Source organism: Halichoerus grypus, chromosome 3 (assembly GCF_964656455.1).
Source record: "Halichoerus grypus chromosome 3, mHalGry1.hap1.1, whole genome shotgun sequence".
In the NCBI taxonomy this organism is placed as follows: Eukaryota; Metazoa; Chordata; class Mammalia; order Carnivora; family Phocidae; genus Halichoerus; species Halichoerus grypus.
Genome location: NC_135714.1, coordinates 3,044,476 through 3,184,591, shown reverse-complemented (window position 1 = coordinate 3,184,591; position 140,116 = coordinate 3,044,476). Strand labels below are relative to the sequence as shown.

Here is a 140,116-nt window from a genome sequence, read left to right as displayed (position 1 = left end):
ATCCATGGGCTCCAATTACCACGTGCACCGAGCACTCGTCCCCACGCCCGGGCCACACCGAGGCTGCGGGTCTGCCCTGGGGGGAGTGCGGTCCTGGCACCCGGCTGGCCTGCGTGAGGCTGAGCTACTGTGTTCAGTGCGGGAGAAAACCCTCAGGCTGAGGAGGGGCATGAGGGCCACAGGTCCCTGACCTACCACTGATGGCTGACAGCCCAGGACTGTCCCTTGCAGCGGCAGGAGACCTCAGAGGTGGCGGGGGCGGGGGGTCGCGGGCAGGGCACCAGCGGGTCTTGTTGTCCAGGATCTCAGGCATTTCAGGGACTTCGCCCCCAAGTCTGGAACTGGGATAGACTGGGCTCCCCGAACATGGCCTCCAAGGGCATCGGTGGCAGCCGAACTGTCAGTTTCACTCCTTCCCCGCTGCCGCCACCCCGAAACCCTTGAGTTTGGAGGGCAGGGCCAGAAAGAGGCAAGGGCAGGGCCCAGCAAGGCGGTGGTTGTTGCCCCGGGACGAGTGGGGTTCGGCCGGAAGTCACCGGCTTTGCTGTGGTCAACACTGAATTAAATGTCATATAGAGGCTCCTGGTTCAGGGTCTGGCCCCCAAAGTGCCCCCAAATGTCACTTCACATCCCTTCACTTCCTGCCAGCAGCCTCCTGGATGACCAGGCCATCCCCCCCAGCTTCAGGTTGTCCATCTGGGAGGTAGGATGTGGGAGGTGGAGGTCTCTGAGCTCAGGGGTCAGCCCAGCCTGGGCTGTGGTCTTGGCTTTGCCCCTTTCCGGCTGACCCGTGCTGGGGACTCCAGCTCTGGGCTTCTGCACCCGGGAAGGCTGGGGGCTGCAGCAGTGGGAGTGGGCTCTGCGGCGGTCAGGCCCTCTGTCCTCCGCCAGCCACCCAGCCCTGCCCCCCACACCCCAAGCTGGGAGGAGCTGACTTCCCTGATGCTCCTCCAGCTACACCCCGTGAATAACAACTTTTCCAGAGCCTGCCAGGAGCCGAGCGCTGTTGTGCAACCTTAATGCTCCTGACGCAAGCACCGGCGGCTGGGTTTACAGCCCACCCCTCTGCTCTCTGTCCTGGGAGCTATAAACGGGGTGCTGACAAGGGCAGTGCCCTCAGGGAGGAGCACCCTGTTCCAGCCTTGGGGGCCCTTGCAAACACCTGGAATCCAGGAAGGACAGGGCCAGAAGGAGCATCACGGGTCCCTGGCTCCAAATGCCCCATTGGACAGGGGCGGGAACTGAGGCCCAGAAAGTAGGACTTGGGGTCACACGTGAGCTCCTGGCTGGCCTCCAGGGGACCAGGGCTGGGCTGGAATAGACAGCTGTGGTCACAGCTGCAGCAGGACAAACATCCGCCGCCGGAGTGCGTAGGGCCAGGCCAGGTTCTCCAGGAGGGGCAGATCCTGAGGGTCACGGCCTCATCCTCCTTCCAGGGCCCCTCCCCACCCCCAAGGGGATTAGTGGATCCAGAACACGGGTGACCAAAGATGGAAGCTCTGGAATGGGTCAGACGCCAGGAAAACCGCAGGGCACCTGCCACTGTTACCCTGGCTTGAGCAGGACCTGGGGACACCTGCCCCAGCCCTGTGTCTGTGTGGACGCGCCTGTTCCCCTGCTCTTGGTCCACATTCTTCAGGTCTTTTGAGGTCCGACTCTGCACTCTCTCCCTCCACTCCACCTGCTTCCTCCAGCCTTCACTGGATGCTGCCCAGGCTCCCTCGTGCCTGCTCTGTTCCTCTGACCATCTGCATCATAACCCCGGAACCGCACACACAGCCACGGAGACCTCACAGCCATGGTCAAGTGAAGGCTCCTGACATGGGAGGTTATCCTGGATGATCCGGGCAGGCCCTGGGGTCACAGGGTCCTGATCGGAGGGAGGCGGGAGGGTCAGAGTGGAAGAGAGAGGGTCGGAAGCAGAGGCTGGGGGATGTGAGGAAGCGGCTGGGGTACACAGGGAGCCTCTAAAAGCTGGAGGACAGGGTTCTCCCCTGGGGCCTCCAGGAGGACCCAGACCTGCCAACACTCTGACTTTAGCAGAGTACATAGAGGTGTATACACAACACACATCCGTGAAACTGTTCAGGCCTCAGTTGCACCAGTTTTCGGCATGATGCATACCTGTGGGCATTTTTTTTCACTCCACACATCAGGGTTACACCTACTTTTCCTGATTCAATTTCTTTCCTTTTTATACATTTCTTTTCCATTTTGGTTGAAATGTTTCCTCCAGGAAATGTTTTCACAAAGAAGTACAGGGGCGGGGCGGTGAGTGAAGAGCTGACATGCTTGAAACGTTTTCATTTTTTTCAAATCATTTTTATCGTGAAGCGTGACTCGCATACAGAAAAGTGCCCAAACCTAACACTTGAATGTACAGCTGACCCTTGGACACTGTGGGTGTTAGAGGCTCTGATCCTCCATGCGGTCAAAATCCACATATAACTTTTGACTCTCCCCAGAACCTAACTACTAATAATCTGCTGCTGACCAGAAGCCCTACCAATAACAAAAAACATTGATGAACACGTATTTTGTATGTTATATGTATCATGTCCTGTATAAGAAAGTAAGCTAGAGAAAAAAAATGTTACTGAGACAATCGCGAGGAAGAGAAAATACGATTACAGTGTTGTTCTGTTCTAACCAAGAAAATCCTCGTCTAGGCAGACCCTCAGAGTTCAAACCTGTGTCACTCAAGGGTCATCTGTATTCTCAGAAAGCAAACGCACATCACCACTCCCAAGTCAAGAGCCAGAGCACTGACAGCCTCCCACACTGCCACATCCCCCCCACAGGCTCCCAACAACCCTGCTCGGTGGTAACCACCCCCCCCCCCTCCGGCTCCTTCCTGTCCCGGGGCCTACCTGTCTGTTAGCTTCCTGACACTTGATTATTTCACGTTTTACACTAGATGACTCTTGTACGTGGAGCATAGGAGAGGTCAAATTTCACTTGTTCCATGTGGATATATGGGCATCTAATTGTCCCATGAACAATTTATTTGAAAGGCACGTCTTTCTTCCTTTGCCATAAACCAAGCTCCCATATGCGTGTAGATCTGTCTCTGGACTCCTTTTGCCCTATTGATCTTTCTCTGGGTCCTTGCCCCAACACCACCCCACTCTAGTTATTTCAGCTTTATGATAGAATTTGTTATCCAGTGCAGTAAAGCCACCACGCTGTGCTTTTCCTTCAAGAGTGCTTCACTCTCTTGATTCTTTGCTTTTCTGCATACATTTTAGAATAAATTTACCAAGTTCCACCCCTTGTGAATTTGGTTAGAAAGGCATTGAATCTATAGGTCAGTTCTGAGAGAGGTGACACTTATGATATTCAGGCTTCTAATACATGAACTTGGGTGTTCCCCCATTTATTTACATTTTCATTAATTTCTCCAAATTATGTATAATTTTCTGTGTAAATAGCTTCCATCTAATATCATAAATGGTATCCTTTAATTTTTGTTTTAATTTCCCACTTTGCTGGTATATCAATTTGTTCTTAAGATTTCTTATTTTTCATCATGTTTTATTCTGGCCTCATAGACAACGATCTTGCCACAATCGCTTGCTAAGTCTCACAATTGATTATTTTGGATTTTCTACATACTCAATCACATCACATACAAATAATGAGTTTTATTTCTTCCTTTTCAATCCTAATACCTTTTACTTCTTCTTGCCTCACTGTACTGGCGAAACCTCTAGTTCAAGGTCATGCAGAAATAATGAGAATGGACATTTTAATCTTGTTCTTGATCTCAAAGGCAAATCTTTCAACATTTCACCATTGAAAACAACGTTTGCTGTAGGTTTGTTGTAGTTACCCTTTGTCAGCTTAAGAAAGTTCCCTTTTATTCCTAGTTTGCTAAGAGCTTTTATTATGCATGAATACTGATGTTAACAAAGCCTTTTCTGCTTCTACTAACATGATCAAATGATCTCCTCCTTGTTCTGTTAATGTAGGAAAATGCATTGATTTTGAAATATTTTACCAACCTTGAATGACTGGACAAAACCAGGTTTTATTATGATATCTTATCCTTTTTTATATTCTTGGTAATATTTTGCTTGAGATTTTTGTGTTCATAAGTGCACTAGGTCTGCAATCTCCCTTTTTCCCAAGGTTCACATAGGAGTTTGCTCCTAAAATAGCCTTCTAACATGACTTAGGCAGTTTCTACTCCCTTTCTCTTCTCTGAGAAAGTTGGTATAAGATTGGCATTTCTCTCCTAAATGATGATAGAATTTTAGAATAGGCATCTATTCCTGGAGTTATGTTTGTGGGAAAGCTTAAATAGTGGATTCATTTTCTTTAATAGCTACAGGACTATTTTGATTTTCTATTTCTTCTTGTGTCAGCTTACGTAAGTTGTATTTCTCTGGAAATGTGTTCATTTCATCTAAATTTCAAAGTATTGGCATAAAATTATTCATAATTTCCTCTTTTTATTTTTTTAAGTTTTGTTTATTTTTTTAGTAATCTCTGTACCCAACATGGGGCTCAAACTCATGACCTTGAGACAAGAGTCGTATGCTCCACCAACTGAGCCAGCCAGGCACCCCTCCTCTTTTTATTTCTTGAATGTCTTCAGTTTCTACAGCTATGTCCCTATTTTTATTCTTGACATCACTATTTGTGTCTTCTCTCTTTTTTTCTTGCTTAGTCTTGCCAGGAAGTTATAAATTTTACTACTCTTAAAAAAAAAAAAAAGCAAGATTTGGATTTGTTGATCCTTTTCATCGTGTATTTGTTTTGTTTCCTATTTCATTCATTTCTGCTCTTACCCTTATTATTTCTTCTACTTTCTTTTTTGGGTTTAATCGACCTCACCCCTTTTTCAATATATGCACCAGAAGGTAGAACTTCTCCCCAATGCCGCTTCAGCTGCATCACCCAGCTTGTTTTTTCTGGAACTCCTTTTAGGTGCTGCTGCTCATTGTGTTTGGAGCACAGTCTGGGACCAGACAACCTGCAACTGAATTTCCACTTTAAGACTTTCTAGCTGATGGCCATGGCCAGGTGACTTCTCATTCCTCAGTTTTCCCATTTCTGTAAAATGGGGATAATCATAATGCTCACCTGGGGACTAAATCATTAAAACACTTTACATAGTGCCTGGCACAGGGTATTCACTCAAAACATGTCATTAGCTCTCACCCCTCTATTACCCCCTCTCTCCGTTTCTTTGTCTTTGGCTATCTAAACTCAAGAAGATCTCTTTGACTTTTCCTTCTATTTATTCTCTGTAACTCTTCCATAAATTCTTTCTTGTCCTCCAATTGACTTTTTTTTTTTTTTTTCTGTAGTAACCAATTCTTGTTCTATGGATGCCACATCCCTCCAGGATAATAATTACTATGTTTTTAGGTCAGCCTGTCTGAAAACAGTGTCAACTCCATTCTCTTTGGATTCAGCTCTGTTTCTCCACCTCGATCCTTCTCCTGGCTACTCCTGCTTCTCCTCTAATATCAGCTGGTCCTTGTTGGTCTGCTGGAACATGTGACTTAGGGACTTGGCTAATTAATGGAAGTGCATTATAGCTGTGCAGGTTTCTCTGCTGAGAGAGAAGTGGGCCATGATCTGTGGGTCCCGGGTGCTGTGCCTCCTGGCAGGCTTCACAGAGGGTGTGCTGAATGGGGCAGCCGGGATCCTCACCCCACTGACAATACAAAGAGGCCTTCCTCTGGAGTGCCACACTGCCCTTGGAGACCTCACATCTGCAGAGGAGCTGGATGGTTTCCTCTGCCACCAGCTCGGTTCACCAGCAAGCAGGCCTCCATCCCCTCACCTCCTCTCCCTCTTCTCTGCAAACCCAGGTGGCTCTCCTTGGCCCGTTCCCTTAGCTGTGACCCCTCTGCTCCCAGCAGAGATTAGTCTCCCAGAAACTTGTTAGAATCTCCCATCAGTTTGTGGCCACTGCTCAGGCCCAGACAGCTTTTTAAATTGTTTCACTCTGTACCTCCCTCCTGTCATTTCCCTGGGACTAGGAGACAGGAGGGGAGTAAATGCACACTTGGGTCCAAACTAAAGATAAAAATGTCTTTAGTTTAATTTCTAGATTTCTTTACTGAGGTCCCCTCCCCAGGACCCAACATGAGATTGTGGGGGTAGGCACAGTACAAGGAAGGAGCAGACTCCTGCTCGGACCTGGCTGCAAATCCTGGTTCTGTCATGCGTGGTAAGCTCTCTGAGCCTCAGCACATTGAGGCCGTTAATATGCACGTCACAGAGTTGTCAGAACACCACGTGACCATTCCCTCCCGCCCAAGTGTGTCCTGGTGGAATTAGGAAAAGCCTCCTGATCCTCCAGAAGCTTTACTGCTGCTTCCCAGGATGTACAGCCGTAGGCAGGCAAGTCTGCTCTGACCTTGGATTTGAGTGGCACTGTCTAGAAGTGCGTTAACCAGGGGGCGATGCAGCACACAGACGGGTGGGTCCCAGGGTCCAGCCCACAGTGGACACCCAGAGCCACCAGTCCCACTTCTGGCTCTGAAAACAAACCTTCCAAATGGACCCAGTTCTGCTCCTCTCTCCTCCTTCAGCTGACAGGGTTCCCAGGAGCTCCTGGCCCCCACATAGGCACGGGGACAGCACTCCTTCAGGTGGCAAGGGGATGCCTGAATCTCAGTGGCAGAAGTTAGGCAGGGCAGGTTCCCCCCCATATACCAGTAAACTTGCACACATGGAGAATGGCCCCACATGGCTTCCTCCTCACCTGCAAGGGCTGAGCTCTGTGCAAACCTCCTGACAAAACAGGAGCTTAGTAAACTACAGGCCAGTCTAGGCAAGCGGGCAAACAGGACCATTTGTGTATTTTTGCATTCACTGAAATAAAGCAGCAAAGACCGCCTTTTAGATAAATAGAATGTCCATGACCCAAATCACAGTGTTACTGAGAAACACAGAGTCTTTACAAAGCCTGCCCTTTGTGTCTGCCTTCCCCCCAGCTCACCTGCTCCGCAGCTGGTCACACAGAGACCAGGCCTTCCTCTGTGTTACTCCTCTGCAACCATCTAATACAGCCCTCCTCACCCCTGCTTCAGGCCCACCTGGGGCCTTGAGGCAATGCACAACTCCAGTGCTTGGGGCACTGTGGGCAAATTGGGCATCCCCCACTGGGCCTGGGCCCTCTTCCCGCAGAGGCATCTGCCCGGTTCCCCTCAGTGCACCTGGAGGACCCTGCAGCTCCAGGACCTGGCTCACCTGCGTGCTTATCAGCCTCCTTGAGCTCTCTTGCAGCTTCCCTGCAAACCCTCTCTACTGCTGCCCTGTCGTCAGCTTTACCTCTGAGTTCTGTCCCCACCTGGGACCCCCTTTTTCTACTCATTCTCAATGGTAGTGACAGACTTGTCAGATGCCAGAATTGAGATTATTGTCACTGAGGAAGAGGTGTGCAGAAATAAATGGGTACCATGGAATGGTGACCAGAGGAGCTTGCAGGAGGTGAGCGTTGGAGGGACACCCACAGGCAAGCATTTACCCACATGGCGCTGAGGCTGGGTCCCCAGAGGCAGGCCCAGAGACGAGGACGGGGGCGTGAGTGCTCTATTTGAAAGGTGACCCCCAGAAGCACTGTGATGAGTGGAGAGTTTAGATAGGGAAGGAAAGGAAGCTAAGGGACGGTGAGCAGGTCACTGCCGTGGCACCTCTGGGAGACAGTGTGAACCACGCAGCACTGTCCACCTGAGGGGACAGGGAGCTGGGTGACTATGGCCCAGCCCCCACTGTCACTGGCGAAGGGCAGCTCTGCAGGTGTGCCCCGGGTGAGCCCAGAGGGAAGCACTTGAGCAAAGCGGCAGTAAGATACTGTCCAAGAGCCTGGGGATGGTCATGGGGAGGGCATGTGAATGGCTACCCAGAGCATCTGCAGCTATGGACAAAACCCCGGGGCAGGCAGACGCATGAGATGCTGCAGGAGGTTAGAAATTTGGCACCCCTTAAAACATGTTTTAAATCCCTTTTGCTTTGTTAATATTTTTAATATGAAAAAGAATTTAATTATGAAATACTTCAAGTGCACAGAAAAGAATAGAAAATATAATTGAACTGTGAACCTTTCGGCCAGCCCTGGTACACTATAGCATCCTGATACATGTGTCTCCGCTACTCTTCTTTGAATACATGCAACCCTCCCACGCGCCATAGGCAGCTACTGTCCTGATTTCTAGCTGCACACGGTCATCACTTGGCCAGCAGGTTCTACTGTTGCTGTGATGGGCGCGGGGGTCAGTATGGCTGCCTCTCCTCTGTGGATAAATGCTCTTTTCTCTCTAGAGGCTTTGCGGTCCTTTGGTAGGTGGGAGGAGAAAGAGGACAGGGGCTATAAATGGTGAGCGGAGTGTGGAAGGCTTGCTGGCTGGCCCTCTGTGGAGGGGCGTGTAGACCCTCGCCCTAGGGCTCCACAGACCCTGCGATGGCACCCCGCTTGCACACACAGCTGTCTTCCTGTGAAGAGCTCTGGAAAATACCACTTTCTTGTTGTTGTTTCCTTCCCAGTGGGGCTTGAACACCTCTCGTGCTTGGTGCCCCCAGCAGCTGTCAGCTCGTCCAGCCTTCTGTCCAGGTCTGTGCGTCCCCTCCCGTAGACACCCGTACCCACTGCATACGCATGCGTGGGCGTGGGCGTGAATCTGTGTGCACACAGTTGCCGACGCCGGGCCTCCCCAAGCTCAGTGCGTGCAGCTCCGAGGGTGCACGTGCTCACGGGGCAGGTGCTCAGGAAGTTTGCTGAGTCATGACAGTCATGTATCATGACCTTTTCATGGATTCTTCCCCAAGTCAGAGGACAGAGGCCCAAACCCAGATCCTGGAACCCCCCCAAATATCCATCAATGGAGGAATGGTTAAATCCAATATGGTCCATCCATACAGGGGGAATGTTTTTCAGTCTTAAAAAGGAAGGACGTTCTGACACCTGCTACCCCATGGATGAGCCTGGGGGACATTATGCTCAGTGAGATGAGCCTGTCACCGAAGGACAAATCCTGGGTCATTCTACTTAGAGGAGCCCCTAGCAGAGTCGAATCCACAGAGGTAGAAAGTAGATGGTGGGGGCAGGGAGGGTGCCAGGGTCTGGCAGGGGGAGGAATGGGGAGTCAGAATTTCATGGGGACCCACTTCCAGCTGGGGAAGATGGAAAGCGCTCTGGGGATGAGGATGGGTTGACTGCACAACACTGTGAATGTACTCAACACCACTGACCCAGACACTTAAAAATATAGTTGAGATGGGCAATCTTATGTTATGTGTATTTTACCACAATAAAATATTTTTAATGGTTAAAATGTTAAATTTTATGTTATATCTATTTTATCCCGATTTTTAAAAGTGAAAAATGAATCCCCCCCCGCCGCCCAGCACTTTGGTATTTTGTGTAGATAAAACAAGACAGTCTGCTTCCCCCGGCTTATGTGGAATTGGGGCCTGGTTTTTCACATCAATGAACACAATCATCCATGGGGCCTGGCCACGCACCAGCCATATGCCAAGCGTGGGATGTCTCATCCTCAGGTTGAAGCACACGCCAACCCCCGATACGAGCACCGCCATCACCCGCGAACACAGGCAAGGAACCAAGGCTCCACATCGAATGTTTAAAAAGTGGCAGCCCATAAGTTAAATCCAGGTCCCTCTGACCAATACTGTCCTGCCCACTGGGCCTCAGCTTCCCACCCTATAGAAAAGAAAGGCTTCATTCATTCATGCATTTTCAAATCTCTCTTGAGTGAGTTGTCTGGGCTGGGCTCAAGAGATAACGGGAATGACCATAGAGTCTGTGCCCTCCAGGGACTCCCAGTCTGTCAGGAATGGTGTCTCAGTGTGATCCTTGCAGAACAAGCACCCAACCTGGCCTGGTGAGCAAGGCATGCTTTGTTGAGGAGGTGACATTTGAGCTAGCTTTTGGAGATGAATAGGAGGAGGAAGTTCTGCAAGACAGAGAAACAATGTCATGGAGAAATTGAACCTGAGATCTTTGCGGTTCAACAGACTTAAATTCAAAACTGAAGCCTCCCACTTACTAGCTAGAAAAGCAAGTAACTTACCCTCCCTGAGCCTCAATTTTCTCATCTATGAAATGGGATAATAATGCATTCATCATGGGTTGGTGATGTAGATTGAGATCAGACGCAGGTGAAGTATCTAGCATAGCTCCTGCCTATAGTGGGCATGTAGTAAGCAAGCTGGGGCTGATATGGTCTCTGTATTAGGAAGATGGTCCAAAAGGTCCTCCCAGCTCCCATTCAATGGCTTTCTAACTTAGAAAAGTAATGATAATAACAACTAACTCTCTCAAGCACACTCACTTCCATCAAGTAGGATTTGTACTCTCTCTCCCTGAAGTCTGCTTGCACCCTGGTTTGCCCGAGTAGAAAGCTGCCGTCTTACAAGATTAACATGCTTCTGCATGCATTTTTATACTGTATTTGGGTAGGAAGCATTGACGTGTCGGGTCATCCAAGGGCTGGGCTGTAATCTGGCTTCCATCCCCAGGGAGTCAGCACCTCTGCCAGCAGTCCGTGTCATCCACAAATAGAGCCATTTTCTATTTTGGTATCTCAGAGAGGGCCTGTTCATGGATGGGACCCAAGTTGGCTACTATCTTGACAATGTGTTTGCATTTAGAGCAGAATTGGATCTAAAAATATGCTTTGGAAAGGTGGCTGCTGAGGCCAATATTCTGCATGGCTAGCGGCAGGTTTGGGGCTCAGGATGGAGCCTCGGCTGAGAATATGAGGAGAGCAGGTACAACCCTGACTGTTGCCTCCATGGGCCTGCTATCTCAGCATGCTTCCCTGTCTCCAAATGCTGCCTCTTCTGGGAAGCCCTCCAGACCACCTGGCTGGGGGCAACCTCCTTGCTCCTTCCCTGCTGGCAGCTTACCGGCCTGTCTCTCCCAGAAGACTGAGCTCCTTGAGGACAAGGCCCGTCTGATTCATCTTTGCTTTCCCAGCACTGACCTAGGTGCTTCGTGAAAGCTTTGAGTTTGAACTGACCTCAGTCCTTACCTTGTCTCTGTCATCCCCAGCTCTGTGACCTTAGGCAAGTCACTCTCCCTCTCTGGGACTCAGTTTTTGCACCTGGGAAGCAGAATAGCAGTCCATCCTCACAGGAGTCATTGTGAGGCTCAGCATATCCAGGTGCCCCCTCTCTTGCTGCCCTTAGACTCTTGTACCTACAAGAGCAGATCTTTCACCTGGAGCTACCTGGGCATGGACTCACACTGGGAATAAGAAAGGTACACTTCAGAGAAGATTCATTAGGATTAATGGGATAATTCAGGTCAAATAAAATTAAACTTCTGTCTGGCACTTAGTAAGTGTCCCCAGAATATTAACAGCCATCACCATCACCATCATCACCATCATTACCATCATCACCATCATCATCACCATCATCACCATCAACATCATCACCATCATCACCATCATCACCACCATCACCACCATCATCACCATCATCCCATCATCACCATCATCATCACCATCATCACCACCATCATCACCATCATCACCACCATCATCATCATCACCATCATCGTCACAATCATCACCATCATCATCATCATCATCACCACCATCATCACCATCATCACCACCATCATCATCATCACCATCATCATCACCATCATCACCATCATCACCATCATCACCATCATCATCATCATCACCATCATCATCATCACCATCACCATCATCATCACCATCATCACCATCATCACCACCATCATCACCATCATCACCATCATCACCATCATCATCACCACCATCATCATCACCATCATCACCACCATCATCATCACCATCATCACCATCATCACCACCATCATCACCATCATCACCATCATCACCATCATCAGCACCATAATCACCATCATTACCATCATCATCTTTACCTTCATCAGTGTTTCTCAAGAAGAATCTATATACCTAATGGTATAAAAGGAAAATGTTGAATTGCCAAAGATTTTGTTGGGAGCAGAGAAGGGAAAACACATCACAGCCTTACAGTCCCACAGGAGGGTGGGTTCCCCCTGGAGCCCCAGCCCTCCCTGGAGGCCACCTTCCCCTCTGACCCCACTCCACCTGCTCTGTGCATGTTACTCCTTTCTCCTCCTAGGTGTCCCCAAGGAGCAGCAAGTCCCTTGCCCTGTTTAGCAGAGTCTTCCCCTGTGGCCCTGGGCCCAGCAGAGACCCTGGCCATGAAGGCCTTTCCTGACTCCAGCATGTCGAGGTGTCTTTCCCACAAAGCATCCCAGAACGGTCAATGGCTTCCATATGTTTGTTCTGCAGTGTTACATAGAATACACATCCAGCCCTATGCTAGCAACTCATCAGATGTTTCCAGAAAACCACTGACCTTGGAGAAGTTCAAGAACTCACTCTGGTTGCACAGGCCAGAGATGGTGATTTGTTCCCAGAGGGAGGCATGTGCCGGGCATGTGCCCACCGTGGACGGCCAGCTCTTACGTGGTCAGGGCTCTGGCTCAGTGGAGTCAGCATGGAAATGTGCTGTGTGGCGTTGGGTGAGGGACGTCCTCTGAGCCTGTTTCAAAACACCTGTAAAATGGGGATCTCTGTCCCTGATGTTTTGGAAGGAAGTATAGCAGGCAGGCTGGAGACCGTGTCTACGAAGCTCCTCTGAGGACTGTGGTCCCAGCCCGGATTTTCTGGAGCTGGGATAAGTTGAGTGAAAGCAACCACGAGGTGCCATCCTACCATCCAGGGGCAGATGAGAGGGCTGTAGGGCTACTGCAGGGTGGGTGTGGGGACACAGGCCACTCACACGCCACGGGTGGGGGACCTTGCAGTGCAGTTTGGCTCCGTCTATTAGAGGTTGAAATGCTCGTGCCCTTTGGCCCAGCAATGCCACTCCTCGAAACCCATCCTAGAGAAATACACATTTGTGCAAAGACACGTGCGCTCATTGAAGCATCCATTTGGTCCACGGCTCACAAGCCCCCTGCTGGGCTGGGGTCAGACTGGGGGAGGGGCAATGAAGGGGTGACTGTTGTCGCTTCCCCTGCCTCTGGCAGATCACCCCACTCAGACGCTCTCCCTGGGGACACTTGCATGGCAGGAAGACTCCTAGAGGCCCACGTGGCATCCACTCTGGAATGTGGGCACTTCACCCACCACACTCCCCGTGGGCCAGTGCTCCCGACCCGGCTCCCTGCGCCAGGGCTGAGCTGTGTGCTCCACTTCTCTGCAAGCAAGCTCAGAGGGTCTGTCCGGCCTCTCACCTGGCTTGGGGGCTGAACACACCCATCCCCCCTGGAGGTGGAGACCACAGGCCCGGCCAGCCCTCTCCTGGGCAACCACTCGCCACTCTCCATCACATTCGCCAGAAGCAGGGGACGGCTAAGGTTAGTAATCCAGCTCCCCAGGCACCCCTTCAGAGAGGGTTCTTTAGAAGGGGTGAGGCTGCAGCACCCTTTGCTCTTAGACACACATCCTGGGCAGGGAGAGCCCCATCCAGCTGCCCGTTACCGCAGCAACGCTGTGTTGACCACGCCCCATGAGGAAGGCATCTGAGCACCCGAGGTACAGGATGTCATCTCATGACTTTGTAAACGAGTTGTTCCCAACTTTGTGCAGACAAGGAGACGTGCTCAGAGAGGATAAGGGGTGTGCCCAGGCCACACAGCACAAAGGTGGCCGCGCTGAATGTGCGCCTGGATCTGATTCCAAAGCCAAGCTGTGAGCTCCGTCCATGCTGCTCGCAAAGCCACCACCCGACCCCAGGCTTCGCCTGTTTTTATAGAGACCGAGGGTCCTGCTTTTGAGTCTGGGTCTCCAAGCCACTACCAGCTTCTGTGACAGGCTCAGGGTCCGGGCCAGACATGTACAGGGCTGATGACAAATAGTTGTGGAATGAATGCTTTGTCGCCTCTCCAGGATTGAGTCAGAGCTGGTACGGGCCCTCCTCGCTCTCTGTTTCCTTCATCAAACCTCTCCGAGTACTTGCTCGAGGCCCAAAGCAAGAGGGGCTCAGGGACTAGGCAGGCGGCATCCCTGGGTCCTGGGCACATGCTGCTCATCGGATGCTGTCTCTGGGCAGGCCATGGGGGTGCAGCCTCAGAGGTCCTGGTGGCCATGGGGACACAGGAGTAGGTGCGGTGGCACCCATCCTGGCACCTTGGCCAGCTCACCTGCAGACCATCCCGTCACTCCAGCCGAGGGCCGCCTCTGTCTGCCTCTGCTGATCTCAGGCCAGAGGACCAGCCTGTGTGTGCGCCAGCCCCGGCCGGAGAGCAGCCCCCAGCCAGACAGGGACAGCTGCGTGGATAACACCAGCTTCCTCGTGCCTCGGTGGGACCACTCCAGGTGTGCATCCTCCCTTCCCGGCTCCTCTGCAGGGGCTGGCTGGGGTTGTCCAGCTTGGGGACCCAGCACAGGGCAGGTGAAGCGCATTAGGATGGCCAGCGAGGGAGTGAGTACTGTGGGCCTAGGAAATTGAGGGGGAGGGTGGTGTGCTTCCTGGAGGAAGCAGCACTGGAGCCAGGCCCTGAAGGCTGAGCAGAGTGTGAGGGGCAAGCCCGTAACCGCCTTTGGGCCTCCTCAGGTCCTTTCTACCGCGGGCTTGGAGGACAGGACTTGACCGTGAGGACCTGCCCCATCATCTATTTTAAAGGCCTTTTCAAAGAAAGGGCCGCAGCTGGAGAAATCATCCCCTCTTGGCCCATCCAGACTGTAGGAAACGGGCTGCTTCCCAGGCGTACCCCCCCCACCCCCGCAGCTGTAAGAGGCAGAGGGGCCCACACCCCAGGCCAGCCCGAGTCCGATTTCACTGCGGGCCCATCTCCCGTCAGAGCCCGCGGCCCGGGGCCGCCAGACGCCGGGCGGAGACGTGTAACAGGGGACCCCAGTGGCTCTGCTGGGCCCCGGCCAGCCCGCGCCAGAAGGCTCTGCTGCTAAACTCATCGGCCCTGGCCCCTGTCTGCTTGTTCCTTCTTGCTGCATTCCTTCCTTCAAAAAAGGAATAAGCTGACAGCCCTTCCCTCACATTAAAATAACACAGTTCACAGCAGAAAAATCTGAAAAGCACAAAGAAAAAAATGAAAACCCTCCTAACTCCTAACGTCAGCCTGCAGAGATGGTGTGCACAGTCTTTTCTGGTCTTCTCCAGCGTCCGTGGAGGAGCCTGCTGGTAGGGGGATGGGCTTGCTCTGAATCCACAGGTCCAGCCGGGGAACCCGCCTCTTGACCATACTGAGGCTCCCGGGCCACGGACACGGAGGAGTTCCGTCCACCGATTAGTCCTTCAGTGGCCGGCCTCCCCCTGCCCGAGGCTCGCCGCCCTGAGGCTGTGCCCCGTGGGACCCGCAGGCCTGCTTTCCCCCTCCCCACGCACAGGTGTTGCTTCCGCCTGGTTCCCGGGGCACCGCCCCCTCCCCCCCCCCGCCCCAGTGCTCCCCCTCCAGCATGGCTCTTCACTCCAGCAGGCTTATCTTTTGCCCATGGAAGCGTGGGAGCAGTTCAGCCAAGGGCCCGGAAGACTGCTCGCGCACATTCGATCGGCTGTCCGTGTCCCCGTGCCACGTGCGCCCACTCAGGGGCATCGCTGAGAGCTACCGTGTGCCGGCCCTGGGGACTCCGAGCACAGGGATCGCCTACTAGTGCGGGGTCGGGACGGAAGCCTGGCCACCAGCCCCGGGCCGGCCTGAGTGCATCCTGAGCAGGGCTCGGATGACCGTGGACCGTGTGATGCATCTTCACAGCATGAACACAACACATGGAGAACAATACCGGCTCCCCAGGATCGCCGGGGGGACCGTCCATCCCTGGCTTCACCCAGGGGCTCTCAGCCAGGGGACACGGGCAATGTCTGCAGGCTTCTGCAGGGTCCCACGGACAGAGTGCTGCTGGCACCGAGCAGCCCGAGGCCAGGGATGCTGCTCAGCCTCTTCCCAGGAACGGGACGCCCCCTCCCGCACCCCCACACATCCCCCGGGCCCGAATGTCCACAGGGCCCAAGTTGGGGACCCTGCTCTAGTCTGTCCTGCCTTGTAGGTGCATCGACTGGCTCTGCCTGTCACCTAGGCCAGCAACCGAACCTGGCTGCATTTGGCCTTTCTAGACTCATTTCACCATCACCCCCTACCCCTCTCCGTGCTTCCCCTTCGGTGAGCCCAGTCCTCATCGCACCCCGCCTGAGTTAGGGTCAAGCCTAGGAGTCATGCTGCATGAGCAATGTCACCCCTGGTTCAGAGCCTGCCACACCGGGGTGACGCTCCCGGGGGGATGGGACAGGTCGCCAGCGCCCGATCTTTATATGGGGACTGGGTCCTCTTGGGAAACAGAGGAAGGTTTTCTGCTAGAGGTGCCATGCCGACCCCCAAGTTGGTTCTTAGAGGAGAAGGAGGACAAAGTGTCCCAGCCGTCTGGGACAGAACAGTGACAATCCCAAGAGAGGAGGGTAGGAGTGCATCCCAGGAGTATCTCTCCCAGGCCTGGGACCCAGAGACGGACCAGGATGCCTCTGCTCCCTCAGGGGCCCCTGCACTGAGACCGACCAGGAAGCGGGACAGATATAAGGCCTCGGCACCGACATTTGCGGCCAGGGTTTGGGGAGCAGCTGCAGGTGGATGGAGAGACAGGCAGAGGGTCAGCCCGGGGGGAGGCCAGCAGACCTGGGGAGGCTAGGAGGAATGGGGAGGCACGTCCCCTGCTGGAGTGCTCCAGCTGGGACTGCTCAGGAAAGCAGGACGTTGGACGCGGGCCCTGGGAGGAGGCGATAACCTAGGCCTTGGCAGGAGGGTGTGTGGAACAGGGGCCCCGGAAACCGCATGGTGCCTGGGTGAGGGGAAAAATCCTGGAAGCTGCCCCGAGTCCAGGTGCCCACTCCTGGCAGACTGGAGGCCCGGCCGAGGAATCAGACCAGAGGATGCCCAGTAGCCCAGGCCACGGGGCTCTGCCCTCTCTGGGGCCTGCATCCCCTGGGGCTCACAGCTGCTGAGACAGTCCCCGGGGGGTGGGCATCAGGCTGCACCTGTGACGCCCAAGACACATCCCTGCACTTGCAGACCCCCGAGAGTAGACCCCTGGGTAACTCTGTCCCTGGGACCCACCGGGGGTCAGAGTCTGCTCAGAAACCAGAAGGGAGCAGATGACCTGCCAACCGAGGGTCGGGGTGGGAGAGAGGGTGTGGGCTTCTAGTCCACTCGGGCTCTTGCAACAGAACACCAGCGACGAGGGCTTCACCAGCAGACATCCATCCCTCACGGTTCTGGGGGCTGGAAGGCTGAAGCCGAGGGACCAGCAGATTGGTTCCTCTATCCCCCAGGTGTGCAGATGGCCACCTTCTTGCTGTGTCCTCACGTGGCCCAGAGACATCACCTCTCTCCGTCTCTTCCTATAAGGACACTAATCCCATCATGGAGTCCCACTCTCATGACCTGATCCTCACCCAAGGGTGATCCCCCACCTCCTAACACCTCCACTTTGGGGATTAAGGCTTTGACGTATATATTTTAGGGGACACATTCAGTCCATAGCAGCCCCCCGCAAACCACCAAAACAAAAAACCGCATTGAATTCTGGAACTCTGAACCTTGGGATCTTGAATGTCAAAGCGCAGAAGAGTAGACGGGCAGCCCCCTCCCCCTGCGGCCTCGTACACAGCTGCTCATGGCTGGGGAGACCCATGGCGCGTCCAAAGCCTCACACCTGCTGGTGTCCGAGCAGGGAGTGGGACCGGGTGGTAGCCTCAGCACCCAGGTGATCCACTGGTGATCCACTGTGTTGGACAAGAATATGTTACTTTTATAATCAGAAAGAAATACATTATATTTAACCAAAAATAACAGTGTGACAATGTGTCAACAGTGCCCCTGGCTAGGGAGACCCACTCTCAGAACCACAGACCAAACTCCTCCGGGCGAGGCTGGGTCAGCTCTAGGCTGCCCTCGTGTTCTGAGCAGACCTTACTTCCCGAATCCGGCCCACCACCTCTCCCCCAGCTCCCCATGCCCTGCCCCCACTGCTGGAAACAGGTGGCTGATCAGGGCCGGGACAGGTGTGAGGCATTTAGGGAGGTCAGCGCGTCTCCCCCCAGCCCGCACTCTGGTCCCCCCTCTCCTCACCCAGCTCAGTCCTGGGCCTTGACCTTGGACTTCTAGACCACAGGAGACAGCTGACCCGAGGGTCACCTCTGGACCTCCTCACCACGCGAGGCTCTGCCAGGCTCCACACCGCCTGAGGCTCGTTGGCAGGATTCCAGGAGGTCATCAGGTCATCCAGCCCTTAGGAAGTCCGTGTCACCAGGGGACATTGCTTTGGCGCCCATGGGCGTGGCCTGGCAGCCTGACCGCCCAGAGCTGAGACCCTACGTTGGTCAGCTCACCTCTCGGGCCTCATCTGTCAAATGGGTCCCTGAGTCTCCACCTCACGGAGTGGGTATGAAGGGTCTCAGAGATGGCCCAGGTCACGTGGTCGGGCGCCGCAGAAGCCCCTCCCCCTCTCTGCCCAGCATGAGCGGCAGCTCCCGTTCTAGGATGTCTGAGAGGGGAAGGGCACGCACTCACCCATCCCACAGCCGGCGTGAGGCAGACTTAGGAACGCCTGTCCCCTCTCCTGGACTGGCCCGATGGCCGTGGCCGCGGTCGCCGCTGGCAGAACCGGGCAGGTGAGGTCTGGGCCGGGGCAGCGAGGGCACAGAGGACGGGAACCCCGAGGGGCAGAGCACAGGCCTACGGGGAGACGCTCTGCACAGCGAGCAGGTGGAGGGCATCAGGCAGCCCCGCCCAGCCCCTTCCCCATCCAGGGCCGCAGCCCCCACCTGTGCAGGGGGAAAGAACCCCGGGCCAGCCTCCTGCCCAGGGACTGAGCAAAGCAGGTGGATGGTCCTCAGGCCCTGATAGCGCTCCTGGGGTCCTGCCCGCCGGACAGTTTGGGGGAGCCAAGGAAAGGTGAGGTCCCCGGGACAGAGAGTGTCGCTTTCTTACTGTCAAATGCCTATAGCCAGAGACATTTGGTGGAGGGTGCCATGCAGCCCCACGGATGGGCCGCCCCTGGGCAGAGGGGGCCTCCCCAGCTCCCCCAGGACGGCCTAAGGCCCAGGTAGGCAGAAAGACCATGGCAAGGAGTCTTTGGTCATAGGCGGGCAAGTCTGCAGAAGGCTCTGGACAGCAACGAGGTGACGCACTCACATGGGAGCAGCTGGGCTCTCTTTAGGGTTTGAGCCACGTGGCCCCACGCAGGCTGGGTGCAGGAGTCACTGGGGCTGTGGCCCCCAGGAGGGTGGGGGGCTGACTTGCCCAGAGAGGGGCACAGACAAAGGCCAGCGCGAGCTGCCTCCGACCCATAGACAGGGGGACCCCGAAGGCCACGGAGGGTGGGAGCAGAGTCGGGGACCACGGACCTCAGTCTCCCCGTGGGCAGCAAGGGGACGAGGTCATAGAGGCACCAACCCCTCCTGTTTTAAAGGTACCACTAACTCCTGTTCAGTGGGAATGAGGAGTGGCCGGCAATGTGTCCTGTGGACTGGGTTCACCTGCAGCCCCGGGAGAGGGATTGGTGGGGGCGGGGCAGGCAGGGGGGCATCTTCAAGTGCGACCTCGCCCACACATCAGACCGAACTCACGCTTACACACTGAGAGAGGAGAGCCCATCTCAGAGCCACAGGTGCGGCCTGGACCCTGACTACACCATCTGAGCCCTGGATCAAGCTATACCTGCATCTTGACCACACATAACCTTATCAGTCACCGAGTCCGGATTAAGCTGGTTTGAGTTGTATTTTGACATCTTGTCCAAGAGGGTCCAGATGAACCCAGTAAGGATCTACTGCATCTGAAAGTCATAACCTGAAGGCCTGCATCCTGAGGATGCCTAGGGCAGCAAATCTGTCACTACCAGGAAAACAGTCACCCCACTGTGACTCAGCCCCGCATGTACCCTGCGTCCCATTTGGCCCGAGGCCTATTTTGTCCGTGTGACCCAAGACTGCAAAGCGACTTCCGTGGCCTCATTGTATGGTGCTTTCATGGACCACTTCCTCCATTTAAAACAAATTCTTAATTATATTTTACAGCTGTGTTGGTACAAAGATGAATGTGCTCTAGGCTGGATTCATTATCATATATTCATTATTCTCTTTGCTTTTCCTTCTGATTTTATAAAGAACTTAAAGCCAAGCATTTGCAAGGCCCTGTGGGCCTGTGTGTGCCCTTGTCTGCTGGAGACCCGGGCCCAGAGCGGGCCAGCCAGAGCCCCGGGCGCTGCCCCCACCCCCACCCATAGTGTGCCCAAAATGCTGGGCCAAAGGGTCTCTTGGAAAAGTATTCAGGAAGAGGAAGGAGGTGGCTGGAAACCTACTCGAACCTCCCACAAAGGTGTCAGTACCCAAGGCCCTGGTCTAGTTAGACCCGTGGACTGCCCGGGAAGGGGACCCTGAGGGTGAAGCCCCAAGAGCCGTGACCCAGGAGAGAGTGATCAGAGCACGCCAGCAGGCCTTGGGGACACAGGGTGCCCTCTTCCCAGCACGTGGCCAGGTACCCAGTGACCTCCTAGATGTCCCCACCCATCAGCCCCACCTGCCCCTCCCCAGCCCCCCAGAAGTCTTTCTGATACCACCCACTCCCTCAACCCCACATCCAGGGAAAGCACACCCTTTGGCGGCCGCTAGAGCCTCAGGGTAAGGGCCAGCTCCCGATCCTGCATCCCAGTCTCTGCCTCTGTCTTGGGGTCCACCCGGCCCAGGCATGCTCAGCCGTCTGCGAGGGAGACTCCCAACCCAATCCTCACTCAGGTCCGAAGGCCCACAGCCACCTGGTTCAGCAACCACAGCCCGCGTGGGCCCGGTTTACTGGCTTGCAAGCTGCAGTCTGGCCTTGTCCCGCCTCCTTTCTGGAAGGCTCAGGGCCCCTGGCTTGACCCTGGTGAGCTGATGGGACTTGGGCCATGAGGGTCCCAAGGGGCCTGTGAGGAGGGATGTTGCCCAGCAGGGGAGGGGTAGGAGGGGCGGCCTAACGAGAACCAGAGGGAGCTGGTAGCCCAGCCCTTCCTGGCCAGAGTCCCTTGAATCCCAGAATGCTGCAGTTCCAGGGCCGCGGCCAAGGGGGCTGTCGTTTGCGTCAGACTAGCCTGGGACCTCTCCAGATAGAGCCTCCAAGGGTCTGTCTGTCACGAGCACTTGAGCCAACCAAGGGCCCCCAAATTTCTGGAAGACAGTTCTACAGCAAATATGAGCACCTACTGTGCGCTAGGTGTTTGTCAAACCACATCTTGTCACTGCTTTAATTTCCAAACTAGCCCTCTTCTTCCCATTTTACAGATGGGGAAACTGAGCCCCAGAGGACCAAGCCCCTAACCAGGGCAGGTGTGTGCTGGGAAGAGCCCCAGCCCCAGTGGGTGGATGGGAAGCTGCAGGTGCCCTGTGCAGGGATGCTGGTGCTGGAAGCTTGGAAGCTCTGTGTGGCAGGCCCGCTGGTGCCAGGCACACCCCTCACTGTTCCACAGCCAGTGCCCACACCTAGATCAAGCTGTACCTGCATCTTGCACACAGACCTAACAGGCCAGATTCGTGACAACAATGAGCTGATGGCATTTTTCCTTACCCTCCCGTGGCTCCACACTTGATGGGTTTGAGGAGAAAACAAAGCCATAATTGACTCCTTAGATTATTTTGGGATTTGCAGTCCAGCTTCCATGACCATAAGAAAAACCAAGATGGGCCTTTTTTTTTTTTCTTTTCAATTGAAGGACACAGGAGGGAGGGCCAAATGAGACTGTTCAACAGTGAACTTGTTTTTACTTTTATTCTTCAATAAGTAATATAAGAAGGACAGGTCATTCATAAAGAATTAGGAATCAGAATGGCTTTAGACTTGACAATGGTTATGCTGACAATGAGATGGTGAAGCAATTCCTGTACAGTTGGCTTCTGCCCACCTTTTTCTGTAGGAAAATGATTTCCAAACTAGAATTCTACCCAGTGCTATAGACTGCATGTTTGTGCCCCCACCCCCAATGTGATGGCATTAGGAGGTGGGGCTTTTGGGAGGTGCTTAGGTCATGAGGGTGGAGCCCCATGAATGGGATTAGTGCCTTACCAAAGAGACCCCAAAGAGCTCTCACACCCTCCACCTTGTGAGAAACAGGGAGAAGACACCTTCTATGAACCAGGAAGCAGGTCCTCACTAGACACCAAATTTGCTGGCACCTTGAGCCTAGATTTCCAGCCTTCAGAACCATGAGAAATAAGTTCCTATTGTCTCTAAGCCCCCCAGTCTGTGGTACTGAGATAGCCAGCCAAACTACCAATCAAGAGTGAGGACAGGATGGGGCATTTTCAGACAGTTGAGATCATAATATATTTGCTACCCCTGCACCCTCCTTAGAAAGCCAACAGAGTGCAAGCTCCACCAAACGAGGGAGTCAGTTCAGACCAAGCGAGATACAGAACACCTGGTGTGTCCAAAGGTCTGGAGATTTAGACAAGAGGCAAAGAGTTTGGTGTTGAATTAGAAATAAGAACATTAATTAAAAAAAAACATAGCAATTGATAACTGTAGGGGAAAAAAGGAAAGGCAGATAAAGTGATCATAGTATATGATCTGGCTCTGCTGTGAGTTACATTTATATGATCATGTGACTCTAACTCAAACTACACTCTGTGATGGGAGGGATGACAGGTATGTGGGGTGGGGCAAGGATGAGAGAAAGTTAGTGCCTCTCTTCCATAAAGGAAGTCAGTAGTATTGACTAAGCTGAAAAAACTAGAATCAGCAACACAAGAAGGCTATTTAGGAATACAGACATAAATACCAAAAGAATTAGTTAAAAAAAAAAAAAAGGAATCAGTTGTGTCTGGGGAAAAACAATTGGAGTGGGTGGGTGGAAGGCAGAGGACTGCTGGTTTTTATAACAAGGCTTGGGAATGATTTAATTCCTTAGATCACAAACACATACAACTTTGATTTAAAGTGAGGCTGAAAGAAAGTCTTTCCGTGAGCCATGGAAAAAGGAAAGCTCGGATGGTGGCCCAGGGGTGTGTGCCCCAGGAAGGGGATGGAGACCCGTCCTAGCCAGAGAGGCACGGAGGAGGGGGAGGTATGAGATCTCAGGGCCATAGGTTCCTGGTGGAAGGCATAGACTTGAGCGTCCAGCAAGTGAGTCTGGGGGTCCCCACTGTGTGGGGTTGTGTCCACCTTCCCACTATTACACATTGCACGGGAGGAAGGTACATGGCCTCACGCCCTGAGATGAGCAGGGAAGTCACAGCAGCAGAGCCCATGTGGGTGTGGGGCATCTTCTGGCCTCTTATGCTTGCCTCCTCTTAGATCCTAACTGGAGGCCCTCGAGGGTGGGGGCCGCCGTGGACACTGGCCTGGGGACCAGCTAGTGCTCCGTGCTCTGAGCCCATGTGGCCAGCCCTCCTGCCATGCTGGAGCTTCACCCTCCTGCTTCCACCCCCAGATGGAGAGCCAACACGAATTTTTTTCCCATTGGAGGGACGAGTGAGGCCAAGGCTCATTTACATTCTGAGAAAAATACAATGTCTGGTCCCTCTGCCCCCAGTGTGGGACCAAACAACTCCTCGCTCGGCGGAGAGGAGATACAGACCCACGCTCACAGGCCCCATCTGTCCTTTGTGCTTTGGGCTGGTTGTCTCCAAATTCCTGGCAAATTCTGCAGTTCTGACAACAGCCATGCACACTTTGCTCTCTCCCTGTGAGCCCCACACCAACACAAAGGGTTCAGTTTGCTAATCCCTAAGTCTGCCCCAAGCCCCGTATGCCCGCGTGCCCCAGGCGGTGACATGGGTGGGGGGGCTGGCTCAGGGGGCTCCCTGTGCTTGGTCTTGCGCTGGTCCTTGCTGCTCAGAGTGTGGGCCCCAGTCGGGCAGCTTTGGTGTCACCCGAGCCCTGGGGGTAGGGTGAGTCTCACCGACTCGGGATCTGCATTCAGTAGCTACCTGGGGAGGTTACAGTTCAGGGCCCCATGGCTTCCGGGACTTAATTCCCACCCCAACCTCACGAGGTTAGGGGAGCCAGTGAGAAAGGGGAGGTTGAGTGACTGGCCCCGGGGGTGAGCCCAGGCATGAGTGAACACTCTGGCCTCAAACCCGGGGCCGCGCTGCGAGGGCTCAGGAGGGCTGCCAGCTCCAGTCTGGACACAGCCTCTAAGGACAAGCAAGGAACACGCTAAGTGTCTGGGCCGCAGTTTCCTCACCCGGCAAGTGGAGAGATCTAATTTTGCACACTGTGATGAGCCGCCACTCTGTTGCGGGCAGACCGAGCTGGAGCCTATCGGGGGTCAGAGCCAGCCCTGCCTGGGGCCGTGGGGAAGACAGGTGGGGGGCAGGCAAAGGCAGAAGGCAGAGCAGATGCCAGAGCCCGGTGCCACCCCTGCTTGCTGTGTGACCTCGGGCAAGCCACCTGCCCTCTCTGGGCTTGGAGTTTCCTCTTCCGTGAATGAGAGAATAGCTGGGATGAAGGACGCTACTATCTGCTGGGCCTGTTACAGGGGGAGCTCTCTAGATTTGTTCGTTGAACAGACAGCAGAGAAAACAGAGCGCTAGGCCAGGTTCCGCAGGAGGGAGAAGGAGCAAGGGGTGGGGAAGGGGGCCCAGGGGAGGTTTCCCGGAGGACACCCCAGGCCGAGGCCACCGGGGAGAGGAGGAGCAGGGCTGAGGGCCCGGCAGGGAGAAAGACCAGGGACACTCAGGATGGGGTGCCCAGCACTCGGCTGGTCCCAGCAGGGTGGGTGTGGGGGGAGATGCGGGAACCCCACCCTGCCCCACCTGCTGGATGAGATGCCAGGCCTCACAGTCTGCAATGATGCCAGAACCTTGAGGAGATGTTTCCAACCAGCTTACGTTGTCTTCTAGAAAGAGCCGCGGGAAGGCCTGGGTTCTGGCCACTGAGGGCTGCATCCTCGGGCTCAGCTCACGGGCAGGATCCTGGGCATCTGCGGACACAGAATGTTCCTCCCAGCCTGCCGTGCATTTACAGAGCACCCCTTCCTTACAGACCGCCTCCTTCTCATGGGCACCCCTTCCTCGGGGATCAGCCCTTCTCGGGCCCACCCTTACAGCGGTGAGGACCCACACACAGACGTCCACGTGGACGTGTCCCCAACTTCGGGGACAAAGGGCTGGGGCTGCTGCCCATGAAGCCCCAGGCCGAGAGGATGTGTGGGAGCAAGTGCAGCTGACAGCACCCGAGCTGCTGACCCCGAATGACTCCTGGGGGCTTCAGGAAGCAGGGACCCAGGACGGGGGGCCACGCAGCCACACTGCACCCCTGGGGGGAAGGCTTCCTCCATGCAGGCCAGGCTGCCCTCCCCCAGCTGCCGGGTGGGAAGCTGGACCCAGGGACCTGTCACACGTGGCAGAGCGGGGCTCCGGGTCAGGCCCAGCAAGGTCATGCCCATTGCCTCCCCGCCACCTTCACAGTCAAATCTGCCGCTGGGGTCTCCACCCTGGGGACTAGCCCCCACCCTTCCACTGGACCTCAGCTGTCACTCCTTTCTCCTGGCAGGTAACCCGTCAGCAAGTCCTAAAGGTGCCACCTCCACAACATCTAGAACGTTCTCACCACCTCTGCTGCTCCGAGCCACCAGCAGCTGCTGGGTCTCTGTGGGGGCCTGCGGCCGTGTCCCTGCGTCTGCCCTCGCTGCCCTTGGCCCGACCCTGCTCATCTCCACTGTCCCCGCAGTGCTCCTGCTGTCTGGCACTTTGCGTATGTACTCACTGCTTCCCACTGTTGTGCGTTGTTTGAATCTACCTCTCTCCGCTGGGATATCAGCGCTACAGGAGCAGGCCTTCTGCTTTGCTCGCCGGGCACCCACACTCCAGAGCCATCAGAGAGAGGGCAGACGCCGGGCAGGGGGGCCAGCCCGAGAGGCGCTCTGGTGGAGGGAAGCACGGAGCAGGGTGCTGACCCAGGGGCTCAGGAGGGCTCCCTGGGGGAGGTGTGGCTGGGTTGAGTCGGCCTGGCGGTGCACATTCAGAAACCGTATGCTGCAGTGACCGGCAGCCGCATGGGCTCTGTAAGGACGTCTCACCTCCCTGCTAACCCGGATGAAGCTTTACAGAAGCATTTGCCGAGGGCAGGGGCCTGGCGACGCACTGTTGTGCCCCAGGAACGAGACCATTAAGACCTTCACGCAACAGGTAGTAGCCGGATCCTTGTCACATGCACGCAAGGCTCTGGAGACCCAGAGGGGAACCACAGAGCCGTGGCGCAGCCCACATCCACGAGAGCATGTCCGTGGGACAGAAGCACATGGGCCACACAGATGGCTGAGAAGCAGGGAGTGAGGGTTGGTGGGGAACAGCCCCCACAAGGGGAGCTGCAGGGAGGACAATGAGGGAACAGTGTTGGGAGGTCGAGGGAACAGCCTGTGCAAAGGCTCTGAGCAGGAGGCCCCAGCTGCCCCTCTGTTCTCTGAGGGGCCTGACGGGACTGTGGGGGACGGGGTGGACGGTGCTTGGCCCCTCACACAACGACTTCAGCCAGAAGGGCCAGAGCGCTTCTCAGCTGACATTGGCCGGCACAGCTGTTCATGTTGCTCACGTATCTGACAGCAGCCTGGCAAGCATGCCACTGAAATCCCACTTCGTTTTTTTGGTTTTCATTTGTGTTTTTCTTTTTAAGGAAAAACAGCTGTGAGGCCAAGAGAGAATGGGTATTTTGGAGAAACTTCTGATACCTCAAGCCCAGCTTCTAAACTTGGGGCCAGGTCCCAAAACAGCCCCTTCTGGCAGGGCTGGCTACAGCAATCCCACGCACAGGCTGAACCGAGCTGACCCATCTGGGGGTCACAGCCAGGATGGCAACCCTGCCATTTGGGCCTCAGACTCAGGCCAGCACGGCATCTACCCTCCTCCATCTTCCTGTGACAGGAGCATGCCCCGCAGGTGGAGCACTCCCGGCAGGTGGAGCACGCTCCTCAGGTGGAACACGCTCCTCAGGTGGAACACTCCTGGCAGGTGGAGCACGCTCCTCAGGTGGAGCATTTCCGGGAGGTGGAGCACGCCCCACAGGTGGAGCACGCCCCGCAGGTGGAGCATGCCCTGAAGGTGGAGCACCCCCCGCAGATGGAGCACGCCCCGAAGGTGGACCACTCCTGGCAGGCGGAGCACGCCCCACAGGTGGAGCACGCCCCAAAGGTGGAGCACCCCCCACAGATGGAGCACGCCCCAAAGGTGGACCACTCCTGGCAGGTGGAGCATGTCCCGCAGATGGAGCACCCCCCCCACAGGTGAAGCATGCCCCACAGGTGGAGCACTCCCAGCAGGTGGAGCACACCCCACAGGTGGAGCACTCCTGGCAGGTGGAGCACGCCCCACAGGTGGAGCACTCCCGGCAGGCGGAGCACGCCCCGAAGCTGGAGCACTCCTGGCAGGCGGAGCACCCCCCGCAGGTGGAGCACTCCCGGCAGGTGGAGCACACCCGACAGGTGGAGCACTCCTGGCAGGTGGAGCACGCCCCACAGGTGGAGCACCCCCCACAGGTGGAGCACGACCCGAAGGTGGAGCACTACTGGCAGGTGGAACACCCCCTGCAGATAGAGCACGCCCCCCAGGTGGAGCACCCCCCACAGATGGAGCACGCCCCGAAGGTGGAGCACTCCTGGCAGGCGGAGCACGCCCCGCAGGTAGAGCACCCAGACCAGCTCGCTCAGTGTCCCCACACACTCTTGAACCCCGCTCAAGGGGCTGGCCTGAGCCTGGGGCCTGTGTGGCACTGCCCACAGCTGTCCCACCTGAGCATGTGCCGGGCATGGGGGCCGTCCTCTGTGCTCCCAGACCCCCAGACAGTACCATCCTCCTGCTGCGAGCCTCAGCAAGAGTGGCAGCCGTGACAGCATCCACTGAATATCTAACACAAGCCGGGCCCTCCAGCTCCTCGAATCCTGAAGGAGTCCTGCCATGTAGGTGATGCTGTCCCATTTCACAGATCAGGGAACTGAGGTACCCCAAGTTTGCATCACAGCCTGAGCCCCAGAGTGAGGGCCAGGAGCTCTGGACACAAGCACGTGAGTTCTCTTCTCTCCCGGATACCTATGTCCGGCTTAGAAAAGGGCCAGAGGCAGTGGGATGCGAGGAAGGGCGCTGGACTAGAGGCCTGAGGATGGGATTCCAGGCTGGGCTCTGAGTCAGGGCAGCCTGAGGAGGCCTGTGATGAGCAGGTCAGCCCCCCGCCACCCCTGGGCTCTGAGGGCAGGGTCTAGGATCCCCACATGCCTCTATCTAAGGCGGAGCAGAGCAAGAAGAGCTATGGTGGGCTGGAGGACAGAGGCGGGGCAGATCCCAGAGAGAGGACCCGATCTGAGGCTGGGTGGTGGGTCGCAGGGGGCAGTGCGGTGTCTGGTGCCGGGACCGGGAGGGGACACAGGGAGGTTCCTGGAGACCAGTCTGATGAGCTGCCACTCGGCCTCCAGAGCAGCAGGAAACAGAGGCTGCAGCAGCTGCCGGTGGCCTGGATGCTGGCTCGGAGAGGAGCGGCGGGGGGCGCAGAGAGGAGGGCCCCAGACAGAGGAAGCACCCCGAGCCTCGACAGGACTAGGCACCGGGGGGCCAAGGGTCCCCCTGGGAGCCCAGCTGGGGATCCCAAGGATGTGGCCTTCCCTGGGGAGGAGGGGCCGGGATAAGCTCCATTCTTCGGGACCTGGTCCGGGGGAGACGGGAACCCAGGGCCCCTGGCACCTGCCCAGCGCTCTTGCGCGGTGGGCAGCCCTTCCCTCCGAGCGTCAGTCACGAGGAGCAGAGAATAAAAGCGCCTTTGAGCCTGGCTCTTCTGAGGGGAGAGCTGTCCCTGCTGCCAGCAATCACACACACACAACCGAATCCACGGCGGGGGGGGGGGGGGTCTCTTTCCAGCCATGAAATTAAAACAGAGTCCGGCGCTGGGGTGGGCTGTCAGCGGTGTCCCCAAGCCTTGCTGTGGGCTTTCATAAACTGGGATAATGAGTTTGAAAAGGAAACTTCTATCAGTCATTAAACAACAAAAATATTCGTGGACCAGAACCCAGAAATTCTGCTTCTGGGAGTGTATTCTAAAGAAATAACCCATACTACGTGGAGGCAAGGACCCGCACGTGGTCGCTCGGCCACCCTTGCTGTGCCGTTGGCGCGGAATCCGAAAGCCACCTTTGTGTGCAGCCGCAGGGGAGAGCGAACGAGGGGCCCTCTGGCCTGACGGAATGGTCCGCAGCCTTCCCGAGGTCGGCGGAAACACAGTCGAATGGGAACAGAAGAAGCACGAGAAGGATCGTCTGAGCGCTGGAGTGCAGGTCTGTCCAGAAGACTCGCTCCAGGAAGAGGGTCTGCGGTAGAACTCCACCCCCCCGCCCAACTGAGGCACTTCTTGTCTGGGGTCCGTGGGTGAGGCTGTGCTGATTCCTTTCTCCGATCTTAGAATTGGATAGAATCTGTTCATACTGTTTTTATGGGGAACAGTATGAACCAAGGAAATGCTCTCAGCTGGAAGTCCTATGACAGCTTTGAGTTCACACCGCTCGTTTAGGAGCAGGGGAAACTGAGACACAGCAGGGAAGGGTGCCCGAGGCTCCATGGCAGAAGGGAAGGCTGAAGCCTCCTAATGCACTGGGCACGGCCCCACCCCCACGGTCTTCCTCGAGCCCCCGGCTGGGCCCGGAGCTGGGGGGTTCCCGGAAGGACACAACCCTACCCCAGGGGGGGACCCCACAGCAGGCTGAGACATTTCTCCACCCACCGGAGCGGATGAAGTGTCGAGATGAGGGCCGGAGCTGCAGGTGTTGGGGTCGTGGGGGTGCGATTGGTGCAGCCGCTCCGAGACCCTCGGGCAGGATCCACTCAGCACCTGCAGCCACGGTGCCCCCGCCGGCCACTTGGGGTGAGGGCCCCGCACACACGCGCCGGGTTCACCCAGAGACCTGGGACGGCTTCAGAGCAGCTGTGCTCGAGGCGCGCGTGCACACAGCCCGACACCCACCTGCGGGCACAGGTAAACCAAGGTACAGCCACTTGCTGGCACGGCAGGGCGGAGCACGGACGATCCACAGCCACACAGGTCAGCAGATGCGTCACAGAGGGAACGAAGCCAGACACGGAAAGCCACGTTTATACCGCGGTGGAAGCCGACATACTGCATCTACGCCGAGTGGCCACGTTGGGCGACCCAGGGACGCGGGTGGGGGCGCGGGGAGGGGAGAAGGCAGGCCCGGGTTCTGCTCACACGGCCTGGGCAGTATGAGCCCTGGGGCAGCTGCCCAGCTCCGGGCACCTCCCTGCATGGCGGTCACACTTAGAGAGCCGAGAGCAGGCTGGGGAGAGGGCCGGGGCACTGCGCACTGCGGTCCTGGGACCAACTCTGGGGCTTTCCCCTCATCCTCTGGGCTCCCCATCTCCTCAGGACACCTGCTGAAGGGGGCAGGGCCTTCTGTGCTCAGGCTGCTGCCTGCTCTGCTGGGCCCTTCCAAGAGGGTCTGGGGGGTCGGGTGGGGTGGCCAGCAGCATTCTGCTCTCCCATCACGGTTAGCTTCCTGTGGGCCAAGAGGTCACAACAGAAGCGGGGGGATGAGGACTGAGGGGGAGGACCCCGCAGCCAGAGGCCATGGGGCAGGCCCTGGCAGGGGCACAGCTGAGAGCAGATGGGGTGCGGTCAGCCACGGCCAGATCTCTCAGGCCAGAGCAGGGCGGTGGCCAGCCCCTATAGGGCTCCCAGCCCCCAAGGACCTCCACGCACCCCTTAGAGATGTTGTGTTCCAGTGGTCACCACACAGAGGGCTTTGAGGATAGCAGTAGAGTTCGCTGCAGAAATGGGTCAGCAGCAGGGAGAAAAGCCTATGGCGGCAGAGTTCCCTCCCCAGCTCCCAAGCGCACCGCACCCCCACAGCAGGGCTCGACGAGGCGTGTGCCGGAGTCAGCTCGTGCCCCCACCTCTCCCCTCCTGGCAGCCAGACCCAGCCCACACTGGCCTGGAGCACAGGGGAGGAGATGAAGCTTGAAACCAGCTTGAGATTAAACAATGAACCTGGGATGACTTTCAGCACCTGAAAGCAAAGGTCACAAATGTACCCCTGGTGCTCAAGTTGGGGAAGGAAGGCTCCCCGAGGCCTCTGACAGCAGGGACAAACAGCTGCCCACCCCTGGACCCACTGCATCCACTCGCTCCCACCCTGGGTGTCGAAGCCAACAGGCCTTGGCAAATCTCCTGGATCTCCCAGCATTTGCAGATGGGGGAAACTGAGGCAGGGACTCGTGTCGACTCCACAGCAAGGAGCTGGGCTCAGTGTCCTTCTGCTAATACAGAGGTTCCAATGGCAAGCGTTTGAGGCCACGCATCCCCCAGCCAAGAACGGTGTGGACAGGGACTGGGCAGCATGAACGTCACAGCCTGGACCCCTGGTCAGGTCGGCGTGGCAGAAGTGATTGCCGACGACCGGCGAGAGGGAGGAGGGTCCTCTGGATTTGGCTGCCTGGGTGGCCTTGGGTCTGCAGCACGGTGCCGTAGATGGCCGGGTAGCCAGGTGCAGGCGTGGAAAAGAAGCAGGCCCCTTACGGGGGAGGCCGGGGAGGCCAGAGAGGCCGGGGCCTGGGCTGGTCAGCCAGGGACAGAAAACCCGCCATGCGCTGGCTTCAGCTGGGTGTCTGCCCTGGGACCAAGCAGCGTGGGATTCACAGAGCCCCTCCAGGCCCCTCCTGCTGTTACTGGTTTTCCCATCACTGTCCCTGGCATCCCCCACGGTCTCCCAGGCAGGCAGGGAGGGGAGGGCAAAGAGGCTTCCCAGAATCAATCACTTCCTTAAAACCTTCCCGGAAACCCCATCCCCAACTGCTTCCACCCCCTGCCCAGACCTAGGAGGCACGACGCCCCAGTTTCCTGGGGCCATTATAGCAAAGAACCATGGTCCAGAGGCTAGAAGTCTGAGATCCTGGTGTAGGCAGGGCGTCTTCTCCTGAGACCTCCCTCCTGGGCAGGTAGCTGTCCTCCCCCGCGTCCTCATGTGGTCTTCCCTCTGTGCATGTCTGTGTCTTAATCTCCCCTTTCAGTAAGGACACTGCGGAATCGGAGCAGGGCCCTGGTGACCTCAGTTTACCTTAGTCTCCTCTTTAAAGACCCCGTCTCCAAATACATCACCTCTGAAGTCCCGGGCGTTGGGGGGGATACACTCAGCCATCCCGCATGGCCACCGCAGCGGGTTCAATGCCCACCCGAGGCTGCTCAAACCACAACCCCTGGAGCCCGCTGTGTCACCCTCTGTTCTCCAGGCTTCTTATTTACTTGTTTAGCCTCAGGTGTCAGCTGCAAAGTGGTGACCTCACCTGGAAAATATACTGGTCTGCGTCTGCCCCGGCGGAAAGTCTGTGCAAAGGGACGGGTCCTGAAATTCCCTCGTCCCCCTTCACTAGGGGGCCTGAGCCAGTTGGAGCGTCTGAACTCCGCGCTTACGGAGCACCCACCCCGTGCCCAGCAGGGTGAGAGGCGCTTGGCAAGGCTGAGCACGGCTGAGTGGCTGTCCAGGGGTCCCGGATGGGAGTGGACGCTCTGGGAGGGTGGCAGGAGGGGCGTTCCAGGTGAGGGAGCAGCTGTCCCAAGGCCCAGCTGTCTGCAGAGAGGAAGTGGGAAGTTCAGGCTCGGGCCCTAGGGTGGGAGGCACCCTGGGAACGCTCTGGGATGGGGCTGTGCTCAGGACGGAGCCCTGGAGAGACTCAGAGGAGGGATGGGCTCGGAACAGAGGCGCAGCGGGGCGTGGGGGTGCCGGTCTGGGACAGAGAGCACTCAGGAAGAACTGACAGCAGCGGACAGAGCAGGGAGGCAGGAAGGACACGCCCACACATCCGGCATGAGTGAGAGATAGTCATCCTGGCTGGGTGGATGTGGGGGGGGGGGGCGGTGGGGGAGGGGTGCTGGGTAGGTGTGGGAGGGGCTGGAGGACGCGGGAGGGGCTGGTGGATGTGGGTCTGGGTGGATGTGGGAGGGGATGGAAGAAGGTGGGGGGATGGAGTTGGGGAGGGGCTGGTGGATGTGGGAGGAGCTGGTGGATGTGGGAGGGGCTGAGGGATGTGGGAGGAGCTGGTGGATGTGGGAGGAGCTGAATGGGTGTGGGAGGAGCTGAGTGGGTGCGGGAGGAGCTGGTGGATGTGGGAGGGGCTGAGGGATGTGGGAGGAGCTGGTGGATGTGTGAAGGGCTGAGGGATGTGGGAGGAGCTGGTGGATGTGGGAGGGGCTGGTGGATGTGGGAGGAGCTGGTGGATGTGGGAGGAGCTGGTGGATGTGGGAGGGGCTGAGGGATGTGGGAGGAGCTGAATGGGTGTGGGAGGAGCTGAGTGGGTGCGGGAGGAGCTGGTGGATGTGGGAGGGGCTGAGGGATGTGGGAGGAGCTGGTGGATGTGTGAAGGGCTGAGGGATGTAGGAGGAGCTGGTGGATGTGGGAGGGGCTGGTGGATGTGGGAGGAGCTGGTGGATGTGGGAGGGGCTGAGGGATGTGGGAGGAGCTGAATGGGTGTGGGAGGAGCTGAGTGGGTGCGGGAGGAGCTGGTGGATGTGGGAGGGGCTGAGGGATGTGGGAGGAGCTGGTGGATGTGTGAAGGGCTGAGGGATGTGGGAGGAGCTGGTGGATGTGGGAGGAGCTGGTGGATGTGGGAGGAGCTGGTGGATATGGGAGGGCTGAGGAATGTGGGAGGAGCTGGTGGATGTGGGAGGGCTGGGGGATGTGGGAGGAGCTGGTGGATGTGGGAGGGGCTGGTGGATGTGGGAGGAGCTGGTGGATGTGGGAGGGGCTGGTGGATGTGGGAAGGGCTGAGGGATGTGGGAGGAGCTGGTGGATGTGGGAGGGGCTGGGGGGATGTGGGCACTGATGGGTGCTGGCTGCAGCAGCCTCTCATGCTTCCTGGAGCTCATATCCACCCAGTAATTTTCAAGGTGGCCTCGGGAAGTGTGGTACCTGGTCAGAGGCCGGCATCAGTGGAAACCACTGGGGTCCCGGAGCGCAGCAGGGAAATGAAATAATCCCTTCCTGGCAGCCGGTGAAGGGGGCACTTCTCCAGCCTGGCTGCGGGAAGACAGGGAGCAAACACAGATCAGACGTCTATCTGATGCCAGCAGGTGGGCAAGACGCCTGCCTGCTTCCCTCCCGTCCCCACAGAGGGCTGTGTGTCCCCCTGGCTGGCGGGTGTCACGGCTTTCTGAGCAAAGCCATGTCTCGGCTGCCTAGGCAGCGTGGGCCAGCCAGGCAGGGGTGGGGCTGGGCTCCATCCGCAGAGCTGTCATCCCCATCGTCACCATCACTGTGGCTGCAGACGGGAAGTAGGAGGGGTGAAGAGGTGAGGCTTCTGTGGCCTCCTGTCCCCGAGTGCCCTGTCCCAAGCTGCCTGTCCTCTCTGGGAGGAGGGTTTGCCTGGGTGTAAACCCAGCTCCTTACGCACCCAGCGGCTCACCTGGCTGCAGGTGAATGAGCACACCTGGGGGCCACCAAGTGGACGCCCACGTTCTTCACGGGTCCTAGGAGGACTGGATATCCCAAACTCTGGTGCTTTCTATTCTGTAACAGAGTCTTCCATTAATTTTTAACACCCCCTGCCCACCCCCAAACACTCCAGAAAGAACCACCAGCTTGTGTTCCGTGGCCCCTGGTATGTCCTGGTATCTCCATGGACTTCAGAAATGTGGCTGGAAGGGCCTGAGGAGAGCGGGGAGGGAAGGAACCTTCTAGAGGGAAGAGCTTCCCGTAGACAAACACAAGGCAGCAAGTCTCCTTTTGCTCTTTCTGGCACACGAGGGTCCTGGTGCCACCTCTGGACTAGCAGGGCATCTGCCCTGAGGGGCCCCTGGCCCTTGGGAGCCCTCCCCCAGGGGACTGTGGGGGCACCTGGGGCTGCAGGCTGGTCACCAGGCTCTCCGAATATCAGTGTCCTCATCTGGAGAGTGGGGACGATCCCTACTTCTTGAATCGGGTGACGTGTGGATGGTAAACAGCCGGCAGCCCGGCACACTCTGGAGCAGGGGGACCTGAGTTTGCATCCAGCTCCTGACCCTGGACTGCTGCCTTCCCTCGGAGCCCATTTCCTCGCTCTGATGCCGGCTGCGTGGCAGGCGCCAAGTGGACGCTGATTTTCCAGGCAGCCTGCTTCCCTGTGGACGTCCACACTGCCCAGTGTCCACAGGCCCCATGATTTCCCTGGACACACACATCTCCCTTTATTTCCCTAGCCTATTCCCTCTGGGCAGCAGAACCAGAAGCTAGAATCCACATACCTGTGTGCATGTGCCCCACGGCCAGAGGGACACTGGATCAGCCCCCAAGCCACTCGCTGCCTCAGTTTCCTTATCTGAAATGGGTGGAATGGTCCAGCCATTGGCTGGGCCCACAGAGACCACACAAGGAATGAATCCTCGTGCCCTGGCTTGCTCGGGCTGCCATACCCACAGAACAGAACCCAAACAACAGAAACTTCTTTCCTCACACTCCTGGAGGCTGGAAGTCCGAGCTCCAGGCGTGGGCAGGTTGGTCTCGCCCGAGGCCTCTCTGCCTGGTGTGTGGACAGCTCTCCTCTCCCTCTGACCTCCCTCTCTCCTCTCCCCCCCTCATCCCTCTGCATGTCTGTGTCCCAATCTCCTTTCTTACAGGGACACCTGTCCCTCTGGATCAGGACCCACCCCCTCCAAGGACCTCATTTTACTATCATTGCCTCTGTAAAGTCCCCACCTCCAAATATGGTCACGTTCTGAGATGCTGGGGGTGAGGGCTTTGCATATGGATTTGGGGGGACACAGTTCAGCCATAACACCCCTGTGGCTGTTACTTCGGGGAAGGAGGACATAAAAGCTGAGATTAGAAGCACTATGGCCACAAGGGAAGTTCTGAGACTTTTCGGAGCCCTTCTTGCTGAGCTCCCCTCCTCCACCCCTTCCTGGAGCTGCTCTTCCACCGGTCCCCTCCTGCACGGGTCACTAAGGAAGGCCAGCACGCTGCACCGGATGACGAAGGCCGAGCCTTTATCCCGTGTTCTGTCATATTCTATGTGACCTTCTATACGGGAGTAGACACACATGCCTTAAACAATCCCCAGTCACTGTAACTGGCAAGTGAGCGTCGCTGGAAACACGTGTTCACGTAGTGGGACTGGCGGAGAACAGCGGCTCACGCTTTTTTTCCTTGTGGTGATTTTTAAAGAATTTCAGCCACAACGATATTGCAAGATGAAAAATGGGTTTCTCACCGTCTCCCGAGCTCTGTCTAGTCTTGCTGCTCCCTATTAGTTTTGAGGCTGTCCACATGGTGTGCCTGCTGGACATGCGACTCCGTCCGTCCTCAGGGCGGAGGATGCGTCCCCCCTCTGCCCACCGCTCCCTCCACCCAGCACCACACAGGTGGGGCCCTGTGAGGGGCTCAAAACGATTCCTGTCCCTGGTCACAGGTGTGCAGAGGGGAGGCAGCCCCACCCTGGGGGCTAACCAGGAGCTGCAGCAGGCGCTGGGGCTGGAAAGATGGCAGAGGTGGGGAGGGGGCTACCATGGGGGCTGAGGTGACAGCACAAGCCCAAGGTGGTGACAGGAAAGACAATATCTCATATGGTGAGCAGCCCCACTTGATGGAGTGACGAGACCATAGCTCTCAATGCCATCACTAAGGAACTTGGGGCCAAGATGGTCCTCCTTCCCTCTGCAATATCTGGACCCACCCAAACCTTCCCTTTACTCATTCACTAATTAATTTTTCACATGTGTTTGCTCATTTATCTTTTTCATTTAACTCATTCATCTGTCTATCCATCCACCCATCCATCCACACCCACTCATCCATCCATCCACCCACCCACTCATCCATCCACCCACCCACTCATCCATCCATCCACTCATCCATCCACCCACTCATCCATCCACCCACCCACTCATCCATCCACCCATCCACCCATCCACCCATCCACCCATCCATCCATCCATCCATCCACCCACCCACCCATCCATCCAACCAACCACCCACCCACTCATCCATCCATCCATCCATCCACCCATCCACTCATCCATCCATCCATCCACCCATCCATCCACCCACACCCCCACTCATTCATCAATCTATCCATCCAACCATCCACCCACCCACTCATCCATCCATCCATCCATCCATCCACCCCCCCACTCATCCATCCATCCACCCCCCCCACCCACTCATCCATCCATCCACCCACCCCCCACCCCCACACATCCATCAATCCACCCATCCACCCACCCATCCAGCCACCCATCCATCCATGCCTCCCTCCAGTGCTTGCCAAGCACTTCCCATGAGTGGCCTTGTGCTGGGTGCTGAAGACCACAGAGGATTCAGGCCCAGTCTCTGACTTCAACAAGGCTCCAGACTGGTGGGAAGACTGACCACAAACCAAGCAGTGCTATCCAGGGAATCTGGGCTATGACGTGATGGAGGAGGAATGCCATGAAATTCCTTCTGGCGAAAGGGTGATAGCTGGGCAGGGAAAGTGATGGGCTGGTGTAGCTGTGACGCCAGCGGGAAGTGCGTCTCCTGCCAACACTACACCCACGTCCACACAGAAGCACCAAGGAATGAGACGGAGAGAGCCAGGCTTGGGTGTGGCGCCCAGTGGCCATCCTGGGGTTGGGAAGCCATGTGGGCAGCTGGCAGGAGGCGTCACCCAGGGGTGGAGTGAGCTGTCCACCAGGCCCCTGGCCCTTGATGGCTGGGTGTTGAGGGGTACCCACACAAAGAACCAAGGGGTGGCCCTCTGTGCAGGCCCAGGATCTACAGAGAAGGGCCAGCCTGAGCCCCAGGAAGCTCATGCCATGGCCAGCCTGGTCCCTGGAAAAGACCGTCTTTTGGGGTGGGAGGCCTGGAGGCCAAGAGTGGAGCCAGCCTCTGGGCACATGTGAGCAGCTAGCAGGAGCACACATCTTGGCGTCTCTGCAAGGGCCATGGGATGGTTTCCCCCCTGTCCCCAGGCCACTGACCTACCTCCGTTCTCCCCAGAATTCAGGCCCATAGCAGAGGTGTGGTCCTCAGACTCTGCACATCACAACTTCCCACAGTGCTGAAAGAAATGCAGAATCCTAGGCCCAGCCACAAGGGTCCAGGTCAGCGAGCCATGGGCCCTCCCACGTGCTTGGGACTACATGACATATTACCTCAATCAGCCCCTGCAAGCCGGCAAACAGGAAGGAGCAAACACCTTTAGGGAAGTTAAGAAATGGGCCCAAGCCCTCACAGCCAGGGACCAACCACACAGGACTTGAACCTGGTCCTAACTCCGAAGCTGGTCCTCTTGAGATGCTGCCACCCTCCTCTCCAGGCTGCCAGGAGGAATATTGGGCCAGGGTTTTTAAGGATGATGACCTAAGGAAACATTCCTAAAAACCTATTTTGTTTTTACAAGCCTCACTCTGGAGTGAAGATGAAGAATTTCAAGAGATGTCAGCAATGTTTGCAAATGGCATTAGGGCACCTGGAACACACCCCTGGGGGCAAGTCTCACGTCTGGTTTTCGCACTCCAAGCCTCTGGCCTCTGTAAGACCACAGTCAAGTTTTCTCTTGCAAGCACCGCGGGCCTCCTTGCTCAAGAGACTGGCAAACCTACTCCTAGGAGTAGGAATAACCGTGCTCACGCGCCATTTCACGGGACCAGCACTGCCTTCCTCTGGGCATCACAAAGCTTGAGCCACCTCCCTGGGCCGCCGGGCAGTCTGGCAGGATAGGAACCAGCTGAGTTCAGTCCTCGCGCTGGAAGGGAAACAGGGTGAGGGAGCTTTCCCGGCAGCTGGTAGGAACATGGGTCCCCCTGAGCCTTCCTGACCTCCTGGACTCAGGATCAATGCCACAGCCCAAGAAAAGTCCCCGGGTATTGGTTTCAGGGACCACAAGTGGCTGTGAGTGAACACGAAAGCAAACCAGGGGCCGCGTGGGATTGCTGGGCTGCACCGGGTGGCCAGGAGTCCCCTGTCCGGAGGCGGAGGATGTCTTCCTGTGCCCCGTGGAGAGTGGACCTGCCACGGTGTAGCCAGGAGCCACACGGCTGAGCCGTTCTGTGGGTGTCTGGGGCCGGTCTGGCGCTGGGGCTCCATGTGGCGGGTATGTCGGCCTGGCTTGCCGGTCACGAGCGGTTAGGCAGCCAGTGGCTCACGCACCTGGAGGCCACTGCCTGAAGCCGTGTGGCCTCCTGTTGTCTTTGGATGGGGCCCACCGTCCGGCAGGACACGCTCCCCATGGAGTCTGGGGAATGTCCAAACAGCTGCATGAGCCAAGTAGCACAGAAAGGAACCTTGTAACTAAGATGCACACCCTTGCGTGGTGCCCGGTGCGTGGGTGGGTGCTGAGTAAACACTGACTTCGTGGAAGGGGTGTCCCAAGGGCAAGACCACCTTCAATCTTTCGTGGGGGATAAAAAGACTGGGAGAAAGGTGACTAGAGCTGAGGCCAGGCTATCAGAAGCATATCAAAAGGGACGGTCCCCAAATGTCAATGATGCAGCCCCATGATAACAGAGGGCCCAACGGCCACCAAGAACCTTAGTGGCCACAAGGAAGACCTCAATCCCAAGATGTTAATGGGCTCTCGAGAATGATCATGGGGTTTGGGCTGGTTTTTACTGTCTTCTTTATGCTCTGGTGGTTTCCATTTGTATCCGTCCAGCCGGCCCCACAGAGCCTCAGGAGGCTGGCTCCTAGTTTGTACCCAAGGGGGAAGACTCCCAGTCCACAGTCTTTGTCCTCGGGGAGTCGGATTTCCAGCCATGAGCACGTGGCCTGTGTATGTGGCCCAGATAGAAGGTCCCTGGCTTGGTCCTCTGCCTTTGTCTGTCTTTGCAGCCCATCCCGCACACAGCATCACACCGATGCAAACCCCTGAAGGCAAACCCTGAATGTCTGAGACCGGACAGTGGGGGCCACCGCCACCTGTGAGGAGACCGTCCTAGCAGGACCAGCAGATGCTAGCCAGGAAGGTTAAATGACTGGTAAAAGTTTTGGAAAGATAATGGCCAAACCATCACTATTTGCCAATGACATATAAGGAAAACCCAAGAGAATCAATATAAGACTATTATAACTAAGGTTTTTAAAAAAGTGACCAGTTACAAAGTAAATATATCAAAGCAAGATAGCTTCTTATTAAAAACAACATGAATCAAAGGTCTTAGATGGGAAGACTACTCACCATAAAGATATAAATTCTCCTGATAGTAATCTATAGATTAAATGAAACCCCCAAATTCCAAAGATTCTTTCATTAATCTCGAGAAGGGAGAGCACCAAACTTCACAAAATAATACCAAAGTTGGCACATCTAAGACATTTTTTTCAAGAGACGAGAGAGGTTTTGCCTGCTGCAAAGGATACTGAAAAGTATGAAAGCCACAATAATGGAAACCGTAGGAGCTGATGTGAGAAAAGACAATAAAATAGAAAAAGGCAGAAATGGGCCCAGGAATGTCTGTGATTCTGGCATTTGCTGCAGCTGGCACTTCCAGTTAGGGCCAGCCGTCTGGAATCCCTACCTCACACCGTATCTCAAAATCAACTCCTGGTCAGCTCAGTACTGTGATACACTCTAGAGAAACAGACGAAAGTAGAAATAATCTTGGTGTGGGAGAGAACGTTCCAAGCGTGACCTCAAAGGACGAAGCAGAAAAGATTCTTAGTTTTATATAAGACTTCAAATTTTATTTTAAACTTCATGTTAAATCAAAAATTAATACAATCAAAAGGCAAAAGATAAATGAGGGAAAGTAATAGATAATATGTATGTCCCAGGTTTATTGTTCTTAATATGTAAAAACTATTTTTAAAATCAACAAAATATTGTGAAAACTAAAGGCTCCATTAGGCAAAAAGCGAGAAGTGGCAATCATCACAGAGCACATAGAGATAGCCTATAAATAGTTGGGGAGACATGTTCAGCCTCCGTAGGGAGCAGGGAAGAGTGCATCTGCCCAGGAGATGCCAGTGTTCCTTAACCACCCAGACTGGAACCGGGAGGACACCGCTGGGAAGGGCAACGGAGCAGGAAAGGCAGGTGCCTTCCTGGGCACGGTGTGATAATGCGGAGACCTCTCAAGCACCGGCCATCTGCGGGCCAGGCCCGTGTGCTGTGCTTTCCTCGCTAGCCCATTTCAATGCTGACAAGTGTGGAATGAGGTGGATTCAGTCGCTCGTGCTGTTTCATCAGGGGTGCCGCCTGGTCCTGCCTGGCTCTCATCCTGTGCTTGTCCACGCTGGCTGTATCACAAGCCCCTCCCTCAAGGTGCTGGTCCCAGCAGGCCAGCTTCCAGGAGCTGACCCATGCACAGAGCCACTCCGAGCACAAACTAACTCTCCACGTCCCTCAGGAGGCTTGTTAAGCTTGTACATTCGTGCTGCTCAACAGGGGAAGCGCCTGAGAAACACCCTTCAGCAGGAAAAGGAGTCTAGAGGATGGCCCCACACTCTGTTAGGAAAATCACACACACACACACGAGTGCACAAACACACAGAGGGCCTCAGGAATGGAGCGCTCCAGCACGCCACCAGAGGTGGGATGAACTGTCCACCAGGCCCCAAGCAGTGGGGACAGGACAGTCAACATTTTGGCCTCGGAGTGGCATGGGGCAAACCCGGCACAAACCCAGGATGACAATGAACCCAATTCTGTGCCCTCTGGCCCCAAAGGAAATGACATGTAAGCAGTGGCTATGGCTGAGAGTGGAGCTGTGGCATTTTCCTCTTTGACGCTTTCTACATTCCTGAAATAGTGCCCGATGGCCATGTGCTGGCTTCACGGCTGGCGTCTGCAGGCTATAGGGCATGCCAGCTGCCATCCATCGCTCCCGGAGGACGGGCACGACGATGCAAACAAGTCCTCCAAGAACCTGTCCGCGGGACGCTAACAGCTGAATGAGCCACGGCCCTCGGCGCAGCACGCTGGACCCGGGACAGCTTCTTGCAGCTGCTGGTAGAAACCGCCCACCCAGAGGTATATTACACTCAGGTGGGAGTTCCCCGCAGTTAAAACTATGACCCCGATACTAGCAAGGGCCCGCTCTGTGCCGGCCCTGTGCTGGGCCGAGAACATCGGGATGGTCGTGCGTGCGCTCTGGGCCGGACAACTTCCTGGCCGTGTTTGGGCCATGGCGGTGACTGAGGCTTTCAGGGTCAGTTTTCTCACCTGTAAAATGGGCATGTTAGTATGACTGCCCTCACCTGGCTGTCTGAGGGTCCAGGAATGGTGACAACAAAGTCCCTGCATACAGTAAGTGCTCAATAAAAGCAGCTCCTCTTACCCAGTCACTTGCTCCTGGCTGCCTTTCGGGGCCTGGGGTGGGGTTGGGTTCCCCTTTTCTAGGCGTGGTAACTGAGGCTTGAGAAGTCAAGGAACCACTCCGGCAGTTCCCAAAGCTGGAAATTCAGTCTTTAAAAACAGGTCCTGCCCTGCCCTTCCTGTGCTCGGAGGCTCGGAGCTTCGGAAGCAAGAAGCCATCCCTGGTCCCCTGGCACCACCTGTGGTCCTCGGGCGCCCAGGTCATGTCTGCCTGCTCTGCTCCAAGGTGACAGAGCAGCTGCTGATGACAGAGAGGAACCCGCGAGCCGGTCGTGCTGAGCAGGGACCCACGAGTGACCGCCTGGGGGTCCGCCCCCCTCTGACCTGGTCTCCGCCAGGAGGCAGGCGCACTCGCCCACGGGGCCGGGCGGGGAGCTGCCGAGCAGCATGGGCCATCCTGCCGATGGCAGAACAGCCGGATCCGAACTGCGAACCGGAATGAAGGAACAAGCATGCGGCCGGCAGCTCAGCACCCTAAACTGACCAGACTCATGTGACGCATTTATTTTCTTTGGAAACATTTCCTTGATGGAAACTGCAATTTCCACACAGAATGGATTTTCTTCTCCTTAGGAATCTCAAATTACATCATTCAGGTAAGCTTAAAATAGGATTTAATTACACGATAAAGTCAAAGCAGTTAACAAAGAATCAGATTGGCATCATTGAGCACTAGTGAAGCAGAGCTTTGGAAGAAATCTCAGAATGCGGAAGATCATCAGACCAGAAAGCCCCTGATTGTGAGCACGTGGCCTCCTCTCTGGCATGTGAGCACAGCACGTGCAAAGTCCTAATTATCAAAAAGAGTCCATCGGGAAGAGGTGATCATACGGATTTTCTTTGCACACAGCAAATCTGGCGGAGGCACTTGCCCTGTGCCTTCTGCGGGGAGCCCTCCCCGGGCGGGTATGAGCACAGGTGCGTTCAGAAAGGGGCAGCGTTTCCATGTCGTCTGGTCACCATCTCCATCAGCTGGACCAGCTTACCTAGATTCAGCTGAACGTGCCACGTGACTACAGCTTTGATTTCAAACTTCCTATACGGGGCTTATGGACGGAAAACTCCGACCACCACGACGGCCTCTCCAGCACTCTGCTTTCCAGAAGGACAGCAGTCCACAGGTTTTTATAGAGCTACAAAAAATAAGCACATACATGAATAATAAACAAGGTTCCTCACACAGCCGAGGGGACAGACGCAGATCCCCTCATACGCTTTTGTTGAAAACACAGAAAATCCTCTGGTCAGTTTTTAGAAAATTTTAAGATGATTTAATTTACATCCATCTTTTTTTCTCACAGAAAACAACTGGAAACACGTAATACTTTAAAACACGCTTACGGCGACAGCTTTGTACGTGTCCTTTTCTCTGGGAACTCTCATAGGGGGAGGCCCGCAGGGTCCTGCGGGTGAGCGCTAGCTGTCTACTCTGACACATGCCCCCTCCCCTGCGCAGCTGGGGGCTGCCTGCGCGCGGGCCGTGTCCGCCTGCCCCGTCCGCCTGCACGTCTGGGCCAGTGGGCAACCTCCTCCAGCATGCTCACAGCAAACCCCTTCCGCCGGGCTGCCCCGTGGGGAAAGCAGAGCAGCGTCTATCCTGGAGGAAGGCCATGCACATTGCAGGAGCTGCTGACTGGTTCTTCATCCACCCCAAACACGGCGCCCAGGCTGACAGGTCTCCAGTCCACAGAGCCAGGGAAGGGGCCTCCTATGTACCGGGCTGGCCTTGACAAACTTTACTGTTTTTTTTTTTTTTAAGTAGGCTCCACACCCAACATGGGGCTTGAACTCAACCTGAGATCAAGAGTCACATGCTCGACCACGGAGCCAGTCAGCTGCTCCTTACTTTGAAGAAGCCAGTGTCCCTGCACCTGCTGAGTGCACTCCTGGGCCCCTCCAAATGCTCTGCTTGCTCCCCCAGGGACACTCGGCCTCGCTCTCTCCGCAGAGGTCACATATGGCAATTTGGAACATGATGCTTCATGGAATGATCATCTTAAATAACCTCTGGCAGCTGGGTCTGTTCACTTAAAATGCACTTCTCACCTAGCAGCCCCTGGTTAAAATGCGTGCCGTATACACCTGCCTGTCAGGTGAGGCCTCGGGATTCCACGGTGGAATCCGGAGCCAGAAAGAGCCTGCAGCTCAGGGACAGGCTCCTGCGCACCAGCCACTCTTCGGCCCAGGGCCGGGCTGTCTCTGCAGGGCAGTGAGCCGGCCGCCCTGGCTCCTGCACCCGCTAACACTCCCGGGGACTCGGGGCCTCTCATGATGCCATGTCCAGGTCCTCCTCAAGTGCATGTCAGCCGGATGCCTGGTAAGTGCCCCCATGGGCAGGTCAGCCTCAGCCCCCCGCCTTATTGGCACGTCCTCCTGCGTGTGCCCACTGGAGCCCGGGCCACACTGGGGACTAAGGTCCGGTCTCCTGTCTTCTCTCCAGGTGGTAAATCTCTACCCACATCCTGGCTCTGCTGTTTCCTGGCTGGGCAGCTGTGGGCAGGCCACCTGGCTTCTCTGGATGTCGGGTTTCTCCCTGGCAAAGCGGCTGTGTAACAGACACCGTGTGGGAGGGGGCTAGAGGACAGCGGGCCTCTAAAGACGTTACTGTCCCCACACCGGCCTGGGGACTTCTTCTGTCCTGCCCACCCCAGGGCCCAGTACACCATCCCAACCCCAGGTGTGGCCTGGGCCGGGCCACAGCCACGGCACCTGCTCGCTTCCCTGGAGAAGTCTGTTCCCCTGAGCACACATGGAGGGCTCCTGCCCCCTTATGTTCAGTCTCCACTGAAACAGAGCCTGAGTTGAAAGCAGGTGTTTCAGCACAAAGAACATGGCCTTGGGGGTCGGGGTCAGGTGGGGTCCCGGTCTGTGAGACCTCAGGCGAGCGGTAACATTGCAACAACAAGCTGTAGGTGGTGCACTCCTGGAAGGCACTGAGCAGACCCGTGAGCACCCCGCAGCACGCAGGATAGGAGTGGGCTCAGGAACGAGCATAGCAAGGGTCCCATGGCAGGACAAAGTGGGGGCACCTGCCTGGGGGCGACACTTGGGCTGGAGGCCAGGGAAGGGCTGAGAGGCAGCGCTCTGCTCAGGTGCAATGTGGAAGTGCTCCAGGCAGAGGGACAGCAGGTACAAAGGCCCTGTGGTGGGGAGGCCTAGTGTAATAGAAGAACAGAGGGGGACAGTCAGGCTGGAGTCCAGCGGGCAGGAGGAGCACAGCATAAAATGACCCTGCAGAACCAGGCAGACAGAGGTCAGGCTGCCTGGACTGGGGGTGCAGGAAGGGAAGTGCATGCAGGTTTGGGGATGAGGGATGGTGGTGGAGCGCTCAGCAGAGGAGTGACCTGACAAGATCACTTGAAGAAATCATTCTGGAGCATAGCACGGCAAGAGAGATCAGGGAGCCAAGCAGGGGCTGCTGGGAAGCGAAAGTACCAGGGGTGAATGGTCGGTTGACAGAAAGGGTCAGGGTCCTGCACTGTGAGATGTCAGGAAGACCCAGCACTGGGAACGGCCCCTGGGGGTGTGAGAACAGGAGGACCGCCGCAGGGCCCCGCACTCGACAGGGGCTTGTGCTGATCCCAGCACCCCGGCCCTAGGAGGGCGGTGCCGCCAGCCCACATCTCCCGGGAAGGCGGGCTGGGGTGAGGCTAACTCGCCCCAGACCACCCTGACCTCTCCTGGCCCCTCCCTCCACCGCTGCCTGAGTGGAGCACGTTCCGGAAGGCGCCAGGGCGCTCCTGGCCCATGCCATCATCCCAGGCTCGGCAACAACCACCAGCACCCCCAGAGCAGCCCCCACTGGTGCTCGGATGCGCGGCGTTTCCCACCCGGCCTCACCTCGCCGTCGGCCCTGCCAATCGGGGAGTCCAGGACAAAGTCGGGAGGGGCGATCACGTCCACCAGGGCAACCGCATCGTCTTTCAGCTGTTGGAAAACAAAGTCCATTCGCTTGGCAACCCCCAGAAATCTCCATGGCGACCGCTGAGAAACAGAGTGCTGGCCGTTTGTTGCTACAACCCGCTAGCAATGGTAACCCCGGCAGGAGCGTGCGTGGCTCGGTTACTAACGCATCATCTTTCCGTTGGCTTGCATCACAGATTCCCTTGGTGTGTGTCTGAATATTTTCTCCATGTTGCTAATCACTCAAGACTCCCAGTGCATTAACTGTTTTTCAATAAGGTAGGGGCTGCTCGTAAAAGCGGCTCAGCAGCTCACTAACCAGCAGGCGTCCTCAGGTTTGTGTCTGAATCCTGCCCGATCTGGGCAGCTGCCGTTCCAGCAGAGGAAAACATGTCCGGAAAAAATGTGCCGGGGGAGGTGTTTATGGGCACCTGGGAAAGCTGTCCTACCAAGGCTGTCTGGTGTGCGGAGGTTTTATGACGCCCCTGTCCCCTCGTGCAAGTGGTTCTTCAATAGGACACGTGGAATTTATGGGAGAAGACTCCCAAGGACTTTCTTGAAATGCAAAAACATTCTTTTTTTTTTAAATAATTGTGAAGTGCCTCGGCTGCACCTGGAGTGGGACGGTTTCGGCAACGCAGACAGAAAGCACCCGGCTGGCTCGGAATAACCCAGTCCACACAAGAGAGGAGAGGAGCACATCTTCGTGGCTCGGGTGCTGCTCATTAGCATACCTGCTCCCTCGCTCCACGGCCACGCGCCCTCTGTCCCTCGGCTCACAGATGAACAAGTCTGCCCACTTCACATGGAACCATCAGCACAGCAAGGCCCCTCGTCTAGATAGGGGTCAGCACACCTGCCATATAACAGCAGGACATGGTCCGGCTCAGTGGCCACCTCTGCCGAGGCCACACCAACACACCCACAGACGATGCACGAGTGAGCTGCTGGACGGGGCTTGCACCCCCTCCACCTGTCTGACCCAGGCCCCCCGGAGTGACCACAAGGACCTGGGCCTCCCCGGTGGCGGACGGAGACGAGGCATCGGCTGCATGACTATGCATGCGACCACCTGCCCGCCTGGGCCACAGCCGCCAGGTGCAGGTCCCGGGGGACACAGCTGTTTGAGAGCAAGGGGAACACACCCAGGAAACCCTCCAGTTACTGGTTTTACTGGGCGGAGAGTACGCGTGGCCACACACGGGTGCGGTGCGGTCACAGATGCACGCCGATCCAGAACCCCCAGAGACTGAGGGATGGCCACTGGCGAGCTGAGTCTGGGGAGAGGTTTGAAAACCAGTCAGAGGTGCTGCCTGGAAGCACATCGACTCTGAGCTCCAAGAGGGAGAAATGGAGCGGCGTGTCGCCGGTCATTTGAGACACCTTATAAAAGGATTTCCTGCCATCAGGAGGAGAGATGATTCTGCTAAGGACAGTTGCCTAGTTCAGGGGGACCAGCACATGTGGCCCTTCAAGTGTAAGCTGGTGACAATCGAAGACCAACACCTCAGTCACACGGGCCCCTTTCCATGGCGACAGCCTTGGGGCTATAGTGACTGATGGGACGGCACAGCTCTGGACATGTCCACCCCCTAGAAAGGCCCACTGGATAGAGCGCCACTAGAGCACAGGGTGGGGGTTTGGCCCACGTGCCCTTTCTGGGTGATAAAGGTAAAAGAATGCCATACACAAGAAAAATACCATGAAATGAATTTAAGCCGGAGGCTGAGTCCCTGGAAAGCTTGAGAGAATTACCAGGGTGGCTGTAAAAAGTGCATTACAGAGTACAGACTCTAAGACATTCCCCAAAAGTTACTCTTTGCCTAAGATTCCTGACATAGGCATATTTTCTTGTAATCTTCCTGTTTTTGCTCAGCGTTGCACACACACGAATGTGTGCAAAGCAAAGGTGTGTGTCATTATGCAGTGGTTACATGTAACGCGGGGGAATCATGATGACACGGGAGTGATCGCAGCTCACCTGTGAGCACAGGTCCAGGATGGCGTTCTGGATCATTTTACCTGCTTGCTCACCAGAAAAGTAGCCACCTGTAAGCACAGCACTGGTTACACTGGGGCCTGGTACCCCACATCCACGTCAGCCCCCCAGGTGCTTTATGTGAGGTCTCCCAGCGGCGGGAACATGCTGGCCGGGGCCAGGGTTCCCGTGTCCCTTTCCCATCGCTGTGCATGCACCAGGAGGTCACGGCCAGGCCAGGAGACCTCCTCGACCACCACCAACCATGATCACCCCACCTCCACCACCATCATCATCAACACCATCACCCGCACCACCACCACCACCATTGTGGGCTTGCCATGGCATCTTGCGGGCCCCAAGGCCGTGGCCTGTGCATCTGACAGCACATTTGCTGCAGAATCTTTTGTTTCTGAAAACAGAAAGAAACTGTCCACCCCTTGGAATTGTCACGTCTTAGCACACGGGCCCCTGCCCTGCACCGTGCCGCTCCCTGGGTCCGAAGCCCGCTCTCCCCTTGTAAACCTAGCCACGTGCTCTCACCGCCTCTGGGGGGCAACACCAGCCCTGCGGGGGAAAACCTGGTGCTTGGCGAGGGGAGCAGGACAAACAGTCCTACTCTTCAGAAAGCCAAGACACACACACAGGAGGAGAACAGATACACAGGCTGTCACGGCATTAACATGTCTCGGGGGAGATGAGAGAAAATGGTCTGAAAATGCTCCTTAGAAGGACAATAATGAAAACAGATTGAGAAATCCAGCCTTATCCCATTTTCACCAATCTTCTGGGAATCAGCCCCCACACCACCTCCTCCAGGAAGCCCTCCTGGGTCCTCAGGCTGGGCATTCCTAAGAGTGCTTCCCAGCAGCCTGGGCTCGTGTCTATCTGGGCCCCCTGGGCTGGGAGGCATAGGCTTCAGCTCACTATAGACCAGCTCCCTGCCTAGCTAACGTGGGCCTCCTGGAAATATTCTCTGAACTGGAAACAGACTTCAAAGGGCCCTGGACGAAAGGGAAACGTCCTGTCCTGATGCCGCTTTTCTTACCGTGGATTCTAGGCTCCTCATCTGCCCACAGGCTCCCCCAGCCTGTGAGGAATGCCCAGTGAATGCACATGGAGGTAATACCTCACGAGAAAGGCCAAGTCTCCTGGCTAGGACGCGGCTGGAATCCCCGGGCAGGACCGGGCGGGACAGGACGGGGGGGGAGGCAGGTGCCCACCGCAGGGGCCTCACCTTGGTAGAGCAGGGCCGTGTGCTGGCTCAGGGACCACAGGGCATAGAGGGCACTGAGCCGCCCCAGCACGGCCCGCAGTGGGGGCGGCACGCGGGGCTGGTGCGTGTACTCGTGGAACCTCCGCACCACCGTGAGCTCCAGGAACGCCAGGGCCAAGGGATGGCAGTAGTACACCTTAAAACAGAACACAACACAGGGCCGCCGACCCCCGTGAGCTGGCAGCTGGGGCCCCGGTTACAGCCTGCGGGGGGCGGTGGAAGAAACCGCTGGGCACACAGGCCAGGGTGGGAGCTCCAGCGCACGTCCCCGGGCAGGACAATGACACCAAATGAAGTCGTGCATGGAGGGGGCACGGCATGAGAATCACCTGTGTGCAAACAGCACAGGAAGGCCAGCGGCAAGAGAAAGCCGAAGCCGAGGCCGGGGTCCGTGCGCTCCACGACCTGGGGAAGGCCAGTGGCCGCTCTCAGCTCGGCCCCACCTGACATGCACAGGGACAACCGTGCCGGGCCCTGCGGCTCAGACACGGGACCATTCCCAGCCGGCCTGCAGGTGCAGGAGTTCTGATGCCCGCTGTGTTTGCGGGCGCAGGAGGCCTTGGCGGGTCTTCTGGTCCCAATGTGTCCTTCTTAACCAGCACCCCCAGAGCCCGCTGAGCATCATCAGCTTCATTAGGTTTTCTTTCCCCGTCTCCGCTGTCATTTTACCAGATCTGTTCTAATGAGAAGAACAGCACTCGCGTGGCCTGAGCTGCACTGAGGAGCACGCGGTGTCTCCGTGTCTACACCCGACCCTGGCTGGCATCTTTGGTTGTCAAACTCAGGGGTGCTGTGGACACCTTCGTGGGCAGAGGTGGGGTGCTGCTGAGCATCCCACAGCGCCAGGACCGGCCCCCCAGGAATTGTCCGTGGATGGTCAGACGGAGCCTCTGCTCCCCCAAGCTCCTCTAGGCGGGGACAGGCGGTGAGGCCGCGGCTCTGCCTGTGGGCTCCTGCACAGTCCGCTGACCCCCCGGGCCGTGCCGTTTAACTGTCCCCGCGGGGAGTCCAACGTGGCTGGGGTCAGCTGTCACTCGGAAGCAGCAAACCCAGGACAAGTGCTTGCAGACTGCGAGCGCTCGAGGGCAGGGCCGTCACCTGTGAAGAGTCCGGAGGGCCAGCCCCTGCCCCCAGCCCCTCCCCCTCTCCTGCGAGCCCCCACCCCCACGAAGCCCTAAACCATCAGGTCCAGCTGTTCATTTCTGCTGTGCTCTAATTCCTGAGGGTATTTGCACAGGAGCGAATCATGGACACTTCAGGCAAAAACCGAACTCCTCATTGTCCACGCTCAGACCTCAGTTCAGGGCAAAGAGCCAGGGCCTGGGGATGGTGCTGGGTTCCGGGCCAGCCCCAGCACAGCTGAGCCGGGCGACCCAGGGCATGTCTCTTGGCCCTGATTGCCCGATCCATCAGAGAAGACGGCAGGAAACGACCCGTGTCAGGAGCCCGGGTGCGGTGGGGCGAGGAGAACACGGCTCATCTGCCTTCGGAGGCCAGCAGCTCCGGGCGTATGGGGCCCCACCGCCCACCGTTTCACATGTGCTCACTCTGAACACGGGAGGGTACTACTCGGCCAAAAAAGGCAATAAACGCATCCTTTTCTTTTTAAAGAACCTACTGTGTGCGGTCGGCTTGCAGAAGGTGCACAGCAAGGGGCAGCTGTTCAGGGGTGAGCAGGAGGGGATGCGAGATAAATGCGCTCCCCCACGAGTCAGAGTCAGCACGCTCTGTATTTTCACGGAAAAGCAGCCCCTAACCGCCCCACAGGGCAGAGCAGCTCCCGCCCCCACGACCCGCCGGACACCATCCTTCCCCTGCACGGCCCGGGTCGTGCTCGGCGACCGCTGTGCCGGCGCTGGTTCCCCGGCCAGGAGCCCTTCCCCGGCGGGACGCGCTGCCGGTCCCGCCGCATGTGCGTCCCCGGCCTGCAGCCTGTCTCCTGACTTTGTTTATAGAAATGGTGAGCGTTCACACAGTCACATCTGACCACTTTTTCTTTTTTACGGCTTCTGGTTTCCTGTCTCAAGAAGGCGCGTCCCATGCCGAGGCTACACACGCATGCTCTCTGAAATTTTCCTCTCGTGCCCGGTTGCTGCTCAGGTCACCGTATGGGAAGGGGCTGTGTCCTCCTGGGGCGTCCGTGAGCGTCCAGCCCAGGCCGTGAGAGCTGACCCAGGGCTTGCTCTTCGCAGGCTCTGGGATCAGAGCCAGGCGAGGCTGGCCTCTCCCGACCTTTTCTGCCATGTGACTCACTGAAATGCTGCCACGGAGTGCTTTAACGAAGGTGTAAAGGTGAATTATTTCTAAAACGGCTGAGCCCCTGCTTGAGGTCCGGTGTCAGGGTGCCAGGCACGGGCCAGCAGGCAGGCGTGCAGAGGGACGGCACGGAGACCCACAGCCACCTCCAGGCAGCTCTTCGGGATTCGGACGCAGCGGGAATGGGTGCCTCTTGTGCCCTCCATCTCTTTGGGGCCTTGGCTTGTGACTCTAGGGAGGCCCTCCACTTCCACTTCCGAGTGACAGCCTGATGGACAGGGAAAGGGGTGACATGGGACAGGCTAATCCACCCCCGTCAGTGTCCAAAAGACTAAGCCTGCTGTGGCCCCAGCCGTTCCAGAAGGATCCTTGCCACGCCTCCTACTTTGGTCGCCGTGGCACTGAGGTCAAGTTTACTGATGGGGGCCACCTGCTGAATTCCTATAAGCCCTGGGTTCCAGTTATCCATCCAGGCCTTTCCAGTCAAGACGCCATCCTGTTCCCTCACTTGCACACCTGGGGCAGGTGTGTCCAGCAGGTCCCTGGAGACACCGCTGGCTTTGCTCCTGACCACGTCCACCCAAGCACTGAAGCTGCCCATCACAGTGTAACGGGAGGGGTCGGGGTTCATTCAGAGGAGACGGGCAGATGTAGATGCTGAGTTCTCAGAGGACATGAAATGAGCCTCACAAAACAAGGCCAAGAAGGAACGACACCAGTTCTAGAAACTTCTTATGTTTCCTTTATCCATGGCCTCCCAAACGACAGCTGTCACCCCAGATGGACTGGATGTATGGGTCACAACAGGCCAGATCCTGATGCCAGGAGGTGTTTTAGAGCAGGCTGCCTTTGTGCGGTAGGTTCCAGAATGTGGGAGCCAGCCCAGTCCAAGCATGAGAACCAAAGCCACCCTGGGACCATTCCCACCAAGGCTCCCCGAGAAGGGCAGTAATGCCCCGAGAGAAAGCAAGTGTGACCTTGCGTGAGTCACCAAGCTGCCACCAGGCGGCTGAGAGGGACCAGGGCTGGGGCCCCACAACCCAGCGTCCCTGCTCCAGCCGTGGCCAGACGCCGCCAGGCACCTTGAACACAACACCCACAGTCCAGCGAGGTCCCTGCAGCAGAACAAGGTGCAGAGAAGCCACGCTCCCGCGGTCACAGGGGCCGGAGGGCTCGGCCGCCACCACCACGACAGGCAGCTTACCGAGGCCACGGCAGTGCAGGAATTGGGAGTGAATCAAACAAGCGATTTTTTAAAACAGACATATACCTGACTGTTGTTTCTTGCTTCAAAGTCATTGCTTCCTGATCTTTTCTCTTGATTTAATTTCTGATAACTCTCGCGGAGCAGGTAACCAACCAACCACTCGTAAGCCGCCAGGGGAACTTCAAAACAAGAAACAGAAAAACCAAAAGTAACCATAGAGCATCTACCGTCTGCAGAGCACTCCCCCGGGATGGGCGGATGGGCAGCTCGCGGGCACCGAGCCATCTTCGGGACAAGTCTGTGAGACATGGACACACGAGGGCACCCCGCGTTCCACACTGCTCCAGCAGCCAGAGGCCAGGGGGCCGCGGAGCCACCTTTGGGGTGAGCGCCTTGTTTGGGAGGGCTGCAAATTCTGGCTGGGGCTCACATGCGTCATCTGCCGGGACACGGTACATCCCCTCAGTGTCACTACGGATTCGCGGGGACAGCAGGGCACCTTTGCGGCAGAGGACGGGCAGGCGGCAGGAGGAAGGGGTGCCCGTTCCCTGGCCAGCCCAGCCCTCGGCCTCCCTGGGGCTGGAGGGCAGCTGAGCTGGGCGTTCTCACTGGCTCCCAAGGAGCCCCTGCCAAGGAGCTCTGAGGGAGGAGACAGAGTGCAGATATACGGGCCGGCGCTGGAAGGGGTAGAAGGAAGACCCACCGGAGAGACTGCAGGGCGCCCCCCCGACCCCTGTCCTCTCCCTGCCCCCAGCGCTGTGCCACATCTGTGGGCCCCTCTCCTCCTCATCACATCTCCGCCAGGGCTGACACGGCATATCCTACGGACCAGGCAGGTTCCAAACTCCCCAGAACACCCTGCCACACAGAGCTGTTACCACCCTCCCGAGGAGGACCTGGGGCACAGAGGGAGTGGGCAGGAGTCGTCTGACCTGGACACACAGCCCCGAGTCCACACTTTCACGCCCCCCCCACCCCGGCACAGAGTCGGGCACAGAATTGGGCACCGGGGTGAGGCCACAGGGCACGGGGAGCCCTTCCGCTCAGCAGCTGCTCTAGGCTCAGAGTTCCCAGGAGGGACCGTGGGGACCTGGCCACACTGGGTCTGGGCCCAAAGCCTGGGCAAAGGGTCCTTGGGATTGCTCCTGCATCACACAGCCCACTCCCAGGAAGAAGACGGGCAGCACTCTCTGGGGTCCCATTGCAGACCCTCGACCGGATCAGCACAACTGAGATGTCCGTGAAAGAGCAGACAAACCGCCTCATGGACTGCAGTTCCTCTGAGGTCTCCTCTCACAGCTGTCCTCAGTCCAGAGTCCTGTCATGCGTGGTAGCTCCAATGGGAGCCCCAAAAGACATGCTCACGTCCTGCCCCAAACCTGTGAACGTCTTCCTCGGGAAAAGGCAGACGTAATCAGAGAGGAGATCCCCTGGGAGTGGGTGGGCCCGAAACCCAACAACGAGTGTCCTACTAGGATCAGAGGAGAGATACACATATGGGCGAGGCCATCGGGGGGACAGGGGCGATGGAGCCCAGGATGCCCGGGGCCCTGACCCACCGTCCCCCCCAAGCCTCTGGAGGGAGCGCAGCCCAGCCCACACCTTCTGTCCAGACTTGCCAGAGAGAAAACATTTGTTTCCGGCCCTGCCCACACTCCCCAGGGGGCACCGCCACAGCATCCAAGGTCCCCAGACCTGCCTCTCCTGCCCCACCTCCTGGTCCTGGGGCTCCCGGGCACGTCCGCCAGACACTGGACTCCACGAGCGACACCGGAACTCAGCGTCATCCCACCTCTTCGCCCTGACCACCGGGGGCTTCATTCTCACCCAGCCGTCCATCCAGCGAGCCCCTCAAGGCCGGCCAGCCACCTGCCGACCACCTCTCTGGCCTCCCACCCTGCCACTCTCCTCTCCCAGGCTGCCTCTGCCTGGGTCCCCATTTCCTGGCTGATCTCCCCTTCTGAAGCGGGGCTCTGACCTTGGTGTGCCCAGAAAGCAAGGCGTGGATGACTGGCCCCAGCTCCCTGGCTGGCACGGCCCAGGTCTGGGTGTTGCCTGCTGTCTGTCTGTGTTCCCACACCCTAGCGCTCTTGTGTGGCTGGATGTCCCCACACGACCTCCTGTAAAGGTACAAGACGGCCAGGGAGCCGGCTGCTGGGGAAACAGCTAAGCTGTGCTGCACCCACGGGGTGCTCAGAGTGGCAGCCCCGGCGGCCCCCAGCCCCCAGCACGAGTGAAACACAGCCCAGGCCCTACTAGGCTCAGCATGGGGATGACCACATCCCCCCGTGTACTACAGGGGAAACTGAGGCTCGGAGAGATGAAGTACCCAGCCCTAGGTCACGCCGACTCCGGAGCCTGAGGTCCCATGACTGCACCACGGGGCCCCACGGAATAGGATGCGACGTGAGCCCACTGCTTTACACACATGTGGCTGTTGGAACCACGTACGCTGAGCCACAATCATTGAGTATTTTTGCAAATCAGCCAACTTGAGAAAAACAAATGGGCCTCATATTGCCAAGTGACAGTGCAGATCCTGAAATGCACAGGAACATTTGTGAGGCCCGTCCTCGGCACGCACGCCTGCGTGTGAATCAGAGGAAGCAGAGAGACATCCGAGGACCCGAGCCGTGCCGGCCTCCCCCCAGATAAACGACTTGTCCCTGAAGGAAAACTCCTGGACCTTCCCGACAGGCTACGCTCGGTCCTGCGAGGTCCCGTGTCTCTGGTCCTACAGAGAGCGAGGCTCGTAAGATTTCACGGAATCTTTACTGCGGATCCCACCGGCTGTGGCCAGGGCTGACACGTGGGGTGGGAGGACCACGGGCCCTGGAGCCGAGGGGCTGGCCACGTACCACAGGCTCCCTCTCTGCGTGGACAGTGACGTCAGCACCCAGTGTCACTTTCACCAAATGAATTCTGGTTCCGTTTTTTTCCTCCAGAAGATGTTTCCACTTTGTTGGATCTTGCAAAAACCAGGGCTCTCACGAGAAAAACAGATGACGGGGCCTGGCATGCGTCCTGCTGCAGAGGCGCAATGCGCAGGAGGGGGCCCCGCGTGCACGGAGTCCGCGAGGGAGGGGCTGCAGCAGAGTGCCCGGCGCGGCCAGAAGCCGCCAGACCGCTTGTTTACTATTTGGTTTACAATGGGTGATGATTTTAGGGAAAGAAATTCTGGTTGGGTTGATGTTATGAGAAGCATGAGCTCTTTTTCTAGTGTTTTCTGTAGCAACTGTTGGCTGGGGCGTTCTGAAACCATCTGGAATAGACCCTTAAGTGTGTCCTGCTTCCTGTGGGCACCTTACGAAGGCAGGTGAAGGCCTGCCAGGTGGTTATCGTCAGGAAAGGCATGACAAAATGTGGCAACCAACAAGAAAGAAAGCACTTGTGAGCAGAAGCTTCCCGGATGATGATGATGAGGGAGGAAGTGGCCGGGACGTCGCCCAGCCCGGGTTCTACTCTTGCTCCGACTGCTGGCGTGGACTGGGGTGGACCGGTCGGTGCCACCGGGCCCGGTCTCCTCTCGGGAAGATGGGAGCGGTGTGTGCGGCCCAGCGGGGCCGAGCGGAGAGTGAGGCGGGTGCCCTCAGCACCCCCAGTGGCTGATGCTGTGATGCCATGGGCTCTCGGCCCCTGACGGGCGGTGGGCGGCGGCCCCCAGGCCCAGGGGACACTCGCTCTGGGGTCTCCTGGTGCAAGGCCAGGTGCCCTCCTCCCATGCCAAAGGCCCTCGGTGGAACAAGGGGCATGTTCGAGACTCCCGAGATGGAAAGGAGAGCACGCGTGGTCGTGCGTACGACGGCGGCCGGTGGTACCGGGCACGGCGCTGAGCACTCCACAGTGTTAGCTCCCGCGTCCCGAGGGCCTGACGGAGCGGGTACAGCCAGCAGGCCGAGGCGGGGAAGGGGCGCCCCCTCGCTCTCCCGCAGGTCCCTGGGGGGCTCAGCACAAGGGCAGCTCCTGCCCGGCCCCCCAGGGGCCGTCTCCAAGGGGCGTGAAGCACGTGGCCTTGGTGCTCACGGGTCAGAGGACGGCGGGATCAGTGACGTTTCAGCTGTGGCTTCAAGCGCTCGGGGGAGGGGGGGCGCAGGCTCGGGCAGGAGCTCCGTCCCTGCTCCTTCTGCAGGTCTCAGCCCCACGCGCATCAGGAGGCTTCCAGGGGCTGTCAGGGAGGACGCCGAGCTTCGGAGCACAACAGGCTCGGCCGGACCCGGGCTCTGCACTTGCACTGTGGACGTGCCGCCGGACCTCCCTGAGCCCGGGCGCCAGGGCAGCTGCAGAAGGAGGTGACCCCGGGACGGGACCGGTGCCTCAGCAAGCCCCCTCTGCTGGAGCCGCTCCACCCGAGTCCTGGCGGAGCTGGTCCGCCCCCTCCGCCGCCGCCGCCCCCTCCGCCGCCGCCGCCCCCACCCAGTCCAGGACACCCTCTCCTGCCGTGTCCCTCTGTTCCCACAGCTGCCGGAGCGGCCTTTTCTCCAGAGTAACATTTGAGAGTGAATCGTCACAACGAACACACAGACCCAAGTCGGTGAGCAGCTCTCTTGCTCAGAGTCAAGTGTTTCCCATGGCCCTGGACGACAGGTGCACCCCAGCGGGTACATCCCTCCCACGGCGCCCCTGTGGCCACTGTGTCCTTGTCACTGAGACCCCAGACAGGCCGTCCTGCGTGGGCCACTGCCACACAGCCCCTGCTCCCTGCACCAGGCCCGCCCCCATCGGACTGCAAAGCTGCGTGAGAGCAGGAACCTGGGTCTCGCGGGCTCTGCCTCCCAGCCAGGCTGCACACCGATACTTGTAGATCAAAGGGGCGACCAGCATAAGGGCACATGCCGTCTGTAGACCGAGTACATTCTGCACTGAAAACGCATTTGCTTGTCGTGTGCTCCTACAGCCCGCGCTCATTTCTCTGAGGATAGACCCCGTGGGGGAGAAGCGGGTCTCTGCCGTTCCCCCCTGTGCATGGCGGCGGGTATCCCATGGTTAGGGTCAGGCGCTCAACAATCACGGCCAAGCGCGATGAGCATGGAGCCCAGTGCTGACTGCAGCTGAGCCTGTTTGGGGCTGAGAACGGTGAACGTGCTGTGGGGCGGGGGCCACAGAAGTGAGGCCAGTGAGGCTGGCACGTGCAAAGGCCCTGAGCAGGAGGGCCCCGGGTTCCTGTGAAGACAGCTCAGTCACGGGCCCTGCCGCCCAGCGAGGCAGGGATAGGACCCAGAGCCTCTCCCTCTTCATCCTTAGGGAGAGTCAGCGCCTGACTCAGCATCACGCCCAGGGAGGTGCTGGATGAACCCCTGCTACACAGCGGGCCCAGGGATCACGACGGGCGGGAAACAGGGAGACGGCGAGCTCACCTGAGGAGTCCAGGCAGCTGTCGACGCTGGGGCATGTGAACCTCTGGCCAAGGATATCGGGATAGGCTTGCAGGAAGTCCACAGTCCTCAGAGGGCTCTGGAAGTGAGCGCCACCTACAAGCACACCCAGGACCCGGAGTGACCGGAGCACCCCGGGAGCTGGTCAATCATGTTTCGTAGCACATTTCCTTCCTGCAGACACAGGGGCCTTGTGGGGCGAGCTCCCTCGGCAGGGCCGGGACGGCTTGCCTGCGTGAGCCAGGGTGGGGCCTCACCTTGGACGTGGCGTGCCAGCAGGCTGAGCAGATAGCTGCTGGTCTGCTGCAGCAGGATGTTGTTGTCCCCCTCATACGTGCAGTTGGGGTCGTTGTCGTTCCTGAGGTCACCCAGGCGGTTCACTGCAATGAAGCCGCATGCTTCGTCACTTCAAGTGCGCGTGCGGGGCAGGGACCAATGTCCCGGCCGGCCTGATGGAGACACAGCACTCCCAGGCTGCCTGGGCCCAACCACACCTCCTCCCTGGCTGGGTCCTCCCAACCTCTCACCCAGCTGCTCCGTCTTCAAGGAGACACGAGTAGCCACACAGCTGAGCCCGTGAGGCCCGCGGCGCCGGCTCGAGAAATGCCCAGGGTTGTTAGCATACCCCTCTCCCCTGCGGACACTGAGCCTCGTGCGGTCAGCTGCCAGAGCCCTGGTGTGGGGGTCACTGACGGACGCTCCAGGGGAGCTGCCTACCCTGCGGGGAACCCATCTTTTTACACAAGAAATTTCAAATATCTCAGGGCGCCTGAGTGGCGCCGTCAGTTGAGCATCGGACTCTGGGTTTCAGCTCATCACGATCTCACGTTATGAGATCGAGCCCCGCCTCAGGCTCCATGCTCAGCACAGAGTCTGCTTGGGATTGTCTCTCTCCTCCCTCTGCCCCTCCTGCTTGTGCACGCTCTCTTGCTCGCTTGCTCTCAAAACAAATAAATAAATCTCAAAAAAAAAAAAAAAAGAAATTTCAACTATCTCAAGACAACTCTCAGTTTTCTTCTGTTGTCTCTCCTGCCAGTGAAGGGACCCGATTCCTGCACATACTTTATAAGGTACACTTTCTAGACCCTCTCATCTGGGTCTCCTTCCTCTGATGGAGAATGTTCTCCACATGTGAGGCTGGGTGGGACAGGACGAGCCAGAGGTTAGAGGAGTGGGATTCCCATGCTCACACGCTGCTGGGTACAGGGCCCGAGAGGGTGTGAGATGTTCCGCAGCAGCCATGGGGCTTGTGGTCACCTGGGACACACTGATCGTTTTCCGCCCCGACCCGCTGCCCCCTGCCACAGACCACTCTACCGAAGCAGCTGGGCGTGGCCACTAACAAACAACTCGCAACTGATACTGAAGCTGGACCAGGCCCGTCCCACCCACCCCACTGAGCTTGGCCTTGCTGGTTTCAGCCCCGCGTTGGACCCACGGCAGCTGACTCGGGTGTTGTGTTGTCTGCGGGGCTGCCCGATTCCATTTCATAATCTCCTTAAAGCCCAATAAAGCGAACTATTTATAGCGTCTCTCTGAGCCGTGACAACAAACAGAAAGTACAGAACGGTGCACAGAGGACGCGACATGTAAGTGCCTCGGGCGCAGCCACGGTCTCCCGTTGGCCCGTGGGTAACGGGGAGGCAGCGTGGCGGGAGCCGCCCGCACGACGAGAACCTGGGGCGGGTCCTCGCTGGAAGCACGTACTTACCGCAGACCATCACCGAGATGGTCCAAGTCGGCAAGAGCCTAAGATGCGTGTGGCGCTGTGAACTGAAAACAAGGCTTCCGCCGATCCTGCTGTCTGGAGCGCCTGGCGGCCTGCTTGGGCTAACTAGGTTGTACCAGTCACTGCATGTCGGCTCACGGGACGCTCACGAGGAACCGCGGCAGCTCCAGCAGTAGTACGAGCTCCAACAACAGCCTCAGATAGAAGCCACGGGCTACGCGACGTGCCACACGCCCGGCTCCGTGCCGACTCAGTGACCACGGCAGGGACCCGTGTTGGCGCACACTCTGAGCGTCCCCATGTTCAGAGAAGGACACCGAGGCCCACGAGGCTGGCTAGCTGGCCCAGTCGCGTGGCTCGCGGGCATCAGAGCAGAAGCTCGTCCCAGGCCGTCCGCTGCCCACTCTCAGCCACACACCAGCTGCCCAAACAAGGCCAATGCCAGTAAAAACCAACGCCCTTGCTCTAAGTTTAAGAATTTTTCACCAGGACAAAACTTGGTGCCAGATTACTGCCAAGTCATTAAGCAAAGAGTGACAATTCTAAAGAACAGATTATCCACTTTCTGCTGGGGTTTTGGCGGGCTCCTTCACACGGCCTCCCCGCTGCTCCCCGGCGTGGGGGTCACTGACGGACACTCCAGGGGAGCTGCCTACCCTGCGGGGAACCTCGGGAGACCAAGGAACAGGGGGCAGCAGCAAGTGGAGGTGTCTGTCTAGGCCAGGGGGTCGGCAAAGCTGCCTTGGGAAAGGCCAGCCAGTGAGCATTTTAGGCTTGACAGAGACGACTCAACCCGGGTGTCATGCAAACACGGCCACAGAAAATGCATGAATGAGTGGGCGTGGCCATGTTCCAATAAAACTTTATTCGCAAAAACCAGCAGTGGCTAACTTCGGCCCACAGGCGGTAGCTTGCTGACCCCTTGAGTCAAAAGTAGGGCTACGGGCAGAAAACCATCACACACTTCCAAACCTACCGGCCAGATAGCCATGTCCTCCGCACGCCTCCCGGCATTCCTGAATTCCCCGCTGGGCGGTCCAGGAGGCCAGGGGCTTGCCCGCCGATGCCAAGGCGTGGATCTCACGTCCGAGCTCTGCCTTGGGAGAGGAAATCCAACAAGAACAGGTGAAAAGAGGCTCCGAACCAGAGGTCAGGGGTCACTTCACCCCTAGCGTCAAAGGCTTGTGTCCCCTCTAGTCTAATCCAGGACACCCGACAACTGCAGGAAAAAGAAAGAAACCCAATTTTAGCTGAAAAGGGGAGATTCATCTCAGAGGGGATACACTGTGGTACAAATGGTTTCAGAGCCATGAAAACGGATGGACCTGAACTCTGTGCAGCGAATAAACACCAGGGGCGTAAGGATGATCATAGATGCAGAGCACAGAAGCAACGAGTGCGTTTCGACTCGGTTTATGAGACGCTCCTGAACCCAAAACCAAGCAATATGCTGCGGCAGAAAGAAAAGCAAGAAGCCACACAGGAGGTGGAGACAGGGCTCCCCTCCGAGGAGGGGGGCGGGAGGGGACTGGTTCCCAGGAGACTGTGCAGGGGATCGCGATTTCCAGTCAACTCTGCAAGGCTCTCCCCAGCCAGCGTCTCCGGGCCTTATGCGTCTTATAGATATCCTTCTGCTTCTACCTAACGTTTAATAGAAATAATTAAGAGAAAGAGACAAACACACGCCTGCTAAATAGGATGATCCCTTTTACCAGTGTTTTCAACTTGAACTAAGGGCCACTTTTAGGTGCTTCAGTGAAACCCCTGAGTTTCAGAGAGAAAAAGCATGCTTACACTTTATAACATTATTAACAGGAGAACGATTCCAATGTCAGCTGGCAGAAGTTTCGGTGACTCATGCTGGGGAAAAACATGTTTCATCCTTGCATTCCCAGGGACCGTGCCTTGCTGAGCAGCGCACCCTGCTGGCCGTCTCCACACCCCCGCTGCCTCCCGACTCCCGGATGTTCGTGCAGAATATTCCAAAACGTGCTAATCTGATACAGGCTTTTTAGGGTGTTGTGCATGAGACCGATCTGCAGTATTTCTAATCTGTTTTCAAATGCGTTCCTCGTGATTCACATTTTACTCACACCCAGGAGGCAACGCGAGGGACCACGGAAAGGCGGTTATAAACCGTTGACGCAGAGACCAGCCAAGGATGACTTTACACAGCGGCTGAGCTCAGTGGACGCTCATTTCTGGCATAAATCCTTGACTGTCAATTCCAATCCCGTCAGCTGGATTCAGACCTTTACAGGGTTGTTTACGAAAGGATCAGAACCATGAAATCTACTGAGGGGCCGGTAATGCGGATTCTGCAAAATCATCATGTTCTCAAAAGGAGGAGGACAGCTGAACTCACAGGCTGGAATCAGAGTCACGTCAGCACATCCTTGAGAATCGGGAATACGGACAGTGCCCACACTGTCCAAATCCCAGTGAGGATTCCAAGAGCCTGAGCGGGCGGCCACAGCTAGGAGCGTCTCAGAACCCCACAGGGCCGCCACGGACGGACGGATGTTAGGAAAGACAGGCTGAGCCAGTGCTGTTCGACCTCAGTGCGAGTTAGTAACAATAAGCCTGCGGAGAAAAGAGCATCACCTCTCACCTGCCTGGCGCCTTGGTCTGTCCCCATGAGGCCTCGCTGCAGCTCCGCCAAGTCCAGGAAGAGCGACTTGGAGAAGTGGTCTAAGGCATAGGCGGCGGCCAGATAGGGCAGCAGGCGCCATCGCTACGGTCAACAAGACGCTCGCGTTAGCGCACCACACGTCCTGGCGGGAAGCCCACCCGCCCCTGCGGAGAACCGCCTCCCCCACCCTGCGGAGAAGCCCTCCCGAGGGCCGCTGGCTGTGATGCCCACAGGAGAGACCAGGGGCAACCGGTCAGGAACAGCAGCATCCTGCTGCTGCAGCCACACTGAACGGGAAGGCCCTCCACCCTGACGCGCGTCCGACCCAGCCGGTCCGTCCCCCGCCGGCTCTCACCCACGGGCGCCGCCTACCGGGCACCACGCTCACCGTCTCCGCACACGGATTCCTGGGGCCTGTCAGCCCACCTCCAACTAAGGAAACCAGCCTACCGCGCTGGCACGCGGGGCGGGACGGGTGACAGCTTGTGCTTCGTGTGCCTACCAGGGCTCAGGCAGTCACCCCTCAGCCAGATGGGGAAACTGAGGCTCGCAGGGAGCTGGAAGTCCCCCGAAGGCAGGGGGGCGGTCTCTTGCACATGCACTGCTGCATGGATGGAAGGGGCATTGAGGAAAAAGCAGGAAAGGGCCCGGGAAGCTGTCACCGCCACCATCTATCGCTTACTGCGTGCTGAAGGCCAGACGCCCTGCGGGCTGCTCTCCACAGACTAATGTATGTAATCCTCACGACCAGCCCATAAGGAGGTATTATCAGCTCTAGTTTACTAACAAGGTAGCCAGAACACAGAGAGGTGAGGTACCTCGCCCAAGGGCGCACAGACAGCAGGGTGGAGCGGGGTCAGGAGCCCAGGCACGTGGCTCCAGCGGGCTCTCTGACCGCTGCGCCAGCCTTGACCTCACAAAGGCCACGGGATTTGTGGTGGAGGGGACAATGTGTGCCCCACAGTCATGAACCAGATATTCTGCTTCTCCTCATTTATTATTAAAACAGGCTGGCAACCATGGTAAGAAATGTTAGAAAAAACGGGGATTCTGTTACGATTCCCTCAAGCTCTCCCTCGAACGCACCTGTGCCTACACAGAGCTTGGCCCGAAAGCGGGCCAGACTTGCTACTGAACTCAGACAGGAACCCCGTTTGACCCTCAATGCCCCCTCGCCACCATGCACTGGGAACAGCAGCCCCAGCCCACCTGGTGAAAGCCAAGCGCGTGAGGAGGTGTGAAGGCCTGGTGTGAGGAAATCCTGAAGCCTAGGTGTGGAAGGAAGGGCTGAAGGCCAGGTGTGTGATTAGGCATGTGAGAAAGTCATAAAGGCCAAGGATGTGAGTTAGTGTGAAGACCAAGATGTGTGAGGAAATTTGAAGGCCAAACGTGTGAAGAGTGTGAAGGCCAGGCAGGTGTGGAAGGAGTATCGGGAAGTGTTAAAGTCCAGGAGGCGTGAAGGCCAGGCGTGGGATGAAAGCTTGGTAGCATATAAGCACCATGAGCATCCCTGGGATAAAATGTATCTCCCTTTGCCAGGAGCTAAGCAGCTTCTCGGTGTTGCCGCCTGGGCCCCCCCTGCCATCCCGGGGGCCTCTCCCCTGAGGACCGGCAGGACGGAGTGTCCCTCCTGCTACTCTGAGTGACGTCACAACGGACAGCCTGAAGGCCCAGCTGCTGGGGCTGGTGATTCCCACGAAGGGCACGTCTCAGGGACATTCTGAGTGACCAAAGCGCGTGGCCGCGGGCGTGAGAGGCCACCGCCGGAGGCTGCAGCGTGCTCACACACACACGGAGCGAGCGCCTCACCAGAACGTGCTTCCTCTGAGGCCCTTATTTTGGCCACTGACGAGAAGCCTGTGCCCGGCTGCCCGGCTGCGCTGGCGGCTGCTCTGCGGACGTGTGCGCCCCGGCGGACGGGCGCGGCAGCGGGACGTGCCAAACCCGTACCTGCGTCTGGTACTCCAGCACTGGCACCTCCTCCCCGTCCGAGGGCCCAAACTGACACCGAGTGGCTGAGAAACGAAGCGCGATGGAGACGGCCAGCTTTAAGTTCACGATGGACATGCCCACGATGGCGACCCGGCCCAAGGACAAGGTGCCCAGGGACGCCCCGAAGCGCTGCCGGTCGTCCTGTGGAAGAAAGGTGCGTGGTGATCGTGCGCCGGGCGGCCGGGCGGCCTCAGGGACGGAAGCACAGGGAGATGGAGCCGCATCACTCCTGCAGCGGCCACAGGGCTCGGCTGCCAGGCCCGTCCCCGGGGCGCCCCCGACCCAGGGCTCCAGGCCAGGGCGGTGGGGCAGGCCGAGCTGCAGCGCTGCGGGGGTCTGAGTTGTGGCCGGCGACGGAGGACGGAGGGGACCGGCCTGCACGAGTCCACCCCTGGCCGCACTCAGTGCACGGGGACCCCGGGCCGAGGTGCCGCCGCCGCCGCTGCCGTCCTGTTCCCGCGACCCCCTGCCCCCGGAATTCCTCCCTCCCCATGGAAGACAACCTTCCGAGGGCGGTGACGGTCACTGGCTGTGTTCCCACGCAGGGCGTGCTTCTCCGCGGCGGCCCGCCTTAACTCCTCCGGCCATCCTGGCCTCCCTCACCTCTTGCCGCCTCTCCTGCCTTCATTTCTCTTATTAACTGGACTTTTCTTCCCAAGTTACACGCCCTGCGGTACCTGTGCGGCAACCTTGCGAAGGCCGGACACCAGTTCCGACGCCGCCACGCGGCCACGACGTCGTGCTGCATCGTCGCTGGGGAATCTGAAGGCTCAGGGAGCAACACCCCGGGGAGTCTGAGCCGCACCCCTCTCTGGACGATCTCAGAGTTTCTCTGTGGAATGTTGTCATTTCTCTACAGCGCCCCATGGGCCCTCCGTCGGGTCCTCTTCCCTTCCTTCGTGAGACGTTCCTCATCCTTGCTGCTGCCTTCCCCTGCCCTCACTTCGCTTCAGCCTCTCCTGTGCCTGTGAGGACCCCTCACTCGGGCTTTCCAGCCTCCAGCCTGGCCCCCGCTACGCTCATCCCCTCTATCGTGTGCCTTCCGCTCCCTCATTTCCTACCAGCTTCTAACGAATGGCGACTATTCCCATTGGGAAGAGACTCAGGCTGCATGTTGCTGACTGCTCTCCTCACCCCTAGTGTCCCTAGCATGCTTGCTTCCAACCCTGCTGTTCCAGCTCCAGTCAGGTGGTGCACGGCGTCGGACAGAGTCCTCTGAGGCTCATGTGCTCCTGGGGACATGGCCACCCCAGCTGTGAGCTCAGGACCTGCTCCAACGTGGGCCATGGCCATCGTGTGTGTCTACCCCTCAAAAGAATTTAGGGATGCGGTGAGCCCCAGACACCAGAGAACACGGTCACCCCCATTTGGGATGGTCTGCCACGCAACCTACGTCCTTAAGCCCTTTGGGGGAAACAGCACCAGCGAGGGGCAGCCTCCCTAACTAACCCTGGAGAACTGGGGGGTGGGCAGAGGAGTGGACATCCATGGGCAGTTGTCGGCCAGCGTCTCATCATCGTGCCCAGGACCCTGGGGGTGCAGCCGACCCCAAGTGCCACCTTCCTTGTTGGTGGCACTGCTGCCTGAACCAAGAGCGGCCTGCCACCGGCCAACCAGCACAGGCGGTGGGTCTCCAGGCACGCCCAGGGAGTGTCCTGTGCAGCACCTTCTACCCACGAACTTCCCCGGCTGGAGACACCTGTACCTTAAAGGGGGTGACGTAGGTACCCTCAGGGGTGACGTCTCCAATCCGGTTCAGGAGGTCTTGGCGAGGAATTCGAACCTTGTGGAACATGGCAAATCTGTGCAGATACGGCAGGAGTTCTGGTTAAACAGGGCTCCGGCCCTGGGGCTTCTCTCCTCTCCCCCGAGAAACCCAGTCAAAGAAAAGCAAAGGAAAGCTAAAACGGCGACAATCCCCCCCAAAGAAAGAAAACGGGAGAAGGCACCAGAGACAGGAAATTTCAACACATTTTTCTGTCTAAAAAGTAGGTTCAGGAAAACAATGTGGCGGGCATGTGGCGGGGCTCTGTGCGGAAGCAAATGGCCGTGTACTGGTAACCACGGGGCCAGGTGCCTTACGCCACTGGGGCTAAGGTGAGGAGTCAACAGAAAAGGGGGCAACTGATTTCTTTAAAGATCAGAATCCTTGGTTCTCACCCTTCGGTCTCGTACCAGGATCCACAATACGATGTGAAAAACTAGCAAACTAAGGTTTGAAAACTCTCACGTCCAACAAAAGAACGGTGTTAACCGTATCCATGCTCCGAGGGCACACAAACTCGTTTCTTTTGAAAAGCTAAGAAGACTAGAGGCTCACTCACACATCGTTATAGATCTCTTGTGCATTAGTAATCAAGGATATTTGTTAGGGTTGTCAGGTTGGGAAAACTTTTTCACAACAATCTAAGGGACAAGAGTATTATACAAAGGAATGGATGCTACATAAACTGAGCAAAAACCCCAAACCATCTTAAGAATATTGACAGTTCCCACAGCAACTTATCTGATTACCAAGAGCACTTTCAATGTCACCCAGAATGTTCTTCTAGCCCACAGGAGGCCATGGTTGAGAGCACAGCGTCACCAAGCCCGAGAGGGGAGCACCCCTCTTTGCTCACACCAGCTCCTGCTCGAATTGCGGTTACCCCCAAGATGGGGTCAAGCACCCCATCAAAGCCGGGTGTCAGCTTTGCCCAAGGAGGGTCCTGACCTCCCCCTCCCCTCCATCCATGTTCATTCAGCCCCCACCTCCTCTGGTCCGGTTCACTGCGACAATCACCCCTGGGCTCTTTGCAGACCCACCTCTTCAGCCCGTCCTGCACAGTAGCATGGGCCTTTCCAAACCGCTGATCAGAGTGGTGACACCTAAACAAGTCCCTTTGACCCCCCAGCCCCACCGTCCTCCCTGCCTCCAGCCACGTGGCACCTGCCGCGACCCTCAACAGGCCCGGCTCTCCCGTGATCCCTGCGGAGGCAGCCCTCAGAGCGCCGCCACCTCCTCAGAGGCCCATCATGATTCTCCTCTCACTCGGCCTGCAGCGGGTACTGGTGGCCCCCTGGCACCACTACAGGGTGGCCCCATTCTGTGGCAACGGCCCACTGTCCACGTTCTCACTGAGCCACCTCCTTCTCCTTGGCAGTTTCTGTGGATCTCATTGACCCTTTTACAATGGGGCCGTTGGGCCTGACGCCTGGAAGATGCTTACTGAGAGCCGTGCAGTGGGTGGACAGCGGGTGAGACACTGTCCCCTGGGTATCGCTCGTCTCTCCACCATACCCTGGGTCCGGGCCAGCCTTGGAGGAAAGATGCAGCGCACCGTCCAGGACCCCCAGGGAAGAGCAGAGACCCGGGGCTGGGCGCAGGGCGGGCTGGAGTAGCCCCTCCCAAATTCCTTGGAAAGCATCTGGAGGATCTGCAGGTGAGGAATGCCGGCCGGCCGCCAGGCCCCTGCCGGCATCCAGGCAGGAGGCCAACCCCTGCAGGTCGCCCTCCCAAGTATGAAACAAAGGTCAGCTATAGACCAGCCGCTCTGCAGGCCCCGCTGGGAGCATCTGAGGCCCTGCCCAGGAGCGGCCGCTGCGCCTGGGCCTCCGTGGGGCCGCTCCGACCGGCCGCAGTGGAGGCCGCCCTGCAGTGAGTTCAGATACCACTTTTTAAGAACAGCCTGGGTGCCAGCACCCCTGGAGTGTTCCCACTTATTACTTGAAAGCTGAGGAATGCTTTTTCAAGCACAACTCTGTAAACTCAAAGTGCCCTTTTTAAGGAATGGAAAATCCTCACCCGTTCTTGCCACACGGAGATAGAACAAGTCTGAATGTATTTATACTTGTGAAAATATGCCCTCGAGTTTAACTGAAAGCAAAACTTCACATACCTCTTTTGAGCACATGCAGACCATGAAAGCTGTTCCAGAAACAGTCAGGTGGTGGCCAGGCCAGTGGGTGTGTGTGTAACACGGCGTGCGTGAGACAATGTACGTGAGACACAGGGAGGGTGACACGGGGCTGTGACGAGGGGTGTGTGTGTCACACAAGTGTGTGTGATGTGGGTATGTGTGACACAGTGTGAGACGGGCTGTGTGTGACACAGGGGTGGGTGACACGGGGTGGGTGACATGGGGTGTGTGTGATGCGGGGCTGTGCATGACACGATGTGTGTGAGACACGGGTACGTGATGCAGGTGTGTGTGACACGGCTCCACGGGGCAGGTGAGGCGTGCGCCCCACAGGTGTCTAGGAGGGCCAGGGACAGCGCTGGACAGCCCACGGGCTGACAGCAGCAGGCGTCTACGTCCTGAGCTAGCACCCTTGAGTAGCGACCCCACAGAGAACACTGTGACCACGAGGTCAGGGCATACACTCACCCGTTGTCTACACCATTCAGCCCCAGCTTCTTCCCGATGTCGCCAACCATCACCCCTGGCATGGGAAGAAGGGTCTTGGGGTTCCGAATCTGCACAATGCACAGAAAACAACAAAAGGCAACCATTAGGACCTCACGGAAATGAAAACCAATGTGTTAAAAACCCTCAGGGACTGAGCCCCAGACTCCCTTCCTATATCTGTGGGGGAAACTGTGTCCTCAAAAACGTGATCTTATTTGGAGCTAGGGTCTTCACAGCTGTAATTAAGCGAAGGATCTGGAGATGAGGTCCTCCCAAATGACCCAGGTGGGCTCCAAATCCAATGACAAGTGTCCTATAAGAGACAGAGAAGATGCGGCCACAGGCCCAGTGACTTGGCGGCCACCAGGGGCTGGACTGCCCCCTGGAGCCTGGGGGCGCGGGCGGGGGGTGGGGGCTGCCCACACTGGCGTCAGATGCCCGGCCCCCAGCTCTGCGGTGCTGGGCCTCTGCGGCAGCTCCGGCACCGGGCTGGAGGAGTACTGCGGCCTCGGGTTTACGCGCCAGGCTGCCGCCGGACCGGGGCGCACGCGCGCGGGAGGAGACAGAGCCTGAGATTAGTCCTGTAGGTCTCTGCTCCCAAAGCGGGTTTCCATGAATATACTTTCCCAGACCCTACAGATGTAGCTAGTGGATGGTTCCTGGCCGTGGGAGTGCTACGCCAGGGACACGGGGCCGCACCCGAGACCACCGGTACGGTAGCGACTCCCAACCCTCGCCGCCGGGGCCGGGTGTCCCGTCTGAGACCCTCTGGCTGTCCGTACTGGAGGGCACCCTGGGCACACAGCGGGTGGAACATGCCCACCGCGCACGGCTCGGCCCCACAAGAGGCTCACCCAGCTCAAAGGTCCACGGCACAGGGCAAGAAACTCTGCTTTAAGGAAACAGTGTGTTTGTGCTATTGGAAGTTTAGCTATTTGCAGAATTGCTTGCTTTCGTTTATTTTGGTGGAACAACCATCTGATTTGATTGAATGTCACAATAATGGTATTTCAGATAAAAACAAAGGCTGAAGTCCAAACATAAATGCTCTTTCCCCCTTCCTCATCTTTCAGTAAGCCCTGGTGAAGATTCGGATGCTAACTTTTCATAACATTTTGAAATTAAAAAAAAAAACAAAGTTGGAAAGGAAGTGCATGTGGAGAGAAGATGCACTGAAAGAAAACAGGTTGGCGCTTTTCGAGGAATTGCAGAGAAGAACAGTGTGGGGGCAAGTCCCGGTTCACGTGGAAATCGATGACCATGCAGTTGCCACAAATCCTGAACTAACCTCCCAGTCAAGGAAAGGGAGCGGACCAATGCCCAAAGCGGAACTAGTTAACGTCATACTTATCACAAATAAATGTGACCATGTCCATTTACAATTTGTGAGGTCTGCCAACCTGACCTGAGCAAACAAACCTGTGAAAAATCACAGCCCTCCACCAGATCGGCTACAACCCGTAGCATGTGTCGCATCTCTGACTAGCCTGGTGAGTCCTCGTTTCATGCTCTCCTCAACGAGGACGGGGACACACGCCACCCATGAGCCCTCGCTTGGCGCACACTAGGCACGCAGAAATGTCCTGCTGGATGGAGGGGCGACACGGTCCCGCCGGAGAGTGAAACACCACGGATCTCTCGACTGAAGGGCCGGAAACTCTGAACAAAGTGAATGCTAGCCCAGTCTCCACAAGAAGTTCACTTCAGGTACAAGCCTGTACTCACAGAAGCAGTGCATGGTGGCCGGAGGTCATGAAAAGCGACATCTGGGCTTCAGTGGCTCAAATGTGAACTGAAGATAAGGACACGAGCAACAAGGCGGAAAGGGACCAACCAGACTTCACTGAAATTAAAACCCTTCATGCCTCGAAGGACACAAACAAGAAAACAGAAAGACAACCTATGGAATGAGAGAAAATCATCTATCGGATGAGGGTTGAGTCTCCGGGACACGTGAAGAGCTCTCAGAACTCAACAGTAAGAAGAAAAACCACCCAATTCAGAGCTGGATGGAGAGGCACTGATGGACGACAGCCTGGCCACGCGACGGGAGGACCGTGAGCCACAGCCCACAGCGAGCAGTGCAGGAAGGCCAGCAAGCACCCGGTGGCAACGGGCCAGGGCTCGATCGGTGACTGTCAGCGTCCCTCGTTTCTGTCCTGCTAACCAGCCTAGGACCAACCTGACGAAGCCCAGCCCGATCCCCTGACCAGGCTCAGGACTGCCGCAGGTTCCCGAGGGATGGTGGCCGCCCCCCTGCTTCAGCCAGCTCTGGGCAAACAGCCTTTGCCTTTCCCTTGGGTAGGGGAGTGGGGGTGGGCTTAGCGTAGTTCCACAGGGCAAAGGACTTAAACAGACATTTCTCCAAAGAAAATACAGGAGCGGCCAACCAGCACACGAAGAGAAGCTCAACGTCATAGGTCATTATGAAAATGCAAACCAAAAGCACAACAAATACCAACTCATGCCCACCAGTGTGCTTATTTAACAAAAAGGAAAATATGTATCAGGGAGGTTCTGAAAAACCTGGGACCCTCATACACCGCAGATGGGTATACAAATTGGTGGGAAGTGTAGAAAGCAGTATGGCAATTCCTCAAAAAGTTAAGCACCGCATCACCATAGGACTCAGCAAGTCCACTCTTGGGCGTCTACCCAGAAGAATGGAAACAGGGGTTCAAACAGACCCCTGCCCGTGAGCGCTCACAGCACTGTTCACAGCAGCCAAAAGGTGAAAACCACCTGAACGTCCATCAGGAGGCAAGTGGATACACACATTGTGATCGAATCCATACAGTGGATTATTCAGCCTGAAAAAGTAAGGAAATTCTGGGACCTGCTATGGTATGGGTGGACTTCAAAACCATACTACGTGAACGCAGCAAGACAGGAAAGGTCATGCTGTAGGACTCCTTCCACGTGAAATGTCCAGCAGGCAAACCCACAGAGGCAGAGAGCAGATTAGCAGTTGCCAGGGGCTGGGCGGGGGGGAGTCGGGAGTGAGCGTGGGTATGGGGTGTTCTCCTAGACGTGGAAATGTTTTGGAACGAGAGACAGCACTAGGAAAGCACCAAATACCACTGAACCGTTTACTTCAAAATGGTTCATTGTATGTTGTATGAATTTCACCTCAATTATGAAAAAAAAAAGGATGTGACTGACTTTCTTCTCTCACGAGAGCCCCTCACCAGAAAGATCCTAACAGAAATGCCGGAATGGGGTCGGGGTGGGGGGAAGCGGGGTTCCCATTCAGTATCCAGTTGGCCAAGGCAGAAAGGTCCTGGACAAGCTTCCAGAAGCCTGGGGTTCAAGGACACTGCAGCAGCCCTGAGCAGTCAGGAAATGGGCCCCACCAGGGAGGCCGGGAGCCCTGGCCTGGCCGTCAGTCCCGGGCACCCCTTGGTGGTAGCTTCCTGCTTGTGACCCGGGAACAGGCTCCATCTAGGCCCCCGAGTCGGACTTCGCGTCAGCACTGGAACCCACCTCATACCTGCTGGGCAGAACCACAGGACGGTGGGGCTGGCAAGCCCAGGTTTGTGATGAGCAGCTGAAAACATGGCGACATGGTCACCAGAGGGATGGAAAGTCTCTCCCTCGGGTGACCCCGGGTCTAGACTGGGTTGATCGACCCCAGCACCCCTGACACTGGGGACTGGATCTTCCCCTCTTGGGGGCGGGTGGGCTGTCCTGTGCATGCCAGGGGGTTCTCCTTTCCCTTGGTCTGTGCTCTCTAGAAGCTAGAAGCGCCCCCGCCCCCCGCAGCCATGAAGGCGCTTCTGGACGGTGCGGCGCGTCCGTGGCCGAGGCCACCCGGCCGGGACTGCTCACCTGCACCACAAAGGAGTGCGGGCCGTGGCACTGCCCCCCTGGCGTGTACAGCTGAGCGAACACCACGGCGTGGGTAGCTGTCTTGCCCATGTTGCCAACCCAGAATTTGGCAGCTTCGAAGTCAGGAGAGTGTATGATGAATTCCTGCGCAAAATAATAATAATAATAATAATAATAAAGTAATAATCAAAGTTATAATCAACAACTAAAACACGTGCAGAACTCCTTTCCCTTTTCCATAGATTCAACATTCTGTTCAAAATCCCTGAGGAAGAGTAGAAGCGCCTGAACGTTTTAGCTCGGGTCCGGCGCAGGGAGCCCTGTTTTTAGACACAGCACATTCCTCGGCCCCATGACTTAATGAGGACACATCTGTGGAAAGTGAGGACTCGCGTCAGGTGATAAAATATACGCCCAATATTCCGGCAGCTGGCCAGCGCCCAGGTGGTGCTTACTGCGAGACCTCACCCCCTTGGGGCGCCTTCCCTGGCCACAGCCTTTAAGTGCAGCCCCTCCTCTGCTGTGTTCCTCCCTCTCTCCTCATGGGCACTAACCAACGACATACTGTTTCTCTTTCCATGGTGTCTCCCACCTACGAGCTCCACGAGGGCCACATGCCCAGGAGCACAAGGCGGACCCTGGAAACGTCGGAGTGAACGAGCCCAGGGATCAAGGGAGGTGCTGGGAGGCTCACTGGGTGCTCAGTGAGGCAGGAGACGAGCTGAGGAGCAATGGGGGGCCGGGCTGGGGGCTGGGCTGGGAGTAAAGCGATGTGGGGGAAGGATGGGAGCTATCCCAGGGTTGGGAGGGAGGGCTGGGTAGCTGGGCAGAGCCAGCCTCTGGCAGCGGGTCATCTGCGTACAGGCCACTGCGGGCAAATGCTGGGCAGGTTTCCTTCTCCCTGTGGGTGGGAAGCTGAGAAGAGCACACGGGGAATGTCCCTGCGAGGCCCGGCGGTGTGTACCGGGTTATCAACTCCGAGTGCCCCGGTGACTACCTTCCAGATGCCGAGACCCCACTAAAGAAAAGCGAGGGCAGGGGTAGGCCTGCCGGTCCTGCCTTCGGCTCACCTCTCCGTGGGGCCACCGCCTGTCACTGTCCCTCACCCAGCCACTGCTCGGGTCGCAGCACGCTGCCCCACCCCGTCCGTGTCTCCACGGTCCCCGGCACACCCAACTCTCCTTGCTGCCGTCCGTCTGTGTCTCCCCTCCGGCACAGGCGACCCCCAGAGCAGAGGCTGACCTGTTGTGCTCCCCGCTGGGTGCCCCATCCCTTAAAGCAGTGCTTGGCACGTACCAGATGCTCAGCAAGCACCCGTTGTCGACACGGGCGCCTAACCAGCAGCCCACAAAGGGCCCCGGGCTCCCGGTCCCAGCAGCTGACGTCATGCTCTGATCCTCACTTAGGTGCAGATGCCCACAGGCAGCGGGTCAGAACTAGGCTGCCCCGTGGACACCAGGCTTCACCCTGCCTCCCCGCCTAGCATGGAGAGCCCATGGCACCAGGGTGCAGAGCAAAGAGACGAGGCCAGGCCAGAAAAACCTGGGTTCAGAGAGAGGTATCTGGTGGCTGGAAAGCCAAAGGGGGCCGTGGCTGAGCAGCTCTCTCTCCGCCCTACTCTGCTGTGGACGGCTGTCGTGCCGGGCGGCGACCACCTCTCCCCTGGCCCCGCTCTGCCCCGCCGGCAGCTCCCCTCAGGGCTGTGGCCCTGTGCACTCCTGGCAGGTGCACACTCGGCCCGCGCTGTTGGAGAACGGATGAGTGATGAGCGAGCACACGAACACAGGGCTTCACTTTCTGTTACGCTTTCTGCTACCAACACGGGGAAGGCGGGGGGATCCCGAAACACCAGACCAGTGTGTAAAGAGCGGCGGAGGGCACTGTCCTCAGAGAAGCAGAGGAGACTGACCCCAGCGACAGGGACGGCAGGGCACAGAGGTCATGGAGAGAGAAGGCTGCCTGACCCGTGCGCCCCATCCTCTCCCTGCCCTCGCTTCCCTCCGCAGCACCGACCACCCGATAAATCATGACTCCGTTAGCTGACATCTGACTCCCCCGACTAGAGCCCAGAGCGTCTGGTCCCCAAGAGCAAGGACACAGCCCGTGAGTGCCCAGTGCTGAGAACAACACCCGAGCCACGGATCTGCTAGCGGAACGCACATGGCAGCGGCCAACGGTGCTCACCAGCCATGTGGTCCGAGGGGCCAGATGCAGGGGCAGGAGTGGACAGGGCAGGCCCCTGGCCGGCAGAGCCTGGCCACAGATGGGGAGCAGGCAGCTAAAAAGGGACCAGGGTCAAGGAGAATCTTCTTCACACTGTTCATTTTAGAAAGCGTGGGCAGCTTGAACATGTACGAACCCAACACCAACAGGCTGCCTGGTGAACAAATAAACTCTCTATGTCCCAAGCCGCCACTTGGCAGGGTGACGATCTCAGCGTGCATGAGAAGCACACGTGTACAAGGACAGATTTCTGAGTGTAGGGACCCCACGTTATGCATGCTCGAAGCCCCGAGACCGATGCGAATGTAATACCTACCTCGGTGGTGGGGTCGTAGTGAGCAGTTGTTCGGATGGCCTTGGCGTTACTCCCGTGACTGAGTTCAGTCACCGCAAAGCATCCAAAAATCTAGTATCAAAGCACAAAATGGTGTAAGGCAAGAAAGGTTCTTTCTGCGCGCTCCTGGAGGGGCCCTGCCACTGTCTTTCCGGAAGGACTAAATTAGAGGCCAAAGCACCAAATCCCCACCCCCTCACCCAACCGGCTGGGGTCTTACGGGGTCACGGGGCCATGCTGGACGCCATAGCCCCAGCCTGCGGGACAGAAGGCTGGGCGAGCTGACAGCAGCCTCGCCAGGGCAGCGCAGAACCAGGAACTGCTCCCGGGAGCAGAAGAAAACTGAAGGCTTGGCTTTGAGAGCCACGTGCTAGACCCACCGACTGCTGGGGATTCGGTGCGGCCCCCGGGGACTCCCTCCTACGCCCTGAGGTGCACGGGGAGAAGAACGTGGGCTCACAGCTCACGGGGGCTTTCAACTCACGTCCATGTTGAAGATCTTTGGAAGGTATTTTAAATGTCTTTCAGAACCGGAGCTGTAAATCGCTGATCCAAAAGTCTGGAAATACAAAAACATCATGCAACAGGTACAAGTTAAAGAGTCCTGCTGTTCTGGGGCGTTGGGGACAGCACACGCTGTAATGCCCATGGCCGGGGTGAGACCTGCGTCCCCGGCCCGAGCAGTTCATGTAACTTAAGCAGGAGCACCTCACACTTAAGATGCCAGAGGGAAGTCCCAAGGGGACGGACGGGCAGGGTGACGGGAGCACAGGGGGCGTGGAGGGGGAGCACAGGGGGAGCGGAGGGGCGAGGGTGCAGGACGGGCAGGCAAGCCCAGCTTCCCATCAGAGCCCCAGGGGCGGGCCGCGTGTCTGCCGAGGCCATGGACACGTCCTCACCTCTGCCTGTGTACCAGTAATGGGAGCCCCAGCGTCCCCTCTGACCTGCTTCCCCTTCCTTGCTGGTTTTGCTTTTTGTGGGGTTTTTTGGGGGGGGCAGGGGGTTGGTGTAAAGCAAAAAAGTCCCAAAGCTCCTCTTCTTATGGGGCTTTAACTTGTACGGCATTCTCGTCAAGGACTCCTGTGTGCCAATTTGCACGGACAGCTGAGAAAAGCAGGACTTCTCCCTAAGGCTTCACGAGATCTGCCCATGTGTTCTCATCTCCATTTTTGCTTCCTCTATTATTTCTCAGAACTCTCTTAAAAGAAACATTTCCCCAAATGCTCGCATCCCCACGAAACTCTACAAGCCAGCAAACACTGGCCAGCAGCACACCCCGCGGGCCCTGTCTACATCGCACGGGTTGTGCGTCCTTTACATAAACGAGGACCTGCTCTGTCCGTGCCTCGGCCTCCTGCCTGGCTGGGCGGCACCCTCCTCCGCCCTCCTCCCTGCCCACTCACCAGCATGTGCAGCAAGAACTTGACAGCCAGGGACCAGTCATACATGCCCAGACAGGTGATGAGCGTCTGGACCGACAGAGGCCTGGCCACCATCTCTTCCACGGGGAGGAGGCTGTACTCCATGACCCGCTTGCAGCGAAGGAAGCTCAGCTCCCGGTACTTCTCCAGGGAGAGATCTTCCCCATGCGAATGAGCGAAGAGCGGGTCATTCTCCAAAGCTGAGAAGATGGTCTTCTGGAAATGGAGGAGATGGGAGTGGCCCACTTGGAGGCCAAGGACGGACCCTCACTACGATCTGCTCCATGAGCCCCGGTCCAGCCCAGAGACCCAGGGCCAGATGGAAGTCGTTCCAGTCACAAGCACAGGGACCCAAGGCCTCAGAAGCTAAATCAGCCTGAGCTCCTCCCCGGGCGGCAGTGACGCTCCCCCAGAGGGCTCCCAGGACCCGGGCCACATGGGGCACTTGCTGGGGCCTTCAGGGGCCAGACGGCCTGCCAGCGCCCACGAACCAGACACCTGGCACAGCCACGGGGCTCAGCCCGGCCCACTGCCAGCTCCCCTCACCTTCAGGCGCAGCATGTCCTCGCCTTCCAGGAACAGCACCAGCTCCTGCCAGCAGAAGGAGGCGCGGGCGCGGTAGGCCTGCAGGGGCCCCTTGGGGAGATCTGGGAGCAGGGCATCAGTGCCGCCTTCCAATGGGGGCACCATCGCTGGGCATCAGCCTGCAGGAGACAGACGACCTGAGCCAGCGAGCTGGCCCATTCACCCACCCAAGGCAGAGTGTGGGCGCGCCGTGTGACAAGTAGGAGAGAAGCAAACAGACTCCCGAAGGGCTGGCAAAAGAGAATGACCGTACAAGACCTCATGTCTACCTTCCCCGAAGACAAGGTGAGGAGGCGGCCAATCGCAGGGGGCAGCCCTGGGCAGCTGAGGCTAGAGGCTCTGTGGGCTACAGCCTGGCCCGAGGACACCTCGCCCTCTCGGGGCCACTAGGCCCGTCCTGCGAGGCCCAGCCAGGCCTCGCGGCCCAGGAAGCCTCCCTCTGGAGTCTGGATAACGCTGGCCAGTCCACTTTGGCCACACGGGACAGGACCAAAGGTCCTCTACAAGCCTGCCTGGACATGGGACACCTGCCACAGAGCCTTTGAACACAGACTTTCGTCCTGAACTCTCTTGACAGACACCTGGCTTCCCACCAACAGCAGGCACCCCGAAGCCCAGCCCCCTTGACCAAAGGATCATTCTGAAATTTTCTGAGAGGACTGGCTCCTGTTCCACAGTGCCCCGGCTCATCAAGGCCCAGGACAGGAGGGGCTGGTGAACCCAGACTTAGAGGAACAGCAGGAGAGTGGGGTCCCGAGCATGGACCCGCTGAGCGTGGAAACAGTCTAGGACGCGGGGCTCTGAGTATGGCTGCTCAATACTGAGAAGCAATGGGAGCGTGATCTCGTGACAAAAGAACTTGTGTGTGTGTGTGTGTGTGTGTGTGTGCGCGCGCGCAAGAGGGGAAAGGCACGGAGGGGACGCGCCCCCCCCCCCACAGGTGAATGGGAGGGGTAGGAAATTTGAACAGACCTACCATGCACACAGACGCTGGGTGAGAATCAACAAACTGCCCACAAAGACAAGCCATGGGGCTTCCACTGTGAATTCTACCAAACATTTAAAGAAACATACCAATTATCCACAAAGTCTCCCAAAAAACAGAGGCACAGGGCACACCTCTGTAGGGTGCCCCATAAAGCCAGCAGCACCTTGAATCCCAAACCAAAGACGTCTCGAGAAAGGAGGGCTACAGAGCAGCATCCCTTAGGAACACAGGCGAACAACTCCTGAGCCAGTCCTGCAGCCCGAATGCAGCCCCACAGGAGAAAGATCACACACCAGGACAAGGGACCTGTGCCCCCAGGAAACTACGGGCGGCTCAACATGTGAAAGTCAATCAGGGGGCGCCTGGCTGGTACAGTCGGTTGAGCATCTGACTCTTGATTTCAGCTCAGGTCATGATCTTAGGGTCGTGAGACTGAGCCCCACGTTGGGCCCCAGCTGAGCGTGGAGTCTGATTGGGGTTCTCTCCCTCTCCCTCTCCCACCTCTCTCTCTCTCTCTCTAAAAAACAAAAAACAAAAAAAAGAATAGAAAATAGTCAATCAATGTAATATGCCATGCCAACACGATAAAGGACAAAAATATATGATCGTGTCAGCGGATGCAGAAAAAGCATTCAACAAAATCCCACACCCTCTCGTGACAGAAATTCTGAACAAACTGGGAACAGGAGGGAACTTCCTCCACCTGATAAAGGGCGTCTATGAAATGCCCACAGCTCTCATCATACGTTAATAGAGAAGACTGAATGCCCTTCTCCGAACATCAGCAACAAGATAAAGGTGTCCACTCTGCCTCTTTTCATCAGCACACCACCGGACACTCCAGCCAGTGCCGTCATGCAAGAAAGTGAAATCAAAGGCATCCTGATTAGAAACCTATCTCTTATCTGCAGATGACATGATTATGTATATAGAAAATCCTAAGGAATCCACCAAAAAATGATTAGAATCCGTTAGCTCAGCCAGTTTACAGGGTACAAAATCGATATGCAAAACTCAACTGAATTTCTATACACTAGCAGTGAACAACTCAAAAATGAAATGAAGAAAAATTCAATTCATGACAGCATCAAAAATAATAAAATATGGAGAAATAAATTCAACAAAAGAAGTGTAAAACTTATACTCTGAAAACTACAAAGCATTTTTGAAAGAAACCTGAGATCTTAGTAAATGGAGAGACACCCCTTGTTCACGAGTCAGAAGGACTCAATATTGTTAAAATACTGATATTCGCCAACTCATCTACAGAGCCAGTGTGGTCCCCATCAAAATCCCAGCTGGCTTTTTTTTTTTTTTTGCAGGAATTAAAAAGCTGATCCTAAAATTTACCTGGAAATGTAAGGAACCCAGGATAGACAAAACCACCTTGAAAAAGAACAAAGTTGGAGAATCCGTTCTGCCTGATTTCAAAACTTGCCGCAAAGGGAACTGATATGGCGGCACATGAAGACAGATGCATGTAGATTGACGGGACAGAGCTAAGAGTCCAGCAGTAAACCCTGATATGTAGGATCAACTGCCTTTGGCCAGCATGCCCGGACAACGTCCTGGGGAAGGAGCAGTTTTCTCAAGTGGTGTCGGGCCCCCCCCACCCCGCCTGATGTCCACGTGCAATGGAATGAGGGCCCACTCTTTACACACACACACACACACACACACACACACACACACAACACTTAATTCAGAAGGGACATAGACCTGGATATAGGAGCTAACACTAAAACCTCGAAGAAGGGACGGTAGGAGTAAATCTTCACAACCTTAGGCGAGGCCATGCCTTCCTGGACACGGCATCAGAAGCACAAACAATAAAAGTAGATTAATTCAACTTCATAAAACTCAAAAACTTTTGCTGCAAAGAACACCAGTGAGTGAGTGAAAAGGCAAACCAGAGAACGGAAGATATTTGCAAATCACATATTGATAAGGGACTTGCACCCAGACTATGTGAAGAATCTTAATAACAAAGCCAAACAACCCAATTTAAAAGTCTCAAATAGAGGTTTCTCCAAAGATACGCAGATGGCCAAAGAGCAGGTGAAGAGATGCTCCGCATCATTCGCCATCAGGGAGTGCAAATTGAAACCACAATGAGATACCTCCACTACGATGGCCAGGATCAAACCGACAGACAATAACATGCATGGATGAGAATGTGCAGAGAGTGGAACCCTCATGCCCTCGTGCCTTGCTGGTGGGAATGCAGAACGGCACAGTCATTTTGGGAAAGGCTGATGGTTCTTCAAAAGTTTAAATATACAGCCACCATGTGACCCGGCAACTGCACTCCCAGCTATACACCCAAGAGAAACAGAAAGAAATATCCACACAAAAATGTGTGCACGAATGTTCATAGTGGCATTATTTATAACCCCCCAAAAGTGGAAACAACCCATATGTCCATCAACTGATGAATGCATAAACACAATGTAGACTATCCATACAGTGAAATATCATTGGATGAACCTTGACAGTGTTACCTTAAGTGACAGAAGTCAAGACACAAAAGATCACATATTGCAGGGTCCTATTTACATGAAATGTGCAATGTGGGCAAATACATAGAGATAGAAAGTAGACTGGCAGCTGCCAGCAGCTGCGGAATGAGTCCTAATGGGGCCAAGATTTCTTCTGGAGTGATGAAAACATTCTGGAAATAAACAGCACTGGTGGTTGCACCACACTGCACGGTTGTGGATGAATCGTATGGTGAGTTATACCTCAACAAAACAAGACTTTTTTTTAAAGGTAAGTCACAGCCCTTGGCAGAATCCAAGTGCTTGAAAAATGCAAGCTATAAAGTCTCAGGGGAACTCTTATCTTTCTGGACTTCTGTGCCCTCGATGCATCCCTGTCACTCCCCGTGCTCCCTCCTTGAGGTCCAGGACACCACACCGTGCATCCCTTCCTGCTCCCCTCTGGCTCCTTGCAGACTCTCAGCCTTGGCCACACTCACTCTTCATAACCTGAAATTGTCTCTGATGCGCAGAGGGCTCCCAGACTGGACCCTGCAGACCTGCAGTTTCCTGGACACCCCTCCCTCTCTCACAGTCTAGAGGTCCTCAAGCTCTGAATGTTCAAACCCAGGGCTCCCTGGCCCAGCCTCTCCTCCCACAGGCCCAGGCCCACATTGCCAGTTCCCCTGAGTTACTGGAGCGACAAGCCTGAGTGCTGTGCTGGAATTCCCTTCTCTGCCCCCAAACCTGGTTGGTTAGCAAGCCCCCCACTGCAGCTCTTTTAACACCTACTAAATCCCTTCTTCTCTCCGCAACTACTAAATTGATCACAAGACTGTCCAATCATCGAACAATCCCTGAGTGCAGGTGAATGTTAAGCAACGACCTGAGTGGTGCTTGCAACCCCAAGTATTCTCAGCAGGTAAGCCAACTGGAAGCTTTCTAGAGGGACGAAGTCGCCCGAGATCTACAGCTGTTAGCCCACCCAACCTCAAATCCCATGATCCTAAGCAGCCAGGGAAACCCCTAGGATCCCATGCCACCCGAGGTCACCCACAAGACTGCATGATGGTGCAGCTGCGGCGACCAAGGATTCTGAAGCCGGAATGCCCGGCGTGACACACCAACATTAGCACTTCTGGGCTGGGTGAACCTAGCCTGTCACTTCACCTCTCCGTGTGACCACACCGTAATGCTAGTCCAGTGTCTAGCGTCTAGGCTGCTGCAGTTCGCAGGGAGCACTGGAGTGGTCCCCCGCGGGACATCATTACAATGGCAACAGCCGCCTTCAGTCAGTTTTCCTCTCAGCAGCAGAGAGGTGACCCTTAAAATGCAGACTGATATTCTCTCTTTAGGAGACAGCTGTGTGGCGACCTCAGGGGACAATGTCCAAACTCCTCAAACTGTCTCTCCAGATGACCTGCGGGTCCCCGCGCTCGCAGTCTCGCCCCCAGCAACTCCGCGCGGGGAACGGGTGTGCCCCGGGGCCTTTGCACAAGCCATCCCGCCTCCTGCCAGGTGCTCCGTCCGCGGGCCACCCGCGCCGCCCGTGCCCCCGGCCCCATGGACGCGACCTTGGGTTTCGCCGGCCCTTCTGGTCGCTGGGTCCCCACACCGTCCAGCGCACACAGCAGGCGCCCTACCAATGTCCTCTGGGGCGCGGCGCACAGCCGCTGGCCCGCGCAGCCCTTATAGGCAGGCTGACAGCTCCGCACAGCTTCTCGGCCACCGTCCCCCTGACGTCATCACGCCGCGCCTCGCGCCCGTTGCCTGGGAGACGCGGGGCGCGCCAGAGGGGAGCCCTCCTTGGTCCTCCGGTGGGTCTCCGCGAGAACTGTGTGTCCGTATCTTGGGATGTTTGCTTAGTATGCAGATTCCTGGGGCCCCCTCCAGAGCCGGGGCACCGGAACCCCGGGTCGGAGCCTGGGCAGCTTCCAGCTGATGAGCCGCACCGCGTGCGCAGTAAGGTTTGCGAACCCCCAGGGGAGCTGCGCCCTGGCCCCCGGGCGGTCACCGACCCCGCAGTCCGGCCCGGACCAGAGGAACTGCCCACTGCCGCGCTCCTGCCCCCGGGCCAGCAGCATACCTGCACGCCTGCTCCCAAACCCTGCCTCAGGTGCTGCAGACCGAGACGGCCCCTCCTGTGAAAGGTACGGAGCTCAAAGGAAATGTAGGGGAAGGGAAATGTCCTTACCGCCTGCAGCCCCTTGCAGGACGTGAAGCAGGAGGGTGCACCTTCCTCCGGGAGCTCCCAGTCTTAAGGTTAACGCCTGCTAGAGGGGTAAACAACCTTCGCTTGACCGGAGCCCGGCCTCCGCAACCCTGACGGTCTTCTTTTTTTTAAGATTTTATGTATTTATTTGTCAGAGAAAGAGAGACAGAGAGAGAGCACAAACGGGGGAGCGGCAGGCAGAGGAAGAAGCCGGCTCCCCGCTGAGCAAGGAGCCCGATGCGGGGCTCCATCCCAGGACCCCGGGATCATGACCCGAGCAGAAGGCAGATGCTCAACGGACTGAGCCACCCAGGCGCCCCCCTGACAGTCTTCTTTCACATGTGAAAATCCTGTTGGAAACTTGCTTTATGTCTGCCCCTCCCAACCTAAAGCTATATAATCAGTCACTCCTCACTACCCCAGGGCCGCTCTTTCTGCCCGTGAGTCCTGTCCCCGTGCTTTAATAAAGCCACCTTCTAAAACAACAAAAAACAAAAAACAAAAAACATCTCAAGAACTCTTTCTTGACCACTCGCTCCCGGACCCCACATCGCATCAAATCACATCAGAAGCAACTGGATTTGGCAATTTACCACATGAAGACCAAGGAAGAAGGACAAGTCCAAAGGTTTCCGTTTAAAGGGAACTGAGAGATGGACACTGTGGTCACAGGAAGACAAGCTCAGTTTTTGAGATGCGTGAAGTTTAAGATGCCTCTTGAAATTTGGAAGTTTAGGGTTCGTGAGCAAACAGCTAAGAAAGAATTCTTGAGGGGTCTTTGATGCAAAAAGGTGTTTTTTTTTTTTGTTTTTTTGTTTTTGTCTTTGTTAGGGGGTCCTTATTCTATTTTTTTTTAATTTTATTATGTTATGTTAGTCACCATACCTTACATCATTAGTTTTTGATGTGGTGATCCACGATCCATTGTTTTCGTGTAACACCCAGTGCTCTATGCAGTACGTGCCCTCCTTAATACCCATCATCGGGCTAACCAATTAAAGCATGAGGACAGGACCCGTGGGCAGAAAGAGCTGCTGCCCTGGGGTCATGAGGAGTGGCTCATTATGTACTTTTTAATTAGTGGGGGTTAGGGAGAGCGTAAGTCTCTAAGGAATTTGGGAGAAAGGCTTTCAGGACCTTGAGGGGCTAGCTGCTGTTAAGGTCAGGTTACTTTTAGTCTTTAATAAAACATAAACATGAAGGTACTAAGGCAGCTGTGCGTTCCTTGAGGAGGGTCATGCCCTACAGGTTTCAGGTGTCTGTGGGCTGAAAACTGTAAGGAGATTTAATTTAAGCTACATTTCTCTAACCTTTGTTTCCCTCATCATTTTCACCCCTGGACAACTTTGACCCTTAAATCGTTAAGGTTGCTGAGGGGGGAAGGTCTCATCTTCTGAAACTGCGTCCTGCTGGATAGGGGCGTAGATGTGTCCCTACGTATGGGTCAAGGTTGGTCAGTTGAGAATTTAAGAGGAGTTAGGAAAGGCTGAGGCAGCTCTACCTAGAGTTGATAACATACGGGAGTCTCCTTGAGCAGAAAGGATCATCTGTTAACGGCACTGAATGGCGTAAGTTTGTTAAAACCCCCAGAAAGTTATAAAAAATCCTAAATAGGATTACAGAGCATTATAAAACTTAAAATTTAATAATTTGTTTAACCAAGGTGGCAACAAGAGATTCCAAAGGCAAATATGTTGGGTTATATAGTTGTTAGCAAAACTCAGCTCCTTTAATATTGAGGAGTTTTAATTAAGTAATTAAAGACCTGATAAAGACAAAATATAGAAACCTTGGGTTTCTGGGCAGACAGAAGAGAAAAAAAAAACTTTGTTTATGTTTTCTTATCAAGAACAGACCAAAAATCCAAGAAAACTTTGTCTTTTTAACAGAGAGAAAAGCAGAATTTCAGTCTTACACCAGTATACTTTTAAAATCCGTTCATTTCGTTCTTAGTCCTCACCGCATATAAAATTCATTTCCAAAGATTTTCCTTCATAAGCCTTCTACAACTTTTTTATTTATTCAGATTTTGACGTAGGCCCTTTTTAAAAAATCACTCTTCATTACATTTAGCAGAATTTTAACTCTTAGAAGCCTTAGTCTCCCATGAAAACTAAGTAGTAACCAATTGTGAACTGTCTGTTACACCATAATTATTTAGATCTGAAATGCATAAATATAAATATATTTTATAATTTAAAAAACATGTTTTTTCATAGTACAATCTTTAAATAAGGCACAAAGCGTATTTACCAACAGACCCAAATATCATCAGCTTCTCTGCAATAAGCAGTCAAAAGCACAAACCTACATCCAGTAATCAATGTTTTAGCACTCCATCCTATTTAGAAAAGACCTAGATGTCCAACAATTCAATCTCCTTTATCATCCAAGCAAAACTTTAAAGTTTCAGCTTACCAGAGATGTTGACAGCTATCTTAACAATGACCCATGAAAATTTTGAGACAGACAAAATTAACCACCATTTTAAGTCATCTTGTTGCTAACAAATTGCAACAGAGATAACACAAGCTTATTGGACCTTCAGTAAATCTTGGTAGAATAAAAGTTTCCTGTTTAATGCTGATAACTCTAAAGACATGTCTATCTTAATTAAAACAACAAACTCAAGTTAGTTTACATACTGAATTAATGAGAATGAAAACACATCAGTTCAAAACCTATGGGATACTGCAAAGGCGGTCCTTAGAGGGAAGTACATAGCCATACAAGACTCTCTCAAAAAATTGGAAAAATCCCAAATGCACAAGCTAACCTTACACCTAAAGGAGCTGGAGAAGGAACGCAAATAAAGACTAAACCAAGCAGAAAAAGAGAAATAATAAAGATTAGAGCAGGAATCAATGAAATAGAAGCCGGAAGAACAGTAGAACAGATGAACAAAACTAGAAGCTGGTTCTTTGAAAGAATAAGATTGATAAACCTCTGGCCAGACTGATCCAAATGAAAAGAGAAAGGACCCAAATTAATACAATCATGAATGAAAGGGGAGAGATCACGACTGGTACCAAGGAAATAGAGACAATGGTGAAAACATATTATCAGCAACTATATACCAACAAATTAGGCAATCTGGAAGAAATGGATGCATTCCTGGAACTTGTAAACTCCCAAGACTGAAACAGAAAGAGGTAGAACATCTGAACAGACCAAAAACCTGCAAGGAAATTGAAGCAGTAATCAAAACCCTCCCCAAAAACAAGAGTTCAGGGCCAGATGGCTTCCCAGGGGAATTCTACCAAACATTTAAAGAAGAAATAATACCTATTCTACTGAAGCTGTTTCAAAAAATAGAAATGGAAGAAAAACTTCTAAACTTGTTCTATGTGGCTCCAGTTATTACAGGCATTAACCCAGGAGATGGATGAGGGAGAAGCCCCCATATCTATTAGGAGGAGGAACAGTGAGAGAGTCAGCATCCCCCTCCCCAGGGATGGTCTGTGTTTCCTCCAACCTGGGTTCTATCAGGAGGCCTATTTTGATAATTATCATCCAATCTGTCAGGAGAGAGTTCACTGGCCTGGTTAAGTGAGCAAACATGTTCTGCAAGAGGCCCTTAGGTCAGGGTCCTGAGTTAGGGCCCTGAAGGCCTGGACCTGGGGTACCTCCATCCATCTGCCCTGTTTCCTCCCTGCAGGAGAGATCTATTGGATAGATCCTACTGAGGCCATGCAGTGTTACAGGAGATTAGTCTTCTCTTAAATTTTGCACACTGAAATCTTTCCAGTGTGTTAAAAGGCATTCCAAGGGAGAGTCCCTGGGAACTGAAGAAGAGAGAAGGCCCATTACCAAGAAAACCCTCCCCCTGACTCCGAGGTGGCATCCCACACAAGATATGTCAGAGATTCCTGGTGTCAAGGTGACCTGCCTTCAACGAAATGGCTATGATCACCACCTGCCTTCAAAGGCCATGGAGGAGGAATGCTAGCATCCCCCTGCTTCCCAATCACAACCTAGACTGCAAAATGGGTGCTGGTGCTTGGACTAAGATTCCATGCCTTGTCTTGAAATAGGCCTTATTTTGCCTTGCCTTGAAGAACCTGCTGTTGTTAACCCATGGAGAACACTAGAAAGGTTTTACAAGGGGAAATTACCCATTTTTGTAATTTAAGTAGTTAGTAGAGGACATTGAAAGAAAACAGTAAAGACAGAAATCCATCATGGTCTAAGAGACATTCCAACACATGTAGTCAACTTACATGTCAACTTCTCTAGGAAATTGGTCCCGGTTGGGTTTTAATTCCATCGATTACTGGTTTTGGCCAGCTCTCAGTTGCAGTCCCATGGCCAGAAGCAACTAGACCAGAGATGTGAAGGGGATCACTTAGACCAATGAGGAGGAAACCTCACACGGGAGTCTTAAGATTGGCAGCCGTCCTGGTGACTTAGGTGGTTGTCCTATGCCCAAGACAGACATCTTAGTATAAGGACAGGAATAAAGAGAGGGTATCAAGTTTCTGGGTCTTACTAACATTCTGGCCAAGGTACTAACTTCCAGCCAAAAGGCAGGCTTTCTCTTCCCCGTGGAGTAGCCATGGGCTAGAGGATTGCAGTCTGAGCAATCGACATGAAAGTGTCCCAATAAGACTGTACTCCCTGAAAAGCCCCTGGAATGAGAGTAAGGGAGAGCAGAGGAAGTACTCACCAAGTTTGCACCCTGGCTCAGAGTACAGATGAAAAGACCCGAAGCCCCGTGTTGTACGCCAAGTAATTTGGGACAGTTGGGGTTTGGAGCAAACGGTCAAGAAAGAATTCTTGAGGTGTTTTTATTAAAGCAGGGTGACAGGACCTGTGTGCAGAAAGAGCTGCACTGGGGTTGTGAGGAGTGGGTGATTATATAAGATTTATGGAAGGGAGGGGGATGTTAGGGTCCCAGGAAATTGAGTCTATAGGTTTCTGGAGGCCTGGCTATGGAAAAGATTGTTTCTTTTTTTTTCTTGTAAATCATTAAGACAGCTGCAAACTCAGGGAGACTCATGTCCTGCATGACTGTGATCTGTATCAGTTAACCATTTGGGTTTTTCCTCTTCTTTTGTTCTTGGGCAGCCAGGAGTACCTGAGGAATGTCACACATCTCCCACCTGGGGAGGTTTGGGGGCGTTAGCTTGTGCTTTGCCCTCAGCTTGCCACTGGTGAGAGAATTGTGTGGAGATGCTCAGCTGATAATTCGGGAAGTCTCTCTCTGCTCCCATTCCACTCTGAAATACCTTCTCCTTTTGCCATGACAATGCCTTGTCACAGTTGTGATTCTCATTGAAAACAGACTCCTCATTGGGAATACTGAGGTAGGGGAGCTGATGGGACTCCATTTCAGAAAGGCTTCCTCTCTGCTGTTTCTCTGCCAGGCCCCGTTTACTCACGTTCCATATTTTGCCTCCGAATAAGCCAACGAAGCTATGTTCCCACTTCAAGGGGGGAAGCAAGAAAGTGAATCTTTCTCTGAGTTTTGTCTTAGGCCCCCAAACACCTGATAACATCTAAGAAGAGTCGGATCCCAAACATGTCCCAGGACGTTAGCTTCAAGCAAACCTCCAATGATGCTGGCATCGATACTGCCACCTTCTGTAATGTTCGGAATTACACCTGTTGTTCACACAACACTCATCTTTGATTGGACTCTGCCCTGGATTCCTGGAGGAACAGGTACCTACACCCTTTTCCAATATAAACCCCTTACCCGATGTGAGAAAGAGACTCATTCTTATTTCCTTTCAGAGTCTCCCAGACACTCCGTCTGCTATTCTCTGTCACTCACGTTATTCAGCAAACTCTGTTTTCACTTTCTCTGGCTTGTCTTTGATGTCTGTCCTGCGTGAAGACAAGGACCCTGTTGGCTGGTCCCGTAGGACCATCCCCTGTGTCCTCAGACTCAGCCTGCCTGTGTCAGTATCAGGGCCCCCTTCCTGCTACAAAAGCAGAGGAAGAGTCTGAATGACTGGCTAGGGCCTTGAACCTACCATGCGAAGCCATCAGAATTAATTCTCCACCCAGGCAGTGTTTCCAGCCATGGGTCTGTGGCATCATTACAAGGGGTCCCTGAGTCCATAGAAGCACCCAGGAGTGCCTGCAAATCAAACAAAAAATAAAGGTCTAATAAAGGGGCACCTGGGTGGCACAGCCGGTTGAGCAACCAACTCTTGGTTTGGGGTCGGGTTGTGATCTCAGGGTCATGAGATCCAGCCCCACGTCTGGCTCCATGCTCAGCGCAGAGTCTGCTCGAGATTTTCTCTCCCTCTCACTCTGCCCTCCTGCTCGTTCTCTCTTTCTCCCTCTCAGATAAGTAACTAAATCTTTATAAAAATTAATGGTCTAATAAAAAACATGCCACTGTTTTTCAAATGGATATACTTTTGAGAGGAATAAAATAAACTATAGAGTAATAATTCACACGTTTAGATCAGTTTCTTCCAAAATTACAACTACTAGAAAGTAAGTTGGGTTCACATGTTTTATTGATATCAGATAAACATCTTTCTACGTGGAAATCATTGGAGTCCAGTGTAGCGTGACAGGGAGAGAGCAGGTACTGGTGGGCAGGCTAGAAGTGAGGACGGAGGAACAGGTGAACTGGTACAGGGGAGAGGTGGGAAGGCCCGTGGCAGGCAGCTGGTGCAGGGGTGGGGGATGACTTTGTACAGTTGGTTCTATATCTCATGGGGTGGTGAGCACGCATGAAGCAGAGGCTCCCAGCCTTTGGAATGTCAGCAGGCTCCTCGCCCTTCTCTGCCTCTCTCTCTCTCTCTCTCTCTCTCTCTCTCTCCCCCTCTGCTTCTCAGGTCAGCGCAACCTGCATCCCCCAGGCTGCTCAGGGCTGGCTCGTAACCAGCTTCAGTCTCATTACTTCATCTCTCCACCTAGATTCCTGCACGGGTGACTGGGTTCAGGACTACTGTCCCCAGCTTTGACCCTGGCTTTCCTGCACACCCCACCTTCTGGCCTCTGCTTGCCAGCCCTCCAGCACCCCACACTCGGTCCCCTCCCTGGCCTGAGGACACTGCTTGACCGGAGTCTGACAGGGAGTGTGCTTTGGACATCTCTGGGTAGAACTAGGTGGACCCTGAAACTTCTTGGATGGTGGTGAGGTAGGGAGAGAGGAAGGGGGGGTCACACATGAGTCTGGGTTGTCCTGCTGGGACCTGGGTGGATGGAGACGCCTCTGAGACCAGCATAGGGGGAACAACTTTGGGGGGAAAGAAAGGGAGTTTGGTTTTGTGAGCTAGTTCCTGGTAAGACTTCCAGGAATGGAGGTGAAGTTGGTACAAACAGCAGAGGAGGCCAAGAGCTCTTGCAGTGATGCAGCTGACAATGAACTGGCCGTCCTCTGCTGCGGTCCCCACCCACCCATTCTTGATCATTTTGATATCTCTCCACTCCACCCCATTTGGCCTGCCCATGCCTCGCTCATCTTTAGCCATTTGCTCTACTGGCTGTCATTGGTAAGTGCAATTATTTGAATATGTTGTTAATACTAAAGTTTCCTCTCCCACTCTGGCCATTTGTCTCCATCCCCATCCTTCCTTTCTCGCCCACCACCACCTGCCTCGCTGGTTCAGAACCTACAGAAGAGTGGAGCCAGCTACACAATTCCCCCCCCCACACACACACACCCTTTGCTCACAGACCTTTACACTCAGTAATTACTAATTGGATAGCTCCTATGGGCCAAAAACTAAGCTAGGGCTCTGGTGACAAATAAGCCAGACTTTGGATGTAAGAGCCAAGAGGCAGGTAAACTGTGTTCTTTGTTTCAGCAAGGAGCTGGCAAGGTCTTACGCAAGGATTCCCGCCCATGGCCAAATGGAATTTTCCACCTCCCTCTATACTTTGACTTCTGGCTTTATGACCTCTCACCCCAGAGCCCTAGGCCTCCAGGTTTCTGCTGTGTCACCTCTCTCTGCCATGCTCCTATGACACACAGCAGGGCAGCAGGGACCCGTCAGCCAACGCCAGGACAAGGCAAAGCCTCAGGGCCCCAAAAAGGTCTGGGCACGTGGAGCACAGAGCCTGAAAAACTTCCCTCTTTCTGTAACCTCTGAACCCTCTGAACCCACAACACTGTGTTGAGTGTTGCAGTTTTCATGTTTCATAACCATCGTCTTCGATGTCTGCCTCCACCATCGGCCTGAAGGTTGCTCAAGTGCAGAACTGTACTCAGCTCTGCATTCTCCATGCTTGACGCAGATCCGTCCCCACGTATTAGCAACTGGTGAGATTTGTCATTACTCATCTTTTGGCCGCTCCAACCAGGCTACGCCCCCTTTGGACAGAGTTAGGGGTTGAATTATGTCCCCCCGCCTCAAAAAGCAGGTCAAAGTCCAAACCCACTGCACCTGTGGACTTATTTGGAAATAGGGGCTTTGCAGAAGAGATACGGAGAAAGTGTGGGACCATGGAGGCTGAGTTATGTGGCCACAGTCCAGGAACACTAACAATTGCTGGCGACCATCAGAAACTGGGAGAGAGGCCAGAGTATTCTCTCTCAGGGCCTCCAGAACTGTGAGAGAATGAATTTCTGTTGTTTCAAGCCACCCAGTTTGTGGTAATTTGTCATAGCAGCCCCCAGGAAAGAAAGGAAGAAAGAAAGCCTCATTGAAAATGGAGTCGGAGGTGGGGGGGCGCCGGGGTGGCTCAATCGTTAAGCGTCTGCCTTCGGCTCAGGTCATGATCCCAGGGTTCTGGGATCGAGCCCCGCATTGGGCTCCCTGCTCCGTAGGAAGCCTGCTTCTCCCTCTCCCCCTCCCTCTGCTTGTGTTCCCTCTCCTGCTGTGCCTCTCTCTGTCAAATAAAATCTTTAAAAAAAAAGAAAAAAGAAAGAAAGAAAATGGAGTCAGGGGAGGGGCGGGGCACCTGGGTGGCTCTGTCCCTCAAGCGTCCAACTCTTTGATTTCAGCTCAGGTCATGATGTCAGGGTTGTGAGACTGAGCCCTGTACTGGGCTCCATGCTAAGCGTGGAGTCTGCTTGCAATTCTTTCTCTCTGCCCCTCCTGCTCATTCTCTCTCTCTCTCTCTCTCAAGTAAATAAATAAGAGTTGGGAAGCCCTGAACAGGGAGCACTCACATAAGTACCACTCGCTGCAGTGAGCATCACTAGCATAAAGAATTATTTGTGACAAGAGAGGACATTTTTCACATAGGAATTCCATCTCCTACTTTAAAGAAAAAGAAGGAAGATCCCTCTCCACCCCAGCAACAGCACATTAAGCGCGCTTGCAGCCAGCGAGAAACTGTCCAACCTCGAACTCGCCTTCTTCTCCACTGAACTTTTGTTTAAAACACCCCTCCCCAATTTCCTCCTAAGACCTGATAGAGGCTGACCTTTCCTCGTCTCTCCAGACTTGCCTATGGCTCACCAGAGCTTGCACGGCGGCACTGCAATTTCTCTGCTATTCCTGAATAAACTCGTTTTGCTAGTAAAGTAACTGGCTCTTCACTTTTTAAGGCTGACAATACAGACAGCATAAAAAGGAACCACATGGTCCAAGACCAAGGGGTGGCGTCAACAGGTGTGTCTGCGGTTACATCGCTCATCTACGCCTCACTGAAGTCCACAGACACTGGTGCGTGCTCTTCTCTCCGAGAAATCACACGCTTCGAGGTAGTGCTTCTCCTGGACTCCATAGCGACTCTGCAGGGAGTGATAAAAGCCCCAACAGAGGGACTAAGGCACCAAGAGAATGAAGACTCCCGGAGTTTGTGGCATAGCGCAGATTCTGCAGACTGTGCTGGACTTGGGGCCCGACCCGTCAGGGGACACGCAGGTGACAGCGGGCAGCCAGCCGGCGCACGCAGACGGCAGGCACGCGCTCCGCGGACCTCCGCCAGCATCCGCACCCGCCACAGGCGCCCCGGGCCCGGGCGAACCCGACGCAGTGTCCACACGCCACGGCCAGGGCTGTCCTCCGAGCCCAGCGGGGACACGTCCCTGCAGGCAGCACACGCCGCGGGGGCGGCCCCGGAGAGGCACGCGAGGGCGACACTACGCAGCGCTACCGCCCGCGGGAGCGTCCCGGGGCAGGTAGCCACTCCGCCCCGCCCTCCCCGTGACGTCACAGACCGCGACGCCCGGTGCGTCATCGCGGCGCGCCGTAGCCGCGGAGCCCTTGGCGCTGACGGACCATGGCGGAGGTTGGCCGGGCGGCCGTGCGGGACCCGGGTGCGCTACTCCCTGGGGGCTTCTGGGCGGCGGTGGCCGTGTGGCTGGAGAGGCCGCAGGTGGCCAACAAACGGCTGTGTGGCGTCCGCCTGGACGCCCGGCGGAGTGTTGGTTTTCCCCGGGCGGAGGCCTGCGGCCACAGTCCCATCACTGGCCCGGAGCAGGAGGAGCGGGCCGCGGCCAGACCGTGTCTGCGCTCCGCCAGTGGGGGCCTGGGCCCCGGGCCGAGCACAGGCCCCGAGCTGGGCACGGCGGGTCGCGGGCCCGAGGAGTCGCAGCCCCGGCGCCCGCAAGGGGAGGACCCCAGGGAAGCAGCCGCCGCGGCTCAGCTCGCAGGGTGCCCCGGGCAGCCCGGCAAGGCTGGCGTCGGAGAGGGCGATTTCCCTGCCTCGGATCTGGATTCTCTCTGGGACGCTTTCTCTCGGAGCCTCGCCGGCGGCAATCCAGAGATGCTGGCCTTTCTTACCGGGTCCCGGGCGGGATCGCAGCCGGAGGCGCCAAGCGAGCTCGACGTGGTTCTCAGAACCGTCATCCCGAAAACAGGCCCTCATTGCCCGCTTGCTGCTCCGAGGAGAGAAATAGTCGTGCAAGGTAAGAGTGTTTCTCATGGTGAGAGGTAGAGTGAAAGAAGCGAAAATTAACGAAAGGGGGTTTGTTCGTTGTGACTCCCTTCTGGGTGTCTCCTCGCGCGCCTGGCAGTTAGGCTTCTCCACCCCCCGCCCCCACCCGCGAGGCCCCGGGGACACAGGGGACCACCTTCAGGTAAGGGCTGAGAGCGTCCTGGCAGCTTTGAGGGAGCCTCGCGTCATTCTAGGGCTGCGGCCTTGAGCTGTTAGGAACCGTGCCACTGTTGAAGTCTTCCAGGCCAGGTGGAAGCCTAGTTGAGACAGGGCGCAGAAGAGCCTGGCGGGAGTGTGGTCAGAGAGAGACTCTGGCACAGGATGCAGTTGGATTTAAAAGCATTCTTTGAACCTTAGGTCAGTGAAAAGGCTCCGACAGTACTCACTATGTCGGTACATTTGCGATGTCCTAGGGAGGTTGTAGATTTTTTTCTTACTGTTTTTTGAGGGGACATGTAGATATGTGTATTTCTAGTACAGAGCATGGGGTCATTGTGGGGGGGCGAGTGTCTGGAATGCTTGAGGGAGAAGGTGACGGAGCTCCAGATGTCGAATGATGAATAGGAGCTCAGCAGGTGAAGAGATTAGTGGAGGGCCCGCCCCTGGAGCAGCTGCTGGAGGCCTCCCTCGGGTTCCTGCGTCTCAGAGCCTGCACCAGTCCTTCTCATGCTTCAAACTCCCTTCTGCCTCCACCTGGAGAAAGCTCTCGGCTTTTCCAGGCCCCTGTGACTGGCCTGAGCCCACCTGCCGCATCCCGGGTACTCCCTTCCCTGAGGTCTGTAGCCTCGTCACATCTGCAGAGTCCCTCTGTGCCTTGTCGCATGGCACAGACGCAGGCTGTGGGTATCAGGGCGCGATCGCCTTCGAGAGGCTGTGGTGCCCCACGCGGCAATGCCAGATCGCTGTAGGTGCTCCCCTCCCACCCCCACTTCCCAGCACGGTCTGCCTCTGTGCCCCTGCAAGACTCTTCCCATGCGTCCGCTCTGCCAGGAGGCTCTCCGTGACCCTGTCGTGTCCAGACGAATTTAGGAGCTCTTCCAGCTTTGATCACTGGTGTTTGATCACCTTTTACATTTCCTTCTGCCAGACGGAGGTTGGTGAGCCAGTGCCCCCGAGGCCTTCAGATGTAGGCATCTGCATTCCCAGATTGGCTTCCCTGCGGGGGACAAGCAGTGCTCCTCCACAGCGACCTTCTGCCTTCAGCATCTGCTGCGTGGGCCTGGCGCCTGTCGGCTCGGGGTGCAGCAGTGGCTAGGACATAAAACACGTCTGTGGTAAAGGGAGGCGGGGGAAGCCCCAGGAGAGCAAAGTCGGGCTGAGTCATGCCTGTGCTTAATACTGCTTCTGATAAAATGCTGAACCAAGCAGTTTTAATTGGTTATCCCTGTCTTTTTTACCCCAGATGTCCTCAATGGAACTGTAACTTTTTTGCCTTTGGAAGAAGATGACAGAGGGAATGTAAAGGTTGAGATGAGCAACGTGTATCAAGTCCGGCTCAGTCAGAGCCAGGAAGAATGGTAAGAGCTCCAGAATGGAGTCCTCCTCTAGGGCTGTATGGTTTCTGTCACACGTCTGGGTAGCTGCAGGACTCAGGGTCATTGAAGAGCTGAAGGTGCCCTTTGGCAGCTGAGGTGTGTGAGAACATTTTCCTGTTTCTAGTTGGCCTTTCCTTGGCGTGTCTGTTCCTGTTGGCACCGGGCCTAGGTCTGTATTCTTTACCGTCCACATAGCTGGGATGATGAGTAGCACCTAGGTTTAGCCGAATTCAAGTAATCGCAAATCCTTTTATTATTTTCTTTTTTACAACTTGGGAATGGGGAGTGAGGATAGTTTCCTTTTTTATTTCTTGCTGAGGCTCATGTGGTTTTGGATGTAGTGGGTATTCAGTGGTGCTTATCCCGAAAGTAGCAGTTCAGTAGCCCGCTTAGTTCCATGTGGCATTTGGGCCTGTACCCCAGTGTGAAATTTGGTTTACTTCCATTTGGTATTTTTTAAATGGAAAAGTCAGAGGAAGGGTCCATTCACTTAACCACTCTGCTGCTGCTCCTTTCCTGAGAGCCACATCTGTCTGTACTTTCCAGAACAACCCTGGGGATTGCTGTCTGTTAAATCAGACTGGGCTTGGCACGTGGCTTTGTATAAAGCAGAGGAGTACAGTGTGAAGAGACTGTTGTGCAGTCAGATAGACCTGGGTTTGCCCACTAGCCATGTGACCTTGGCATGTCGCCTCTGTGGCCCTCAGTCTTCTCACCTGTGCGATGGGTTTAATAATTCTTGAGCCTCTGAGGAGGGGCCCAGGCTTCATAAGGACCTGTGGTAGGCATAGAAGCTCGATGGCAATACTTAGGGCCCGGCTGAAGCCTCTTAGAATTGTCTAGAGACTGCTCGAGGGACCCGGCCCCAGGCCCTTCCTCGGCGTGCTCGTGTTGGAAAGTGGGGACTGGGAGCAGGCACGTGGGGGAAAACGTGTCTCCTGTGGCGGTCCCTGGGGGGGCGCCGACAGCAGAGCTGGTGGGTGGCCACCGAAGGCATGTGCTCGAGGCTGCTGTGCGGGTGCCCGGTGCCCGGTGTCGCACGGCCGTGGCAGCACGCGGGACGTTCGGTGTGTGGCAGCCACATTCTTTGCTGACGGACTGAGGGCTCGCTCTCGGCTGCCTGCTTCCTGTCTTTCCGGGTTGGCGTTTCCTGTCCTCTAGCCCCTGGGCAGCTGTCCCTTCCGTCCCTTCGGGCACTCGGGCCAGCTGCTGAGCGCAAGTTAAATGGGGGTTGACTGGGCCGCCGCCGTAGCGCACAGCGCTCCTCGTCGGCTCCTGCCGTCACAGCAGTGCTGGTGTGCGCCCACCCCACCACGTGCTCCGCGAGGAGCCGCGTGACACACACACACGCTCCGCCACCAGGTAGTGCTAAGAAAACAGGTGAAACATGTCTCTGTTCCCACGTCCCCTCGGTAGCAAAGGCGGTGTTGTGTCAGGCCCATGCAGAGCGGGTGCGGGTGCCTCTGAGGACGGGGCATCCCAGGTGAGGCCTGAGTGGATGAGCAGGTAGGCTGGGGGGACTCTGGGGGACACCTGGGAGAAGAGCGTGAGGCCCAGGGACAAGCAGGGGAGGGGCCTGACAGGGTGTGCCAGGCCCGGCAGGAGAGCTTCCAAGGTGACGGGATGGGAAAGGGGAGCAGCCCGAGTCCTTCCCAGGCTCTTCCCGCGGTGTGAGCTCCCCGGGGTGCGCCTCCCAGTGGACAGTCGGTGCCTGTTACTTGTGTCCCTCTGATGCTCAGGGTGGCAAAAAGCCAGACAGTCCTACTTCTGCCCCTCTCACCCAGCTGCCCATGCCTCCACTAGTCCTTAGGGCCCCTGTTGAATGCCACCTTTTTTGTAGCCTTCTCTCTCTGCCCGACAAACTGGACGCTCTTCCTTATTGTGCTGCCTGAATCGTGTCCTCAGACAGTTTATTGTGATCTGGGCCCATGGGTGTGAGCTTTTACTCGCGTGTTCAAACACACGGACAGAGAGGACCTGCTGTGCGTCTGGCGCGGGGCAGGTAACAGTGGGCAGGAGACACACAGAACGCAAACCTGTGAGCTGCAGGGGGACTGTGCACGTCCTTAGCCGTGGGGCTGAGCACTCCACTTTCTGGCCAGGAAGTATTTGGTGAGCCAGTCTACGAGTTGCACGTGTGAAAATACACAAAAACAGAATGTTAGAAAGATCTGAGACATCTGGAACCTGGCTAATCAGAACCTGGCTAATCAGGGCGTGAAGCAGACGGTAGGAGGAGCTTTGTTCCTTGTCCATCCTTCTGATGGGCTTCATAGGATGGGTAGACGCATTTTTAACAGCGTTTATAAGAGAAGAATTCTTTCTGCTTTTAAAAAACGTGTTTTTCTCTCTTTGTTGAAAGTTCTGCAACTAGTTCCCAATCGGGTTTCAGGTCAAATATTTTGTAATTATAGCTATCTTAACATGTACTTTCTTTTTTTGGTAAATGTTTAATTTAAAAATAAGAATTGAAACTAGCTCTGCTTATTCATATTTCTCTTATTTTTAAAGGTTCATATCTATTTTAATTTTCTGTCCAGAAAAATGGCATTCAGATGGCATTGTTTATCCCAAACCCGCCTGGCTGGTAGAAGAGCTGCTGGCCAGGCTGGCCCGGTGGTCTGTGGAGAGCAAGAGGAGTGGATTTAAAAGCACCCTGTCCCTCATTTCCATCATCAAATACAGCAAGACGTACCACATGCTCAAGGAGAAGTATAAAGATATGGTCAAGGTAACTGCGGAAACATTCGTGATTCCCTCGTTTTGATGAGGGGACATTGACCAGACTATGCCAGGTGAAATCATTTTTCCAGTAAACTTTCTGGTGTTTGCAGACACAGACATCAAGTCAGAATGTAGCCATTTAGAGGCCCACAGTGCAGCTGCATTTCGACATACGTAGGGATGCAAACTGCAAAACTGTTGACAGGTGGAAAGGGATCTTTTTTTTTTTTTTTTTTGCACATTGCTAATTTTTTTCCAAGCAAATAAAAGGAAAGTATTTGAATGAAAATAATTGGATATTAGTTACAAAATTGCTACATTTCCTTATATAAATTTAAGGATGTTTAAAGAAAAGATGTGAAAAATTAAAGTGTAAAAGCATATATTTCCATAAAGGAGATAAATTTCAGAACATGTCCTTAACTTTATATTTAAGATGTAAAGAGAAAGTAACAGCAAACCTCTGTGCTCACACCCGGAGGAAGAAATAAAGCTTCCCTAATGTAGCTGAAGTTCTTTTGTAGTCTTCACAGCATATGGCCCTCCTTCTGGAAGGAACCAGGATTTGTCATTTCTGTATGTGTTTTTTTGTTTTGTTTTGTTTGAGGTGGGTTGCAGAGGAGAGACTCTTAAGCAGGGTCCCTGTTCAGCGCAGAACCTGATGTGGGGCTCGATCCCATGACCCTGAGATCATGACCTGCGCTGAAATCAAGAGTCAGACGCTTAACTGACTGAGCCACCCAGGCACCCATATGTGGTTTTTGTTGTTGCTGTTGTTTTGTTTGTTTTTTATCAGTTAGCTATCGTTGTGTAACAGAGCACCCCAAAGTTCACAGGCTGGAGACAGTGACCTTTTTCATTCTTGCTGAAGTGTGTGGGTCCTAGGCCTGGCTGACCTAAGCGGGGGGCCCTTTCTCTTTCAGATCCTGGCCTGAGAGGCCTTCATTATCTTATTAACTATTCAGTTCTGTCCAGAAAGGACTTCATCTATTATTCCGGCCTTTGTAGTTGTCCTTAGTGAGACAGCCCGACCCGTCTGACCCCCCATGACTAGACACGGAAATCGGAACATGTGGCCTTGTCGTGGGTTTTTCCTCTTCTGCTAGCTGCCCGTTGAGCACGTGACCTGTGTGGGCAGTGAGGGGTCACGCTCGTGCGGCCGGTGTGCTGCAGCTTACGGAGCACCTGCTGGCTGTCCCGTGTGGTGGCGAAGGCTTTAGCTGCCGGAGAGGGAGGTGGGGACCACCTGCTGAGTGCTGCTCCTGAGCAAGTGGCCGCCCGGCACCAGCAGACCAGAGGCCTGGAGCCCCAGCCTCCTGACCCCTTTGCTTTCCTCGTCCGAGTTTCTTTGTTCATTTTCCTCATCTGCATAAACGATGGGGCGGGCGAACTGAGCATTTTCCTCGATGTCCAGTTGCCTCATCTAAATAGCTACATGGGTTGTTTTCGTTGCAAAATCTTGCTTGGGACTGCGTTGCTCTTGACGTGTCCCGTTACACGCGTATGCAGTAAAGGTTTTGCGTGTCTTTATGCCACTCTCTTACTGTAAGAGAGGGATCATCAATGTCTGCCTTTGGAATGAGCTTTTTTAAAAAATTCTACTGCCTGGTTAGTCTCATTTGACTTATGCTGATGGGGATACTTTACGTGTAGTGAAATGGCAGGGTGACGAGCGAACAGTTACATATGCTCTGGAAAATGTTTCAGGTGTGGCCTGAAGTAACCGATCCCGAAAAGTTTGTGTATGAAGATGTGGCCATCGCTGCGTACCTGCTGGTAAGCGCGTGTTCGGTCACGTAGGCCCTCTGGGGTGGGGGAAGGTCGCTGCCCGCCGCCGCCACCGGTGGGGAGCCACATTCATCAAATCCGTAACTTAGCATGCTGGCTCGGTAGCTCGTGCACTAGTGTGTGTGTGTGTGTGTGTGTGTGTGTGTGTGAGCGAGGAGCACGTCCGCGCCGTGAGGCCAGACCGCAGGGGCTCCCGCTCGGCCGGGGCGTTCCTGATGTACCCTCGTCACGGGAGCACCGCGCCGCTCGCGCCGCTCACGGGACCCCTGCACTCCTCGGTCCGTCCTTAGCTAGCTCGCTAGCCCCCAAATTTGGGTGTGCCCTTGACTTAATAGTCCTGACTTTCTTATCTGACAGATGTTTAGGCCAGATAATTTCTAATTTCCTTTCATCTGTGATTCTCAGAGCCTTTTTAGAAATAGCATATTTTGCTTTGATTATCAGAGTGTACAGCCTAGAAGAACAGAGAAGGCATGAGGAACCAGCAGTAATCTGTGAAGCTCTTGCCCAGAGAGGACCACTTTCATGTGGACTCGTGCTGGCAGGGGACAGCTCCGATGCCGCTGCGCATCAGGCGAGGGCAGCTCCCTGTGCGTCACCTGCGCAGACCCAGGGCCCCACACAAGGCCTGTCCGCCTGTCCTGGAAATGTGATTTGTAATCCCATGCAGGGCTTGTGTCTCAATTATTCTTGGAGGGAATGAATCAGGAACTGACTTTTTTTTTGTAACTTAGATTTTGTGGGAAGAAGAAAGAGCTGAGCGGGGCTTGACGGCCAAGCAGTCCTTTGTTGACTTAGGATGCGGGAACGGTCTCCTGGTGCACATCCTGAGCACGGAGGGGGTAAGGTGCGCTTCCGTGGCCATTCCTACTTCCTTTTCCTGCACAAGGGTCCTTGAGGTCTTTCTCTGCTAGTACGAGCTGGATCCAGAGTCTGCCTGGCTGTCGGGCTGGGACCGAGGAGAGCGGGGCGGCCTGTGCGGCTGGACGACAGACTTTGTGCAGCACGGCTGTCGTGGCCGTCAGGGGCTCTTTGGGGAACGCGGTATGTCAGGGCACCGGAAGGGGAATGAGAGGCAGTGGGTTCTGCCCCCCAGAAGCTGGAGTCCCGGCTCAGAGGCCGGTCACACTCCTGCTGTGATGGACACTGGCGACACTGGTGTGGGCACCGTTTCTGGATCCGTGAAGTGAAGGCGGGATGTGCTTAGAACAGCCCCTGTCGCTCGGAGCAGGCGGTTCAGTGTGAGCCACGAGCTTCCCGGGCTGGTGCTTCGGGCCGGCGTCCAGCCTTCCTGCGGAGTCACTGTGGGAAGTGCGATGCTGTCACCCAGTGACCCCGGCTGACTTCTGACAGCAGCATTCTGCCCTGTGGGAGAGGCACTCTGTCCACAGCTGTAGGAACTTGAAATGGGGTTGTTAGGATATACATTTTGTTTGCTTTATTAAAAAATGAGTTTGTAATGGTAATACCTGTAAATAAGGTGTTGGGGGGGTCAGCAATCAGGTGGTAGCCTGCAGGCTGGTAAGTGAGGAGGACGAGCTACCTCGTGCACCCCTCCTCTCCCCCCAACTTGGAAATGAGCACAGTTGCCCCGTGAGAGCCGGCGGGCACGGGCACACATCCTGGGGGAGAAACAGCCGCAGGGGACGGGCCTTGTCTCCTGGCGAGCTGGAGGGGCGGACGTGCTGGGGTCTGGACTTGACTCTGGGCCACGAAGAGGGGCTCTGTGTCCAGATGTGTCTCCTGGGCTGCTGGCCTCAGACACGTTCCCACACGACTCCATTTCCCCTTCGTGAAGACTCCCGGTGACCCTTAGCGGAGTGCAGGTCCTGACCTGTTTCAGTTGCTGAGAAACTGCGGGTGCCATCTGGGTCTCTTGCACTTCACAATAGTGGCATTCCGTGCAGAGTTTAATTTGTCTTGCTCATTTATTATGATGTACCGATGTTGACCTTTGATTTCTGAAATTCTTTTAGCATCCAGGCAGAGGGATCGATGTCCGAAGAAGAAAAATCTGGGACACGTATGGACCACAAACTTGCTTAGAGGTACTGACCTTGTTCATTTGTTTGCTCTCAGCATGATTGTCCCCTGGGGGCCGTGGTTTTCATGAGTGTGCCCGGTGCTGACCTTTCTAGGTGCCTCATGCGTGTTAACGAGTCCTCACGCGGTGCTGGCAGTCAGTCCCCTGTCCCGCCCGCTGTGCCCGGAGGGCAGGGCACACGCACACTGCTTCTCGGCTCACCTCCTGTTCTTGACCGTGTTTTCAGATGGCAGGTTACACTACATAAATCCTCGTGCATCAGTCTTAGTCCACTGAAAAAAAAATCTGTCATAGGCCAAACTTGAGAAGTTTTGGGATGATATTGTCATAATGGTTTTCAGAAAGGTTTTAGTTCAAATACGCTTTCAGAAAGAGTTTTGATGCTATAAGAGATGCATCCAAAAAAAACCAGGAGGAAAAGTAGAGATTTGCATATTTACCAAATATTTGAATGCCCTCAACCTGCCAGGTGTTCTCAGGTGCTGGCATTTCAACAGTGAAAAGGCTCCTGCCCTCGTGGGGGTGGGGAACACCCTGGATACAGAGCGGGTGCTGGGTGGCAGGTGTGGTACATGCTGAGGAGGGTGAGGGGGCCTCTGCGGGGCCAGGTCGTGCTGGGTATATGGGGTGGCCGGGAGGGCCTCCCAGCAAGGGGCAGGTGCTGAGGAGTCCAGGGTAGGAAGGTAAATTGCAGCCGGGCTGGGCGGGGCTGCAGGTGTGTGGACGCCCCGTGGAGCTACGAAGGTGGGCTACACATTTGCTGTGAGCCATCTAGTGGCCCGGCCTCCAGAGCCCATGACCCTCAGGCCACAGTGAACCCAGGTCCCTGCAGCCTTGCTCAGGAGTAGCTCACTTGTCCTGGTACCAGTCAGAGAGGAGTGTCTCCCCAAGGGAGAAAGTGACCGGCCCCCTGAGCAGCAGTCCCACGTCAGGTCTGGTGTCCAGTGTTCACGGCGTTGGTGTCCGGCCGTGGCCTCCAACCCGGGCAGAGTGCTGACGGCACTTCTCATGCTCACTTTTGTGGACAACGCAAGGGCGCACGGACGACAGTGAGCATCCGGGCAGCTCACGGACGTCACAGTTACTCTTGTAGCCCCTACTTGGCCCGCTGCTCTTGGGAAACAGATCTCAGCCCTGCCATTTCATCAGTAAATAGTAAGAGTCTGAGACTCTTTTTATACTTTCTGCCTCACTTTCTTTTAAAGTTGAGAATAATATTGCAAAAAATGAAAAAGATTCGTGGAAGGGAGTTCATGGCTGCCTCTGTGGGCTCGTTGTCTTTCTCTGCACCGTCAAAAGCCGAGCATGAGTTTCCAGCTTCTTTCAAAATCCTCATTTGATTGTAAGCAAGAAACTGCTAAGAACAAAACCACGCATCTTAAATAACAGCAGCTGTAAATTACGGTTTTATTCATGCAGGCCATTTAAAGGGAAATGGGCAACTAAATCTAGATGGGGTGAGAATAGAGGATAATATCAAAGTTTTGTTTTTCCTGCTTTTAAATTATGTATAAATCCATTGAGTTGTACTGTTTTCAGTGTTTTAATATGTAAGTAGAAGTCCAGATGCTTATTTAAGAACCAGAAAGATTGTAGAGTTTAAATTCCACTTTTGTATACATCACGTCTGCAAAAGACCCATGGTTTTGTTGTCCTAAGGGATGGCCTTGAACGTGAGGTTGTCATAATGTCTTCCCAGTTTGTTCTGATCAAGGGATGGCAGCTGCGCTTGCTTCCCTTGGGGGTTCGTTCTTCAGTTTTAAAATTAGGATTTTGAGTGGTCGTATCTTTTCTCTCTGTCTTTCCAGTTCTTACCAACAGACCCACTGTTGGGGCCTGACTTTAATCATTCATGATGGCTGTTCTTAAATCATAAAATCAAGCTGTTTTCGGCTTAATTACAGAATTATCAGAATGGTTAACCTGCCTATGGAGTGGGTTTTTTACTTGGTGTCTGAGTGTTTACAAAAGAGCACGATAGCAGAGACTTATTCTGCTACATATAAACTGCCCCCGCCTCTCTTACCTCTCCTCGTGCTGTCGTGGGTGTGCTTCGTCACGTCGATCGACAGACGTGAGGTTGCGTGGTGCGTTACGTTACACACTTAAATCAACTTCAGACCTGCTTGCTTTCCGCTCGCTTGCTCCAAGGCCCTTTCTGGCTCCGACGCTCTGGAGTGTGACATGGTTGCTTCGTGCCACCTCCCAGAGCTCCTTGTGTGCTGGTGAACAGAAGCACGTCTGCACGGGTCGAAAAGCGATCAGCGCTCGGAGGGCATTGTTGGTTTCCCTACAGATGACGCTAGAAGCTGCCCCGTTCCACGCCCTGTGGGGCAGACGCGGCTCTACCTTCGGGTGCCTACCCAGTACCCACGAGGCCCCGGGGGGCTGGGATCCCGCCCAGCAAGCCGAGGGTCTGCGGGGCCTTGCCTCAGTAGCTCTGTGCTGCTTTACCGAACCCGTGGTCTTGTTTGGTGTTTTTCTTTAGGAAGGTGCAATCACACCAAATGATAAGAACCTTTTCCCTGACGTCGACTGGTTAATTGGTAACCATTCCGATGAACTAACACCATGGATACCTGTCATTGCGGCCAGGTGAGCAGGTGGTCCGGGTGGCAGGGCGGGTGGGGGCAAACCTCGCTGTCCACATCGAGCTGCCTGGTGGCTGTCCAACACTGGAAATGGAGCTGGTTCAAATTGTTGAAAGGATAATGTGCCGAGTCTGTCGGGTCAGGGTTGAATTCTGCCTGGCTGGAAAAGATAAGGTCGCAAATGTGGTTCACGGCATTCTTCTATCGAACGGTGCTGGTGAAAGCTGATGACTTCTGCGGTGTTTATAGCCAGTGTTGAGAGACGGGTCATGTTGTGGAAGCTTTTTTCTGACAACAAGGGTCGGTCTTCAAAGGAAAATCTGTGGACATAGTGACACGCAGCAATATTTAGTTCTCAGCCCAGGGGCTGTACGCGGGGTGGCAGCGCTCCTAGGTCAGGGGGAGACACGCGAAGGTGCAGGTGACGTCGCTGCCCCGAAGGTTTTGTGGCTGTGGCTCCCCATCCAGGGTCCTAGCTCTCGGAGGATAACGTCGGTCAAGGAGCACGTCTTAGTCTTTGCATGTCGCCTCCGAGGTCCCTCCCTCCCAGCCGGAGCCTCAGGCGCTTCGGGAAGTCTTACGTTTCAGTTGACGAGAACAACTGCAATGGGGAAAGTTTTTATAAAGGTAATTAGATTCATGTTTTACGGGGAAGGTATGCCATGCTTACTGTTTCTAGAAATTGAATTAGGGAGAGCTGTTACTCATCTTCTCATCAGAAAACATGAGCAGCCACCAGCACACGTATGTATGTTACCCCGATGCACGATGTGGCTTTCCGCTGAATTTCCCTTTGTTTCTCGTGGATTGATTTTGAAGGTCCTCCTACCGCTGCCGTTTCTTTGTCCTTCCCTGCTGCTTCTTTGACTTCACTGGGAAATACTCCCGGAGGCAGAGCCGGAAGACTCAGTACCGAGAGTACCTTGATTTCATCATGGAAGTGGGGCTGGCCTGCGGGTTTCACGTCGAGGAGGACTGCCTGCGCATTCCCTCAACCAAAAGGGTACGTCCTGGTCGCCGGGGGCTCACCGTCCTTGGTGAGGTGCTGGCGTCTGGATGGGGGGCTGAGGGCTGTGTCACAGAACCACAGGGGACACTGGTGTTCAACACTGGGTGCGATCCGGGAGCTGCCTGTGCTGATCTCAGCGTCTCGGCCATGGGTGGTGTTCGGAGGGCTCGTTTTGCCCCCACGGCCCCTCCCGTGGCGGCTTTCCAGGACCCTCGCCGCGTCTTCATTTTCTTCCCAGAAACTGCGCGTGGCCCTCGGGGACCTGTCCGGAGTGGGCGTCAGTCTGACTTGTGTAGCAGTGGCCCGAGTATTGTCTGAGGTTTCCTGCTCTGAGTTCCGACTCCTCGGGTTCCCCAGTGATTGGCCGAAATTGAAGTTTGGTTCAGAAGTTCAGAATGATTCCCATTTTCTCCTTACATGCTTCATTAATTCAGATTTACCTGAAAGGTAATTTGCCCAGACAGACCTTTACCCTTTCCCAGTCTGTGAAAACAGCAAGTGGCCCTCTGTGACCCTGCCAGATGGTCAGGGCGGACTCGGCCATGTTCCTGCTCCCCCTCTGAGCCATCAGTTTGTCATAATCTCTGATAGCTTCCTTTTATCAGACTCCATGGCCATCAGTGTGCTTTTTTTGACCAGCAAAACACAAAAACCCATCATATCCAAATTATAAGCTTGATTGCTTGACGTGGCAAAAAGGATTCAAGACAGGTGTGAGGTGAGCTCTTCGCTCTGCCACCTGCTAGCCGTGAACTCCTGGGCACATTGCAAACCGTGCCTGTGTCCTCGTGTGCCCAGCGGGGAGGAGATAACGCTCAGTGGTGGCGGTGAGTGCGGCCCACTTGGCCTCAGGTACGTCATTGCTGCCCATGCGGTCACTGCTCAGGTCACTCTGAAAGCTTCCTTTAGGACCCCGCTTTGGAGCCATGGTGTCCTCGTAAATGCCCTCACGTCGGCGAGTCACTCCACTGAAGCTGGAATTGAGTCTGGGAACCGCTGGAATTTGGGTCATGTGGGTACAAGGATCCCACAGTTCGGGTTTTTGCACTTGTCTTTCCATTGTCTTGCTGGAGGCCAAGTACCAGTCCTTAATCTCAGTCTCAGCTTTCTTTTTAAAAAAAAAAATTTTTTTTAGAAGATTTTATTTATTCATTCAAGACACAGAGATACAGAGAGAGAGAGAGAGAGAGCACGAGCAGGAGGAGAGGCAGAGGGAGAAGCAGGCTCCCCGCCGAGCCAGGAGCCAGATGTGGGGCTCGATCCCAGGACCCTGGGATCATGACCTGAGCCGAAAGCAGACGCTTAACGACTGAGCCACCCAGGCGCCCTGAGTCTCAGCTTTCTTGTAATTCAGTGGTTTGGGGGGCAAATGCAAGAGCAGGTGGCCACACATAGCGGCTCTTCAGTGAGGGCTGATGACGCCCCGCTGCTTGTTGCCACGCGGAGACGTTACGTCACCTGCCCAGGATCACGCTGGGGCGTAGTGAGGGGTGCCTCTGATGTGATTAGAGCCGCTTTCTTTCAGTGCCTGTAGCCTGGCTTTGTAGCTCCCGCCTGGGGAGGAAGTCCAGAGACGCTGTGCTCAGGCTGGTGTCGCTGGACCAGCCTCGCTCGCCCCGGGGACGCCTGTGCAGCATCCTTCATCTGGATGTAGTGAGGAGAGAGCATGGAATGAGCATCAGCGCCGCATCAGGTCCAGAGAAGGACGGCTCATTTTGAGAGCTCTAGCTTACCATCAGTGTCTGCACTTGGGGGTCGCACAAAGGCTCCCTCGAGTGAGTGTTCAGAGCGGCCCGGCCGTAAGCTCAGTAGGTGTGGACTCAAGATTTATATGCGTGTGTTAGGGCTATCAAAGTCCGAGCCTTGAGATTCTTCATGGGCTTTTGCTCTTGGTTTATTTTGGACATTTTTAGAATAAGCATTTCTTTCATGATAAATGTCTAAAACTTTAATTTGTATTGCAGAACAAGAGAATTGAATGGAAACCATGGACATACTCTAGGAGTCTGGTAAAATACCCTGCTGTTTTTCACATGCAGGTTTGTCTCATTGGGAAATCCAGAACATACTCACCTGCTGGAGAAGTTTCCATGGATGAGCAGAGAACCCAGTACATTAACAGCAGGCGGGGCCGCCCCATGAGCCCACCTGGCGAGGCGCCTGCCCCTCCTCCACCCCGGGCCGCTGTGGGACGCGCAGGTCACCCCGACGGGCCCCAGGCCCCGGACGCCGAGGCTGCCGAGGGAGGGGCAGAGGCCCGAGCCGACCAACTCTGGCTGTCTGGATTTCAGCCTAGAGAAAAAGCTGAGCGCGTGAGGAATTGTGCCACCCTCCCTCGAGATTTTATTGACCAAGTGGTTTTGCAAGTGGCACATTTGCTGTTGGATGGAGAGCAGTTAAACACAGGAAGTGCTCCAAGCAGCAGCTCGAAGGCCTGGAACCGAGGAGGTAGGCCCCCAGCCCCCGGCCCCCAGCCCCCAGCAGCTGCGTGCCTGCTGGCTTTCAGGCAGCGGCTCGGCTCTCCTTTAGGACCAACTTAAAATTGTGTGGTTGTTTTTAATTACGTGTGTTTTAAAGAGACATCGATGATGAACAGGGCACTCTACACTCATTGTTTGAAGCTTTCCTACAGTTCCCATTAATGTGCAGGACTCGGTTCCCTCAGAGCAAGGCACTGAGGGCAGAGGGGTAATTAACCTTTACAGAATTGTCCAGGCTTCAGGGTGTGGAGCCCTTTACTTTCAATTTATAGGAGTTATCCAAACCAAAAACAGAGTCCTGAATGCCAGGAAAGTGCGCTGCCTTCTTGACAATAAGGTAACGTTTCGGAGACGTAGTCTGATAACGTGATTCTCTTTGAAATCCCCAAAGTGCAAAACTCAGACATGATGAAAGGGAGAAAATCGTATCTGATTATTCTCATAGGATGAGTAACGTGCTGAAATCAGTGGCATTCAAGAGAGATAGGGACCAAAGTGTGAGCTTCTGCTGTTTTTGTAGAGTGAGTGTTTGGAGTCCTAGGCGGCTGGCTGGTCCAAGCTGGTTTCTTTCCTGCCTGGCGGCGCCAGAGGGCGCTGTGGAGCTGGCTGGGTCTGGCAGCGCCAGAGACTTGCCTGAGTGTTTGGGGTCATTGGAGGACCTGGGGAGCCCTCCCTCACGCTGTCAGGGGCTGCTGCCTGGCTGGCCCGTGAGTGGGGGCCCCGGGAGGAGGCGGCAAGCCTGGCCTCCCCGACCCGTGATGTCCTGCTCTGAGCCTGCACGCTCTCGTGTACTTGCCACGGGGCAGGGCCGTGGAGCATCTCCGCTTCTCTGCGCATCACTGACCCTGGTGGTGTCTAATCGGGAGGGCCTTCTAGGGATGTGGTGGCAGCCCCGGCCAGAGCCCCCCCACTGCAGGTGGCTGAGCATCGGTGTAATTGGGCGCCAGCCTGGGGCGCCATGGACTGATCTGCGGGTCGGCACCCCACTTTCTGGTGTGCCCTGCTGAGGCGGGGCCTGAGTGAAGAGGAAGGCAAGCTGGGTGGGGGGCTTCCATGGGGACCTCTAAGCGCAGGGAGTCCGCAGCAGGCGGGCAGGCGCCTCAGAGACATTTGGGTGAGTCTGAAAATGTGGAGTTTGACCTTCAGACCCCGGGAATGACTGAGCTTAGGAGGTGCTTGCTGTGCCTGGGACAGAACTCTGGCCGTAGCAGACTGGGTCTTCCAGGCTCAGACGTAGATAGCAGGTGGCTCTGAGTCTCGGGTCTCGGGCCTGCCCGCCCCGCGGAAACACCTGCAGAGCTGGCCGTCCTCCCTGCAGGGGTCTCTGTCTGGGGCTGGCCTGAGGAGCTCCAGTGGGGTGGGACTGCGCCCCTGGCCTCTCAGCCCACAGGTTCCTGCCCGCAGGTCGTCTTCCCACCTTTTGGTTGCTGGAATTTAGTGACCCCTCCGCAGCCTGCCCGTGTGATGTACGAGCGCGTCTGTCCCCAGGCCCTAAGTGATCTTTGTAAGGGAGCACAGGCAGGAGGAGGTGGTCCCTGCCCTCACGACTGGGTTGGGACACGCACACGGCAGAGGACAAGCAACCGGGAGGTGGCCGTGTGGAGCTGTGCATGTGCGCGCCAGCGTCGGGCGCTTGTGCGGGACCAGATCCAGGAGGGGCAGGGAAGGCCGCCTGGGCTGGTTTCAGCCTTCTCCTTAGACGTCCTGCTTGCTCTTGGAACGAGTTTGAGGCAGCTGAGAGGTGCATCTTGAAGGCCGGCCGGGCTTTGGTAGATGGAATCCCAGCCACAGAGTGGCCGCTCCCCTGGGCGTCCAGGGCTGGGCCACACGCCAGCACTGCTTTTCTGTGTCTGGGAGGCAGGGCTGTCTCCGCTGGCCTGCAGAGTTGTTGGGTGGGCGTGGGTGAGACCCCAGCTGCAGGGCCTGGCAGGTGGGAAGTCCCTGGCATCCCAGGTGGTGGCAGCCTGGCCCGTGTCATTCCAGCTCCGTGTTGTGTGGTGTGGACTCAGAGCAAAGGTAAATCTCACGGCCCCTCCTGACGTGCGTGAGGGGCTGGAACTGATGCAGCTAGAACCGTCGTGCCAGGGCGGTGAGCCTGCCTGGTTAACGGTCTCCAGCGGCCTTTATATTGTTGTTGGGGAAACCCGATTTTCCACAGGAAGCCTCTCCTTGGCGGAAGTAGCCCGTAAGCTGGACAGGGGGACGCTGCAGAGGTTGAAGCGGGAATGTGGAGGCCTGCAGACGCTGCTCAGAAACAACCATCAGGTGTTTGAAGGTAAGGGTTTTGAGCCTTGAAACGCGATCGTTTCTCAGGTGTGGGTGACACGCTCCACCTTTCCCGAGTCAGAATGTTCTTCCCCACAGATTCTGCCATCCCTGCCCCCGCTTTTTCTATTAAGGTTTCCTTTATTTTTTTAAAAAATTTTTTGGGCGCCTGGGTGGCTCAGTCGTTAAGTGTCTGCCTTCAGTTCAGGTCATGATCCCAGGGTCCTGGGATCGGGTCCCGCATCGGGCTCTCTGCTCAGCGGGGAGCCTGCTTCTCCCTCTCCCCCTCTGCCTGCTTGTGTTAACTCTCTCACTGTCTCTCTCTGTCAAATAAATAAATAAAATCTTTAAAAAAAAAAAAAATTTTTTTTAAATTTATCTATTTTAGAGAGAGTGCATGTGTGCACACAAGTGATCAGAGGGGAGGGGCAGAGAGAGAGAATCTCCAGCAGGCCCCTGGCCTCCCAGCCCGATCCCAGGACCCTGAGATCATGACCTGAGCTGAAACCAAGAGTCAGATGCTCAACCGACCGAGCACCCAGGCGCCCCTGAGTAAAGTTTGCTTTAGAGATTTGGACTCCTAGGAAAGTGGGAGAGAGAGGATAGAGTCCCCCTGCCCATGCCCAGCTTCTGCCCTCTGAGCGTCTTCTACCAGGAGGGGACATTGGCCACACCTCTTCTCTGATTTTCTCCAGTCCAGCCCCCGCAGGCACGGTGCCCTCCGGGCCTAGCCTTACCCCTGTCCAGGATGTGCTCACGCCTCACACGGAAGAGCAGGTTTGAAAGCCTGCTGGTGGGGGGTCACTGGACGACTTTGTGGGTGGAGGATTGTTATTTGCGTTGGCTCTTGGCTGCCTGCAGACTGGAAGCATCCCGAGCTCCCAGCTGGGCCCTGGGCGGTTAGAGGAGGAAGCCCCGATGCCTCTCCACTCCCCTGACCTGCGTGCCTGCCCCCGGGCCCTTGGGAGAGAGGCTCTCATTCCCCTTCTGCCCCGCGCTCCAGGCTCCTGGGACGGCCAGGAGGTAGAGGGACCCGGGAACCTGTGCCCTTTCACTTGGTCTGCCCCTGGCCTCCCGGAGCGTCCGGGCTGGCGGGGAGGGGGACGCGGAACAAGTGCTCACATGGGGACCTGGGGTGGAAAGAAGTTCCCTTATTTAGGGTGTTCAGGCATACACCCATCATCCAGATGGTCGATCCTTTGTCCTGTTTTCTTCTTGAAGCTCTTTTACCTGTTTTCTTTGTGGAATTATCTTAGAGCGAATCCCAGCCTGCCTGCTCTGTCACCCCTGAGCACGGCAGTGAGGGGCATCTGGTGTCACCGAAGCGCCATAGGCACGTTTCTGCCGGAGTCGCGATGTGCCGGAAGGGGGCAGGAGGGCCGTGCTGGGGACATGACATCTGGGCTGGGACTCGGTAAAGAGGAAAAGGAACCGCGTTCGTGTAGGGTCTGAGCTGGGGAGGAGCAGGATTGGGGTGTGATGAGTGGGGGCGGCCTGCAGCCCCCAGTGGCCGTGAGGAGGTTTTGGGCCTCTGTGATGGGGGAGCGGTGCCACCCGTGTGATTGATCCCAGTCCACGTCCGGAGTCACCGTCTGTGCGCCTGTTCTCTGCCATGTCAGGGGGCTTCGAGGGTCAAGTGCAGGGCCCAGTTCAAGTCCCCCCACAGCACAGCGTCTGGCTCCTTTGACTTCATATGAGGAAGCACGTTTTATTCTGTTCCGCTGTGAGGCGTGCCGTGGGCTAGTGCCGGGTACCACTTCTTTCTGGGAGGCGGGGGCAGGGCGGGGGCAGGGCGGGTGCAGGGCGTGCACACGGTAGGGTCTGAGTGATGGCGCACGAAGATGTGCTGAGAGCGTGGGTGGAGAAGACCAGGCCGGCAGGGCCTGGCCATGTGCCCCTGGGGCCACCCTGCAGCTGCTGGGCCGGGTTCCCGTGAGGGCATGCTGCCCGCTGGCCTCGTCCCCGCCCTCACCCCACCCGCTCCTGCCAGGCTTATGCCCCAGGTTCCCCCACGTGGCCCCCTGGCTTGTGTTCCACTCACCGTGCTCTTTCCTCTGCTGCAAGGCTGCCTGCTGGCTCCCTGCCCCCGTCCCCGTGTCCTGGCCCTTCTGGTACTGTCGTCATAGTGCTAGACCCCAGCCTGGACACCTTTTCTACACTGCTTCCCAACCGGTCCTGCCTCTCTGGGCCCCCAGGGTCTGCGTTGCTTCTGTCCCTCGGCCTCCTGCATTTGGTCACATCGCTGCCCCAGCTCGACTGTGCGCTCCCTGTGGGTGGGGCCGGGCCTTGCTCTGCAGCCCGAGGGGCGGCCCGGAGCCCGTGTTGCAGCATGAAGACGGAGCAGCCCGGTGAGGAAGACACACTTCCCTGAGCCCTCCTCCTAGGGAGATGATGAGTGGGGGGAGACCACTGAGTCCCCGAGTCCCCAGTCTGTAAGGTGCCACCTGTGAGCAGAGCCCAATGCAGGAGGAGGGGGAGGCCCACAGGCCTCGCCTAGGGATGCGGGCAGTTAGCTGAGCCCCAGGATTTGGGTCAGTCCCCCACCCCCACCCTTGTGCAGCTGCTGAGAAGGGTGGTTGGACAGTGACTCAGGGCCGGTGGCCACGGCTGATGGAAGCACATCTGTCCACTCCCGGCCTGTAAAGCTAAGGGAGCTGGGCACTGTCACCTTCTCTTTCTTGCCCGTGTGTGCACGTGACACAGGAGAGCTCAGGTGAGCGTGGCCCGCATGTGTGCACGGGAGAGCTCTCGGGTATGCTTGGGTGTGCGTGGCCCCCCACGCGTGCATGGGAGAACCTGGGTGCGTGCGGCCCCCACGCATGCGCGGGAGAGCTCGGGTGCTCAGGCTTACAGTGCCTTTGGGTGGCCCAGGTGCCCTGGTGGAGCTAGACTTTGTTTTCGTTTAAACCTGGCTTTGCTCGGGGAAATGCTTGGGATGGCACTGAGCCCTGTAAGCAGAACTGGAGTGTCCACGGTTGGGGTGGCTGCGGAGGCTGGGGCGTGGGTGGGCAGGCCCCCCGCTGGGGAGTGGAGCCGCCAGGAGGAGGGCGGCCTTCCTGAACCCGCCGTTCCTGCTCCAGCCGAGCTCTGGCACAGCGGCCTGGGATCTGCTCTCCGTTTCACAAGGCCTTTGTCCCTGAAAACACTCACTGCAACCCAGAAGGGCTGCTCTTCTGTTTTTCCCAGCATGGCTTTTTGTTTGACTTCAAGAAATCGTAGCGCTTTTTTTTTTCCACCATAAATATGCATGTATGTGATTGCTTTTCTATGCAGTTCACATGGGGGGGGCACATTTATTTTTGGAAAACACTTCTGGGTAGGCGGCTTGGGGACTGAGCTCTGAGTAAACATTTTGCTCACAGTCATGCAAAAACTATTCACCGAGGCTGCTCTTATCTCCGAGGGTGTTTTATTTTTTTTTTTAATTTTTTTTTTGTTTGTTTTATTTATTTATTCATGAGAGTCAGAGAGAGAGATAGAGAGAGGCAGAGGGAGAAGCAGCCTCCCCGCCGAGCAGGGAGCCCGATGCGGGACTCGATCCCAGGACCCTGGGATCGTGACCTGAGCCGAAGGCAGACGCTCAACCATCTGAGCCACCCAGGCGCCCCTCCGAGGGTGTTTTAAATGAGAGTGGCTAGTTTGTGGTCGTGTTTACAGGGCCGAGGAGGTAAGATTGATTTTGGATGCCCTCAGTTCCGCCAGCGCTGAGCACCTTGGGAGGCACAGGTGGTGCCCGGGTGGGCGCGTGCTACCGTCTGGGGCGGTGGGGGGTGGGGCGTGGTGGGCGCGGCCCTGGCCGCATGGTCCCTGGCCGTGGTGAACGTGTGGCTGCCACTGGCAGCTGGGGACTTGCCCAAAGTCTCTCCTAAATGGAGAGACCCCAGGCCACGTCTGGTCAGAACCTGAGCACGGGGCACTGTTCCGGTAAATTGTCCGTAGTGACTTTCTGGAACAGCCTGCAGCTGGTTCCTCAGAGCGCTTTGGCTGTGGTGACATCTGCTGTCAGGAGCAGGTGGGGACGGACCAGCAGGTTCTGTGTGCTGCGGTCGGCGACTCCGAGGGAGTGCGTACTTTGGGAGGAAACGGAAATGTCAAATCAGGAACCTGATAGAACGTACTGTGTTCCTGTGATTCCGTTTTAGAATCTGGAGTCTGTTTCCGCCTGGGGAGAGTCCCCTGGTGCTCTGACCCGTGAGCCGGCTGTAGTGGGTACAGCTGCCCGGCCCAGGCCTACCCAGCACTGGGGCTGGGGGTGTCAGGAGGGGCACGGCAGAGAGCTGCCCTGGGATGTGCACGTGCACGGGAGCGTGTCACGGTCTCTGCCAGGGCCGGTCCTCTGTCATTGGTGCCCAGGCCCCCTTTCCCCTGACCCTGAACGTGGCGAGGTGCCCTTTTAACTCACAAGACGGCCTGGTATGGGCCAGCCAGTCCTCAGGGGAGGGGCCCCCTGTGGAGGCTTTGGCCCCCCCACCTTGCCCTCTCCCCAGGTTTCTCTTGAACACGTCCAGGCCTCTGGGCTAGGCCAAGGGCTCCTTGCATTTTCAGGGTGCACACCCCAGGCACCTGGTGGGAGTGTTGCCTTGGGGCTCCTTCGGGACACACTTCAGGGCTTTCACACCGAGGAAGCTAGGCGTCAGCCTTGTGGGGAGCAGTGTGGGAGGCCGGCTCCGAAGAGGAAACAGCTGTGCCAGGCCCTGAGTAGGTGCTTCTTGACTGCCCGTGACAGAGCCTTCCATTGTGGCCCTCCGTGCATGGGGCGCCTCTCTGCAGCTCCTTTCTCTGGTTTAAGGGAAAATGTTTAATAAATGGCAGTCTGCAGAGACAGTTTTGTTATTGCAACACAAGGCCATTTGAAAGCAAACTCTAAGCTTTAATTCGTGCTTTCAAGTTCTTGTTAGAAGTTGGAGAGCCAGATTTATTCACTAAGCTTCCTTTATTTCTCCCCGAGCCTGTCTGTCGCCAGGTGATTTTATAGCTTCCAGGGAAAACCAGGATGCATTTGGCTGCTTTGGCCACGTTTCCTTGGAGTTGCTGGCTTCTGGGGGTCAAATGGCCAGGTGAACGCCTGGGGGGAGTCTCAGCCCGAATGGGGCGACTGGCTCAGGAGGCAGCTGGGTGGGGGGCCCGGGCAGCTGCTGGGGCCATACCCCCCAGTCCCCGTGTCCTGCGGCAGCCCCCACCCTGCTGATTGGCTGCTGTACTCCTCCTCACTGTTTGCATTTTGGGACTCTGGCTGTGAGGGATGCCAGTAAACCCTCATCTTCGCCTGCCTAGAAAGGAGCTTTGCTTGTTTTTCTTTGATGCGGAGGTGAGGTTCTCCAGGACAGATGCCACCGCAGCTTCCCAAGTTGCACCCGAGTCTGGGACCACACGTGGCTCTTACGCCGTGGTCTCCCAGGCCCTTGGCCTCGTTGCCCACAGGCCCATCCTGGTGCGTTCCCAGCCACTTGTCCGTGGTCACAGCCTGGATCTTGTCAGCAGCGGGCCCTCAGCTTCCCTACGGTTTTTCACCCCAGCCCCTGGTGTCCAGCGTGCGCCTCCTGATGGCCCCTGACCCCTGACGCTGGCCCCTCCAGGCTCCCCCAGCCTGCTCCTCGCCTGCTCCCTCGGGCCCTCCCTCCCACCCCCCTGCTTGCCCCGCTGAGCCGAGGCTCTGGGCTTGGACGGCCAGTATCTGGGGGGCTGCCGCCCCAGGCCCTGGTGAGTCGGTGGGCTCGGAGGAGAACACCCAGGCCGTGTCTTCTCTTTGTCCCGAGCACAGTTCTGAATGGGAGCGTTCACATCCGCGACTGGAGAGAAGAGAAGCCGCACAGGCAGCAGTGCCCAGAGGCCAAGCGGAGGCTCTTCTCGGAGGCCTTCAAGACCCGCATCTGCTGGTTCTTCAGTCACCACCCTGACGGTTGTGTTTTGCCTTCAGACGGCTGCCCGTTTGCCCACGGGCCGGCAGAGCTGCGGCCGCCCCAGACCCCCAAGAGGCAGAAGCAGGTTCTGTGAGCTGCTTCTGCCCCGTGAGCCGAGGCCGGGCACAGGGGCCAAGGCGAGAGGAGCTCCTCTGGGGACCACAGACCCTGCAGGTTGGGGTGCCTTCCTCCGGATTCCCCTGGTAACACAGCCCGATAGTTACACCCACACCGGATGCTGCAGAAGCTGACGTCCCTCCCGCCCCTGCCCCGTCGGAGTGCTGGGTCTGTGTTGTAAGCGGGGTCACGCCTGAGCTCAGCATCTCTACTCCGGAAGGAGCACGGGAGCTCTTGCAGCATCTCATCGTGAAGGTGGAGGAAGTGCCTGGACCGTGCGGCCTCCCGGGGGCCTGGCTCTGGCTCGCCTGACTCCCGTGTGAGGGGGGCTCACCCCCAGGAGCGCAGCTGGTCCCGCCAACCCCTGGCTGTACCGGAAACGCAGCTGCTCCGGGTGCTCATCACCACACGGGTGTTTTGTCAAGGCTGTGACACTCACATGTGCAGGTTATTTTTAGTTATCGGGAACAAAACACCCATAATCTCGTCAGCCAGGTCACTCTAGGTGAGGTGAAGAAAAAATCCTAAGTGATACACAACAAGGCCAGAAAATCTAGATATCACAGAAAGCGAAAACCCCCCTCCCGCCCCTCCCTACTAGATCTTCTCCCCAGAAGTGCTGTTAGCAAATCTTTTGATTCTGGAAAAAAAAAATCCTATGTGTTTCTGTTTGAAATTATTTTTCCAGTTTTACATAAAAGGTCACATCGGTGTGCACTGTCCTGCCCTTCATTTTCCGCACAGCGTCCCCTGGTGACTTGCGCGGTGCAGTATTCCGTGGGGTGGGTATTGGTTCACTCGGGGCAACGAGAATGAACTCATCCCTTTCCCTGAGAGGCGCCTCCGCTCGGTGGCACAGGGGAGCTGGCCGGGTGGGGCTGGCCCTCGAGGAAATGAGCCGCCCCACAAAGTCTTGGGATGGATGGTTTGCCCTGAAAAACCCCAAGGCCACGTTCTCAGCCACGGATCTCGGTTGGGGTCAGGAGGGGGTGTTGGATGACCTCAGCTCTCCTGGGTGCCCCTGGGTGACACCTGTCCTCAGGTGGGTGCTGTGCTGCAAGGAGACACATCTTGAAGACTCCCTGCACACCACTCAGAACAGCAGAAATGGCCTAGGGAGGCCGTGTCCCCCGGATCCGACCTCTTGGTTCCAGGTACCACTTCTTAATGGCCACCAGCCCCACTGTGCCCCTGCCCAGAGGTCACGGTCACGTCCGGTGTTACGCTCGCTGTGGCATCTCAGCACGCACGTGTCCACGGGAGTGTGGCCAGAGGGTTGCTGGCCACGGCGACCTGGCTGAGGTCAGAGTGTGCGGGGCTGGGAGTGGGGAAGAGTCCCAGAGGAGAGGGTCCTGGGGGGTGTGCAGAGGAGTGGCCTCCAGCCTCTCCGTCCTCCTCCCCCTGCTCTGTGTCCCTGGCCAGCAGGGGTCCACTCCTGCCTCAGAGATGACCCCCACCCACGTCTCCCCATTAAAGACCTGTCACCCCATCAAAGGGGATTGAAGGTGGCACTGTGCTCCTTGCCTCTCAGCTCCGCTCCTGGGGTGGCTGCCCACTGAGGGTCACTGCCGGGGCAAACCGACCCAGGGCCCCCCAGGAGGACCCCGTGTTGGGGGGACAGCCCAGCCTGGAGAGGCTGAGCGCTCAGTTCTGGCCGGCACCTCCCTGGGGGGGTTTCCAGTGGGCCCTGTTGCCAGGAAGAGGCAGCCACGGGAAACACATTAAAGTCGGGAGAATGGTGGGTTTCCCAGCTCCAGGCTGACCTGTCGCCTGGGCTGTACCGCAGGAAACGGTTTCCATGGCTGTTTGGAGCGACCGGGCGCACCGTCCACACAGCCCTGGGTCCAGCGGGGGAGACAGAACTTCGGCAAGGCCCGGGGTCGGGGGAGGCTGGCTGGCCCGCGGACGCTGCCCTCTTGGTCTCTCAGGTCCTGTTGTGCTTGACGACAGGTATATCCACTGTCGTATTTAAACCCCGCCACCCCGTGGCACGTTGGCGACCTGGTGCCACCGAGCGCAAGCTGTCCCTCAGGCTGGGTGGCTTGCCCATAGTCATGGTTAACAGCTGCTGGGGTCGGGTTCAAACCTGGCTCTGCCTTCCAGGAGGCTCTTCCCCAGCAAGGTCCTTGACTGGAGGGGACACCTGGGGGCCTAACTGGTCTGGCACTGGCGTCCCACCTGCCGGTTAGGGCTCGTGGTGCTGGCCTCCCCTTGTCGGTGCTGAAGCATCCTCTCAACATGCGTTTCCGTCAAGAGCAAGTCAGTAGGATACAAGATGCCGAACAGGTGACGGTTTGGCTGGTGCATGGATGGGGCCGACGGCACAGGAGGGGCCCCGGATGGTCCCAGTTTGGAGATCGCCTCCCTGTAACTCCCTCCAGAATCACAACCGGGCAGAACCGTGTCTCGCCGTTGTGCACGCAGACCACGCGGACCTCCTTGTTCTCGTCCTGCCCTGGGCCGTGGCGGCCGCACCTCAGCATCCTTGTCTGCGAGACATCACGGATGCAGCAGAAGAAACGCGCAGGCGGCGAGGGCTCAGCAGGCCGGGCCCTGGGCTCCCGTGGGGTCAGTCGTGGCAGCGTGCCAAACCCCAGACCTTCGGGCCGTTCATCCTGGCGGCTTCTCTAATGAGGAGCGGAGGGGAACCGCTCGGGACCACAGAGCTGGGAGGTTAGCTGAAACTACACCGTAATCCATCGGCCTTTGTTGCTCCCGGAGGACCTGGCCTCCAGGGCTCCGTGGCTAATTAGCAGTCTAGGGACTTTTAATCAAAGAGACCACAGTGGCCTTTGTGTCAGGGCTCCAGCCCCCTCTCGCGCCATGATTTATCCAGGTGAGAGGCGGCAGAGCATCTGCCCACTTGTGCTATTCTGCTGTCTACCCCCCGAGCCGTCTGCACCATGCAGGGAACGGGAGACTTGGAGGCCAGGATGGCTGGTGCTGCTGGATGGCTGGGGCACAGTGCGGGTGGAGAAGGAACTGCACCCTCGGTGGGAGCTGACAGCATCTGGGCCAGGTGTTCCACAAACACAGAGCCCCTCTGGTGGGCCACACCCTGATCTGGTGCTGGGAAACGGGGATGGTGCTATCTGGAATGGCCAAGGGGTGCTAGACAGGAGTGCTGGAGTAGGGCCCCACGTCCTGGCGGTGCCTGGCTGGATTCCAGGGAGAAAGAGGCCATCCTGGGTGGCTGGGCTGGGGGAGCAGGGGAAGAGTGGTACACGGAACAGTCTCAAGCTGTGGCATGCACTCTATCATCCTTCTTCATACTGCATTTCTAGTGGTTGCTCAGGATTTACTGTTTGTGTCCTTCACATGTCAGTGTCCACCTTAGACCAATATTAAAACCACTTCCAGAGAAGGCAGAAGCCTTCTAGAGATGTCATTCCATTTACGTGCCTCCTGTTCTTCGTGCTGCTGTTGCCATGCATTTTAGTTCTCATGTTGTAAACCTAGGAGCACAGTGTGGTTGCTGTTGCTTGAAACAGTCCGTTGACTTTTAAACGTTAAAAGAAAAAAAATTCCTGTTTACCCACATACTTACCACTTCTTGTACTTCACATTCCTTCCTGTCCATACAAATTTCCATCTGGTATCACTTCCTTGCAGCCTGAAGATCTTCCTTTAGCATTTCTTGCAGTACAAGTCTGCTGGTGATCTAATGGTCTATCTTTGGTTTGCCTGAAAAATGTCTTTTCTTTGGTCCTCATTTTTTTTTTAAGATTTTATTTATTTATTTGCTAGAGAGAGAGAGAGAGTGAGAGTACAAGCAGGGGGAGTGTCAGGCAGAGGGAGAAGCAGGCTCCCCGCTGAGCAAGGAGCCCGATGTGGGGCTCGATCCCAGGACCCTGGGATCATGACCTGAGCCAAAGGCAGACGCTTAACCGACTGAGCCACCCAGGCATCCCTGGTCCTCATTTTTGAAAGATATTTTAGTTGCATATAACATTCTTGCTTGACAGTAATTTCCTTTTAGCTCCTTAAAGATGTAATTTCATTTTTTTCCTGCCCAGGTTTCTGATAAGAGGTTAACCATGGTTTTCATTGTTGTATCCCTGTATGCAATGGATGCTGTATCTGTGGATGATTTTAAGAACTTTTTCCTATCTGTGGTTTCCAGCAGTTTTGTGTAATGTGCATAGGTGTGATATTTTTTTTTCTTGCTTGGGTTTGCTGAACTTTGTAAATCCCTGGGTTGCTGTTTTTAATCAAATTTTGGGGAAAAATCAGCCAATATTCCATACAATTTTTTTCCCTTTCTTTCTCTGTCTGATACTAGAACTCCAGTGTGTGTGTGTATTGTCGATCACTTGATACCACCCCCTCCACCCCAGTCACTGAGTCTATTTTTTAACATTTTTCTAACATGTGCCTTAGTTTGGATGATTTCTATCTTAACTAGTCTTTAAGTCATTGGTCCTTTCTTCTGTTGCATCCAATATACTGTTAATCCCAGTCAATGATATATATTTTTTCAAAATTTCAGATATAATAGTTTTTGTTTTTACAAGTAACTTCTGAAATTTCCCATTTCTTCAGCCTTTACCCATCAGGTTTAAAGTCCTTTTCTGCCAGTCCCAACATTTGGGCCATCTGTGGGTCTGTTTTTATTGACTCTTTTTTCTCTTGATCATGAGTCACATTTTCCTGTTTCTCATATGATGAGATTTTTTGTTGTTGTTGTTATTGTATAATGGATATTGTGGATGATATGTTGTAGAGATTCCAAACTCTGTTGTCTTCCTATGAAGAGTGCTGAGTTTTGTTTTAGTGCCTGTTTAATTTATCAGTGAATCCCTTTGACTTGGTGGAGGCTTGGCATCAGGCTTTATTAAGGCAGGTCTGTTTCTGGTTTCCCTGTCTTCCACGTCCCTGCAGTTCTGGGACAGGTCTTACTGCTAAGATGGGTCTTTCTGGGGTTTCATGGGGAATTTGCAGGGCTTGAATCCCACACGATGTCCCCTCTGGCATGCAGCAGCATGAGCCCTGCTCAGCTGCACTTTCAGCTCAGACCCTTAGGCTCAGCCTGCTCCTGAGCAATTCAGGAGGCGGCCAGGGTTTCAGAGGAGCTCGTGTGCAGATTGTGGGGTGACTGCCCCTCAATTTTGAGTTGTTTTGGCAGCCCTAAGCCCCATGCATGGACTCCTTAGGGTGGTGAGACCACAGCTTTCTGCCTGATCTCTGCCCCCATGCACTGCGCGGTCCAGGCAGTGTCCTTGATGCACATCACGCCCGTGTGCACCCCTTCTGTCAGGGACAGACCCCCCATTACACCTGGTTCTGGTCACTCTCCAGTGCCTTCAGACATTTGTTGTCTGCACCCAGGTTTATAGTTGTTGTTAACGGAAGAGTTGGCCCTGCGTGGACTACTCCACAGTCACCGGAGGTCAGAACCCTGTGCTATGAGCTCTGAAGGAAACAATTACACATCTCCCATTCTGATGGCCAGCTTCCATGGCTGGAAACCTGAAAATCATCCTCGGGCCCACGGATGGAGCCCACGCTCCTTGCTCTGCCTGGCCTGCTGAGTGCCCACCACACCAGGCCAGCCTCAGGCTCACCCCCCGACTCAGTCTTGCCCCCCAGGACTCCAGCTGGGACGACAACTTACTCTCCCCTGAGCTCTCTAGACTACTCTGCCCAACCGGACCTTCTGCAACAGTGGGGACACCCCGAGCTGTACTGTCCAGTGTGCTGACCTGGTCACTGGCCACTTGAAATGTGGCCATTGTGACTGAGGAAGAGAACCTCTAGCTTTATGCAGTTGTGATGCAAATTTAAATAGCCACATGTGGCCAGAGGCTAATGCACTGGGCAGAGAGCTCCAGTCCTTTTCTCGCTGCTCTAGGTGTGGTCTGACACACAGGATGGGAGCGTGTGGCCTGGGAGTCTCTTGGAAATGCAGAATTGTGGGGCTGCCACAGGCCTGCTCACAGGACCCCTGAGGTGGGGCCGGCAAGCTCAGTGGCTGTGATTTACTTGCTGTCCAGGCAGTGTGCGTGCTGGAGATGCTGCACCTCCGTCTTTTCACATGCTGTTCCCTCTGCCTGGAAAAGCTCCTCCCTCTTCTCTGCTTGGCAAGTTCCTGCTCTTCCAAACCCCGATGAATCCAGCCCTCGGCTCCCCTGCTGAACTGACAGTTCATGGCAGCTCTGGGGCGCCCTCAAGGCTGGGGAGGGGCTGGGGAGGCAGCTGTGCCGAGGAGGAGGGGCTGGGGCTGAGTGGAGGAACTCAGCTTGGGGACAAGAGGCAATCCCAGGGGCCTCAGGTGGAGGACAGAACAGCATGTTCTGTGCCACCCTCCATGGTGAGACTACATGAAATGAGGGAACCAGACGGGGGCAGATTTCTGCTCAGTCCATAAAACACTTTTGGGCCAGCACTGCTGATGAGAGGTAGAACACCCTGCCTTTGGGTAGTGAGCACCCTGTCACCAGGGGTGTGTAAGTGGAAGCTGCAGGATTATCTGGCAGTGATGCTGGATGATGGTTTTCCCTGCTGATATCTTTTGGAGGCGAGAACTCCAGAGTGCCTCTTAGATAGTCTGTGTCTGGGAATGGAAGTGTCTTGTTGGAGCTATAGGCCGTGTGGAGCCCAGCTGTGGAGACCTGGACTCTCCTCCCTGTTGTGCTTCCAGTCTGCTGTGTGATCTCAGGCAAAGTCCTCCCCCATCCTGGGCTCCAGAAGGCTACACAGGCGAAGGCCCCTGCCCGGGTTCTGGGTGCCAGTGGGACAGCCCCCAGGCCGGATGGCTGGGTGTCCTGCCTCTCCCAGAGGGAAACACCACTGGCTCTTTACGCAGCAGCTGGACGTGCTAACAGAAGGGCTCTTGACATTTTCTTCGATCCGTTTGTTCTGATGAGTCTTGACGTGGCGTTCTCCAAAATGGTTCAACATGTAAAATTCAGAGTCCTGTCCGTTGGCCACGAAGGCTAACGGGTGTGTTTTTAGAACACACTCCACGAGTTCCGAGTGTATCCATGGAGCGGTCCTCATGACGGGCAGGCCCTGACCTCGGAACACCGGCCTGACCTCTCTGTGGCTCTGGTTGACCACGCCGCGTGTTTCCCGCAGACTCCTCAGGTGCGCAGCACAGAGCCATGAACCGAATCGCCTAGAGCAGCACTTAGGGGTCACCTCCCAGGATCCCCAGGTCAGAAGCCCCTCCGAGCACAGCTGGGCAGGGTCCTCTGCTCGGGGCCACACCAGGCTGCATGAGGAGGGGGCCGGGGCTGGGGTCTCTGCTCAGGCTCGGCTGGGAAAGAACCTGCTTGTCCGAGTGCGAGGTGGTTGGCAGCACCCAGTTCCGGATGTGGCCACTTGATTCTTCAGAGCCAGCAAGGGGGAGAGCCCAGCTTGACCCCTTACAGTCCCATGCCGCATGACCATGGAAGTGGCGGCGCATCAGCCCTGCTGGATCCTGCTGGCAAGAAGTCAGGGGCAGGTCCTGCCCATGCTCAGGGAAGGACGGGGACCCTGGGGCCGCTGGTGTGTGCGCCCCAGTCTGGACTGGCCCAAGCCTTTTTGTCCTCACCCTTGCAGACACACACGCCCAGGCCTGTATTGGTCAGGATGACCAGCCTCCTGCTGGGTCTCTGCTTCCTCATCCATTGGCGGCGGTGGGGCTTGACCCGGCTCCCAGAGGCCATAGCTGTATCCCCCTGCCCCAGGCTGCGGGCTATCCCCTGCCCCAGATCCCTTCTGTAAGTTGACACAAGCATCCACTCCACCCAGGGTGACCAATGGAGGTTTTGTTTCCTGCCTACCGAGCAATTAACTCAATTCTCCATGGACCCTGGCTGAGTGTCCCCCCCCAGTCTCAGTCCAACACGCTCCTCCTGGAGGTGGCGTCAGACCCCATGGGGAAGGGCTCAGTCCCCCGAGGCCGCCCCTCCACTTAAGACCCCACAGTCACCCACGCTCTGACCCCCGGCCTGCGGATCCAGGGTCCCACGGCCCCCTCCCCGGGTTCGACCGTTTGCTGGAGCGGCTCGCGGAGCCCAGGCGAACGTGTCGTGCACGGGGTCACTGGTTCATGATAAAAGGACGTCGCTCAGATCAGCCGGATGGGGGAGAGGCTCTCCGGGCCCGCGCCCTCCCACACCTGTGTACCTTCGGGGTCACCAGGCCGGACGCTCTCCCATGCGCCCTCTCAGGGTTTCCTGGAGGCTTCCCTACACTGGCCTGATGGATCGGATCACGGGCCTTGCTCCTGGGTGTCACTCTCCACCCCCTGTTCCCTTGGAAGCCAGGGATTGGGGCTGAAAGTAGGACCCCTCCAATCACGTGGTTGGTTCCCTTGGCAACCAGCCCCCAGCCCCCAGCCTCAGGGGGCTTTCCATCTCATTCATACAACAAGACTCTTTTGTCACTGTCATCACTTAAGAGATCCCAAGAGTTTTGGGGAGCTCTGTGCCAGGATGGACGAAAACCAAGTATATATTTCATATTATAAATCACAATATGAGACCTGCCGGCCCACAGCCCCCGGAAGGGTGGCACTCCTGCCCTGACCACGGCCGAAGGGACCCGGCCTGAGGATGTGACCCGGGGAGCTGCCCAAAACACCAGACTCACTCAGGTGGGGATCTGAGCCAAGAGGTGCAGATTTGTGGTCAGCTGGAGGGTCCGTGAGCAGAAGGGACATGCAGGGCCACCGCAAGGAACAGAGAGTGTGCCCCGGGAGTGACATCTGCTGCCCGCACTCGTCCGCCCTGTCCCTGTGGATCGTGAGCTGCTCTCCTGGGTGGAGGATTGGTTGGTGCTTTCTTGCCTGTAAAATGGGGGGTGGACGGAGACCCTCCCAGGTTTTCTTCGTGGCCCTGGAGAGGCCATGGAGGGAGGGACAGAGGGAGGCGGGCTGAGGTCACAGGGTCAGAGAGGCAGGTATGCGTCCCCTGTCCCCTGCTCTGGGTTGCCTTTCATCCTCACACAACCCCCAGGAGAGGGTGTCCTCATCGGCTCTCTTTACAGTGATGAGAATCAGAGACACAGAGAGGTTGAGAAGCTTGCCCAAGGCCACACAGTGAGTGGCAGCACAGTGCTGGCAACCGGGCTGTCAGGCCCAGTGCACACGGGTCGAGGAAGGAGAAAGCTCTCTCGCTGCTCTTGTGGGTCCCGGACTAGGAGATGGGGCCCCCGCGATGTCCTCGGGCCTCTCTGAGACCGGGAGCCACGGGGGTGTCCCGTGGCTCCAGGTAGGTGCCCCTGATGGTGGACCCAGCCGAGAGCTCAGCGTGAAGAAGTCCTTCCAACAGAGAGGTGAAGCAAACCCTCGGGGGCCCCAGAGAACGTTGCCTGGAACGCCCCATTTCTTAAGCAGCCTGCTGAATCTCCAGACCTTGGTGCCAGCAGCCCCGCTGCCCAGGCTGGAAGGGAGTCAGGACGGTTCTTCCGAGCCAGCCGGGACTCAGCCAGGGCACGGCTCCAGACTCCGCGCCGACTCACCCGATGCAACCTCGGGGCCGGGCTCTGCTCCAGCCTGGGGTCCCTCCCTCAGCCCGGGGGTCCCCGTGGGCCGGGAAGCCGGGACTGCTCGCTTGCCGGCCAAGTGCTGCGTGTGCACTTCCTCTTCGGATCCTCGCCTCCTTGGCGCCCGCCCCGCCGAGGCTCCGCAGAGGCCCAGCCTGGAGGGTTGGGAGCCGCTTCTTGGCAGGAATAAAAACCGCAACTCAAAGCTCCCTCTTGCTCCAAATGAAAAATGCTGCCTGGTCAGCCAGGCAGCCTACCCTCTGTCTATGCTCACCGGGGGCCTCACCCGTGGAGCCCCCCACAAGACAGCGCGGCTGGCCTTCGCATGAGACTGGCCAGAGGAAGCTTCCCCATCGGAACCCACTTTGCGACTGGCACCTGTGCCCAGGCCAGCTCCCCCAGCCTGGCCTGGGCCTGCAGGTGGGGCCCCCTGCCCCCCAGAGCCGTGCTCTCCCAGGACAACTGCCTGCTCTGGGACCCAGCCATAGTCTCTCCACCCCACGCCTCACCTGCACGGTCACAACAGAGTGACCGTCTTTATGTGCCGTGAGCGCTGACATGGCCTGGCCAGTCAGAAACCCCAGTCACGTGGCAGCGATTTATTGTGCTCTGTGATTCCTTCTAGAATGAACCGGGCCAAACCTGAGAGGAACCTAAGTGATAAACAGAGTCCCATAGGCTCCTAGAGTGCCTGGTTCTGGAAGGTTCTTGAGCTCCCTAGCCATCCTTGGCTGTGGGTTCTGTGACACCTTCTCCCTCCCTCCCTCCTTCCCTTCTCTCTCTCTCTCTATTTTTGGCTGAAGGTAGAGCTGGGGTCTGTTACTTGCATCCAGAAAGAGTTAACTTGGGGTGTGCGAGGTGCCCCCTGCCTGGGGGTCTGGGGTCCGGCCCTTGTCTACTCCTCCCAGAACCTGGAGCAGGGCTGTCGGTCAGTGAACAGAAGCATCCAGGCCCTGAGGGCCCGAGAACGAGCCCGCATGTCCCTGGTTTGCACGGGCCCCTCCACCCCAAACCACTGGCCCCCAGTTATGGGTCCGCCAGGAGGCGGAGGCCTAGCCCTGGAAACAACGGGCCCAGCGCGCTCTCGGAAGTCGGGGGCATCAAGGCAGCCCCGGGGCGAGAATCTGGGGCTGTGAGAGGCAGGAAGGGGACAGTCCTGACGGATGTGCCGTTACTAGCCGGCTGGGGGCTGCTGGTCCTGCCTGTGGCTGTAGGTGGTCGGGCTTGTGGAACAGACAGGAGCCCCTGGCTGCATCCCACCCGACACCCCAGCCGGAGGGGAGGCCTCTGACCAAGCTCCGAGTCCCCTCTGCATGCAGGCAGCCCTCAGGGAGCCTGTCCCTCAAGCGCTCACAGCCACGAGGGTCCGGCCGACCCTGCTGTGGCCATGTGGTTGCAGCAATGGGGACAGTGGCTCTAACATGAGGTGGTGGCCACGCACGTCGGACGACATGCCCCCAGGGTCCCATTCACGGTGGGTCCCGAGACTGGTCTGCTAGGCTCGGGGGCAAGTCTCTTCCCCTCCCCGAGCCTCAGTGTGTTCACCTGTGAAGCGGGGGGAGCCCCTCTCTGAGTGAGCGATGTCCGTGTCCTTGGGTGACATCTGCTTTGGGCCCCTTTCCCTGCCCGGCCTCTCCCCGGCCCTCGCTGCCCTGAAGAGCTGGCAAGGGCAGGGCCTGGGGGCACCCAGCCAGCCACTCCCCACAGCTGTTGACAGAGCATGTGGCGTTTCCATGGAAGCCAGAAAACAGAGCACAGATAAATCTGAGATTTTGTAATCGCGACTCTCGAGTAACCAGAAAACACAATGGGATCGTCAGTCCCACTCTAGCCTCTGGAGTTGGGTTTCTGCACGTTGCTGAGGTGCCCCCCATGAAAGGGCAGCTGGTGGAGGCAGGTGCCCCCAGGCCCTTCCCGAGAGGTAGGACGACTTGGGGCTGCAGCCCCTGGGCCGCCCGTGGCAAATGGCAGGCGGGAAACACTGGACAAGCGTCGGCTATTTCTGTACCCAGGTCCCCTAGAAGCAGAGCCTGAGACAGGGATTGTGGCTATGGGATTTGCTGGGGATGCTCTCAGGACGGGGCAGGGTCTCTGCTTGAGTCACGCTGCAGCCTGTCCCCCCCGGGGGAGGCTCAGGAGTGTGAACCGAGCCCCCCGGGCAGGCCCAGCAGGACGCAAGGCCCTTTCGTGCATGTGTGTGCATGTGTGTCCTCCGGATTGGGGCGGGCACGGCCCCAGGGGAGGCACTGACTGAGGGCACTTCTCTGAAGGGGTGCCTGTGTGTCAGCCAGCCCCCCGCTGCTGGGGGAAGGGAGCTGTGGTCAGGACACCCAGAGTCTCCTCTGCAGGGGCACCTGCCCCAGTCGGCCCCAATTACCCTGTGGGGTTACTGTGCATGGAGAGGCTGCTGGAAGTCAGTCTCTGGCCCCTGGTCACAGCCTCGGTATCAGCTGACACGGGCTGTGGGGGAGGGGCACCGAATCCCTCCCTGGGGCCGGTTTGGGATGGGCTGAGCCTGCCTGGAGGACACTGGCTCTGTCCCCCGACCCCCTGCCTCTCTGGGCGGGGCCTGGCAGGCGGGTTTTTGAGGCCTAGGGGAAGGGCTGGCCAGGTTTGTGGAAAGAACCGGGGGACCTGGGACAGTCCTCCCATTCTGGAAGTCAGGCTCCGGGGGGTGGGGGACACACACCTCGGGATGAACTCCGGGCTTCTGGAAGGAGAGCTGTTGCTCTGGTGAACACTTCTCCTTTGTCCTGCCTACTGCAGTCGAGGCCTTGACCGGCTGCCATCGCGAACCCCTGACGTGGCGTCGCTGCCCCCATCTTGCAGAAGGAGGGACAGCCCAGGGCTGAGCACAGCTGGGGCCAGAACCCGACCTCCGGCTTCACACTCACCCCAGACCTCCAGGGATGTCCCGTGCTAGGCCCGCGGTGGTCCTGGTGGAGGGGGACGGGGGATATGTGTTGGAGGAAACCCCCAGGCCCCTGCAAGGTTTCCGTCTGGAGCCCCACAGAGACACCGGGGGAGCCTGGGGGCGTGGGAGGGAGAATGGAGACTCCCCATGGCCAGGTCACGGTGGGACACCCGCGGGTCCTCACTGGCAATGCGGGTGTGAAATACCGTTTCAGAGAGCATCACACGGGTCTTTCGAAGACCCTCCGGGACGGCCGTCAGAAGAGGGGAGCAGGGCAGGCCGGGCCTGGAGGGATGGAGGGTGTCCCCTCGGAGTGGGGGAGCGCAGTGGCTCTCAGAACCCGTCCCCCCGGGACTGATGGCCATGGTTTATGATGCCACATGGACTCCCATGGTTCAGGCCCCTGCAGATGCTGGGGTCTGGAGGGGCCCACACCAGACACATGGCCCCCACGGGCTTTTTCTGTTTCCACATTAAACCTACCATAATTTCCCATCAATTAGTGAATAAAATTGACATTTCTTGTGAAGAGGATGCGCACGCTGTTGCCTTCATTCTCCTGCTCTTGCTTCTCCTTTATCTTTACCCACGGTGTGCTCAACCTCCACAGCTGGCTTGGTTAACTGCTCGCCCATCCAGCTGTCCGTCCTGTCTTCCTTCCATTCCTGCATTCGCCCAGCCCGTGTCCGCCCGCCCATCCCCCACCCAGCCCACGCGCACCGCCCGCCCCCCCAGCCCCCACCCAGCCCGCGTCCACCCAACCCACCCAGCTCCCACCCAGCCCTCACCCAGCCCGCCCAGCCCCCACCCAGCCTGTGTCCACCCACCCACCCATGTATTCATCCATCCTTCCGTTTATCTGTCCACCCACCATTTGCTGAATACCCGCTATGACCCCCATGTTACGTCGGATACAGAAACCCTAAAGAGGAATATGGCACGGTTCTTTGTCCTTCAGAATCTCCCATGTTCGAGGGGGGAAGAGACAGTGATGATGATGTAGTTCACACTTACTGAGGACTTACGGGCCTGGTGGCGCATGCCAAGTCCATCCGACATTTTCCATGGATGTGGCTGACTCCATTGGAAAGATGCCTTAGAGGAGTGCCGAAGTATTCCCTGGCAGGGGGTAACGCTCCCTTCTGAAGAGGCCCCGGGCAGGTCAGGAATGACCCTCACATAGAACACCGGCCAGCAGTGACCATACATAGGCACTGGGGTCTGGGCCACAGCTTAAACTCACGGCGTGGAGACCTCATCCTGGACAAGAGTAAGGAGGATCCGGCCAGGGCAATGGGGATGGACCCCGCCCTACTGCCCCTGCTGCGTGCGTGCGTGTGGGGATCCTTCCTGGGACGTCTGCTTACAGAGAGCATGGACATATGCGTCCGGGTGGGCGGCTCACTCTCGGGCTGTCTCCCTGGCGGGGAGGGGGACGCACAGCATTGGGTGGCCCTGGCTCTGGGCTTGGTCATTACTAGAAGGACACAACCAAACCATCAATGATCAGACAGAAGAAGGGACATTCTTAATGGGACAGAAGCTCCAGGGAAACACAGCCCGGGGCTCGGGGAGGTGAGAAGAGTAGTTAACACTAACTGTGTCGGCCTTGGGCTGAGGGCTGCTGGCTGGGTCTTCCGCGGAGTCTGGGATCTGCATCCGGGTGGCCACCCAAGAGCCCACTCATAACTAACCCCTGTGTGTTCTGCTGCCCGGACCCTCCCCTGACACTCAGAGAAGGTCATCCGCAGGCAGAGATGAAAGTGAAGGGGATCTGGGCTCCTTCAACTCCGAAGAGTAGGGCCTTTAGAGCCTCAGACGCCCCAAGTCCTCGGAGTGCAGATGCCGTCCCCGTGAGCCTGGAGTGAAGGGTTTCCAGTTTCATGTCCTCCAGGGATGAGTGTAGGTCCCCCCAGACCAGCCCCGAGGGGAACCCCCTTATGTGCCATCAGCAGCGAGTGGACGGACCCTTCATGGTCGAGGACACACACGAGAATCCTGCAATGGTGCAGGTCACGTGACCCAGCACTGCACAGGGGTCGCGTGGATGTCGTGGACGTGGGGCAGAATGAGAAGCCACGCACGAGCCTTGGTCCTGCATGTGTCCCTTACGTTGAGCTCCGACCAGGCAAGATCACCCGTGGGGACAAAGGACAGAGGCTACTCTCAGGAGGACCTTGGTCCCGGGGGAGGTGGCAGGGGGCCTAAGAGTGCAGGCGGCGGCCACGTGGACGCGTCCACTTCATGGAAATTCATACAGCTCTACAGTTTTGGTACTTTCTCTATATACGTTATACTTAACAGATTTACCAAAAAACGCCCCCAAACTCAGGCCTGCACAGTAAGGAAATGAAGGGTCCCCAGCAGGTGAAGAAGTCCCAGCACGCCGGTCTGTGGGGAGGGTGGTGTGAGGTGATACAGAGACTCAGCGTGATGCTGCGTCCACGTTCTTTCATTTCACAGATAACTCACCGAGCACCGGCTGCGGGCCCAGTCCTGCCCTCGGCCCGGAGGCTACGACGGGGAAGAATCCACGCTGAGCCATGCTGGCCGCAGGGAGCTTGCCACCGAGTGAGGGGCGGCCGGTAACTCACGTCCTGGCTTCTCTCTTGGCCCCAGGCCCCTAAAATGGTGGATGCGCTGGGCACACGCAGCATCTCCAGGCCTGCTCTGGGTGCAGGGGCTGCAAAGAGGGCCCCTCCCCCCAGGCTGCTCCCAGGCTGCGGGGGACACAGAGCGGGGCCGCGGGAGCCCAGGGAAGGGCCAGACCCAGCCTGGGGAGGGGTGAGTCAGGGAGGCTTCCAGGGGAGGTTGCCTTTGGGACGAGCCTAAAGGTCACGTAGGAGGCGAGGGCTGCAGGGTTGCTCCTAGCTCAGGGAGCAGGGTATGTCTCCTCCTGCAATACTGTTTCCCCAAATCGCTCCCTGCTCCCTTCAGCCTCATCTCCAGGACCTCTCCCCAGCGTGGGATGATGTGGGCCGTGCCCACTTTTGCTTCTGGGAGCAGAGGCTTGTGTCCTGTCCGGCCGTCCCCCTGGAGTCCAGCCCAGAGCCTGGCTCACCCTGGCAGCTCAAGAGATATTTGTGCAGCTAAACTTTGATTGGCTAGCTGGCACGGTGCCCGGGACCCCCACCCCATGTGAGATCAGCTTTTCAGCTAGAATCACCCGAGTTGTTGCGTGGCGTTCCTAGGTCCCCATCTCGGTGCAAACACCCTGTGACCTTGCCCACAACACGTCTCTCGCTGAGCCTCAGTTCCCCTCATATGTCGGGGAAGATAGACCTGCTTTAATCAGCAAGCGGCACTCGGTAGGTGTTCAGGGGGTGCGGCAAACAGGATGGTGATGTGCAAGGCCCATGTTATTGAAGGGTCGGGCTCACCGTGTCTCAGAGACCCAGAAGCCAGGGCGTGGCCAGCGCTGCAGGTGGGCGAGCACAGCTGGAGTGGACACGCCGGGTGCACGCTGCGTGGCCGTGTGGCCTTGGGTCCCGTGACCAGCATCCACCCCAGGCTCTCCATGACCCCGGTGCTCCACAGGAGGCCGCCGGCTGCCCCAACCTTGTCCTCCACCTGTAAACAAACTGTCTGCTTTTCTCCTGCTGACCAGTGCTCGTTGTCAGGAGACACAGAGAGAAACTTTCTGGTGGTGCTCAGTGTACTCTTCTCCCTGCTCCAGGCTGTGAACTCCAGAAAGATCCATCCACCCATCATCATCGACTCACCCATCTATCTTTCCTTCTTCCCTCATTCCTCCCTCCCTCCATCCACCCACCCATCCATCCTTTCTTCCTAGGAGAGGTTTGTTGAACCAGGACATCCCACGTGCCAGGTACCGTGTGATCCTGCCGGGAGGTCCCTCCGGACGTTTGCAACGATGTAACCTTGTAACAATGTAACCCGCACTACCGCACACCATTTCCTGAGTCACCTGCTTCTCTCCCGGCTGATTTTAATTACTGAGCCAGGGACTGGTGTGCCAATCAATGGAGCCTCTTCTTGATGGTGGTTCAGCCCCCACTCTATTGCTGTCTGGGAAGAGAGTGATCGTGAAGAGACAAGCAACAGCACAAAGCGCCAAGTCCTCAGCGACCGGCCACGATCACCAGGCAGCCGTCAGTGGGGTGCCAAGTGGCCTGGGGTCCACCGTTGTCACGCACGGGCAGGGCATCGGTGCCGAATCTTGAGCCGCTGAATTGTGTACAGGTTTTCAGGATGGAGACAGCCGGAAGCCCTGGGACAGGTGAGACAGGACAGAAGCCTGCAGCAGACCCAGGCAGTTTCGGAGGTTTCCTGGTGCAATGATTCATCCAGAAATTTATTTTAAACCTCATTTCTATCCAGTGGTGATCGTGGCATGTTGAAACCGGACCCTGGTGTGGCTTTCTCCCCTCCCCCGGCACCAGGCTGTGTGGAAGGGAAGTGCAGGGTCTCCTACCCCAGAGACAGTGGCAGGCATGTCCCAGCCCCGTCACCATCCTGCTGTGTGCAGAGCCTGGGCCTCTGAGTCCTCATCTGAGAACTGCACACGGGCCAGGTGCCCCGAGTCCCCTGACACGGACAGTCCTGCTGTGGCCATACCCCTTCGCTGAGCCAGTCTTCTGCTGCAGGAGGGAGCGGCCTGCATGGGAGCACGGGCCGTGGGGTGAGCCAAGCTCTCCTGAGTCACCGGGGTCAGACTCTTCCGCCCTGACCCGCACAAGGTGGGTGCCCAAGCCAGCACCTCCGGGCTTCTCAGGGAAGGAAGGAGGGGGTGGCAGGGCTGTTGGGGAGCCCTGGGGTGGAGGCCCTGCAGGATCCGTGGGCTGAAGGGCCAAATGAGAGTGGGGGCAGGGCAGCCCCTGCCCAGAAAGCCCCCCGAGACAGCCTGTTGGAGGCCAGCCAGGAGGGCGCTGGGCAATTGGGCATAAACAGCCCCTTCCCAGCACGGGCTTTTTGGAAGATACCCGCATTCTCCCGTGGTGGCCCAGGCCCAAGGCCACGTCAGCAGCAGGCCCGGCCTGGGAGGCAGCCTGTGTTCTCAGGGTTTCCACGAGGCACAGCCTTCTGGCAGGATGCGCGGGAGACCAGGCGCCCAGGGAGCTGCTTTCCTCTCCTCGGACAGAGAAGGAAAAAGTGACTTCCAAGAACTGAGTCGCATTCAGGAACCTTTCTGCCTTGAAAGGACCCTTTCTCTGCGCCGGCTGGTGCTTGCAAAGGGCTCTGATTCCGCCCGCCTGGCTTCAGTTGCGTGTAAGGGCAGCGGGGGCAAAGGGCCTGTTGGGGGGGGGTCCCTGACCCAGGAGGGGAGACAGCCAGGGGGAGCGAGGGCTCCGGGGGGATCACCAGGCCCAGGAAAGCATCTTCGCGGGGCAGGTGGCCCTGCTCACAGCCAGCTTCGTAACCAGGCCCTGACCCCTGTGGCCACAGCAGCCCGGACGAGGCCGTTCTGGGAACCTCAGGCTTCCCACCTGTCAAATGGGCAAGAGGTGGCAGGAGACAGGGCGGCTCTAGATTCATCAAAGACTTTCTTGGGTTCTTTGCAACCTTGACAAGGGGTGTGGGGTGGGTCCTGCCCATGCCCTCATGTCATTTGCCCTTAGGTCCCATTTTGTGTCCTAGTGTCCCCCAGCCGAGGAGGAGATGGGTGGCCCGACTGACTGCCCTCCCAGAGCCCAGCTGTGCAAGCAGCGCTTTCTGGGAAGACAAAAGGAATCTTCACGGAAGCCCCAGCTCAGCGCCACATCTGGTCTGCGTCGGGGCAGAGGAACGTGTGGGGAGGGAACGAGAGTGTTCACAATAAGTAGGACAACAACCACATTTCCGGAGGGCTTGGGGCGCCTGGCACACAGGCCATGAGACAGCTCACTGGGTGGTCCTAGATGCATCCATCATCCCCTCCAAATGTCATCTTCAGAGAGCCAGACAGAATGTGCCTGCAAGGGCTCTGGCCGGCCTGGTCGCCCTGCTGGGTCACTAACTTTGTGAGTGTCCGTGGGTGGGCCCCTGTCTTTGGGGGCCTCCGTTTCCCCATGTGTGGAGTGATGGGGAATGAGCCTCGGTTAGGGAAGGAGCCAGGCTTCCTCTGGTGGGGAGGAGTGGGGGTGCAGAAGTCAGGTGTGGAGCTGAGCTGGGGAAGGGGTGGGCTTGGCGAGACCCCGGCAGACAGGCTGAAGGGAGAAGCGGGTGCCGCTGGAGCTGCAGGGACGGGCCAGTGAGGGGTAAGTGCGCGTGCTCGAGTGGTTCTACGGAATGTTCCTTGGTGGGGGGGGGCAGCAGGTGCTCACCCCTTTGAAATCCTGCTCTTCCCCTCCTCTTGGCTGGAATGCAGGTCTGCTAGTTGGAGCTGCAGCAACCACATTATGACTCTGAAGACAGACACCACTCACTGAGTATGCTGAAGCAGAGAGAGAGGAGGATCTGGGGTTTCTGCCAACCTCACATCTGCAGGAAGACAGCTATAACCTAATCTCTTATAAATGCAAGACAGCTATAACCTAATCTCTTATAAATGCAAGACAGCTATAACCTAATCTCTGTTATAAATGCAAGACAGCTATAACCTAATCTCTGTTATAAATTAAGTGTGAAATTTTTAATCAAAATTTTGCAAATTGAATCCAATAGTATGTAAATAGGATAATATTTTACCACCGAGGCAGATTTATGCCAGGAATACAAGGTTGGTTTAACATTTAAAAAGCAATCAGAGTAATTTACCACATTAACAAGCAAAACATGAAAAACCAACAATCATCTCAATAGAAGCTAAAAAACCACTAGCAAAATCCAACGCCTATTTTTGGAAAAAAGTCTCAGCACACTAGGAGCGGAAGGGAACTTCCTTCAGATCCAGGACACCTGCAAACACCCACCGTTCACACCCTACCTGGTGGAGCAGGACTCACGCCTCCGGGAGCAGGGACGGGACGAGGTAGGGGAAAAAGAACAAAGCCGAGGTATTATTACACCACCTGATGAAGGGAGGCGCATGCGGCACGCACTATCTCCTGACATCCTTTTAAGGACTCCGCGGGGGAAACTGAGGTGTAGGAAGCTGCTGGATCACCAGATATCCCTCAGCGGCGAGCATGGGGGGCTGGAGGCTCAGGCGGCAGGACCGCCCGTTCTCCGCGGACTGCTGCATTTCCAGCTTCCAGCCCCACGCCTGGTACATCTCGCACGCAGGGCTTGGGAAATTACTAGTGGTAAGAATTGTAATGGCTAGAGTCACTGTGCACTGAATCCACGCCTGGATTCAAACCCTGTTTGGATGGGATGGGGTGCAGAATGCACCCTTCCTGCACCTAGCGTCCTAAGGAGGGACTTTTCCTAGACCCTCCTGGGCTCTGGCCTCCAGCCTCTCGTGGACCCTTGCGGGAGGAGAGCATCCTTCCTTGCTAGAGCATGCCATGCATACGCACACAGCTTCTGAGCCCTCTGGCCACTCCGGGCACACAGTGTGGCAACTCCTCCCAGCCGCCAGGCTTAGGGGCAGCCCCTTGGAGAGGCTTGCGTGGGTCACTGCTGCTGGTGGCCAGGCGGCGGCCTAACCCCAGAGCCTGCCGTTAGGAAGCGATTATTGCTGCACAATCAAGCTATGTTCTTCTGAATCCAGCCTTTTGTTCTGTTTTAAGTAACAAAGCTAATAATGCATTTCCATTCCCATCTGCCTGATTGCTTTGTCTCCCAGTTGGCTCCAACGGATCTCGGACAGGGCAAAAGTGTATGGTTAATTAAGACTTCTTTGCTCCCAGAGCTAATCCACACACCGTCCCTGCAGGGTGGGTTTTGTTACTGTCCTCATTGTGCAGACGAGGAAATTGAGGGCCAGAAAGACAAGTGAGCGGAAGGACAATGTGCCGTCAACGCACAGGCTCCTTGCCATAGAACACCCAGCCTCTGACACAAAGGGCCAGGTGGGGTGGCAGGCAGAGGGGGTGAGGAGGACGGACCCTCTGGGGGCCGCCCTGTGCCCCGTCGGCTCCCCCCTTAGCGATGGAATCACAGGCAGGACATGGGTGGCATCCCAGCTGGAGGGCAGGGGCTGGGTCCCCACGTGGGACCTGCTCGGCTGTGTCCCCGGCGGGCGCCAGGCCCCTCGTGCTGAGCAGGGCCACCCTGTGTGCTGAGGGGTCTGAGCAGCCACCGCGGGCTGGAGAGCATGCTGGGCCGGGATGCCGCCGTGTTCCCGGGGCCATCTGGAGGAGGCCAGTGTTTGTGCCTCAGCCTCTGGCAGGGGGAGGTTGCCAGGGCTGACTTTCCACTGCGAAAGGAATTGCTCTGGAAGGAATGGGGTGGCCACGTGGACCACAGCCCCGTTTCCCAGCCAAGCTCAGGCTGCTCTTCCTTCCAACGATCCTCCCTGTCATGATGGCCGAAGCCGCTTTCTAGTCTCATCCCCGGGGCTACGGGCCTCGCTCTGCTCAGCAGACGTAGGCAGCCCCACAGGCCACACTCGGTTCCTGCGCCCCGGGAGCGCTGGGTCCAGTGGGGAGGCTGAGGAGCCGAGAGGCGGTCACGCATCCACGGCCAGCACTGCGGCCATGACAGTGATCAGCTAGAGTCCTTCTGCAGTGCCAGGAAGCCCATAAAGATGACCTTATTGAACACTTGAAACACACTTTGAGGCTATGTTATCGCCTTGTTTTATAGACAAGGAAACTGAACTCAGAGAAGTTAAGGAACTTCCCTAAGGTCACCTAGCTAAAAGAGAAGCAGGGTTTTGAACCATATTGACTGACCCCAGTTTGTCGGATTGTGATCCGTGTGGTTTCTGCTTGATAGAGGGGAGCAGAGAGGCTGGGAGAGCCCAGAGGAGGCACCAAAGATAGGCCTGGCATCAGAGAAGTCTGCCTGGGAGCAGTGAGAACACAGCTGGGTATTGAGGGATGAATAGGAGTTGGCCAAGAGGAGGAGGTGAGAGAGGGCAATTCAGGTCTCTAACTAGGTCCCAGCCCCGGGGTTGGGTGGTAATCAGGAGGGCTTCTGGGGGGAGGTGTTTCCTGGGGTGACACCTTCAGAATCCATCTCCATAGAGGCCCTGGGACAGACAGAGGTCGAAAACTCACAGCCTTTCATCGAGGGCCCTCCAGGGCACGCAAGCCTCCCTGTGAACCAGAGAGGTTTCTGGGCCATGGAATTGGCAAAGGGCAGCAGAAAAGCAGGGCAGAAGGAAGACGCCTTTCAAAGGAGGGTCAAGAATTTGCTGCTCGGGAAATATTTCTGGAAAAGTTCAATGGGGCGGCCTGTGGAATCTCAAATATTCCAAGTTTAAGAGGAAGGAAGGTTTGTGTTCCCGGGATATCGGCCTGTCTCGGCTCTTCACGGGCGAGGCCGAGGCCTCCGGGGAGGGGCAAGGTCAGCACTGGGGAAGGCATGCTTGGGGGAGCGCGAGTGGGAGGCGGGGGCTGAGCCAGCGTCAGCCCCTAACGTGGAAAACATTTGGGGCGGGCCTCTATCTGCCTGCCACTCACCCCTGCTCCATTCCGTCTACGTGGCTGCCCCGGGGATGGGCGTCATTATTCTGGCGGGGGGGGGGGGGGGCGGCGACACCCAGGAGGCCCCACCCCCCACTGACTCTTGGACGGGTCCTCTGCAAGATGCTGCCTCATCTGCAGACCGCTAGGGGAGAATCCACTGCAGGGGAACCAGGACGCGGCTGTCATCTCCAGGCCAGACCCACAGCTTTCTGCAGACCCGCACGCGAAGGGGCAGGGACCCGGCTTCCAGCCGCCCCTGGGGAGCGTGAGGGTGCACAGCGCAGTGGGACAGGCCCTGAGGCTTGATACTCGTCCCCTGGGTGCTGCAGTCGGGACACCTCCTGCTTCTGTCTTGACGTTCTGTTCCCGGTTTTAGAGCCGAGGAAACAGGCATGCAGAGAGCCTGTGGCTGTGGGGTCCGGGCCCGGCTTCATGCGCGAGGGACTGGCGTGTGCTTGGAGATCCCGCTTCCCCCCAACCCAGCCCAGCACCCCCTCGCCCCCCCCGACCCCGGGCAAAGCCCTCTGCAGCCAGTGCACCAGAAGTGACGTCCCAGCAGGCGAGACCGTGCAGGCATGCGTGAGTGTGCGTGTGTGCACGCGTGTGGCCGCGCATCAGGGCCTCTGAGCTCCGGGAGCTGACGTGCAGCACCTGACCCCGTGGCTGTGGAGGCCAGGCTTATGGAACCACGCAGCCCTGTGCGTGTGTAATGATGTTTCCTAGAACAAAATGCTGACAGGGAGGATCTCCCACCTTTTCTTGATCCGGGGTCCCCACGATGCCTCTCCTCTGAGCCCGGGTTGTTACAGAAGTTTTGTTTTTAAGTTTATATGTTTTGTTTTTTAAATTCTCACACAGGCCACGTGCCTTTTTGGGCGTAGGGTGTTGTGGGTTTTAACACGCGTGTAGATTTGTGTGAGTGCACCAGCCCGCCCCCCAGAGAACCCCTTCAGGCGGCGCAGGGGCCCCTGTCCACGGCGCTCACGCCCTCCACCACGACCGCGGTTCTGTCCTCCCAGGACATCACCTGAGTGGAATGAGACGTGACAAAGTCTTCAAAGCAGCTTCAGTGAAGGTCGCCCGAGAAGAAAGTGGGCCATGGAAGGCGGCTTCTCTGGGCAGCACGAGGCCCTTGGGACCGTCCCTATTGGTCACTGGGGGGCAATGTCGGGGGACGTGGCCTGGTTTGTTTTCCATTCGCCCAGTGGAGGACATGTGCCTTGTTTCATGTGGGCGTCCTTTGCCCAGTGTGGCAGTAGTCAGCCACTGTTCTCCAGACGCCCACCAGCCCCTCTCCTGTGATGCCAGGGACACAACCCTTAGACCTTCTGCCGTTTCCCAGGTCTCCAAAGCGTTGTTCACCTCTTTCTTTTTTTCTTTTTCTTTTTTTTTTAAGATTTATTTATTTATTTTAGAGACAGAGAGAAAAAAGGAGCGTGCTCACACAAGAGAGAAAGCATGGGCGCACGCAGGGAGGGAAGTGGTAGAGGCAGAGGGAGAGAGCATCTCAAGCAGACTCCCTGCTGAGCGTGGAGCCCGCCCTGGGGCTCGATCTCACGACCCTGAGACCGTGACCTGAGCTGAGATCAAGAGTCGGACACTCAACCGACTGAGCCACTGCTTCTCTTTTTTTAATTGCACTTTTTATTGAGACGAAACTCACATAATGTAAGTCACCCTTTTTTAAGTGTACAGTTTAATGGTTTTTAGTATATTCCCAATGTTGGGCATCATTACTCTGCTTCCAGAACATTCCTACCCGCCCCAGGAAGAAATGCCTTACCTGTGAGCCCTCAGCCCCAGCCCCCCTCCCAGATTAGGAGCCCCTCGTCTGCCTTCTGTCTTTACGGATCTGCCTGGTGTGGACATTGCATATGGACGAGACCAGGGACACATGGCTTGTAGCACCCGGCTTCTTCCGCGGAGCTCCACATCCTCAAGGCTGCGGCTCGTGTCCTTCCAGTGGCTGAGGA

General features: G+C 56.5%; 2 protein-coding genes across 9 annotated transcripts; one reads left to right on the top strand and one right to left on the bottom strand.

Moving 5' to 3' along the window:
* Positions 1-42,738: 42,738 nt before the first annotated feature.
* On the bottom strand, positions 42,739-82,562 carry ACOX3 (acyl-CoA oxidase 3, pristanoyl). Of its 4 annotated transcripts, none has more exons than XM_078068333.1 (18): positions 82,482-82,562; positions 77,335-77,492; positions 76,771-77,004; positions 75,852-75,926; positions 75,350-75,439; positions 72,811-72,954; positions 68,962-69,050; positions 66,300-66,396; positions 64,553-64,735; positions 62,582-62,704; positions 60,947-61,067; positions 58,499-58,621; positions 58,224-58,337; positions 52,933-53,048; positions 49,368-49,542; positions 48,134-48,201; positions 46,090-46,176; positions 42,739-43,382 (listed from the first exon to the last, which is right to left on the bottom strand). In XM_078068333.1, exons 2-18 carry the CDS (start codon positions 77,476-77,478, stop codon positions 43,263-43,265), a joined length of 2,103 nt encoding a protein of 700 aa, XP_077924459.1. In that variant the 5' UTR covers positions 77,479-77,492; positions 82,482-82,562; the 3' UTR covers positions 42,739-43,262. The 4 variants fall into 4 exon arrangements, with proteins under 4 accessions (XP_077924459.1, XP_035941579.1, XP_077924458.1 ...); XM_036085686.2 differs by having other exon boundaries at positions 82,413-82,559; XM_078068332.1 differs by lacking the exon at positions 82,482-82,562 and adding an exon at positions 77,643-77,797.
* A 45-nt stretch (positions 82,563-82,607) lies between these two features.
* Positions 82,608-117,008, top strand: TRMT44 (tRNA methyltransferase 44 homolog). Of its 5 annotated transcripts, XM_078068331.1 has the most exons (13): positions 82,615-82,988; positions 83,206-88,714; positions 92,511-93,815; positions 95,247-95,361; positions 97,891-98,110; positions 99,811-99,879; positions 100,626-100,733; positions 101,868-101,939; positions 104,424-104,530; positions 105,346-105,529; positions 107,575-107,983; positions 110,174-110,290; positions 116,042-117,008. In XM_078068331.1, exons 3-13 carry the CDS (start codon positions 93,188-93,190, stop codon positions 116,272-116,274), a joined length of 2,262 nt encoding a protein of 753 aa, XP_077924457.1. In that variant the 5' UTR covers positions 82,615-82,988; positions 83,206-88,714; positions 92,511-93,187; the 3' UTR covers positions 116,275-117,008. The 5 variants fall into 5 exon arrangements, with proteins under 5 accessions (XP_035941578.2, XP_077924457.1, XP_035941574.2 ...); XM_036085681.2 differs by lacking the exon at positions 83,206-88,714 and having other exon boundaries at positions 92,206-93,815; XM_078068329.1 differs by having other exon boundaries at positions 83,206-93,815.
* The last annotated feature ends 23,108 nt before the right edge of the window (positions 117,009-140,116 follow it).

Excerpts from the sequence above, each read along its gene's own strand:
- ACOX3 (XM_078068333.1), bottom strand. The coding sequence starts at position 77,478 with ATGGTGCCCCCATTGGAAGGCGGCACTGATGCCCTGCTCCCAGATCTC. Across the intron at positions 69,051-72,810 it reads CGCACTCCTTTGTGGTGCAG|ATTCGGAACCCCAAGACCCT; the intron begins GTGAGCAGTCCC and ends TGCATTGTGCAG. Across the intron at positions 58,622-60,946 it reads AGGACATGGCTATCTGGCCG|TGAACCGCCTGGGTGACCTC; the intron begins GTAGGTTTGGAA and ends GCTTCATTGCAG.
- TRMT44 (XM_036085681.2), top strand. The coding sequence starts at position 93,188 with ATGGCGGAGGTTGGCCGGGCGGCCGTGCGGGACCCGGGTGCGCTACTC. Across the intron at positions 98,111-99,810 it reads AGTATAAAGATATGGTCAAG|GTGTGGCCTGAAGTAACCGA; the intron begins GTAACTGCGGAA and ends AAAATGTTTCAG. Across the intron at positions 100,734-101,867 it reads ACATCCTGAGCACGGAGGGG|CATCCAGGCAGAGGGATCGA; the intron begins GTAAGGTGCGCT and ends AAATTCTTTTAG.